This window comes from Polyodon spathula, chromosome 1 (assembly GCF_017654505.1).
Source record: "Polyodon spathula isolate WHYD16114869_AA chromosome 1, ASM1765450v1, whole genome shotgun sequence".
Taxonomy (NCBI): Eukaryota; Metazoa; Chordata; class Actinopteri; order Acipenseriformes; family Polyodontidae; genus Polyodon; species Polyodon spathula.
Window position 1 is genome coordinate 40173962 of NC_054534.1, and position 144179 is coordinate 40318140.

General features: G+C 37.2%; 3 protein-coding genes across 9 annotated transcripts in view; 1 reads left to right on the plus strand and 2 right to left on the minus strand.

The window, feature by feature from the left end:
- Positions 1–949: 949 nt before the first annotated feature.
- On the minus strand, positions 950–86418 carry LOC121318701 (BDNF/NT-3 growth factors receptor-like). Of its 5 annotated transcripts, none has more exons than XM_041255676.1 (17): positions 85791–86416; positions 83621–83695; positions 83359–83430; positions 79455–79523; positions 78282–78439; positions 68055–68191; positions 67596–67734; positions 65334–65633; positions 61926–61949; positions 57649–57707; positions 56671–56770; positions 30234–30422; positions 23824–23954; positions 18018–18190; positions 17274–17514; positions 6982–7140; positions 950–3658 (listed from the first exon to the last, which is right to left on the minus strand). In XM_041255676.1, the coding sequence occupies exons 1-17, from the start codon at positions 85997–85999 to the stop codon at positions 3473–3475; spliced, it is 2421 nt and encodes an 806-aa protein (XP_041111610.1). In that variant the 5' UTR covers positions 86000–86416; the 3' UTR covers positions 950–3472. The 5 variants fall into 5 exon arrangements, with proteins under 5 accessions (XP_041111610.1, XP_041111592.1, XP_041111601.1 ...); XM_041255658.1 differs by having other exon boundaries at positions 17268–17514; XM_041255667.1 differs by having other exon boundaries at positions 17268–17514; positions 67596–67731; positions 85791–86415.
- A 51796-nt stretch (positions 86419–138214) lies between these two features.
- Positions 138215–140958, minus strand: LOC121296233 (recQ-mediated genome instability protein 1-like). Its single transcript, XM_041221604.1, has 2 exons — positions 140823–140958; positions 138215–140314 (listed from the first exon to the last, which is right to left on the minus strand). The coding sequence occupies exon 2, from the start codon at positions 140261–140263 to the stop codon at positions 138317–138319; it is 1947 nt and encodes a 648-aa protein (XP_041077538.1). The 5' UTR covers positions 140264–140314; positions 140823–140958; the 3' UTR covers positions 138215–138316.
- A 344-nt stretch (positions 140959–141302) lies between these two features.
- The window catches only part of LOC121318721 (heterogeneous nuclear ribonucleoprotein K), a 19455-nt gene continuing 16578 nt past the window's right edge, over positions 141303–144179 (plus strand). For all 3 annotated transcript variants that reach the window (XM_041255718.1, XM_041255708.1, XM_041255727.1), the window contains exons 1-3: positions 141303–141407; positions 142815–142886; positions 142988–143106. In XM_041255718.1, coding sequence (XP_041111652.1) covers positions 143049–143106 — 58 coding nt within the window. In that variant the 5' untranslated portion in view covers positions 141303–141407; positions 142815–142886; positions 142988–143048. The remainder of the gene's footprint in view (positions 141408–142814; positions 142887–142987; positions 143107–144179) is intronic.

Consider the following 144179-nt stretch of genomic DNA (forward strand, 5'->3'; position numbering starts at 1 on the left):
GAATTAAGGAACACATACTACTGATACACTCAAAGAAGAGATTTTTATGCCAAGTCACAGTTTTTCATTCAAAGAAAAAAAAAATCAAGATTAATAATAGGACTGGGGCAAGGTCACTGCTCTTACAGCTTGTAAAACCCCCTCCGATATGTAGATAATTGGTGTTGGATTTATAGAAGGCAGCAAAAGCTGAGGAATTGCCTTATTTTCAAGACAAAGAACAGACACGAAACAACAAAGATCCAGTGTTCATTTACATCAAGAGAAAACATTGATCCTGCTGTCCAAGATAATAATAATAATAATAATAATAATAATAATAATAATAATAATAATAATAATAATAATAATAATAATAATACATTAAATAAAGAAATATATTTCTGCTATTTCAGCAAGTACAAAGTTTTGTTCTTATCCATACTGCCAACTTCTCAATTAATAATTTTACTGAAATGCTTTAAGCAAAGATAACAAGATTGCATTGTTACAAAGAGGCTGCACTCTGTCACTGCCAATACAGCATTGTAGCAGGTAACTCTTTCCTACACAGATAAGACATTCAATAGATAATTTCAGGTAAAAAGTTCCTTTGTCACAGATATTACTTTGGCCTAACAGGAATGATGTTGGTTAAAACTAACTTAAGATGCCAAGAAATTGCCTAATATACTGCCACCAAGCCATGAGAAATATTTCTACATTATCACCCACTTTGCATTGCCATAGAGATGTAAAACGTTTTTTTTAGAAAGATTATACTTTTAAGACTTGAAGCCCTGACCTTCAAACTTCCATATCTGCCCTGGTCAACCAAAGAGTGAATAATGACAAAAATACAACATTGTTATATTGTCATAACATCACCTTTTCTGGGAAAGTAATTTTACAACACAATAATAAATAATAATAATAATAATAATAATAATAATAATAATAATAAATAATAATAATAATAATAATAATAATAATAATGCAGAATGCTTAAAAAAATTAATGTAGCTGTCAATCAAATTGATATTCCCACTTGTAAGTGTGTGTGTGTGTGTGTGTGTGTGTGTGTGTGTGTGTGTGTGTGTGTGTGTGTGTGCATTTTCACAGGTTATCTTCTTGTTTTCTCCATAAAACAGAATGTCATTTTATCATTGAAATAAAAAGCAAAACAATAATTTAATATTTGCATTATTAAATGTTTACATTTGGAATACAAAATCTAATAAAAGATAGGAACTTAACATTATACAAATAAAATTACAGATGTAGTTACATCTTGGTTCAGCAGCATATAAGCCACCAAGGGACATATACTTATGTCTGGTTGACTTCTTTAATGCAGTTACAGCGTTCTATTCCTTTTGAAATACATATTTCACAAAGATTAATCTACATTCTAAATTCCAGTTGCGCAATACTGTTTCAACAAAAAAAGGAATCTTTTTTTTTTAAACAGGTGATCTGGCAATGCCCCCTTTTTGATTTAAAATGGGCATGTCAAAACATCATGTTTTAAGTTTAAATAAATTCTGCATTTGTTAAAACTAAAGCATTCAATAAACTTTGTATAATTAGGAAAAATACCGTACCTGTGTCACATTTCATTATCAGAAAATACACAAAGAATTCAGTTCTGATACAGTAAAATACAGTCAAATTGTCTCATCAGTAACTTCTCAGTAACTTTACATTTTCAGAAATACTTCAGCTGAATACTCACTTTCTAAAGAAATGATGTATAATGTATGTAAATGTGCTTTTATTTAGTAAAGGCAGCAGATGTTATGGTCTTATTTTATGATATGAATTGTTAGCTACTGCTTATTATCTTTGACATTTGTGATTAATCAGTAATTATGTGATAGATAATAATCATAGGTCCCATGTTTTTTTTTTATATAATCAAGAAATTAACCAGTTTAAGAGAAAAGTGCTTTAGTAAAAATAAATTATGTATCAAAAATAAAATTTGAAAAAACAAACAAACAAAATAAAAACCTTTAAAACAATACTAATAAATTACCATCTGCTCATTCAAGAATCACAAACAGAAATATATTACAAATGCAATACATACTGAACCAGTTTGACTGCAAACATATTTATGGTGTTCTCTCACAGAAGGAGTAAGCTTTCTGACAGAAAATAAGTATCCCAAATAGATCTTACTGTTTGAGCTGAAATACCAAAGTGTCAGTATGCAAGAGATTTATGTGGTAACCATGCATCTTGTGCAGCAGTGTATTCATGAAACAAATTACGGACAGGAGGATTGCAACTACAGTGTGGTGTTAAGATCTAGCTTCTGTAGGATAAGAGATGAAATGTTAATTATGAAACCAATCTCTACATCCCCAGGGAATTAATTTCTTTCTTTCCAAATCATATCTTAACAATGTAAAGCCATTTGTCTGCAACTAATGACCCCCATTAGCTTTCTTAATTACATATATGTTACACCATTATGGATAGCTAGATTTGTTTTACTGTAAAGAATTATGAGATTCAAGCAATAATTTCCACAAAAGGTATTTAACTATACCATTAAGACCATGCAAAATTTAATTTTTCTCCATAAAATAAGGGGCATTAACACAAAAAAGACACATCACAACAAGCACATATTTAGATAATTTGTCAGGGCATTTACAAGTGCTGTATTATGAAAGTCCATCGCCTGCAGTGGCTGACCCTGAAATGAATACTGTGCATTAGTCCAAGCTGAAGTTTCTAATGATTGTCTGAAGATTGTGGTCATAACTGCAGTCAAATGGTGTTTCAGCTTTCAGTGAATCTAACTGTATATCAATTCTACTTTTCATATATGTGTTAATTATTTTGGGTAAACAGTTTCCAGATGGTTTTGCCAAGAATTCAAACTCCTTTTTAAAGCAAAGCCATTATGTAATGAATTTCACAAAAAAAAAAAAGACCAAAAGTTGTTGTCGCAGATTTCTTGGGTGTATTACTCTTTCAGAGACTGCCAGTAGGACAATCTTTCCTTTTAACTTTGTACAGTATACCACAAAAAGTCATGTCATGAATCAAAACCAAAAGCCAAGGTTAAGATGAATCCATGGAAATGGGGAATATTTACAATACATTCTGATAGTCAGTTTTCCCTTTTTTCATCCCAGTCGAAGGCAAGAATGCGAGAAGGCAATTTTCATTACTGAGGACGATTAGGAGGGACTTCGGAGAGAAGAAAAACAAGCACACAATCAGATATAAGGCTTTTTGTCTATGCAGAGTTATGATGAAGCAGAAGCAAGGGTCGATAAGAGAAATAGAAAGATAACACTGGTCAATAATGCGTCTGCACATGGAGAATTTATGAAGGTTGCCCTTTGAAAAAGACTCTCCTGGTCTTCTTCATTAATGCCATCGGAGATAAGAGCTGAGTTTCAGCCACACTTTCTCACACACATACATCCACACATACTCCACACAGGTCAGGGAGGGGGGCTGTCTTGAGAGTTTAGCCTAGTATGTCCAGGTATACAGGTGAAGCCTTAGCCAGATTCTGAAGGAGGCTGTGTATTTCCTTAATATTCAGCCGCATGTGGGGTTCACGCTGCCAGCAGCCCAACATTAGGTCATACACTTCTTTTGGGCTGTTGCGAGGTCGCTGTAGGACTCGTCCCTGAGTGATGCATTCAATCACCTGTTGGGGGAAATAAAAAAAAGTGTTATTTTGAATGCCAAATGACAAACGAGAATAACTGATTATTTATTTTGTATGACACGGTTTGTGATATGAAATCTTTTACAACTGCCAAGATAAGCAGTCTTCAATGGGGAGTTTCCATGTGTGGTATTTACAGGTGAAGTGGCGATGAGCGTGTACGTGTGGGTGAAAAGCTCGAGAGGATCAGGTTTGTGGCCGAAAGTAAAGGCCACAAAGAGAGAAAATCTAATTTACTCATGAGCATGACGTAAAACATGAAATCCATGCCCATTTTCACATGGAAACCCACATTTCACATGAAAACGTCCACTGCTCCCAATCCAGTCAGCCCTGGGAGCATACGTGAAAGGTAGTTTCCATAATCCTATGTCTCTGCCGGTTTTCAGTTATGGTGATCTGCAATAGCTGGGTTGGAATGTTTCACTATATACCTCTGAGTTCATTTTTTTCTTTTTTGTTTAATTAACAAGTTATGTGATAAATTAGTTGAAATATTATTCACTATCATCAATGATCATTCGAAAAACAATTTGGGCAAGTGCAGTAAAACATATTAAAACACATTTCACTTCTATGCTGACTACACCCAGCTCTACTTAAAACTCGACCCTGGTAGCCTCTCTGCCATGGTTCGGCTCTCGGCTTGCATTCAAGACATCGAGGTCTGGATGTCTGCCAATTTTCTTCAGCTGAACGCTAGCAAATCTGAACTCCTTCTTGTAGGATCTAAAACTTAACTTAAGAATCTAAATATAGCTGCCCTAAACCTTGGAAACTGTCTGTTGCTGCCCTCCCCCACAGTACGAAGCCTTGGTGTACTTCTAGACAGCAACCTCTCCTTTGATGCCCACATCTCCTATGTGGTTAAATCTTCCTTCTACCATCTTCAAAACATCTCTGTCCTTCCTTACCTTTCTCTCCCAGATGAACAGATACTTTGTCATGCACTTGTCTCCTCTCGACTACATCAACTCTCAATATGGTGGTCTCCCGATACGCACCATAAACCGAGCTAGTCCAGAATGCTGCTGCCAAGATCCTTACCAGATGTAAAAAACGTGATCACATCACCCCCCCCCGCTCAACTACAATGCTCTTCATCACACTGGTCCTCAACCTGCTGACCCGCTATGTCCCTTCATGCAAGTTGAGGTCCTCCGACTATAGCCTGCTTGTTATCCCCAACCCAAAGTGCACCACACTTGGAGAATGCTCGTTTAGCTTTATGGCTCTGACTCTTTGGAACTCTCTCCCAGCTTTGGTGCGTGATGCTCCCACCGTCACTTGCTTTAAATCAACCCTCAAGATCCAACTGTTCTCTCTTGCTTTCCATGCTCTTTAAGCCTGATATCTGCTATAAGCTGTGTGTTGCTGCTACTATTTCATGCATTATGTGAATATCATTTATTATGCACTTTCCACTGTATTTAATGTATTATGCTTTTTTTAAATTTTTATTGTATATCATGTATTATGCATTTATCGGTATTTAAATTAGTATAGATTTTCTTCTTGTTACTGCATCTTGTAAAGTGCTTTGTGCTTTTTTTGGAAGATGATTTCCTTGTCAATCAACAGCCTCTACTTTCTGAGGGCCATCAGTCTACACTGCCTAACACGATGGGGGGCATGTGGCTGAGGTGTTCAAAAGTTCTATGTTGGTAATTATTTTTCGAAGTGTACTTCTGTTATTCTGCTGTACCAGAAATGTCTTTCTGTCTTCTGCGGATAAAACTTTAAATCAGCAGGCCGTTGTTGTTTGGTTTGGTTTTGACTGTTCTTTTGTGTTCATATACAGTGGTAGTTTATTTTTTAAAACTGAGGTTACTCAACAACCTTATTTTCATGGACAATCTTATTATTATCACTCACAATGTATAATAATAATACCACTATGACTACTACTACTAATAATAATATTTATCCTCCTATTGTAAGTGACTGTGCATATAATGCACAGTTCACAGCCTACCTCTGTAAAGTGCTTTGTGATGGTGGTCCACTATGAAAGGTGCTATATAAAGTAAAGATTGATTGACTGATTTATTGATATGATTAAACAACCAGGCATGAGTCATTTACAAATCACAGCTTTATTACATTAGCTTAACACTGTGCTTTAAACAGTTTCACTCAAACAAGATGTCACCTGACAACCATAGATTACCAGGTAAGATTCTCTCCTGTACCTGTTCTCTCAGAATGGAAACCACTTTTCCCGAGCTGTCTGCGAAAACAGCACGAGAACACTAGGCATGGCTAATTTGCATATCAACCTCCTCCTTTCCCCTTCATTTGCATGACATCAGAGGAAAAGAGGGTCTTCTTGAGTAAAATAAACTGAGCCAACGGAAACCCGAAATGTTTAGGGTCAGTTCACATTTGGCTCGAGTACAATGTCTTGAGAAAAATTAGAACACACATGGAAACTCCCCCATTATATACTCTGTCAAGCTATTACAATTGGTAAACCACTTACATACTATTTCTGTGCAACACAGTATTGTTCACTTGTGTATTATTAATGAATAATTGACTATACTACGTTCACTTGAGGTAAAAGATCACATTTTCTACCCGGTCATTTTAAATGTGGAAGTGAAGTGAAACTAAACAGAGCCCACTAAAACTTTAATTGAAAAGCTATACAGCATCAAACTATGTGAGGTTAACTAAAAACCAGTTGGCAACTAACAATCTCTGCAGAGACTAGGTCTCGTTAGTTTGTCCGACTTATCCAAAAGTGCCTCGAGAAACATGCTTTTTTATTTGTTGAAAGCGGTGTTATATATATACAAATCTGCATTTTTTTCCAGCTACAAGAAACTGTACCAAAATACACATTTCACACACGGCAGTATTTACTTGCGGAGTCCAGCAACTTGATTACATATCTCACAATTTGCATGCGTACTGTATAGACAAGTTCCATATGATATCATTTTCTGATGAGAATTCCACTCAGTAATGGTTCAAATCCAATGCTGTGCCCTTGTCTTTATGGTATACTAAACTACACACTGATGAGGTACATTTCACTACCGATGGGTGGCATTTACTGATAGTTACAAAACACATAGGAGGTGCGCCATCCGTTTTGCACCATTTTGTAGAATTGTATTTTATCTGGTAGGGTGATCTGCAAATCAACAAACTATAAACAGATAGTCATTATTTGGGCAACATATCACAACTGCAGTAGAAATTTAGATTTGAATCTACCCCTAAGTGAATTAGACTACTTGTTTCTTATAGTTTCACATTAAAGTTGAAGAAAACTTTACTTGTCTACCACTAACCTCATTGTTTGAAAGCTGGTACCATGGTTGCTTGCCATAGGTGAAGATTTCCCATAATACTACACCCAGGCTCCAGACATCACTCTCTGTAGTGAACTTCCTGTACATAATGCTCTCTGGAGGCATCCAGCGAATCGGCAACATGGTGTGACCCCCAACCTTAACAAAGGAAAAAGAAGACATTGTCAAATGAGGAAGATTTACAACAGACCGAACAGATGGATCCTTAAATGACAAGAACTACTGGGCAGGCCATGTTCCGTAGCATCAAAGAAGCATTTTGGATTGTGTAATTCAAAGATTTCCAGAAATCTCCCTATTGTGATAGGATGCTACCTAATCCTAAAAAAAATACAGTTGTATGCTACAGAAAAAAAAAAAAAAAAATCTCAGTATCTAGGACAATGAGTAGTTCCCATTAGTAATAAGAGGTATGTGGAGAAACTTACAGTGACTCTAAATACAGAAATTTTTGCCAAATGTAGGTTATTGCAACAGCTGTTCTAAATGTTGGCATGCCATTATTCTAAAATCTAACATCCTATATAAACAGCATTTTAAATACATGTTAGATGAAGAGAAACATCGCCTGAAAGCTGTCAAAAATCAGGAAAAATCTTGTTCTTTTTCTTCCTCTTGTTCATCTTCTACAGTACTTCTCCTTTTTGAAGAAGCAAAACATATAAGAAATTAGGGTTGATTCTCATGAAACAGCATAAATGTGGAGATTGATGTGAACTAGGAAAAAGCATTTTCCTAATATTCCTACTAGAGTTTAAACTGATCTGATCAAATTATTTACTAAACATAATTTTGCAATGTTTCAGAATTATCAATAACATGACACTACTTTGATAAATTAGGATAATGATAGAAAATCAAAGACATAATGAAAAGGGGAGATAATAGAAGAACTGATTTTAAAAACAAAAACCAGGGTCTCTCATAACAAACGCAGAACAAAGATAATTCACTCATACCCTGAGATGGGACTATAATCCTGTCACAATTGTACCTAGTAAATCCTACTGAATTCAAACATGGGAGGTTGCAAAACTGAAATCACAAGCTCAAAAATTATTTTAAAACAAATATACAAACACTGACCTTTTATGTATTGAAATAGCTTACTGCATATTAATTAATTTCTGACTAAGTCCCTAAACAGCTGCCACTAACTGAAGACTTGCGGCTTAAAGCCATGAAACAAGTTAACCCTTTTTTCTACGCAATTAGCTTTAAATATTGATGTTTCCATTTGACACAAAGGCTTTACTCAGTTTAAAAAAATATAAGAGTAAAGGGCAAGTGCCATTAGAAGATGATTAATTGTTATCAGCCTTTGGTCTCATAAAATATTAAGAAATAGAGCTCTTACGCTTGTTATTGTAATATGTATGAATGTATGATAGCCAGATCTTTTGTTTATTAAAAATAGTAAAAGAAGACATATTGGATCTCATGGGGATGTCTCTTAAAGTGCATATAAATAAAATACTGTCTACCCACAAACCTGCCCACATTAAAACTGTGAACTGTGTGGTGTGACCTCTTGATGGTGGTACATAACTACTTTAGCCTTCCTAGTATACATTGGGTTTTCAGTTATTAGGAAAGTTGCAGGGAAAATGTAGAAGATATTTTAATGCAGACTGTTATCCGTAGACTTGGGCTACTATGTTGTGACACACTGCATCCTAGTTAGAAAAAAGCAACCCAGTTCCATATTGCATTCTACTGCTCTCTGTTTCTATAGAAACACTGTTTCTGTGTGGGATTACTGAATCTACATTTAAATGGGCAATTTAAAAATGCCTGTATATTAGCTTTAGATGCCAAATGCATCTGCACACTGCTACAATTGTAATCACAATATTTGATAAAAAGTTTGACTTCCTTTTGGTTTGCCATTTTTATACCCAAGCCACACAAAGGTAATACAGGTTTTATCTACCAAAGCACAACAGTACTGTACTTTTAATCCTTGCTTGTAAAAAAAGTTGGATCTGAAGAAAAACACATAGCATTGCTATACATTCTGGGCTGAACAAACTAAATTGTTGTCGAACATTTTAAATATTAACTGATTAAGAAATTCTGATTTGGATGCCTGAGAGGACAGTGAAATCACAAGTCTATTCCAGAGGGAAAATCATGATTCATGTTAGACAAAGCATTGTTAATGTAAATCATGTTACTTACATTATTTAAACCTAGGAATAAAAGCCCTCAAGACAAATGTGGTCATAGTGTATTTGGCAGACAAAGTACACCCTATGAGTCATGGTATATGCCCGGACTATGTCTAGCAACTAAGATAACGCTAAGGTAATGACTCCTTTACTCAACCACATTTAAAATAATGCACCCACATAAAGTTAATGAGAAATGAATGGCATATTCATTCTGTATATACTGTATATATACAGTCATACCGTTACTTTATTAATAATAATAATGACTTTTTCATTTCTCCATTTGATTCTCACTTTTGAGAAACAGCTTTCTGGATTACGCAATGTAGCACACACTTGGGCAGTTATAAAAAACCTGCGTAGTGGATTTTTTTTTTCTCTGTTAAATGTTGTTAAAAAATCGGTAGCCAATGCATTACATTACATGCTTTCTGGCTTCTTGTTGACATTAGTGCAATGAGACTGTCTTAAGACCAGTAACAGCAGTGGAGTCAAGCCCATCTGGTCTGTAGGACACTTTACAACAAACATCACAAGATGAGAATGGAGATTAAGGGCACCAGGATCCCATCTTATCAAAGCATACTTCTACAACTACCAGGCTAATACAACCCTTAGTACACCATCAAGGAGGCCCATTTGCAATTTGAAACATTCCACTGCAGCTTTGCTGTGAATAACAAAAGTGGATGTCGATGGTGTAGGCATCATTATAACATTTTAAAATAACTTGGGGTCTACATAATGCATACTGGAATGTAACACAAATGGATAAGGATAAAGTTTAATGGTACTTTTACTTTTTTTTAAAAGGGAATCAAATCATTTGCATACATTTACATTTAATTACATTACATTTACGTAACCATTTTACTAGAAATAATATGTTTTTCACCCTCAGTATCCTTTTACAAATACCATTGTGCCGTCAAACTAACATGTTCAACAACACTAATAAAGTGACAAAGTATTTGGGTTTTGCTTTTGAATCCCCAGGTTAGCAATATGGTGGCAGGATATTGAAATAAAAAAAGAATGCATGATGATTTGGTAAAAACTGTAATGATCAGCAATCCAGACATCTACTTAAACATCCAGAAACTATTGTTGTGGTCGCTAACACTGCCATCCCAATTGTTTGAACTGCTGGAGGAGGTGGAGATAGACCACAACTTGGATGATTACCCCTAATTTTGCTGAGTACCAAACCATTTCTGCTGGTACTCACGAGAGAACCTAACGATAAAAGGTATGCAAACCCCTGCTTATAGGGATCCGCAAAAATTATTTTTTAAGATTTTTAAATACCATACATAAACTAAAACATGTTCCTATAAAAGAAAGCAATAGTAACATCAAGTAAACACACTATGAATTTCACAAGTACCGCAGTTCCAAGAAAATGTTAATATGTATTTGTACTACTGTATTTGTTTTGCTATCTGCGCTGGAAGGCATACTCAGTCTAAATCTAAATGTTAAATATGTTTGAAAAAAAATAAGAAAAAATAAAATGTTCCCAAATGATGAATTATTTTAATTTAAACTGTACTCTGTCTTGCACAGTTCTGTCTGTGTTCATTTTGCATTGCCCATGCGCAAAAGGCATTTGTCATGCTGTGGTTGCTAGGAGATTAGGGGAATGTATACCAGAAGGTTATGGATGCTATCCCTGCTTGCTTTGGTAAACAAATCAACATTCACTTATAATTTAAAAAAAAAAAATCATGTTCTCTGATTGCGCAATGGGTATTTTTCATTTTGTAAAACAAATTGTGGTTAACATGTGTACTGACAATCTATATAATGCAGTCATTTTAAACTCATGTAGACCTGTGGACCACTTATTTGAATCCCTGTTTATAAGTAATCCAAAACATCACCCCATCACCATCTGAATGCTAATTTCGACATCTGTTTTTATGTACCATTACAAACTAATCAATAATGATGTATATCTCTTAAGACCCAAACCTATATACTGTATGACCTGTATGTCGTTTCCTTTATTAGATTTCTGAAAGGCTGTTTTGAGATTTTTGTACAATGCATTACATATAACGGCTGGGAGAAATTATTGTTTTGAAAGGGAACAAAATAAAATAATGAATTAATGAGTGAACAAATGTATTTGCCAATTCACTATAAACATTTTCTGCTTTTTTATCCATGTGTCTTTTAGAAAATACCTTAAGAAACATTACATTTTAAAGTAAAACATCTTAATAAGACTAGTGGATCCACAATAGATTTCTGTAGGTTGTGGGAAGCCATGGCACCTTATGCTGCTTTCCTTCCCACAATTGCCAAAGACCACAAAACACAAACTACCCTTGCAGAGCACACCGCTATGCAGCTATGGCACTGCATACTAATCAGAGGACTTTAATGACTTTTTTCTCTGAATCGTCTGACATATCCCTGCTCCTAGCAGACGAGGTTCGCTGCCATGGAAACGGGGCCTCCAAATGCGCAAAACACTTACAATGTATTCCACTGGTGAATATCAGAGAGAAGGGAGGGTCACAAGCTGGCAAACTGCTGTTTAGAGATATATATCTCCAATAGGACTGCAATATAAAATGTCTTTAATTAAAATGAATAGAGTTAGAAATTACTGCCTTGTGTAATTGTGTGATGAATGATTATCATTATTATTTATTCAGTTTTGTTACAAGAAAACACACCAAATCTAAAAAAAAAAAAAAAAATCCATTTGTATTTTTTATTTCTTTTATTTCTAAAAACAACCCTGTCGACAGAGCTGAAGTAAACCTTTATAAATAACAACTAACATGGGAAATTGTACCTAGTTACAAAGGGCTCAGGTCACCAGAAAGAGCAGCTTTGCAAGTTCATGCCAGCAGGGATGCTACTGGCCTGCAAATGTATTTCTAATTTACAGGTATCCTATTCTAATTTGTTTTACAATGTAGTTAATTATTTCACTCAAATCAGCATTTTAGTTTGGACAATTGTATTTCAAATTCACTAGTCATTACTCAAATTTGTGCTATACAAAATAAATAAATAAATAACAACAACAACAACAACAACAACATCTGTTTATAATTTAATTTGGGGATTATGCAAATGGAAGCATTGGGCAATGAACCATACTCATATTAATACTAGAATGCAATAATATAAGGCATAATGTACACCCAACTGTGCAAAATATGTCTGTCACCAGAAACCCGAGATAGGATTACAGCCTTATATGTACAGTTTGAGGTATATTATACTGTATGTTACAATGCATGGTGACATAGAACTAGCAGTGCTTATTTAAGTGTGCATAATATTAGAAAAACTGTCAAATAAGTTTATCTTTTAACAATTCATTTTAAACTGCAGTAGGTTTTTATTTTATTAAAATTTTTTGGGGGAAGGGGGGTTAGGGTGGGAAAACTACATGTATATTAATAAGAATCGGAGTAGAAGATTTGCTTGGCTTTTTTGGAAGATGATTTCCTCATCACTCAAGAGCCTCTACTTTCTGAGTGCCATCATGATATGGGGCATGTGGCTGAGGTGTTCAAAAGTTCTATGTTGGTAATTATTTTTCGAAGTGTACTTCTGTTAGTCTGCTCTTCCAGAAATGTCTTTCTGTCCTCTGCGGATAAAACTTTAAATCAGCAGGCCGTTGCTGTTTGGTTTGGTTTTGACTGTTCTTTTGTGTTCATATATGGGTGGTAGTTTCTTTTTTAAAACTGAGGTTACTCAACAACCTTATTTTCATGGGCAATCTTATTATTATCATTCACAATGTATAATAATAATACCACTATGACTACTACTACTAATAATAATATTTATCCTCCTATTGTAAGTGACTGTGCATATAATACACAGTTCACAACCTACCTCTGTAAAGCGCTTGTTGATGGTGGTTCACTATGAAAAAAACGCTATATCAAAATATACATATTACATATTATTATTATTATTATTATTATTATTATTATTATTATTATTATTATTATTATTATTAATAATAACAATTTCAGAGATAAAACAAAAGTGATGCGTATACATATATTTCCTTTCCAAATTTGACAAAAATGTAGCAATTACTCAGAAGTTACCCTGTATTAGCGTGTGAAACAGGAGATTGAGATTGTGGATTTCAGTTTTAAATCTGGTGAAACATTAGTACCAGAAGACTGACAGTAGGAGATGAGGGGAGCTCAATGAAAAATATATCAGAAAATACCAGATTAGACTTACAAAAGAAACAACCTACTGATAACCTGTGCTATTCTTTGTAGATGCCTGTTTTTATCAATCTTTTTACTGTATGTCTTTTCATCTGTCTGCCTTTCTGTCTTGTGACTCAGAGAGATAGCCACATTTGTGTTTTGTGTCTATATTGTATAAATGTCAATCTTTATCAAACATGTATGAATGCAATTTCCTTTAGTTAGCTAAGTTATCATTTTGCATTCTTTCCAAACCAACCATGTAAGGATTTGAAGCAAAGCTCTCTAATTCGCATGTTAAGTAGCTCAATTTTAATTGCATTTTAATTATACAAAACATACTATGTAACATTGTCAGTAGGGTGTTTGCCTAATACAGCAAATCACACCGATGTGCACAATGTGGGAATGTTTTGTAATTAAAACCTGAAACTGCATGTATTCCATTCTCCTACCATTACAGAAGCTTATACAAATTTTAAAATAAATGTCACACAAGCTTCTATAGCAACATACATCCATACAACAAAATATATTTAAGAAGTGTGTGCACTGCAAGCTTGCACATTTAACAGTGGGAGTTTTCTTGCAATCAACTCTTATACTTTGCATTTGAAATAAAAAAATGTTGGTATATGACACCAATAGCAGAACAGAAAATACAGTGCATTCCACCCTGCATCATGCCATGCCCCATACTCTGAAACAAAATTGACAATTTCCCTTTTGGAAGCAGGAGTCCGAAAAACAAACAGTAACAGTAAGCACTGACCGGAAACAAACTCCTTTTGAAAAGTTCAACTGCACAAGAATATGGGGAGAAGTGCTGAGAGGATCAAAAACTACAATGGAAATAAATCTTAGAAAGCATGCCTTTGTTGTGCAAATGTATTTAAATTCTGAAAAAAGGGATGAAAAACAGATTATGTAAAAAAAAAAAAAAAGATTTTTTTTTGCTTGATGATTTGTTTTAAAATAAATGTTCAAGTCAAAAAGGTATATTAGCGTGGAACAAACTACAAAGCCATGTTTCAGATATCAAAGTACTTTTAAAAATAATATTGTAAGCCATCAAGTTAAGGATATACAGCATGTACGATATTCATAATCTAAAGGAAAAAAGAGCTGATAGAGATGCAACACACCTTTAAACAATGGAACATCTGCTATGTAATCTGCATCAAATGAATTACTGCAATTACTTTAGTCGTAGATAGATGAAATGGTAGCAGTATTAGTCCAGAGATGATAGACAAAGAGATTACTTTAAAACACCCACTATGATCAATTGACAAGTGGCCATTAAACCACCTGATGCAGAAGAAAATGTTGGTACAGAGATTTCTCTATAATTCCTCTATTCAACTTCATTAAGACCATTTTGCAAAAGCTGTATCTGGGAGAAAAAAATGCTGCTAATAATACATAAACATCTTCCTAACTAAATATTAGATCTTTGACTAATTTTACTGAAAAGGGAGATATAAGTGGCACATTTAGTAGACCTGCCTTGATAGTAAGTGTAGAATCCATGTCTCTTTATTAATAACTCCTGCTAGGACGACTAGTAATCCACAGTGACAGCACTCAAATCAATCTGTACTTATCCTAACAACAGTGAGTACAATCTGTCTGACTGTCAAAGTGAGAGAAAGCGGGTGGAAGGTGGGTAGGTGCCGTTTCAGGTTTAGGTATGGAGTGATTCTATATATAAACGTATTATGACATAATACGCTTTTCATAAAGAATGAGCAATTGATTGCAGAGGGATAACACATTATCCAGACGCACATTAGGGGTCATATATTTTACTAACCCTGAAGCTAGTATCTGAAGTAACTGAAGCATATTTATCAATGACTGGTAGCTAACGAAGACATAAGAGTTCAAGAGAGAAGAAAGGGTAACACTTTCATTAGTCATTTTCCTAAACACCGAATCCAGTCCAAGGTTCAAAGTGAAATACAATACATTTGACTCCACTGCGCCAGAGCGAAGCTGCTTCTCCTTCAAAATGCAGCTTGGATAATTGAGGTTAATGATCTTCTGACTGGAACCCAACATCCCTTATTATGGTAATGTAATATTCTATAAATAACTTATTTGTCAACAGGATTCAGCAGTCATAATGATCATTTAACACAATCTGAAACATCTTAGGTGCATTAGAAGATTAACAGCTAAACCTCAGTATACTTTTTTTTTTCTCTCATTGTCTCCCATTGCAGGCTGTTGAACTGAGTCTTCTTGGTAATGTAACCCATTACCTTGTGCATTTTATACATCTGTAATTTGATATTTCATAGTTTATCTTATATCCAAAGGAGATCGAGATTCACATAAAACATCAAAACACATTCCATCATTATAGGAAAGCAAAACTTGGACCAGGTTTGTTTCAGATTAAAGCTTCAAACCGGGTGCACAAATAGGTGGTAAAGTCAATAAAAAATACAGGACAGTGAACAAAATAGATTACTCCAAAGGAAACGATTCAAAATAGATTTGTATGTACATATATTTAATTTGTACAGGGCAGTATAAAACAGATGATAACGCGTCAGGAAGACTACCAATCCTGTCCAGATTAATTTTATTTATTTGAACTAAATAGTGAGTTTCTGAGAATACTTACTGGTACATCACATACATTTGTACATGCACAGTACATACAATAAATATCTTTTTCTTTTTCTTAACCTGGAAAGATACAAATGTTTGAAAGCAAGCATTTCTACTGATTGTACCTTTGCAGAATGTCAGCAGAGCGTTTGGAACAAGAAACAACTAATTACCTGTCAGTCATCCGTTGATGGCCGGAGGTAGGCGGCAATGTTGTGAAAAGCCATTATAATTCCATAGTGTCTTTGGGCTGATACACTTGTACTTGGAAAGATATTACCGTGTCATTGCATTTTAGTATTCAGGCTGTATTATCTGTCGAATAACAGAGCTTGTTTGTTTGTTTGTTTTTTAGTGGGTGATTTTGTTTCATGGTTTGTGTCATCGGCACTGGAATTTGCTGTTGTATCAAAAGATAAAGAGTCAATGTATAGATAGTCCATTTTTAAACAGTTGTTGGTCATCAGTCAAACTTCATTATTTTAGACCAAATGTTCACAAACCTGTTTTGTCTGCGAGTCTGATCACCACACATATAAAGCCTGCTATTGGAGGGGATACAATATACAAATTTATACACTCTACAGAAAAGTGTTTGCAAATAGCCCACAACAATTTATTACAGCTTCAGCCTTCTTCTAAAGGTCAGAGAACCTTATTGTCATGCTTCTATTTAAAAACTAGATCTCATTTTTAACAATTATGATTATACTGGATTCACTCTTGTCAAAGCTATCATTCTTGTCATAGACCCCCAAAATTTCAGACATATATTTCAATGGTATTACCCTTCGTTTTGTTATGGCCAAATTTGACAAAAATCTATTTATAGCCCAACTGACATTTCTGACTGCAATATGTATACAGCGTTTAGCATGAGACTATTTAATTTTTATTTTCTTCTGAGTACTGAGTGTTTCTAAAAGCTACGTTTTGATTGACTCTTGTGATTGTCAAAAGTTTCTTTCCACAAGGCCTCATTAGAAATATATAAGATTTTGTCACCCAAATAGTAAAACAGAAACAAAATGGAAGACATTAGAAACATAACAAAAACTTAAACAGTCAAGGCTGGGGTGGGATGTTATAACACAATGTAGTTTCAAATAATCTAAATGTATTTAAACTTTACTGTTTAATTTATTTCTCTCAATGGTGCTTATTTAGAAGACTTCGTCAAACAAGCTGAACATTGCCCACAACCCAGTACACTTCGCAATAACCGGTATTAAAATGGATGTATAATAAAAAAGGACGCGACACCTACACTTACCCGGTAGTAGTCAGTGCTGTACACATCCCTTGACATCCCAAAGTCCCCAATCTTCACCAGCAGGTTTTCACCAACGAGGCAGTTCCTGGTTGCGAGGTCACGGTGCACAAAGTGTTGAGATGCCAGGTACATCATGCCCGCTGCAATCTGCTGGGCGATGTGCAGCATCTGAGATGGGGTCAGCTCAGCAGGGTGATTATTCTGACCGTCTGCCATTAACACGGCATCGGGACCATGAGCCCTGTAGCACAAGCAAGATAACAAATTAAATATTTTTTTTGTGTTCTGCTTAGTTCATATATTGTAAGTCTAAGGATTGAAAAGATCAATGACTTTTAAAATATATATATATATATATATATATATATATATATATATATATATATATATATATATATATATATATATATACACACACACACACACACACACACACACACACACATATATATATATATATATATATATATAGCTTGCTTAACAAACCTTCAAGAACAATATTGTATAGAACTATAATGTTTTAACTATATATTTTTATTTATAAACTGGATAAGGTTCCATGTATGAAATGTCTATTTTTACTTTAAAATAGTAATAAAATATGGATATTTGGTCTTGTTCTGAGTGTATTTCATGGATGGAACATGCATTCTTGCTAATGTTAGAACATTACCTTACTTCTTTTAACAATCCAAACTGCTAAAATAAATAAATAGCAACGCTAAGCTGATAGCATTTGCATACCTGAGGAACTTATTAAGATCTCCATGCATCATGTACTCAAAGACCATGATTAGAGGATCCCCCTCTACACAAACACCATAGAACTTCACAATGTGCTCATGCTGCAGGTTGGTCAGTAACTCAGCTTCCCGGTGAAAGTCCTTACGGGCATTTTCACTGGCCTCCTTCAGGGCCTAAGGAAAAACAAAATATTTGTATAGACATTACAAACAAGGTACAGGTTGGGACTTGAACATGCATTTTAATAACTGTGGGTAATGTGTAATTTGTGATATGGGTAATACCACACAACCTGTTACAAATGAATTAACATAAAGTAGCTCTTGTTTCTGTTCTAAAGAACTCTAAACATGTCTGTCCTTTTAACAGCAAACTAGGTTACAACTGTTTTTAGGGGAATACTTCAGTAGAAATATCATGGGCTGTAAAAATAAACCACAATCTGTGTAAGCATCATAATGAGATAATGAATCTGAGTTCCTTCCTTTAAGTGCACCCGAGAACTCTGAAGTTCCTTTGGCCGAGCAATTTGGAGAAAAACAAATTCCCAAGTGTATTGCAGTTTTATGGATAAAATCCCTAAGATTATGCTCTGACAAAACAGGACTATTACATGCAAGACTTGTGAGATACCATGCATGATAAATGATGACTTTTCTCTTGAAGCATTTGAACCTACATGACAGCAACATACTAATGCACAAAAGCTACATGTAAACATCAGGTTAATGTTCCAGTCAACATCAACTAGATTTCTATGTGATAAGAGTAATTGCAGAGTATCTGTAATCATTCATGAGGGTTTTTTTTTTTTTTTTTTAAAAACAATGTTATTAATAATAATAATATATATATATATATATATATATATCTGATATATATATATAGATATATATATAATATATATATATATATTAGGATTATAATTTATATTTTTTCTTTATTTTATAAAATACTATTCCCACTATGCTGGAAAATAGCATTATTCCCATTTAATGACAATACCAATACTAAATATGGAGGAGAGGTGTATTATAAATACGTAAATGAAAACTGAAAAATCAATCTACTAATTTTCTAAATATAACCATCTGAAAGAAACATTAGCTCTTTGTAGCGTTGTCCCGAATCATTAGGGATTAGCCATAACTCAAGTGATCTAAACAGTATGATGGTGATGGCAGGCCAATAGGAATGATTTCAATTAAAATCATTTCACCTTAACTTAATGATTGGTCTTTTGTAGTAGAGTTTAGAGGCAACTCCATCCCAAAATCAAAAACTAAAAAAAAACGATTCTCAGAAACTGAATAGATTGAAATGGATAAAACGATCAAGCAAACCCATGTGTACATGTAGAACTTGTCATGTTTCTTTCCATTTTAATTAAGAATCAAAGTCTGCATGCAGCCAACTTAAATGTAAATATAAAATCCAATTATATGACATTATATGCCATGGTCAAAAAGTATGCACCAAAAGGATGGAAAGAATTTTAAGGAAATACAGTTTTGGTGTTTAGCTTGCGGGTAAGGGTATTAATCACACGCTAGATGCAATGTTCTCCCTTGAGTCCTATAGTTGCAGCCATATGAATTCAATCCAGTGACCTCTGGTGTCACAATCCTAAACCCAACCACAGCTTGGCAAGACTGTCCCATGAGAGACAGAAATGTACGCTCGAAATCTATCGCTGCAAAAATCTTAAATGAGTGATAACCAAGGCTTTCAAATCTATTTCCTTTCTTCTTATTAGAGTAAACAACTTCCTCACTGGCCTCCCTTTCACTGTGATGAAAAAAAAAAAATCCTTGTAGTCAATCAATGCCTGTGCTGAAATATCTGCATATCCCAAAACAAAACTACCAAAACAACAACAAAAAACTGTCAAGGGTACCAGGGATAAGAGGATGTTAGGCTAAATTCTCAAAACTGTTTACTAAATCGTCATTATCACAAAGTTTCACTGAGGAGAAATACACTCAATAAAGTTATTTAACCAGATATAAACAACTATGGGCCTCATTCACTAAATGGCGTAAATGAGCAGAATTACCGTGTGGCATGGGGAAGCCACATCGCAGGCGGTAGATCTATTCACGTGCAAATAAAGCGCAGTAAAAGGTTCATTTGCAAGTTGTCATAACGCACCTCATCTCGCACTCTGCGTACATTTATTGGACATTTACATTTTCTTTTGTATATTTTAAAGCTATTCTAAGCATAGCCTACTTAAATATCACAAGTACAGGGTGACTACATAAATATACTAACATACACCTGCCTCGTAATCGTCCTATATCCCAGACTGTCTGAGGATGTACGAGTACATTGTAATCTTGGAACTCGAGTCGCTACGGAAACAATCTTTAAAAATAAAACAAACTAAAAACGAGAGTTGTTTAAAATGGTCTGTATTGGCTTGTGGCAGAGCAAAGCTCTGCCCTTTAAATTGGCAGGGATGGGGTTAACTTCCCCTACCTGCCTGGGTTTATTATGTTCAGGTGGCTGGGGTTGATTAGTTGATTAGGTTGATTAACGATCAATCAGCGCCCAGCCACCTGATATAAAAGGAGGCCTCTGCTTCTCATTTGGAGAGAGGGAGCTGAGGAGGCAGAGGCCTCCTTTTATATCAGGTGGCTGGGCGCTGATTGATCGTTAATCAACCTAATCAACTAATCAGCCCCAGCCACCTGAACATAATAAACCCAGGCAGGTAGGGGAAGTTAACCCCATCCCTGCCAATTTAAAGGGCAGAGCTTTGCTCTGCCACATGGCTGCAAAAAAAAAAAAAAGTAACAAGCATAGCAGCATGCACGGGGGAAGACAGCAGCAGGGCTGGTAGGTGACGTAATCACACACGAAGACATAAGCCCGATATAAGCTCCTTGCAAAGGAGACGGCTCTTTTGTACAGCGGTATCGGCGCTATGCTTTAGTGCCAGAGGTCCCGGGTTTGCGCCCGCCGTCCGCCCTGTGTCATGCGCCTACCTGCGGGAATCGAGATTGCTACACAGACAAAATAGATTTTTTAAAAACAACCTTGAATGACATATTCAGCAACATTTTTGAGTTTTGCAAACCTTAACAACGTATGTTAGCACATTAATTACAATGACCGTGCAGTTCCCATAGACTATTTTGCTGCCGTTAATCCCAAAATATTAAACATGGGATCAACATTAACTGCAAACCTGAAATGACAAAACCAAAGCTTTTGTGTTTTTATTATAAAAGACACTTTAGGGAGATGTTCTTGTCTGAGTGTGTCACTGTTAGGGACAGCTCCACAATTAGGGTTTTTTAATTTTATTTAAAAAAGCTTCACAATGGCTTCCACTAATTCAGAGGTGTTGACATGACGTGTTTTTCCGCTTTCTGTGCTCTTTTCAAGCAATGCTGTGATTGTGACCTGCTTGTTCAGAAATTGTTCAGCTTGAACTTCAAGTTTGATTTTCTTGCATGCCATGTCTCCTTTTCGTAGCTCTGAACGAGATCATCTGTTGAAATGAATTTAGCTTTTAATAAATCAACACTATTTAAACAAGCATTTTAAACTTCCCGTCACTGAGTCGCATGTTACGTCGTTGTACAGTATGAGGAATTCACCAATTTGTTTGACCCTGTTGCCATAGTAACCAAATGCACGCATTGACGCCGGACCGTGCACAGCTACTGTAGCACTGCTTCTACTTGATAAAAGTATGAAATGAACAGGAGAGGTGAAGAGTAGTAGAAAATACTGGAAGGAAAATAAAATGCATATTTTTCATGGTAGGTAGGCATATATATTTTTTAATTCGTGATATCATGAATTTTCCGGGTCCCTACATATAAGGCTAATATGATCTGTGCTCAACCTGTATCTTGTTATCATCTCCTCCTCACACAGCCCTTGTAACGTTTGCCTTATCTCAAATATTCTCTTTCTGACTCTTCTCACTCTCCTGTGCAGCTCTTCTGCTGGTTCTGTGACACCGCCTGGTTTCAATAAGCGGTACTTTTAACACACGCTGAGGCACCTAGAAAAGTTAGCACCTTTAAGTGAATATCAAATACCTCCCCTGTGGTATTCTGTGATGTGATTCCACACATTAGCATTATGCATTACATTTAAATGACCTGAATGTGGTTCTTTTTCTGCACTCTTTTTTCCTATGCATTAGGTTGCCTGCCACTGGTTAGTGACTACAGCATATGTGGAAAGCAGCAGTAAACGGGCTTAATTACTGCGTGCAAAACACATTACCACTGTTTAGTGAATGAGGCCCTAAGACTTTTCACTTAGGAACTTGAACAGTATTATTCTTTTTCCCTTTTAGATAAAAATTGTGCTAATGATGATTTTGAGTAAATAGCTTTGAGAAGGTGTTTTTTTATGTGTTTAAGTAGTACAAACTTTAAAAAAAAAAAGTTAGGTCTGTGTACTACTGTCTATTAAATAAGTCATTTAGTTCTACGTGTAATTGGGCACAAACCAGCGCCCATGCACACCACAAGGGAGATCCAAACAACACGCTTGTCTGTAGGTGTGGTTTTATCTTAATCCTACAAACAGGAACAGACTTCAGATTCCAGCAATTGCCAACGCACAAGACTAAGATCTCTAGAGGTGTTGAATTTCTCAGTTAGAAAAAGTATGAAACATTAAGGCAATGGTGACTAATAAAGAATGTTCGTCCACTTTACTCATGGTAATGTATTAATCCAATGTGAGTAGATCCAATGCAAGGATATCATGCTGAATAACTTTTATAACATAAGAATAAAGAACCAAAGCAATTAACAGCAAAGTAATATGATATGCTTAACCCACACTTATTAATATAAATCTAGAGAAGTTCAACATTCTCAATTTTCTTTGTAAATGAAAGAATAATTTCCACATACTTACTAGAGATACAGGAGTAATGATCTATCTGAGTTACATACAAGTGAAGATCTTGTAATGGTTTATATGACTACTGCCTGCCAAAAATTATATTTTTTATCTAAATTCACTGTCTTATACCATTTTCAAACTATACATTTTATTTGATTATGTATTTTAACTTAAGATTGTATTCTGTTTTGTAAATAGTAAATATGATTTGCTTTTAATAATTTCAAACATATTAACTAACTAACAGCATAACACAGTTTAACAATACACCCTTAGATACGAATTGACTTGGCTGTGCATTGAAGTTTGTATACCTACTGTATACTGTACTTTAATTAAAAAATGCGGCAAATAATGTATACTGTACTTTAATTAAAAAATGCAGCAAATAATGATAATTGTAAGTCATGTGGTATAGACTCAGACTCTAGGCACCTGTAGCCATATGTAGATGATAAAAAAGCAACAACACAACCAATTCAATTTGATAAACTTGCTCACATAAAATGAGCGATCAATTACCATTTACACTGGTAGTGGTAAAGTGCATGTAAGCAATACAGTCATGCTATGCAGATCTTGGTCCGCATTACGGCACTGATGGATCAATCAAATACCCCAGGACTACAGGAACAGAGTTACCAATCTGCTGTGGTATGTATTTTTTATGAAAATTACATCTTTGATGTTATCATATTTCTAGATAGTCATGGAATATTGTGTCCCTTTAAGCTTTTGTAATATCTGTAAGAAAGCTGTCTATACTTCCAACAGCCCACAGTGAGATCAGATAGCATGTTCTCATGACATTCCATTAGCCTTCAACCAACCATGTGTAATATATATACCAGGCTTAAATATGATTTATCAAAAAGAACCCTAGCCATAGCACTGAATTAATAATGGGAATTCTAGAGCTGAATACCTTGACAGCCACCAGGATTTTGTCTTGATCCGGACAGAGGTTGTAGCACTCTGCCAGGAACACCTTCCCAAAGGCCCCTTCTCCTAGCTCCCTCTTCAGGACAATGTTGTGGCGCTTGATGTGCTGGACAACTGTGGACAAGGCAGAAACATATAGATCAACCACTACTGTTGGACATCAGAAAAAAACACACAAACAATGAAAATAGCCATTCCCCCGGAATTCTGCAACAAAGGTTGAATAATGACACAGTTGTTGAAAATCATCACAGCAGATCACTCTTTTTCTGAAATGTGCAATTGTGGTCCGTCTGATTAAGTTTTCAATGCAGAAGAGCTCTACTTAAGTACATCAACATTTGTCAGTAAGAAAGAAAGGATTGGAAAAATCTATAAAATCTGAACAATCGCTGGATGTAAAATCTTCAATTCACTACGTTGCCTACTACCACTGTCTACAAAATATATGGCACATGGCCACATGTACCAACAGCAGTCCACTGTCAGGGTCAATAACAATATCTACATGTCCACCTTGAGAAAAGCTATCTCTCCCACATGCCCTTGTACTAACCAAGTACATATGCATAAAGATTTCTAGATTACCAACTTAGACTTCTTATTTCTGTCCCTTTATTGGAAAAAGCATTGAATGTACCAGTAGGCTTGACATTTGAAGAAAGAAATACAAACAGTTTCATGAATCTCTAACTGGTATTTACTTGGCTGATTGGCTAAAAATCACTGGTAACTGACCAGAGATTGGATCACCAGTAAATAAAAATAAGATACATATACAAAGAGCATGTTCAGCGTTTTCACTGATTTATAAATTAAACAATAGCCTTGCTCAAGCTCAATACTGCCAAAAAAGGGCCCATATGCTCTGTTAACAGGTATTATTGGTTAATTAGTTATCAAGCAAGAAACATCTGATCATTTGCATCCAAAATAGTATGAAACATGTCTGTACTCTTCTATACTGTCAGTACCTCTACACATTCATCTAGAAAGGTAACCCTGATCATGTTAAGTAGCTTTAGTTATTTTTTTCTTTATGACTATCAATTAAATAATACAATACAGCGAGGATGTTTAACGACTGCCTTGGGAAAATGTGTTGGTATCTCTGAGAAGATGTAGGTTGTCCCATAGGACCCTGGATTCTTGGAATATCATAGTATTCTCATTTGATCGGGACAGATTCAGCGGATAAATCTGTGTATTTGAATGCTGCTCAAGCTTACATCTGCTGCATTTCATGTTTTTTTTTTTATTATTATTATTTTACTTTTTAGGGTCCTCTTTAAAAATGTAAGCCTTTATTCACTGATCCTGTCTATCAGTTCAACTGTCTGTCTGCTGAACACACTATCTGCCTTAACTTTTACCATAGACTACCCTCATGAAGACCTTTCTGATTGCATGTTGATATAATTGGATCAACTGCTGATTTTATACACGTTTAACCTAAAACAAATGTAGAAAATGATCCCAGTAGGTGTGTGCAATGGTTAGCTATTCATTATGTTCATGTGTGTTGTGATTGTTTATTCATGGCAGCCCATGTTATCCATACTACTGTCCTTTGAAAGAATTGAGAACTTTTATTCAAAAGAGGTTGGGCTTCCTCTTCTCGTGACCATACTATCACAAATACACATCAATCATTTATTTTCATTTGAATCTGTGTCTTTTTTTTCAGAAAAGTACAGATTCAAGTGCTGGCAGGTTAATCAGTCAACAGATATCTCTCACGCTCCTGAAAATATTTGATTGAAGGACATATTTCACTGCTGACAAAATCTGAAAAGGGTGTATATACCTTGTACATTGAGTTGTTAATTATAATGAAAGATGTCAAGCAGCTGTCAAAAAAAATGCCTCCCCAAATAATTTTATTTATAATTATGTTACAATAGAAGCTTTAACCCATTTAATATTTGTTTTGTTTTTATAACATATGGATTTTACACTGTCTAAAAGGGTCACATAGGAAGTGGCTGAGTTGGGATTTGAATTCAGGCTCTCTGGACAACCAGATCACATAAGGTAGCTACTTGTTAGCCCACTAGATTGTCACACAATCTCATTCACACTTTCAGTTACATTCACCTGCAAGAATAAAATTTATACCAGTGCTACCTCATTCCTTCTTTGTTATAGTACAGTAATCCATCGCATATTCAACTCTGGTGGGACCAGAGTAAGGGTGGATATGCAAAAAGTCAGATGAATGAATCCTGTTTTAAATACCATTATACATAGCTGTAACAATTATTATATTCACACAATTATTGTTTTGAGATTTAAAATTGTGAATTTTAACAAAACAGACAAAGTGTTTCACAAGTTATGTAACATTTACATTTGTTACAAAAAGAAAAAAAAAAAAAAAAAAAATATATATATATATATATATATATATATATATATATATATATATATATATATATATATATATTTTATTATTAAAAAACTATTTTGATGATATTATGACGAAACTACTACAGTACGCGTATATATTAATAAGAATTTAGTATATATATATAAAAATGTTATTTTAAACAAAAAACTACTTTGACTGCTTGTATGCCCACGGAATTTTGTTTCTTAAAAGTCAAACTACTTTACAGTTTTTTTGTACAATAGATATGCAAATCTACCCCTTTAAACTTTTATAGGTCTGCCAAGACTGCTAAATGAATAAAAATAATGTTAACTGTTAAAAGCAAATTAGCCACCAAACACAGCTGATATACTGCATTTGTAACCAGAGTAAATGCAACTATAATACTAATATATCCTTGAAGAAGAGCCATTATCTCAAACTTTCTCATTGATTTGTATCCCCTCCCCAAAGACCAGTGCAGTTTCATAATTATGACATTAACTGGGAGCCACTGGGCCTAGGCCTTCTGTTGTTATTATTTACAGGGGAAATAAACACCATTTTAAAGGCACTAAAGCCATATCAACAAGCAGTTGAGATGGGTGCTACACTGCTCACTAGATGTGGCCTTAATTACAGATTCTGGCTCAGCAATAAATGTAGCAGAGATTCTTCAAAGCCACCCTGACACATTAAATTAAGTATGTCACAGTTAAACATATTAGATAAGTAGAGTAACAGACATCAGCTTTTCTCTATTAGCCATAAAGTATCGTGTGATTAGACATATCTATAGCCATTTCTCAAGATAAAGCACCCACTTTGAAAATTAGGTAACATATAATCCTTTGACATTTTCCTTGGTGCTTTGGCTGTCAGGTCAGGATTAGCCCAACCAGGATGCAAAATGAAAACAATGCACATCTTTGTACCCACTCTTTGGTATCAGGGGCTAATGTAAAATAAACAGACACACAGGGTGTGAGACATATGAGTAATACCACAGGAAGGTAAAAAAAAATAAAAAAAAAGGTGTTGTTTTCTTTTTCTTCACATACATCTCACAAGATTGCTGATACTAACTCATTTTAAAAGATACACACCTGATCATCGTTATTTACAGCCAGTATGATTTATAAAAGGAATACTCTACTTACGCCTGAAGTATCTGTTTTCTATTGGCTAAGTGAGTTTGGACTACTTAAAAATATAGCCTTCTTCCCTAATGGAAACAATTGATTTTGTTTTAAAATATTACAGTGTTGCTAGGGCTTTTAATGGTGCCATCACACTGCTACTGAAGACTTCATTGACGTGCTGTATTTGTCTTCTCGTCATCGATATTTGCAAACACTGTAAAGCCGTCTCTTCTTGCTTTATAGTCAACCAAACAGAGTTCATAGTTATTGGCAGATTATATAAGACTTTAAAAAAAAGAAACACTATACCTTCTAATCTATTGCATGGGATGAAAATGTCTAGCTCACCCAAGGATGGTTGAAATAGTTCATAATGGTAGACCTTTTAGAATAAAGGAACATCACATATGTCACTTAATAAGGACAGTCTTTGTTCTTACATGCATCCCAGTCCTGTCTGTATACTGTTGAGGTGACCAATTAAACCCCTGTGCAATCCAACTACATCCAATTGAACAAAATATTTAACAATAAAACAAAACAGCATATTTTATCTGTTCTGCTGAAAATACATCTGAATAACATGTATAAGTAATAATATGTAACAAACTAAACATTGTATTTAGATCCCTGAAAGCCACACCTCTGTAAAGCCACAAGCCGTTTTTCACAACTAGATCTACACTAACTGATTAATGGGACTGAGTTCTCCACAGCAAGCAGGTACTGACACCAAGGTGAAGGTCAATGGTGTTGATTGGGTTACTTTATGTTTCCAATTCAAAGAAATAACTGCTTGAATTTGTGTTGATTGCTGCTCTCCACAGAGGCTACAAAAATCAGTGTATCTACCAAGGGAGAATGAACAGTGTGAAATTTAGCCTTTGCTTTTTATTTTGGTTTTATAGCTCACAAAGAATAGCTCACAAAACATTTTTGAGTGGAAATAGGTGTGCCTTGACCAGTGTTGAAAGTCAGTTTAGAACTGTAGAATACTGGACTGAAAACATTCATCTGCTTAGAACCAGAGTTCGGATTTCTGGTGGTTATTCTCCATTCCAGGAACATCCAGGACAGTGTAGATGGATTTTCTGGTCAATGAAGCCACATATTCGAACCTCGAGAAGTCTTCACCGTTCTTTAATGGGACCTTTTTATAAATGTTGATGTAAAGAATGGATTTATCAGTTTTTATAAATAAAATTGAAGCTAGCAATAATCTGGAATATAATACAACTAAAATTGTATACTCTTTTGAATCAATGTATCACCTTTTGTAATACTTCCCAAGGCTAATAGCAAACTTGCAAAAGGTGTCATAATTTAATATCTTGACAACCTGTTCAGGAAGGAAGCAAGACCTTGTTCCTGAAACTGTTTATGAAACTCAATTACCAAAAAAGAAATATAATTAAGAGTCAGCACTTCAGGTTGATGATCGAAGATAGTTCTTAAGTCTTCTGAGGCTGGAGAATGAGCAATGAATGCAATGCAGGATGAAACAGGTGCAGTCACAAGGATTCTTAGAAATTTGCATTACTCAGGTAGCATATTCCACAAGTATTCATTCCCTTTAGTTTTTGAAATGCGAAGACATCATGAACACTCAATATTGGGATATTTTTTATAGTTATATTCACAAACACGTCTTGATTAATCTCTGCACATCAAAGACTTTTGCATAAAACTCCATTACTTCTTTCACTTTTAAAACAGCTACACTAGTTCTGATTGTGAAGCAGCCACACTACAGTTTGGTGGGACTGTACCAGTATGGACTGAGAAATGTATTTGCACTATGCAGGACCTTTACATTTCAACCATTATGTAAAGTTTGAATTCAGGCAAGGTTTTTAACATGACAGATCATTAATCACCTTTATCACAAAAAACATAAATTGTTGTGGGGACTGCTTATTTTTCCCCATTGGTGCTTGAGACCTGGAGCACCCATGGAGTCAGTGCCTATCATTACATCTAAATTTGAACAGAGCAATTTAAACAGCACAGATCACTTACAGTACAGGATATGATTTCCATAGCTAAATACAATTTTCATATTACTCAAATTCAGCAATTTCCATGAATAGATTTGCTTGATCTGTTATGAAAGAATCACATTTGGAAAAGAAACCTTTGTTTTCTCAGCTGATTGCCATTATGCAAATATATCTATTCTCTCACAGTACTGTATTGACCCCAGCAATCTTGTTTTTTTAACCCTGTCTGCAAACTGGCAGTTCTGTGATTTATCCGTTCTGTGATTTATCTAACCGTGTAGACAGTTAGAGCACTGAGAGGACAATATATTTTTTATTAATTATGATGGGCTTGCAATCTCTGCCTGCAATTTGTTTTTGTATGTTAGGATTTTACCCATGTTGCATACCTATCAAACTTTACACATAATAAGGCACTTTAATACCTTAATAGCATGGAGGATGCAAAACATACTTTATTTTATTTTATTTTTATGCAAACTGACGTATGCTGGATGATTCTAGGGTTTGAACATGTGTGTGGAAGGTGGCTTTTAGCACCTTTGAAGAACTACCCCTGGGCACTTGAGCCAACACAGGAATCAAACAACAGCAAAGAATCTAAAATTACAAATTATGCTGATTTGTTGATAACAGCATAAAATCAAGGTTATGCCAAGGGCAAAATGCTAACCTTTAAACATATATATATATATATATATATATATATATATATATATATATATATATATATATATATATATATATATATATATACACACACACACACACACACACACACAAACACACACACACACCCCAAGATAAATATGTAAATTAATTGTATGCGTTGGTAGGAAAAGAGCCAGGAAAGGAATTTGTTACACAAATGTTTACTCACAAGTGTCAGACTTCAGCATGCTGTTAGTGCTCCTGAAATACTGGGGGTTTTCAATGACTGGAATCTTCGTCATTCCAATGATGACGGCATCAGAACCCATTTCCGATGAAGAGGGGGTGTTACTGCCATTGGACACGTGATGCAGAGGGCTGGCTGAGTCATCATCGTTGCTGATCACTGAAGAAGTTCCTGAAATAATTATTAAAGAAACCTATCTATTAGATAAGGCTTTAATTGCAGTTTTTTGCCATAACCACACATTTGAAGTTAATAGTAGATGTTTTGTCCCTTTACCATTAGGAAGACATAAACTAACAGTAAACTGTACCTAAACACCATGTAAATATATATATATATATATATATATATATATATATATATATATATATATATATATATATATATAATATTGCATTTCTGCTATTTATACTACATTCCTCTTGCTTAGAACTACAATACTTAATAAATATTGTTTTTATTATAGTGTCATTTAAAACTTTAGAGTTTTAAACAAGCCAAGTGAAATACAATGAAAAGGAAATCTCCAGCCCATGCCCAGAAAAAGCACAAACAAATATTATGAGTTACAACCACTGTTAATTTTGGACTTGGATGAATTATAAATGGGAATACTTTTTCTAATGAGAATGAGTGCTGTTATTAAAGCCTTCTTCATTGCTTTGACAATCAAGCCTGGTCATGCAATATAATGTGCCCCCTGGCAGTGATGGCATACCAATATACTGTGTGTATATACACAGTGCCTTGCAAAAGTATTCAGACCCCTGACCAATTCTCTCATATTACTGAATTACAAATGGTACATTAAAGTTTTGTTCTGTTTGATTTTTTTTTTAAAAAATCAATTATTGTAAGGTGACATTGGTTTTATGTTGGGAAATATTTTTAAGAAAAATAAAAAACTGAAATATCTTGCTTGCATAAGTATTCAACCCCCACACATTAATATTTGGTAGAGCCACCTTTCGCTGCAATAACAGCTTTAAGTCTTTTGGGGTAAGTATGTACCAGCTTTGCACACAGTGTCGGAGTGATTTTGGCCCATTCTTCTTGGCAGATTTGCTCCAGTTTGTTCAGGTTGGTTGGACAACGCTTGTGGACCGCAATTTTCAAATAGTGCCACAGATTCTCAATGGGATTGAGATTAGGTCTTTGATGGGGCCACTGTAGGATATTCACCTTTTTGTTCTTGAGCCACTCCAATGTTGCTTTGGCCTTGTTCTTGGGATCATTGTCCTGCTGAAAGGTAAATTTCCTCCCAAGCTTCAGTTTTTTAGCGGACTGAAGCAGATTCTCTTGCAGTATTTTCCTGTATTTTGCTCCATCCATTCTTTCTTCAATTGTAACAAGATGCCCAGTCACTGCTGATGAGAAGCATCCCCACAGCATGATGCTGCCACCACCATACTTCACTGCAGGGATGATGTGTCTTGAGGCATGGGCAGTGTTAGGTTTGCGCCACACATAGCGCTTTGAGTTTTGGCCAAGAAGTTCTACCATGGTCTCATCTGACCACAAAACCTTTTCCCACATCGCAGCTGGGTCACTCTCATGCTTTCTGGCAAACTCCAGACGTGCTTTCAGATGGTATTTTTTGAGTAATGGCTTCTTTCTTGCCACCCTCCCATACAGGCCAGTGTTATGCAGAGCTCTTGATATGGTTGACTGGTGCACCATTACTCCACTCCTAGCCACTGAACTCTGTAGCTCCTTCAAAGTGATTGTTGGCCTCTCTGTGGCTTCTCTCACAAGTCTCCTTCTTGTTTGAGCGCTGAGTTTTGAGGGACAGCCTTTTCTTGGCAGTGCCTGGGTGGTGTGATGCAGCTTCCACTTCCTGATTATTGATCCAACTGTGCTCACTGGGATATCCAAACACTTGGATATTATTTTGTACCCTTTCCCTAATCTATGCATTTGTATTACTTTATCTCTAACTTCTGTAGAATGCTCTTTGGTCTTCATTTTCCTTCAGATTCACAGCCTTACCAATGATCCTTCAACAGTGGGGTTTTTATCCAGAAAATGTGACAGCAACTTTAATGGTTCACAGGTGGATGCCAATGGTAAGGTAATTGTGTCCTCGTTAGGGCAATTTCTTTCATCGGTGCAAACTGGGAGCTTCCACAGCACAGGGGTTGAATACTTATGCAAGCAAGATATTTCAGTTTTTTATTTTTCTTAAAAATATTTCCCAACATAAAACCAATGTCACCTTACAATAATTGATTCTGAGTTTCAGTGTTTTAAAAAAAAATACCGAACAGAACAACATTTCAATGTACCATTTGTAATTCAGTAATATGAGAGAATTGGTCAGGGGTTTGAATACTTTTGCAAGGCACTGTATATATATATATATATATATATATATATATATATATATATATATATATATATATATATATATATGTAATAAAGGTGATTTGATATTCCTGCTGTAAACTATGTAGAGCGTGCAATCAAGCTTCAGGGTTTTATCACTGGACAGATATAGAGGAGAAATGGAATAGTGCATGTCAGCTGTAACTCCTGTTCAACACCCTCTGCTGTAACTGAATTACATTACTCCTCTCTGTGCTCTTTGTCATTTATAAGACTTAGAGCTGTGTCTGCTGAATTAGATGCCATTTTGTGGCTAATGTGATAGTGCTTCTGCACCACAAAGTACTTTGAAAGTTTAATTATCAGAAAGAATTAATTCAAGATTAACATTCTTTTTTTTCTATTACATGCATGAAAGGTAAATATCATTACTGGAAAGAATGGTATTTAAGGTTGTAATGATTGAAATGGTCAAAACAGTTCAGATATGTGACTGGATTCAGAAGAAGAGAATGTTCAAGAGAATATAGGAAATACATTGTGTGTGTTCAACATAGAGATACCTCTTTTACTTTCTAGCACTGTTGGGTTTAGTTAAATACCATTACACATCACAGATCATTATCCATGCTAGCCCATTTCAACAACAGCATAAACTATAATAAAACAAGGTCCGTTGATCCCTAAATTGCCAAAGTCATTCATCACACCAGGCAATGCATTAAAAATGTATTTGATATGACATCAAAATAAAAAAAAAAATCAATAAAAAATGATGAATTAACTATTAAATAAATAAATAAACAAACAAACAAACAAACATATATAAAAAATTAGTTTTTACAGTATATCCTCAAATTATCTTAGCTCCAGGAAGCACACCTGCACAGCATGATTTAGGAGTTAATGATCTCAGCAACAGTTTACAGGCAGATAATGATTGTTAACACTATGATAAATTGTATTAGCATTTGGTATAATAATAATAATAATAATAATAATAATAATAATAATAATAATAATAATAATAATAATAATTACATGAGAATCTACACTGTGTAATCTTATTTGGGTTAAAATAGAAATTTTAATCTTTTTCGCTTTTATTTAGCAGTTATAAACTTTTAACCTAACATTGTTTACCTCCTGCATGCATTATTAGAAGTGGCGTGTTAAAAGGATAAATGCAGGAGGGAGACAAAAAGCATCATTTAAACTGATGGCTTTCAAATTAGAAACCTTGAACCACCACCTCACCCATTCTTGGTTTGACTGAGGCCAAGGATAATCAACATTACTGAGGAGTCTGCTTTGCAACCACAAGCAGCTGCACACATTAAAGCTGAAATATATATTCTGTAAAAAAACAAACAAACACAAAACTTCTGGTGTGCTTAGACTGTTACCTGAAGAAGATAAGTAATCAAACTACAGGGTTTGGACAATCAATGCCTTGTTGACATTTAAAACAAGAGCAGTACGTGTTTATATTTTCAGTCAAAAGGTCAGCATGACTTTCCTTTTTCTTTTGCCTTGTTTATTTTACATTACAAAACAAACCAAATTCTTGTTAAACCAACCAGAAATATATTTTAAAAATAAATGTATCTTTTTAAAATAAGACTTGCTATCATCAAATCAGGTAACCCAACAATGTCCCTCATTTGATCATTCACCAAAACTATTCCATCAAAGGCATAACTTCGATCCATCCACTGAAGTTATACTAGGCCTTACTCGTTTGTGTTCCACCTGTACCCGTACATACACCCATTGAACTTCCTTCCAGATCTTAAACAGTTCATTACTTAATGATACCTATAAAACCGAGAGGACCCCTGTATTAAAATGATAAAGGACAGGGGGTGGCTCTGAATACCCAGGGGGTGGCTCTGAAAATCTCAGGGGGAATGTGTCTCAAAATTGGAAACTGCAATCACCTTTATTCAAGCTGCACTGTAGGGCACTGCTTCAGCTACGTAGGTGGTTGCAGTGGTGGGGGGGGTTGACCACCCCCCCAACTATTGTACAGTGTCATAGAGATAAAAAAAAAATAAACTAGCTACATTCAGTGATAAACATTTATACTAGGAGTCCTTAGAAACGTCAATGTGTGTTTACATAGTTACGCAGGGGTTGCATTAATTAGAGATTTGGGGTCTGCATTTATTTCATAAAAGTCATGTTTTCTGATCTATATTAAAGGACCCAATATTCTCAGGTTTGCCCAAACAGCGATGGCCTAGAATTACACATGCTGTCTAAACCTTTCTGCAGTTTGTTTATTGTAATTTGTAGTTGTAACCATAGAAAGGGTCTGATCCAGTAACTTTCTTCTCATGTTCATTTCAACAATAGAAAGTCATACAGAAACAGTTCAGTCATAGGTAAACAAGATAGATATAATGTAAAAGCATACCTATCATTGTGGGGTTTAATTAGGTTAGTCGGGTCTAGTGGTTAATTTTGTTTTAATTTAAAATCAAGAAAGCAGATGACTCTCCCCTAGAACATATTATTATATCCTTTGTTTACATTCCAATTCAAACACGTGTTTTTTCCAGTTTGTTGCCTGACGTTGCACAATTTACTCTTACTTATAAACTCTAATGCTTGATAACTGCTTTTTTTTTGGTTTGAATTTCAACACACTAATGATACTAGGAACAACTGCATTAACAATAACCATAATTATTAACCTGCTTGCTTTTTAAGCTGCTGTTGCTTAACAGAATACTTCTATAAAATGTATTTAAATAATATATTCCTTAATGGCATTACATAAAAGTATTAGATGTCCATTTATAAAAAAATATAAAATACACACATTTGAAGTGACTTTGAGGAATGCTGAATGGCTTACAAATGCAATGTGAAAGGATACTTGGGAGTCACATGATGTCATCGGCGTGAGTGTGTCTCTGATTTGCCTTTTAAGAGGTTACCATGTGGTTTGAAATAGCTATTGTAGCTATTATTCACTTAATGGCAGTAGATGACTAGAATTACCTTGTGGCAGAGGGAAGCCACACCGCTCGCAAAAATTAACTAGTGGTAGCTCTATTCACTAAGCTAATTATATACACAAACAAAGTGAGCTAAATGATTCATTTGCAAGTTTCCACAACGCGCGGAATTCAGCACACAGAATTATGCATGAGGTTTACACATAGTACTATAGTGTATGTGTATATATATACACACACAGATATATATATATATATATATATATATATATATATATATATATATATATATATATATATATATATATATATATATAGTTTTCCTCACAACCTGTTTGCCGTACTTTGCAGGAAATGTATTGCTATGCAGTTCTGATTTAGGAAAAAATTGGCCTTACCAATCCATATTACTTAATTCATAGTCATTTAGGGGAGGGGATATTTAAATGTCCTTGTCTGCTTACTAAGTTGGAATAGAACGACTCTGAATATCATGAGGAGAGCTTTACGTGTAGCCACGAAGATCAAAACATTTTAAGAAAAATTAATTCACGTATTGTCGCTCAAATTCTGAATTATGCCGCACATTACCTACTTGTTTGTCTGGTTATCTGTGTGTGTGTATACAGTATAATCGTAAATCTCGAAAAACTACTCACTTCTAAATCTTTTGTAGTCATTTTTGTATTACTTTAGTATAAATACATGTTAATTTGGATTCATATGTTGTTTTTTTCTGACTTTATGTGAACGAAAAGACACACATTTGCCCGTTTTCCCATTGGAAATAGTGATATTTTGAAATATCACTGTCCTGGTCACAAAAGCAAAGTTTGTGGGGAATAATAGCCATTTTCTATACTTTTGAGGCATAAGCAATTAGGAAACAACACTTACTACCCAGGAACAAAAAAAATTGTTACAGGGTAATAATAATAATAATAATAATAATAATAATAATAATAATAATAATAATAATAAACCAGCTAGTGTTTCTCCCTCTGTTACATTGTCTATTATTAAAAAGGCAGACACACAATTGAAATCAATGCATTCTCCAGAAGCATCTAAATGATGCAATGTATCTACTAAGTAAGCAACTGTGTTTTGTACATTATTTTCATCCCACAGAGCTTTACAACTGCTAATTATGAATGACAAGCTTTGTACAAACCACAAATGTAATAACTACCTGTTCACATATATAATGTCTCCCACAAAAATGTTGCATCCATGATACTGCCTGTGAATTACTTAGTACATATTTATTTATGTATATCAATAACAGTTTAACTTATAATTAATAATATTCATTGGAGCTGGTTTTGGATAAAAATATTTTTTTAAAAGCCATTCGTATACCCCCAATAATGACTGCCCAATGATTAAAGTATTTACTTTTCCAGTTAATTATGACAAATGTTTTTTGGGTTTTTTTTTGTAATAAATAATAACTGAAAGTTGTTAGGGTATATAGGGTATAGTTGTTAGGGTATATAATTTTGGGAGAGATTATTACATGTGTGGATAGTTATTATATTTGTGGGCAGGTGGTTATTACATTTGTGGGAGATTATATAAGTGAACAGGTAGTTATTACGTTTGTGGTTTGTACAAAGCTCCTCAGAATTTGCAGTTGTAAAGCTCTGTGGGATGAAAATAATATAAAAAACACAGTTGCCTTGATCATCAGTGACCTTGTCACATACAATACAAACAGACTCAGAATAGTTCATTTTGCCATTTAAATATTCTTTGCGAGCTGCATACACTTTAAGGAGATGCTCTCGTCTGAGAATTTATGCAGCGCTTCCAGGATTTTCCTAAGTAATTGGAAATGCATTTAATAAAATTGTTAGCAATAATGGGAAGTGCCTAATTATTGCATGGTAGAACCAGCAGAAGAGGTGCACAGGAGAGTGAGAAGAAGAGTCAGGAAGACAGTATTTTTGGACCAGGCAGGCATTAGGGCTGTGTGAGGAGGCGGTAATAACTAGACTCAGATTGAGGACAGAGCACATGCTAGCCTTATATGTAGGGCCCCAGAAAATTCACGATATCATAAAATTCACAGAAATCGTGTTCTTGACTGCCTACGCATTTTATTTTCCTTACAGTATTTTCCATTACTCTTCACCTCTCCTGTTCATTTCATACTTTTATCAAGTAGAAGCAGCACTACAGTAGCTGTACACGGTCCCGGGTCAATGCAGTGCATTTGGTTACTACGGCAACAGGGTCAAACAAATACCGGCTTCACGATTGGTGAATTCCTTATACTGTACAATGACATAACATGCGAGTCAGAGGTGGGAAGTTTAAACTGGTTATTTAAGTAGTGTAGACATTATTTAAGTAGTGTTGATATTAAGTCTATGATTAACATAAAAACGCAGACAGCTGACAAATCAAAAAAATCTCAAGCATTTCAACAGAAGATCACATTCAGACCTACGAAAAGGGGACTTTGCATGCAGGAGGTGGGAATCTGTTTTGCTCTACTTGTAATGTGTCTTTGGATCATCTAAGAAAAGATACTATGACATCTTGACAGAGCAGTACACAAAGACAAGGAAATCAAACTTGCAGGCTAAACGATTACTGAACAAGCAGGTCACAATCACAGCATTGTTTAAAAAAAGCACAGAAAGTGGAGAAACACGTCTGAAATAGTGGAAGCCTTAGTGCAACGAACATACCGATACAACGGCTGGTCAATTAAATATTACAAATCTTTTAAATGAAAAAAAAAAAATCCCCCATTGTTGAGCAGTACCTAACATTAACTTCTGATTATTACTAGTGTGGAGAAAGTATTTTAAAGCCCTTTAAGATGAAAATATGGAATAAGCAACAGCATTACATCCTCAAATCAGGTATATCTTAAATATTCTCCTGATGTGATAATGTACATTAAAAATACGCTTTTAGTTAATAAATGATTTGTTTTCCTTATCACTTGCCTTACTTTAAATTGTTATATATAAAAACATAACAGACTTTTGAAAAATAGTGGACTCCTGTTTCTCTTGTAAGAACATTTTTTGTTCTGGTAAGTACTAACAGTCTGACATGTGCCCTGTCAGTTGTTTCTGCTCCTAGAAGAATTTACTTTTGAACTCTTAGACACAGTTACAATGGCATCCATGTATCTGGGATTCCCCTGTGGATTACAGTCTAACATGCACCTCACAACACAGTGTCCAACATCACCTAGCTTTTCATTTGGTGAATAATGGTTGTACTGTAGCATTGGGGAGGTCTTAAATGGAAGTGTTTTTAGATCCCAGTGTAATGTCTATGTACTAGCAACATTGCTTTCATTCTACCAAGCAATAATTAGGCACATCCCATTATCACTAGCAATTTCATTAAATACATTTCCAATTACTTAGGAAAATCCTGGAAGCGCTGCATAAATTCTCGCTGTAAAACTGCCCACATGAGCAGCGTTTGATAGATACATTTATACCAGCAGCAGTCTACGTGTCATGACCTACATGGCTTGATGATGAATTTATTGGCATCATTACTGGCAGTCAAATGAAACACAGATTTGAGACAATGCAAAACAGCATAGCGGCTATATTCATAGGCCCAGATGCACGTCTGGAACAAAAAGCCGGAATACAGAGCAGAACATATTCTGTACAGGGGTTGAACAAAAAAATGTGGTACACTTGTGTGACAGTGGGGGTTGCAGTGGTGACATCAGACCAGGAAGTGAAACAATAAACACAGGATGTACGGGGCTAAACTGAGGCGTAAGGGCCTCAGCTTTTCATTAATAAACAAAACAAACAGTTTATACAAAACATAAAATAAAGCACTCTCTGGCCAAAGAAAAAATAAACACTAACAAATCATTATTTTTATAAAACGAGTTTCTTGTTCACTGGCTTGTAGCATTTGTTCTTTCTGTCCTCTCAGCTCTAAGCCCAGAGTGGGTCTTTTATACTGTGGCTGGAGCCTTAATTACCTATTAGACAATTACCTTATTAAGAATCCAGCCACATTCCTACGAGCTACTTAGGATGAGGGATTCAACACACGGACACAATAATAATAATAATAATAATAATAATAATAATAATAATAATAATAATAATAATAATAATAATAATAATAATACTACAACACAAATACACAAATAAATAAATAAATAAATACATAAATACGGGGAGGGCACCCCATCACAACTTGTCATAACATATCTTCCTAATTCCTTCAGAAAAGTTTTAGGTAGAAATCTGCAGTGAAGTCTGTTCTCACTTTTGAGATAGTTCCTTCTGAAATGTCAATACTTACAGCAATGTTCTATACAGCACATGACAACTAAAAGCCTACAAAAAGTTACTGGGATTTTCAATTCCTATTTTTTTCAAAAGCTATACATTTAACATAAAGAATAACTACATTACCACCTCTCTATACGCTTACTTTGTGAGACAACCATTTTGTGTATCGGTGATTATTAGAATTAAATGGTGTATATAGGTAAAATGCTGGAGCCACTTAACTGTAGCCTGACAGTTATATTATGCACAAAATAACATTTTAACATCACTGTGTTTAGATGAAGACAGTGCTCTGAAAAAATAACAGCACACAAAGCAAGAAAACTGGTTAAAAAACAGAATGGTATAAATATAATTCACATTTTTCAGCATTCTTTTGTTATAATTTATTACTGCCAGCGCTAGCTTCAAGATGTTATATTTGAAAATGAAAGCAAGTCTATATAAATGTATATTTGATGCTTCAGCTCTTGAGTGTGAGACCCCTGCAGAGGGATCTTCACTTATTTATGTTGTATTTATTTATTTATTTAGTTTGTTTTTCTCCTTGAAATAGTCAGAGAGGAAGCAATTATATGTTCCCTAAATAGGACACTGGCTGCCAACACTGTTGTATTTTGTCTTTCTCATCCAGAGAAAAACCTATCACCACATTGCCAGGAAGTGAACGTTTATCAATGTTCTACTTGGTGTGACTGAGATCTGGAAGCCTCTGTCATCACCAAGAGATAAGATCCTGGCCCAAGATAAGGCTTACCGTGTAACAGCTTTTGCTGCTGTAGGACTGTAACTGTAATCCTGTAATTTCAGATTTTATAAGTTTGTTAACTTATCAATAAGGTATAAATGTATGTTCTCTATAATTCTCTGTTGTTGTTTCTGCTTAGACTGGAGGAAATTAATATTATGAAATTTGGAGATGAAAAGTAACCCTTTTACAAAGGCAAACACATTCAAAAAATATGTTGTCTCAGTTCAAAGCTTGTATCACTGTTCTTAATGGAATCAAACAAAGGGCCTCATGCAATAAACAGTGGTAAATTACCTGAAATACTGTGTGGTAACAGAAACCCATACTGCACACAAAAAGGTAGGCATGTCAACTCTATTCACTAATATAATAGTATGCACGAATAAGGCGAGCTAAATTATTCTTTTGCCAGTCATCATAGCATGTAAAATGCTGCACGCGTTACACACCCTTTATTTTAGTATGTGGGCACTCCAAAGGACAGACAGTCCAGCTCTCACTTTGTCAGAATGACAGCAACCAAGGAGGCAGCAGCCGGCACCAGCTATATCTTCAGTGGGTCTCAGTAGGATGAGAGGAGGCGGCCCAGGAATGTCTTGCTTTGAGACGGTCACAGCAGAAAAACAGAAAATAATTAACTGAAATCAAATATTTACTTGTTCACCTTTATCCTCCTGTGGTTTATTTTGAAGGTACTCCAGTACCGAAATGTTGGCTAAATATCAATGTGTTTATTTTAAAAGGATTGCAAGTGTGCGGTTTATTTATTTATTTATTTAAGAAACTTTAACCTTCCAGCTGGTTATCCGGCGATTTCGACGTACTGCACAGGCTAGTTACAATTTGTGCAGTACTGTGACCGAAAGATAATGAGTTCTGGTGGTAAATTTCCCTCCCAACCTGTGAGGGCGCTAAAGAATGGGAGGAGAAGTATCTGGAAGGGCTGGCCTGACAGTTCGTTTCCGGGGCCAAGAAGTCGGTCAGCCTGGAAAGAAGCGAGACTCTGTTGTAAGACCGTATTGACCTGAAAGGTAAACGGGGCAGCTGCAAGCAATAAGGCAGCTGCAACCGTTTACCAAGATGTCATGCAGGATTACATATAGGGGCCAGGGTAACGCTGATCTTTTCCTTCATTTGGGTAAAGCTCGGTGGAGAGAAGGACTGCGAGAGGAGCTCTCATAAAAAGGAGACGTGATACGTGTTTTGTGTTGTGTTTGTCTGTGTAGTAATTGTCTATGTTTTTGCACCACCAGACAGTTAAAGCACACATCACCGAGGGTCAGCACGATCCGGATCACCACTGCACTACCGTCACGAAAACACCTGTGTCTGCACTCACCAACAGCACGACTGCACTCACCCAGGACTGGTGACCGTGTGTTCGTTTTTGTTCGGGACTGTGCCCCGTTTTGTTATCCTCGTGCCTTACACATTGTTGTGTATTTATTATTTATTATTTTACAGTCACCAGACCTGGAATACAATAAAAGCACTTTTCACCGGATTACAATTGTCTGCCTGTCACTCCTGCACCGCATCACCGCTACATCTGTTCCCCTTCACCAGACACTTTGCCACAAGTACTCGGTTGTCTTTTCCATGACAAAAATGCCAATGTTTTCAGGGCCAAAATAATTCAATGTAATTCATGTGTTAAAAGAGCACAACTGTCTCCAACTGTCTCCAACTGTCTCCAACTGTCTCTTGGCCGTTTCGGCAGTACAACGTCATAATAGAAAGAATACAGTACATTATGGGATTTTATACAGCACTGTCTATTCCTACAAAGCATCTTGCATTGAGTGAGCAACAGGTTTGGAATTGGAATAAAGGAAATGATTATGTAATACAGTTCATGTGCAGTCACCTTTTGGTAAGTTGCATTTTCAGAATCATATCATTATGTACAGTATTACAACACCGTAAGTTAAAATATTGCCCTTAATCCACAAAACCAACGAAATACATTCTATGTAGCCTGTATTTGACAATTTATTTGTAGTGTTCTGTGGAACACAGGCAATTGTTTATCCTGGAAAAAAATAAATACAGTACCTGAAAGCAGATGTACGTGTTTATCATGTTTCCCACACAGCACTACTTGTGGTCTGCTCTATTTATATTGTGATTTAAACAGACACTGCCTGGTTTCAATAAGCGGTAAACTTAACATGCGCTGAGACATAGGAAAGTTAGCACTTTTAAGTAAATATGTTTTTTATATGAAGTCCCTCCCTCACGGTATTAGGGGGGAGAATTTGAATACATTTCCATGGATTACCATTATTAATTGTGTGTAAATGACTCTCAAGCGGTATCTTTTTTTCATTTTGCGTGCAAAGTCATTTGCTGCTGGTTAGTGAATATAGCAGATGTACGAAACACAGGGTAACAGGCTTACTGCGTGGTGAACTGGTTACCGCTGTTTAGTGCATGAGGCCCTAATAATGCTGCAAAACCAGAAATATACAACAAGGGCCAGGGCTTGAAAAAAAAAAAAAAAAAAGACACAAAAAACTCAGAATTTAGCACTTTGCAATAGGCATTAAAGTGGTTAAGCTAGCACTGCTTTGTTTCTGACAGACCTAAAATATCTTGTTAAGCATACTGTAATGAATTGTAATTGCCTTGGTTTCTGCAGATGCACTGATAGTTCTCATCACATCTAGGAGTCAGCGCCCCAGGGGAAAGGAAAGTGGCAAACAAATCTACTATTCCCAGACACCAACAAGTTAATAGAGCAAATGGCTAACCCCATAGGGACAGGAAACAAACAGATACACAGGAGCCACATTTGATGGGTTTATCTCTCATGCACCTGACTTGTCAGGCGCAACAGAGTCTCTGAATAGTTCCGAAATGCACACAACTAACAGATGTCTGAAACTACTCCAGCAGGTAATAAAGCTTTTAAATATCATATATTTTATGTATCATACCAATGGAATAATTTATTTGCAGCACATCAGCTATTGACGGTTTTTTGGGAGAGGCGGTCAGTCTGTGCTTCTAAAATATTGAATAACAGATTTTAAATTGAAAGATTAGAAATCAATTTACCTAAAATACATATATAAATCAAATGCCTGAAAATGGTCACCAATCTTAACCACTGCCCCAGTTCTCTTGTTTCTAATTGATTGCATGCCCAATCCCTAAGAGACAAAACATGTGACACAACAAATTAAAATGAGAGCTAGGAAAACATTCATTAGGGAGCTGAACGCCTGGGACTCAAAATTAGAAACTTTAAGGTTGTAAACTGATAACTGAAAGCTATAAAAAAAAGAGCACAAGATATATGACATGAAAAAAAACTGACAAATGACACAACACAATGATAATATGTAGGTATTTTATTGTTATTAGCTTATTATTATTATTATTATTATTATTATTTTTTTTTTTTTTATTTTTTTTACAATCCTGTCATTTGAAACTACATTTGTGTACACAAATTTTAAAACTATACAATATCATTAAATATTATGCCTCAATATAAAAAAGGTAGAAAATTTTTTTGTTTTCAGCCACTATGAGTAACATATTATTACAGTCAGTTTAAAAAAACACTCCAGTGTTTTTTCCATATATTAACACATTAGTAATTCTGTAGTAGATTAGCAAATACTGTGTGTACAGTGTTTTTTTCTTAATATAAAATCAGACTAATTATGTAACCATAATTCAGACTATAATGCATACCCTTTACTCATTTAAGAGAATTTATGCATTCTGTATATAATTAATGAATACTCAAAGTTTCCTTTATACTACCCTTTCTGATAGGGAATAATACAAGATATGCAACCGCAGCTCAGTCGTACACCTCCTAAACAGCTATGATCAGACGTTTTGCATCACCCTGTATATATAATTAACAAATTTTGCTTCATAAAGTCGAAAGAAACCTGCTGAATAATGCTACGTTAACATATTGCATTACATATCACTTTGTAGGTTTCCATATACTTCATGAAAAACTGACAAAAATCTAACAAGCCATACTCTTCTACCATTATGACTTCAGGTAGACTTTTGCAATATCATTTTGCAGTTTACTTTATTACATGATGGTAAATAAAAGATCTAAATTATGTTCATATAGTTTAGTTTTTTCTCAATCCTAAAGTTCTAGGTGATGTAAAACGTACGGCCATAGCTGTAGACGGTGCATGTTATATCTTAACAGTTACGGTAAATGGATATTCTGCATGTTGAAATGTTAATACGATGTGTACATGTTGGCTCAGGCTTATTACGTGTTACTGATTATTAATTTGTCCCCTTATATTAACCCATAAAATATTCACAGTAGTTTATCTAACTATAAACGCCACTGACTTTATGGAATGCCAACAGTCTGGGTTACTATATATATATAATATATATATATATATATATATATATATATATATATATATATATATATATATATATATATATATTTTCACATGAAAAGTGTCTTGTATCTGGGTTTTGGATAGAAGTCTATATGAATTGTTATGGGATGCCGTTTAAGTAAAAGTATTCAAGTCATTCCACAGGAATTAAAGAGTTCTTTATATCATGTACATTTTTTAAACATTTAATTTCTTACCTGTTAATATTAGGTGTGTTAATTAGTAAGCATGATTATTAGAAAGCATGATAATGATACAAGCAGAAACAACAATATCATGCTGAACACACATACTAGGATATTAAACTATACTACGATATAAATATATATATATATAATATATATATATATATATATATATATATATATATATATATATATATATATATATATATATATAATGAAAACATACATGATTTCCCTTTAAGATGAGCTAGTGATGCCAACTTAACCCACCTGCGGTATTTGCTTCCCATTGTGCTTTAGTATTGATCACACCATCCTGCCATGAATACTTCTGATATTACAGCTTAATGTCCTAATTTACTTCTAAATCACCTGCAGACCTGTCTATGCATCCCTTTAAACTGTGTTAGTATACCAAACACACTACAAGCCTTGGATTACTTGTTACGAGATGAATGGCCTTTAATACTGAAATGATGTGTGATGAAATGAGTTGTGGTACACAATTATATCAATTCTCTGTGAATTTAAAACTCTATCTTTACCTCCTTAGTAAGTGTCAAGAAGCAGCAGTCTCTGTGACAAACCAGTCTTTATATCATCACTAGATATTAAAAAACAGACTTACACATTCAGGCTCATATGCAGCATGGCTTGTTAGCTATACCTTAATGCCTTGTATTATTTTACAAAAAAATGTAAATTACACAATGCTAGTTCACAAATTACATTCAACACAAACATATGATCTGTATTTAAGTATGTTTTCATCTCCCTAGCGTGCAGCTTACAGCTCCAACCACTCAGTGCATTAGAGGCCCTCTCATTGCTTATTTCATCAAACCATCCACCGGAGTGTTATGAAATAAAACAAAACCTAAAAGAAACACAGACAAAAATAAATAAATAAATAAATGATTTACATTTAAAAATAAGATGTTGAAATAAAAGAAACATATCACAAATGAAAAGGTGTTTATAATGTCAAAACATAACTGAAAATAACAACACCAGTGTTTATCTTTCATTTTTTCTAACGCACAGTAGTCTCATAAGAGCTTTCAGACTCTTTTATCACAAACTAAGAGCAGTGACACATACACACATATATGGTGTGAGATCTGCAATGCCTTTACCGTGTTCCATCAGAATGAACCATATTCATTGTGTTACAGCTGGGAGTGTACCCACTTTCTTGTTCAACATAAATATAAACCAGAGTAGACACATACAGTACAGAGGGTCTTCATAATCCTGTAATAATCGCATAGTAAGTGAAAGGTTACAGTATAATACAATTTTGTTGAAGATTGGTGCAAAATCAAGGCAGTTACCGTGTTAACCAGGTACAGTGTGACAGAGACAGACAGACAGATCTTGTCTGTTCAGTTTGATGGTACTGTATGTTAAACATCAAACTAAATAAAACAACTACAAGTCAAGCAACACCTTAACTAAAGAAAATACAATGGGCCATATTTTCAGAGTTTACTATGAAAAAAACCTATATTAACATCATTTAGATCTTTTATTTAACATCATGTCATCAAAGAAACTACAAAAAAATGATATTGCAAAAGTCTACTGGAAGCCATAATGGCAGTACAGTAGTATTTCACGACAAAGCTGTGATTTCATTCGACTTTATGAAGGAAAATGAGTTAATTCTATACGAAACTTTTGGCCATAGCTGTGGTATCAAACATCTAAATAATGTAAAGGAAGGTATCTTAAGTACTCTCAAATTGTTTGTTTCTCAGTTGTGTACATTACTGCTGAATTTCTGGCTTTGAAAAAATATCAACTGAATAAATTCTGAAGTAAAAACTTTGAAAATATGGCCCATTGTGCCTATTATTGTGGTTTCACAAAACAAATTAAAACATAGAGTAGCAGGACACTGTAATGTACACCTACATCCTAATCCATCACTGCATATAATCTGTACTGTATTTATTCATTTAATTTTTGTATTGCCAATTCTATCCCATTAATTATTATTTCAAATCCTGCTTCACCTGTGCTCTATTACGTGTAATGTCAAATACCAAATAAAGCAGTAATAATTCATGTTACCTCAGTCTTTTATCAAGCTGCATCTGGAAGCTATAGCCAAACCCTGAAGTCTGATCTTACCAGATCTCCAAAGCTGAGCCAGGCAGGGCATGGTCAGTACTTGGATGGAAGACTCTGTGCTGTAGGAAGTGCAACTCTTAAACCACAGTCCTATTTACTTCGTAGACATTAAAAAAATCTAATCATAGAACTCTGGTCTACAAAATGTATCTATGTTATTATCAAAAATCAAATCTGTTTTGAGTTAGCTGCTCAATGCATGGTAAAGCTGAAAGGAATTTGTATGTCTGTATTGCTTGTTTGGTTCCTGCTCAAGTCATTTCAAGGGTGTATGTAGAATTATACTGGTGCCTATTGGGACAGCTGTACTACCCTAATAAAAAAAAAAAGTTTACCAAAGTAAATAATTAGCAAAGTGTAATATAGCAAAAAAAAGCATGGTAAAGCATAGTTAAGCATTGTAAGCCCAGAGAGGTATAGTAAAGCACATTAAAGCAAACCAGGGTAAGCTATGTTTAATGCATAGTATAGCCGTGGGAAAAGCATGGTAAAGCTGCCAAAATACAGTGGTAAACTTTTATAAGGGTAGCAACAAAAGAAGTGTTCAATGACACAGGTCACTAGGTGTACAGAGACTTTGAGTCCCAGAGCAATTAATATACACAGTAGCAACTTCACTGAACCATATACAGGGTATGTAATCAAACATTTTGGTTGCAGTTATAAACTAGAGTTTTTCACCCCCCAACAATCAAAACTAATTCACAAATTGGAGTGTGTCTACATCTGGCAGTAATGAGTGTTTGACTGTGGTCAGACGTGATTAATGTAAACCAGTATACAACTACAGTAGTAAGGAAACAGACGGAGAAATGGACATTAGGGGTATAATGATATACTATAGTCACAATGCAATACATATCACAATGTCCAGGTCACTCGATACAAAACATAATGTATGTGATGCTCCTGATGGACTACTTACTGTAATAAACTAGAAATTATAATTAATGATGGACTGTTTTGTCACAAATCATATATTCATACCAACTTTAATTTAACATTAAAATTAAAATCCTATTTGGTAGACTACAAGTAGATTCATAGTGATTGTTGTTATGTATCAAAGTAAGTAATCAAAGGAAATATCACTATTCAAGAATTAAAAATGAGTTGCTTCACCCCTAGATAGATTATCTATATAAAGGGAATGACAACTCCCAAGGAGCAGATCAAGTGTTATTAGACATGCCTTCTTATGTGGAGTGTATACAATGTCATGGCCAGCACCATACATGACCAACTAAACTTAGCCAATTTCTTATTATACAACCCATGGATCTTCATGAAGACTAGACCTTCTGGGATATCAGGACTTCTGTATCTCACCACAGTTCTCTTAACCCTTTGCGGTCCATTTATTCAGTGCCTGTCAGGTCTAATTTATTTTCACACAAGCTGCTTATTTTACACGCGCTGTTTAAAAGTAATTTTATTTACAGTAAAATAGGTTTAAAGGGCACTGCATATCAACACACACTCAGTACTGCATCTCCAGCCCCGCCCCCGCCCCACCCCTTGTTCACTGTATTTATCACATATCTCTTCATAGTCGTGCATATTGATAAATCATCTCCTGATCACTCTGTTGAACCCCAAACTCCTCAATAATGCTATCCAAGTCATTATTTTAGTACTATAACATCTCAAAATGCTTGGCAAATGTCTGCGATTTTCTTTGAGCGCTGGATGAGGAAGCAGCTTTCTTGTTTGTTTATGTCTGTGGTGAAGGGACTATGCGTATTGCTCAGATCCGCCTCCTTTTTTCTGGCTTCTTCTGGCTTCTCTCAGCCACTGAAAGCTTTTCTCGGCTTTTTCCAGGGAAAAATCAACTAGAGATCTATGATTGATGCCTTTTTGATCGGACCGACATAGGACCACAAAGAGTTAAAGCCTTTAGACCCAAAAGTATAGCTATAATTACTACTACAATATAGTAGCTGACACTGGAGGCTGTGCTTCCTGAGTGGCAGCTATTTAATCTGAAACAAAAATGAATAAAGATACAAGAAATCCAATAATATTCAGCCAAAAATTGCAGACTAAATCAAGCCACCCCCCCCTTCACCTGGGAAACTTTTAAGTGGACTAAATATAAAATCTGACATTCGAGTAGCTGCAGTGCACATTGCAGGGGCTTGACCAGTTGAAATATGGCCAGTTATTTCAAAGATTTCAAATTAAATTTAGGTTGAATTCAACCAGTAATCATTTTAGCAACAGTTGCCATATGCCAAGTTCTGTTGTGTAATTTTGACAGTCAGTGTATTAATCAGAGTTAGAAGAGTTAAGAGAAGTTCTCAACCTTTAGATTTTCAAATATTTAGCATTACAGAAAACAAACTTTTTTTTGAATGCCATACCTTTTACTATTTATATTTGAAGTCCAAAATACTCCCTTCTTAAATAAATAATAATAATATGGCTTTGACAAAAACAGAAAACACACAGGTAATTAAAGTAAAACGGCATGACATTCCTGTCTAAGTATTTTCACAAGTTTTGAATTGTCAATTTTCTTCCTACATGGTTCACATGTGTTTTTTGAAAGTTAAAACATGATAGAAATCTGCACAGGCATCCAAAAAGAATAATAAATGTCAACACAAACAATCTTATATGCTACCATATCAAGCAATCTTCTCTACTACCATTTTGTAACACCCAGGTTATGCTTCACATTTCTATGCATCCTCTCAATGAAGTTGGAAACCATAGCAACAGCATGGACAACTCTTTAATCAGTGAAAAATCCCCTTTTCCACACCGCTTATAAAAGAAAAGACTGAAGCTGCAGCAAGCTTTTCCGAAGCCTTGTGTTGTTTTCATACACATATGACTAACAAATTATGCTTTGTCTGGTTTGTGCATTTCAAAGACCCTGTGAAACTTGCTTGAAGCAGAATTCCAACCTAGTGACAAACTAGTGATCAGGTTTACTTTTTACTGCTACATCAATGACAGGTCACTTTTAAGATCATAACTGGATAAAGCTACTGTACATATGTACCTAGTAGAGATCTATTATTCCTGTGTTTTCCACAAGAATGTTCAATAGCCATTTCCTTCAAGCAGGTCTGCTGTGCATGTTGCTTTTTATATTGATTAGTATTGCACAAGGGCAAACTGAAGTACAAATCTTGCTTCAAATATCTGGTGTTTTCCTACTAAATTTATCCACAACACACAGACTCTGCAAGGTATTCTAAAAAAAGGAGCTGCATGCTTTTCATGGGTTATCTGACCCTCTTCAAAATAACTGACAATGGTTCACGGCTGCTGCAAAGCCATTCAACATAGAGACGTGCGCTGGGACATGCTTTGCCTGGCTGCTTCTTCCCTGTTCAGCCGGAACGTTAAACGACGACACAAGTGAGTGAGAGAGAGAATCAACCCACAGGGAAGCAAAATAAAGGCACAGTTCAGTGAAGGCATTGCCCAACCTGAACCAGGATAAAGCCCAGCACAGTAAACCTGTATATTTGTGGTGAAGTGTCCATGTGTATACCAGGACTGCGGAACAGTTTTACTGTTTTTGTGTTTATTAAACCCTGCACTGGGGCTACCATTGCTGCTACCCCAGGGGTGGCAACATGCAAAAATATCTGCAACACCTGTGTTATTATTAAATCTGAGCGTGTGTACACACCCACTGCTCTGTGTTACTTAGTGATGACCCACACTTTAACACCACCCTCAGTTATCTACAGTTAGGGCCAAAAGTTTAGCATCACCTAGAATTTTAGGACTGAGACACCATTAAAAAAAACACACACAACTATATATGCTCCCAGATTCTAACACTCTCAATACCTTGTGATAAAGTACACCCAGACCTAGTTTCATCATGACTGAATAAGCACTTCTCTAGGAAAACTGTTTGTATACACCTCAGATTATGATACACTCAACAATGTTCATGCAGAACTCTTTAAGTGTGAGAAATGTATGACCACCTCTAATATACATCCCTCAGTGGATTAGACACTCACTTAAAAAAGGCAATAACATCATTGCACATAGTGTGTATATATATATATATATATATATATATATATATATATATATATATATATATATATATATATATATATATATATATATACACTAAGTGTACAAAATATTAGGAACACCTGCTTTTTCCATAAAATAGACTGATGAGGTAAATCCAGGTGAAAGCTATGATCCCTTATTGATGCAACCTGTTAAATCCACTTCAATCAGTGTAGAGGAAGGGGAGACAGATTGGATTTTTAAGCCATGACCCAATTGAGACATGGGTTGTGTATGTGTGCCATTCAGAGGGTAAATGGGCAAGACAAAAGATTTAAGTGCCTTTGAACGGGGTATGGTAGTAGGTGCCGGGCGCACCGGTTTGAGTGTGTCAAGAACTGCAACGCTGCTGGGTTTTTCACGCTAAACAGTTTCCTGTGTGTATAAATGATGGTCCACCACCCTAAGGACATCCAGCCAACAGCAGGCCAGTGGTCGAAAATGGCTCATTGATGAAAGAGGCCAAAGGAGGCTGACATGAATTGTGCAGAGCAACAGACGGGCTACAGTTAGTCAACTGACAGTCCAGTACAACATTGGTGTCGTAAGACCCATAAAAGAATGCACAACTGGTCATACCTTGACACGAATGGGGTAAGGCAGCCGTCGACCTAACAGAGTTCCACTTCTTTCAGCAAAACACAAGAAACTGCGGTTGCAGTGGGCTAAGGAACGAAAACCCTGGACACTGGAGGATTGGAAAAACATTGCCTGGTCTGATGAATCCTGGTTCCTGCTGTTTCATGCTGATGGGAGGACTAGGGTATGGAGAAAAACACATGAGTACATGCATCCATCATGCCGCGTCTCAACAGTGCAGGCTGGTGGTGGTGGTGTGATGGTGTGGGGTGTGTTTTCATGGCACACATTGGGCCCCGTGATAAAAAAGTGGAGCAACCTTTGAATGCCACAGGATATCTAAACATCATTGTCAATCAGGTGCATCTCTTCATGGCAGCAGTGTATCCATCTGCTAATGGATTTTTTTAGCAGGATAATTCCTCATGCCACAAGGCTAGGATTGTCCAGGAATGGTTTCATGAACACGACAGTGAATTCAGCTTACTGCAGTGGCCTGCCAGGTACCAGATCTCAATCCAATTGAGCATATGTGGGATGCTTTCTACACCTTGTAGAGTCCATGCCCTGACGAATTGAGGCTGTTCTGAGGGCAAAAGGGGGTGCAACTCAATATTAGGAAGGTGTTCCTAATGTTTTGTATACTCAGTGTGTATATACACACACACACACACACACACACACACAAGCTAACTCCGTTCCACACAAGAACAAACGCTGGTTCTGAGGTACTACAGATACAACAGAACAAATAGACCACACCACTGACAAATGATGACTGTGGGAAACGTAGATCAAATTGTGTCCTGTATAGATTCTCTCCCATGTCAGAAATATCATACTGTTGAGAAGAGGCTACTGTGTCTGACTGTAAAACACTCTTGCCAGCTGTGAGTCCCACAAAAAGAGGCCACCTTTTTTTTCCCATTGCTGTTCACTGCCCCGTGACTTTTAGGAAATATTCTAAAAGCATTCCTGAAGTTTCCTTAGGATCTGAAGATATATCAACTTGATAAAAGCTGTCTCATCAACGAGTGAAAAAATTCAGTTTTTGTTCGACATCAAACAATACCTGTAAGACTGTAAATCACAGCTGCATCAATAAAACCGGCCACTATAGATTTCGCAATCATATACTAGATAAGAAAATATATTCCTATTAAACTGCAGTGATTGTGCTGCCCTAGAAGCATTACCCATGTTAAGTACCAAAGTGCTCTAGAAGATACTGCAGGCTACGGGATGGTAGAGTCATTTGTGACCTTGAGAGTGATTTATTGATTAGCCAGCACTCCTTGGAATGGAGAGAAAACTGAAACCGGTCATCCTGAATCATTAATGAATTGGTATGCTTCTATTTCACTCCAGTATGCTTCCAGTACCCTTTCTAAGGGCTTACTCCCACACACCTTGCCTGGCAGACAAAACACAGGCTGCATTCAGAAGTGAGGAAATGTACTGCTAATGCATCAAAGAGCGCCAGCCCCCTATCTCTGACCAATTGTTGTGCATTCAAAAGACAACAACTAAATGTCTCAATAAGGTCAAGTTTCAACAAGTAAATTGTTAGTTTCAGTTGGAGTTGCTTAGTTATAGCATGCAGCTGGTATCTGCAATCATATTTTAAATTAGGTTGCAATACACAGATCCTACAGTCACAATGAGTGAAAAAGGCTTTCTAAATCATGTATTCTATCGTGATTTTATCTTGGTTGAATGGCTTGAAAGTGTGATAAACATCTATCACTGATGGGCAAAGTATCATTTCTCATCGTTAGGAGAACATATTTAGACAAACCTGTATGAAGTTTACTAGAGAGAAATCTAATTTTCATAGCTGACTTTAACTGATACAGCTCTTAAGGCTTACTGTACAATATGTATGTTATTAATTGAAAAAGTAAAAGAAAAATGTATTGGTGTATACTGGAAGCCAGTTAAAAAAGAAACTGTTTTTCTTGAATTAAGAAGAATTATTCTATATATATATATATATATATATATATATATATATTAATATATCTATATATATCTATATAATATATATGAAGTATATATATAATATATATATATATATGATATATCTCTTTCTGAACAACTTGAACGTCTTTTAGTTCTACACTTCAATAATGTATACTGTCTCCCGGTAAACACATTTAGAGGGAGTTAATCCACTAGTTCAAGGAGAAAGTTTCTTAGCACTGGTGAAATCTAATCCAGATTGCTTTTACACAACCACAACAAAAGGAGTGCTTTGCTCTAATAAGATTGTGGGCTTCTGCTGACAGAATTGATAAGTGGCCTGTTTAGACATCCATTTAAAAATAGAATCTGGCCCATTGAAATCTCATTTTCTGTGTCTATAATTAGCAAATCAATGTGTAAATCTAACACCAGCAATAAATAAATAAATAAATAAATCAAAAATCAAATAAGTAAAAACATAAATCAGCAGAAAATAAAACAATATTAATCACAATTGACAATTTGGCCTGATTTAAAAAAAAAAAAAAAAAAAAAAAAAAAAAAAAAAAGTCAGGCTTACATTTCATGTAATCTTGTAACCTTCCTGCTATGTGTGTACCTTAAAAATACATGAACCAAATGAAATGTGTTGGTTCTTAAATTTTAATACAACAAAAGGGACACAGCAGACAATGTAAAACAATAATGATTGAGAATTAAGACCTTCCACTCTACTTCATAAGCTTGGATGAGTCAACATGTAATAGTTTTCCAAAGCAATAGGTCAGAATTATCCACACTGACCTTGATGGGTTAGGCTGCAAAGGGAAATGAGTATATTACTAATTTACCCATGTAAAGAGATGAACTAACATGCACTAAAACGTGCACTTGTTTCTTAGTAAGAGTATCAGATGAATACTTTGGTATCATGACATTCTGCATATAAAAAGTAGGAGCAACTCAGAAATAAAGTGCAAGTATTTAAATATAGCAGTAAAAAAACATGTTAACAAATCAACTTTGCACCTATTTTTCCAACCTCCCTTTTCCTTACAGGTATTTTAGAAGTGATGTAACTGCAGCATTCCAGGTGCTGCCCACCTGCATGCTTTTTTATATTAAAAAAAACAAATACTTCTGACTAGGAGCAGAACATAAGATGTATCACTTTAAACACAGAGTATATCTCTCTCTGCAAGCAATTGCTCAGTCAAAGCTCTTTATTTTTTTGGTTTTTAGGTGTTTTTCTGGACTGTTTACTTATCTGTTGTGTATTCTACCAAGCATAATATTTATATAATATCTAACTTTGTGGAAGCACAAAGAAGAAAACAGTTACATGTGAAAGCTTGTACTGTACATACCAATGGCCTTTGGAAAACCCAAGGGCACACATGAATTGCTTCGGTTCACACGAGTCAAGGGTCATGACAAATCAATGGAGGTGACGAGCAATTACAAATAATTACTGAGATTCCATATGTTATTAAGATCTACCCAAACATACCTTTATAACGCCAATGTTTAAGATTAATAATGTGGTCTAGTACAAAAACATATAAGGATGACAGAGCGCCACCAATCTTCAAATGCAGATAATGAAATCCAACCATACTAAAATAACCATCCAAGGCATTTTGCCTTCAGATGTACTTTTTAAGATAACAAAAAACCCACCTCATTATGACCACATATATCAGGCGAATTTACAATTATCTAGGATTATAGAGTTCCTGAATAGCTTCCAGTTTGTCCTGATCAGTTTAAATTAAGTGGCGCTCGATTTTGTGTATTCAGATTGCCCAATGGTGAATCTATATACACACACACACACACACACAGTAGTCAGTCCAAAGTGAATTTCCTTACTACACAAGGTCACTATGCACTTCACAAACTGAACTTGTTAAGAACATTGTTTTTCATTTTAAATGCTTATCACTGGTAAAATAAGTAAATAAATAAATAAAAAATAAAAAATAAAAAATAAAAAAAAAATTTAGAATTAGCATTACATAAATAGGCCTGACTGTTAACTGAAAGCTTATCTGAAGTGATATATTCACACATTCATTTTCATCAAGGTTTTTAAACAACTAATTTTAATGTGCCGTAATATTGTTAGAACTGGGTGGGTAATGGTACTTCTGGACTTATAAAAAGACTTTCAGTAGTTCGAGACAAACACCAATCACAAAATGTTTTAGTACAACTATTTATTGTGACTAGGCAATTTTACAGAGAATTATGTTGTATATACGCTTTCATTTGGCATCAAACCTAACTTGGTTTGAGGGCTTGCTGCCTGGCCGAATGGACGAAGCGGAGACCCCCATTGAGAAAATACAGAAATTGTTTTTAAGAAGGGTGGAGATGGGTAGGTGGTGGGTTACGATGAAATCGAAACGTAACTGAGAGGAAAGTGAAGAGGGTATTTATAGCGCTAACAATCTTAATTATCTAATGTGTAAACTGAATGATTCAATTTGTGACGCAGAGATTGGTGTCTGACCCTCCTCCCGAACTTTAATTAAAAATATCAATTAGTTGACTTTGGTGTATGAATTTAGAAGCATGCAAATGGTTCACAATTATGTAACACATCCTTGTTTTTTTTTTTTTTACACTTTGCTCCTGTCTGTAAAACCTGTATTTAACACCACCCATACAAAAGACCGCCTGACTATAGTGAGCACACTTTTATATATACACAATACAATTAAATAATAATCAGTATTAAAATGGCATATCCTACCTTTAATTCCAAATTTGGAGTTTCTTCCGAATTTCAGTACGATCAACATCAGCACAAATCCTGTGAATGCCATAGCAGCAATGCCCACCACTACATACACCTGAAAACAGCATGAGTGAGTTCATGACTGAACGCTAATCATTTTTAATTTTTTTTTATGTTTTAAAAACATTTTGGTTTTATGTGCAAATACAATTTACAGTATTGTGGCACAAGCTAGCAGCAGGATCAATCCAGATAGTGCTGACAAAAAACTATATGGAGTTTGTTATATTGAGTTGGTTAAGCCTGATACTTATTTCAGGACTTTGATTTTTCACTTGCTTTAAAAATGGGTCCCTATCTGTTGAATCTGTTGTCAAAAGCTAAAATAGTTACCTCACCTGTGTTCCTTTAACCAAAAAGAGAATAGTTGGAAACTTAGTTGTATTTCTGATAGGAGAAACCACGACTTAATCATGTATGTAATCATCAAGCTATATATATACATATATATATGGCATTAGTTTTAATCTAATTCGTATATTAATGTATTATAGTTTTGCCAGCACAGGGGTGGTTAATGAGTTCCAATAGGCAAGGCCATGGGCTAAATTCAAATAACAGAATTATTTATGGGCAAGTTTGTCTGTCATTTCAATAAATCATTAATTTCATTCCATTGGTGGTTGTCTCCTTTTTGAATTTACAGTAGCAAAGGCATGCTATAAAGATTACATTTTGTTATAGTAAATTATGGTAAAGAAAATATGTACAGAATTGTGTATTGTTCCAATTAATAAGAATAAAAACCTACTTAATTATTGTCTGTTATTTTTATTGTGTGAGCGATTGAAGAAAGGTGTGTGTTAATAAAAACAGCCAACTAGACAGGTGCTTTCAGGTGCTATCTCTCCATATAACTTGGTGTTCTTCAGGCTAAACAGTGCTTTTATGCGCAGTGATCCAAACCAAATACAATAGCTTACAAATACTTACAGCAACGCTGTCTGGTTCCACATCTGGAACATTGGTGGGTGCGGGATCCGAGGTATAGTCTGCATAAAGAGAAAGAAATCTGGGTTTATAAATGGGTCATTCCACTCCAACTCAACTAGAAAAGGGGCATTTTGTTGCCTGACTGTCAGATTTTGCTAGAAAAATTCAACTGGGAGTTTTCAGGCCCGCCGAGTTCAGAAATGCTAATCATTTTATTTAATTTTTTATTTCCTCTTCGAGCTGTGACCTGCCAAAGGTCATCCTAAAGTAAAAATGTGACCCTGACCAGAAAAAACAACCAGCTCCAAACTTAGACTCTACCATCAAGTGTAGCACCTCGTTCGACTCGTAATGAATAGGGCTTTTGAGAAAAAAATATCAGGAGCACTCAATCACTTTTGGCAAGTTGCCAGATATTTTATTCAAACTTCAGCCCAACCTTTTACCCTGGAGGGGATGCTTGTGCACTCTTCTAAATTTTGTGAAACACTTTTGGTTTCAAGTCCCCCCACTGGTCATTAACCCCCTCTAAAATTATAATTATTGGTATTTCTACCAAGTTTAGGTTGAAATAAATGTTGGGGGGCTCCAGATCAGCCAAATACATTTGTGGATAGATGTTGATGAGACCTACAAGAATCAAGCAAAACTATTTTGGTATCCACACATTTTTTGGGATTTTTGGCATATGTTTGAAGTTGCATTTGTCATGCATTCGAGCATTACTTATGGTCACTTTGGTGAGGCTAACCCTAACCCTAACCCTAAAATGATTTGCTTGATTCTTGTAGATCTCATCAACATTATCCAAAAATATATTTGGGTGATTTTATTTTTTTGGAGCACTCCCCCCCCCCCCCCCCCCCCCCCCATGAGTTATTTTAACCTACACTTGGTAAAGATACCAAAAATTCAAATTTCAGAGGAGTTCATTAACAGTGGGGGGATTTGAAACCAAAAGTTGCACAAAATTTGTAAGAGTGGTCCCTAAGGTTCTTACAGCAATACTAACATTTTAGGACCCGCCAAAGGTGAGCGAGGTGCTCCAGGTATTTTGTATACGAAAGCCCTATTCATTACGAGTCGAATGAGGTGTTACACATGATGGTAGCATCTAAGTTGAGCCCAGGGTGATTTTTCTGGTCAGGGTCACTTTTTCACGTCAGGTTGACTTTTGCCAAGTCACAGCTCAAAGGGGAAATTAAAAAAGAATATTAAAAAAAGATTAGCATTTCTGAACTCAGTGGGCCTGAAAACCCCAGGTGAAGTATTCTACCAAAACATGAGACGGTCGGGCAACGGCTCTCTTTGAGTTGGTATGGAATGGCCCAAATATATTTATCACTATTGCTATCAATGTTCCTGAAGAAATTAAAATGTATTTATGTATATAAAATAACGGTGTACAATATGGACATTGAGGGACAAACACATTCTTTTCAATATTGATGTTTGCCAGGTAACAAACCATTATAATTTCTTTTGACAACCTCTGAGACAACCTTTTTTATTTACTTGTTTCTGTTCTACAGAGACTGGCTGAGCGAAGAGGCCTCTGAGAGCTCTTTGCAGCTATGCAACTGCATACAGCCTTTACTTCTGAGGGGTGCACTCCAAGCTAAATTAGATGGATCTTGACTGAAGAAGGCACTTAGGAGTATCACATTTCTGCTATCCTCCTTTTATTGTGCACCATATTGACAGCTTATATATATATATATATATATATATATATATATATATATATATATATATATATATATATATATATATATATATGGCATTAGTTTTAATCTAATTCGTATATTAATGTATTATAGTCTTTTTTTTTGCTGTATTAGCTGAAATGATTTAACACTTTTTTAAAATAGACTTAAGACTCACAGCTTCCCTCACTAAGACAAATATTATATAAATCACAAAGTCCCCTTCAGCCAATCACAATGCCAGATTCCTGAACATTTCAGTACATCTTATTGTGTCCTGAATGTTGCCTCAACTGCTCTAGGTTTGCTATACTTGAAGATAATCTTTTTATTGCTGATTTCTTTATCTTTGTGTGTGTACACACACATGTACATATATGTGTACACACACACACACACACACACACACACACACACACACACACACACACACACACACATATATATATAGCTATTTATTTATATATTATATATTTCAAATAGTTTTGTAATGAAAATTAATTTGTATGCATACACTTGCCAAATGGGCTGGGATATAAGATGGGATATCCAGACCATTTCTGGAGAACTGTGGCAGAGCAAGAGCTATGCCTTTAAATAGTGTTGGTATTTGTGTATTTTGGTGGTTGTTGGCAGGGAGGGGATTAATTCATGTCCCTGCCAAATACATGTGAGAATGTGGCTGCTCCCAAATGGAATAATTGGTGATAAAAAAGTCCATACTGTCAAAGTGAAAAACAAAAACTACAAATTGTTCTAAATTAATTAAAAATACAAAACAGAAAATAATTGATTGCATAAGTATTTACCCACTTGAGACAATATTTGATAGAGACACCTTTGGCAGCAATTATATCTATTTGGATAATATATATTAGTTTAAAAACCTGAAACATTTAGTTAGTTAGGTTTTTATATTGTGTTTATTTTGCTTTTTGTACGCTGGGTGTATGTGTGTATGTCCCCAGTGCACTAGCATTGTTGGTAGTATCAAGTGAGGTGTTCTCACTGCGCACCTGTGGGGCGTGTCAACTTCAACCTCCATCTCGATCTCCAGCCTGTCACTCAGCAGCGAAGGCACACACTCAGAGGTAGACATGCAGCCAGCGTACAAAATGCAAAATAAACATGGTACAAAAACCTAAGTTCTTCCAGGAGTGCCAGCTAAACGTTTCAGATTTTTAAACTAATAAACTGGACAGCTAAGCCATTTACCAGTATCAAACATATATATATATATATATATATATATATATATATATATATATATATATATATATATATATATATATATATATATATATATATATATACAGTGCTTATAGCTTGGGAATATAATTAAATGCGTAATTTTTCAAACAAAAAAAATTAATTAATTGTACACATGGACCTATACTTCCCAAGGTTCACTTTTTTTAAGGATCTTAGAATATTATTTAAATAAATTTTAATTAAAAATAAAAACTATGAAATAGCTTCATTGGGTAATTGTCCACCCCCCTTGTAATAGCAATCCTAAATTAGCTCAAGTGTTACCAATCGCCTTCAAAATCACACACCATGTTAAGTGGCCTCCACATGTGTTAAATTTTAGTGATTCATGATTTCAGGATAAATTCAGCAGTTTCTGTAGGTTCCCTCTGCACCCTGGACTGGGGTACTTGTCAGGATAGAAGGGAAAATGAATGGAGCAAAGTACAGAGAAGTCCTTGAGGAAAACTGGCTGCCCTCTGCAAGAAAGCTGAAACTGGGACGGAAGTTCAACTATACTGCAGTGGCTAAGGAACAAAAAGGTAAATGTCCTTGAGTGGCCCAGTCAGAGCCCTGACCTAAATCCAATCAAAAATTTGTGGCATGACTTGAAGATTGCTGTCCATCAACGCTCCCCAAGGACCTTGATAGAGCTTGAACAGTTTTATAAAGAAGAATGGTCAAATATTGCCAAACATAGGTGTGCAAAGTTGGTAGAGACCTATCCCAACAGACTCACAGCTGTAATTGCTGCCAAAGGTGCTTCCACCAAGTATAAACTCAGGGGAGTGGAGACTTATCCAATTATGATCTTTCCATTTTATATTTTTAATATATAATTTCGGTCTCAATAAATACTTTTTTCCTCTTAACAGTGTGGAGTATGGTGTGTAGATAAGTGGAAAAAAAATCCTCATTTAAATGCTTGACACTCTGAAGCACTGACACAACAAAATGTGAAAAAGGTTCAAGGGGGTGTAGACTATTCTATATATATATATATATATATATATATATATATATATATATATATATATATATATATATATATATATATATTTTTTTTATGTGTGTGTCATGGAAAAAAACAACTCCGAGGGACCATCAGAGCCCTGGGCTCGGACCCGAGAGGAAAAATGATACTACACCGACGAGGGTTAATAAGGTAAAGACAGAAATTAACCCCATTCCTGCCAACCATCACCAAAACACTCACAAACGCCCACACTATTTACAGACAGCCTCAGGAACATTGTGAAATAACATTTTACATTGTTTAATATTGGTTTGTTTGGTTTTTTAATGCCCAACCAAACTTACCATAATAAGGAGGTTCTGTGCAATCTATAAAACAGAAATAAAAAAAAGAAAATGAACCTAGATCCAACTGTGATAACTTAATACATATTTTTGAAGACATCAACAAAAAAGTCTACATGCAAAAATGTTTTACGATAACCTATTTTTGTAATTTATGACACACCCACCCCTTGCTATATCACCTCTCGCTATACTGCGGATTTGAACATGTCGCGCTCCTGGAGTTGCTCCCCATTTTTACAGTCTAACTGCGCCTGCCTTAGCTGCAACATACATAGACAATTTCACCTAGAGTTACTATTCGTTTTATTTCATACTGCACACCACAAACAAAAACATACAAAACAATTAAAAACAAAGCATTAATATTGTACTGTTATTATATACACACAAATTGTACAATAACACAAAATAAATTAATTAACTACTGAATCGTTTTTTTTTTTATTTTATTTTAGCCAACAAGGTGTTCACTTGTGGCAGCAATGCATTAGCAAAAGTCACAGGGCAGTGATGTCAGCTCCCTAGCAACAAGCCTTCTATATTGGGAATGGATTCATTCAATGCAGATGGTTTGTGCATTTGAGAAAGGAGAGGAAGACTTTTGAAATGAATTGGAGACTTAAGTTGATGAGAAGCAATTACCCCCCGCTGTATGAATTAAAACATTGTGCTGCTTTTTTATATGAAAAATGAGAAAAAGCGGGTTGCGTAGAGGGGTTATATTAGACCCTGATGCCCACGACAAAACAAGGGAGTGGTTGTACAGTATTTGTTAGCCTATATTTGTTTTTCTATGCATCTCTCTCTATACCGCTGTGCTCAATATATAGCAGATTTATATTGGACCCCTAGACCCGTGATATATTGAGTGGGTGCTGTATATCATACAATAATCCATTGCGCGGTCAAAAACAATGAATAGTTTTGGGTCAATATGTTTAGAACATGGAAACCAAACACATTGAAAAATATTCATTTTGCTTTAAATCTACACCGGTAATAACCTATACCCTTTCAAACAAGTGGTTTTTGTGTTTTTTCTTCAAACCACAAAAATGGTGTTCAGCAGTGGTGAACTTTATGTTGTGTGATACTCCACAAAATATGTGAAGACCAATCTGGCAGTTCAGGCAGATATTGTATACTTTGTCACAGTTGGCACTATGACGATGTGTCTGATTTCGACCAGGCCAGTGTTCCTATCAGTTTTGGCCAGGACAGTGCTGCAAGTATGGACTCGCAGCACCTGACTTCCTCTTCTGGGACAAAAAGCGCTAGCATTTAGAATAGAGAATAGTGGCCAGGTAAATTCTAGCAGGGGTATAGTTTCAGCTTCCCGACACAACAGCCAGGCTATTTACAACAGCATCATTCAGGCAGAAAAGGACAATTGGCCTGTACCATTTTTTAATGCAGACCTTTACACAGTATATTCCACAATTCTGATCAAAGAGGTTAACTGAACCCAATCCCTTACAGTACTCTTCAGTAATGCATATCCTACTTTTGTTTCAGTGCTGCACTATAACGCAGGTTTCAGGTTGTTTTGGTCATTACCAAACTATCGACAAGATTGGTTGCAATGGTGTTATCATGCCATCTAACTGAGGGTATTCCAGCAGCTTTGTCTTGCAGATCATCAAAAGTTCATATTTAATCAGGTCATTTAGTAGAGCTTTCTTCAAAAGATCAGCTTGCATGGTTTCAGTGATTCTGATGTTCTGAGATTGAAAGTGTCAACAATACCCTGGCTATTTGGTGATACAAAACCAACAACAATGAGATTACATTGGATGACACTACCCTCAATAGGTATCATAAAACTATTGTAGAGATAATACTAATATTGAATGGTAACAAGTAGGCGTAAAGAAGCAAGCTACGGGGCATGTCATTAGAAGGGGCAGGGCAATAAATGTATTGTGCTGTTAAATGTGTTTATTGTGGGTTTATTTATTTAGAACATGTCTTGTTGTGGTATGATTCGAATTTATTTTGTGTTATTTAAAAAGAGTGCTTTTCTTTATTATTGTTGGTTTAAATGTGATCTGGCAGAGGTGGTGTTAGCAGCTCATCTCTGCCAGACAGCTTGTGAGACTGCATGGTCGGCAGCAAATTAATTAACAGAGTTGCTACTGACCACGCAGCATTATTAAAAACAGTGCAGAATGTGACCATTGATTGATTGATTGATTAATTTATTGCTAATCTGGAGATGGTCACCAAATTCATTCATTCTTAAAATAGTGTGGAAGGGCATCAAACTTGGGTTATTTTGTGTATGATATATGTTAGTTATTCATGGGTTAATATATATTAAAAAATAAAGAAAATACAAACATGGCTTTAAGGCAATTATTCATATCTGAATTGTATTCAGGCTGTTACAGTATTTACTGTTTTTGATACTTTTCCTATTAAAAAATAAATAACTATAATAGTAAAAATAACAGAAATGATTAATAAAACATGTATAATAATATTTCTATAAGTAAAAGGACTATGATTTAGGTGACTTTCATTTAGGTTCAGCTTTAAAAAATATAACTCCTTTATCCATTGTCATGAGAATATGATGTACACTAGCACACATTCCTAAAGCTATAGGAAGTGTGCTGCCAAAATATGGTGCAGCTAAAAAGGGTGGGTAAATCGCCTTCTCACATTAAAAAAAAAACCTACAAACACAATATATCCTCCCATATTGTAATATTAATTTGGTCATTTGAACTTGGACGTAGAATATCTCCCGCTATGAGAAAAACAAATGAACTGCCAAAATAGCATAAAAAACATAATACTTTATTTTAGTCTTCCATGTAAACCAAGCCATTGAGGCATGCAGTGCAGATCTGAAAGTAAACATAATTCAAGAGTGGAAGCAAAGCCAAAGAATCCACAAAGAATCCACATTGGCATTAACAGCCAGTGCACTATGTCACATTGAACTGCATTTTTAGTTACATTAAGTTTATACATTTGGTTTTTGGAGTTCTTTCAGGTGATGTAGTGTTGTCACAGAGCATTGCCTTTGCACACTGTACTGTTTACTGATAACAATGTAAGGACTTAAAAGCTGTAAAGACTGCAGCAACCAAATGCATAAAGTTTAATTTGTTTCATTTAAAAAAAAAAAGGTAAATGTAGTCACTTATGAATACAAATAATCAGAATTTTTAACTTTAACTACCAATCCGATTTATAGATTAATACAGTGCCTTGACAGAGAAATATAAGTCCTGTTGTGAATGAAATGCAATGCTCTGACTGAGTCAGATGATGGATGATGATTAAACCAAACACCCAGGAAAAAAAAAATGAAATGGCTTAATATATAAATCTATTTGTAAATCTTGAAATCCTGAACTAGTAAAATTAAAAGAAATGTATTTTTGTTTTACTTACCTATACATGGGTCTTGCATAAAATGAGCAGAAACAGTACGTTCATCTGTCCCATAGTCATTCTTTGCCAGCAGAGTGTATTGGCCATTGTTGAGATGAGTGGGGCTATCTAGTTGCAGGCAGCCGTGGTGTTCGCTGTCATAGGCAATGTGAATACTAGTCCAGATGAAGTCGGTCTCATTTAAAACAGACCCTTCATAGAACCAAATTAGCTTTGGCTTTGGGTTCCCTCTTACACTGAATGGAATGCACCAGTGGTGGTCCAGTACTGCCTGGTCTAAAAATGTTATTTTTGGTGGAACTAAACGGGAGGGAAAAAATTGATATTAATATGAAACCTTAAAAATTACAAAGATGAATCAAACACACTCAGGTAGTACCATTCACATAAATATTCTGTATTCTTTCATCTGAAAGCTAGTACTTTGTTTCGTTATGTATCAAATAACTTGACTTTTAAAATAAGTTATTTTTACTATATTTCAAGTATTTTTTTCAACATTTAAACAGTTTGCTGTATTCTGATCATGTAGAAAACCCATAATGAATCTTTAGCCTATAAAATACCAAGTGTATGACTCCTGAGTTACAGCAAGCTGCAGAATGCATAGTAATAACAGGCATGCCAGTAACATACACCACCCACCATGCTGTAAATTCAAAATCAGAGCTACCAGTAGAATTAACCATAACATATATCAACAGTATTACGGAATAGTATAGAATAAGAATTAGCAACGAAATCACAATTCTGCAGATTAATCCAAAAATGTGTCACACAGGCGGATGGATGAACAGACATACAGACACCTCCCTATATCCCTGGCATCCGATATTCTCAATAATTTAAGTTACTAGCAAGTTTCAAATTGGATAAGCGGTTCTGCAGATATATGCAAATATCTGTAAAGTGTGACATAAGTACGTACGGTCACAAAAAAATATTGGCACCCTAAACTAAATATAAGATCGTTCAAGAAAACATGTTAAATACAAGCATTTAGTGAACACTAGCCACTAATTAATATGACAAAGACCAAAATACACAATTTCTTGTAGTTTAACAAACAATCTTTATAAAAAAAATATAAACACTTAAGCAATTTCAAATATTTCTTCATGACAAAAGTACTGGAACCTTTACATTAAAAGTCTATAAAAACATATATTACAACAAATTTTAAAAATATATTAATTGATTGAAAACCATTACACAGTAACTAGGCTGCATTATAAAATCAATAGCCAGAAAAAAAGGGAATTATTTCCAACATCTGGTGAAGAAGAAAGCTTTGGCAAAACAGCAAATGATGGTCAAGACAAAGGAGTTGGGCTCAAGTTTCAGAAAAGCGCTCATAGTAAACCACAACAAAGGAAATGGCTACAGAACAGTATCAAAGACATGGAAAACCAAAATCCCCACAGAGCAATAATCAAGACTAAAATATAACTTTTCCCCAAAAATTAATCACAGTATGTCTGGTATAAAAAAGGGGAAAGCCTTCTATTAAGAAAACCTTGTACCAACAGTTAAACATGGCGGTGGTCTGACCATGATATGGGTGTGTTTTAGCAGTTCAGGGACTGGAGACATTCATGTGATTGAAGATTGAATTAATGCAGCCATGTAACAAAACATTCCACAAAGTACACCATTACCATCTGCTCATAGGCTGATTGACAGACAGTTCATCTTCCAACATGACAATGACCCAAAGCATATGGCTAAGTCAACTCTGGAGTTCTTGAAGAAAACCAAGATAAAAGTTCTGAAACGGCATTCACAATCACCAGATCTCAATCCAATAGAAATGTTTTGGACTGATCTGAAAAAAACTGTAGCCAAGCATTGTGTATCCAATCTGTCTGAGCTGAAGAAAATATCCAAAACATACTGGTTAGACTATTATAAATGTCTCAAAGCTTTAATAAAAGCAAAAGGAGGACACATGGAATACTAAAGTAGGGGTGCCAATACATTTGTCATAAACAAATACTTTACATGAAATAAGTGTGTTTGTTAAAATACTATAAATTGCGTATTTTGCTTTTTGATTTATGAAAAAGTGATTAAAGTTAGCTAAATTATTGTCCTTAATCTATTAACTTGAATTATGATATAATAAGCATAGGGTGCCAATACTTTTGTCTGCAACGGTAGGAACATACAACAAACTCCACTATATTCCCCTCAAAGGGGATTGCATAACAAGGTCAACATAACCTTACAGTCCAATACATTTGATCTTTTTTTCCTACTTACAATGCACAACCAGAATAACTGAAGACTCATTTTCCCCCACAATATTTTCTGCAATACACAACACTGTTTTTCCAGTATCATTGGAAGAAACATTTATCATCTTGAGCGTTGTATAGTGTTGCTTTAGGTTGTACTGCTGCTAAGGAAAAAAACAAAAAAAAAACAGAATGTATAACATTTTAAATGTGATCTACTGTATATTTGTGAAAGAATCTGAGAAATCATATTTAGCATACAATAAGACATTCAACTTATTCTGTAGAAAAAAAGTCTACCCCCATTAAAAAATATATATGCTTGCATGCACACTATAATTTAGGATAAATTAACACCATTCTAGAATGTTGCAATGTATCAAATAATTAATGGAATTGATTGTCCTGTTTCTGCACCTCAGGAGTGCTTACAGTATAACACAACAGTGTTGTATATCTGTTAATTAGCTTTTAAATGACTTACCTGATAACTTGTGACCAAGTTGCCTAGATACCAGCTTACGTCTGGAGAAGGAATTCCAGAGGTTCTGCATTCAAGTGTGATGTCGCTTCCTTCCATTAAGGTAACACTAGAAGGGCTTATACTAGATGTAGGCATCACTGTTAATTAATAAATAAAATTAAAACATGATATCAATAAAGACTCCATAGTTATCTCATTTGGGTTTGCACTATTAAAGATGTAATTTCTCAGTTAGTGTCAAATACCCTTTATTCATACTGGAAAACAAATGTATGCCATAGGAATGTAGAAAACCAATGTCTAGTATATTTATATATTTATTTTAAAATATATTTATTCTTTTACCTTTATTATATTATTCTTGCCTGCTACATATAATAGAGTACACCCAGGATTGTTTTTGTTATATAAAAACCACCACTCTTAAATTCATAAACCTGCTCTAACCCAAACCTCTTTCCACTGTATTTTCATTGTACTTTGTGAAGTTAGTAACAAAGTGAATTGAAGCAACCCACTATAAAGGAAACTCATCTTGTCCCCAAACCCCTCGCTAGCTCCAAACCACTACAGCCGGATTGTAATTCTGAAATCATTGTTGAGCAATTGCTGCAACTTCCTAGGTTAAATCATCTTATAGTTTAAAAGAACCTTACTGCATAGACCTTGGCTACTGTAATTATGATGCTGGTTCACAGAAACATCTGTATTGGGTAGGGCTTTAAAGACTAGGCTTTTTTAGGAGGGAAAAATCCATATTTCATACATGGTCGACTGATGAAAATGCCCTGCCAGTGTTTTTTTTCTTGGGAAAAATGACTTTGTCCTTAAAGTAAAATGCATTTGTTATCTACTGATTCCCTGGATGACTAGTATGTGCTCTAGTCCTGGCGGCTCACAAAGTACAAAAAGAGATTCTAGTATGATTATTATGTTTTTACACATGTCAGAATTAGAAGTCTCATATAGATCGGTTCAGCCAGTCGGATTCCAAGCAGAGCCGTCATTATCCTACAGTAGATTTAACATTTAAAGGCTTGAGAATGTTGAAACTCACTTTAAGTGTGGCAATTCCATGAAAAATTGTACAAAATAGCTGGGAAAAATGTCAGTTTCTGCAGAAACAGTAATGAATTGTATAATCTTTTACAAGACAATTTACATTTGTATGCTTCTTGTTGACCTGGCAGCCATTTTGGAAAATTGTAAAGCTGTTGACATAATTTAATGAAAAAACACCCTTATGCAATCCAGAAACACCTGTAAACAAGTTAACATTTCACGAGAAGCAAGTGGTTGATTTATATAGAGGACTAAGTGAAGTAAGCTTCCATACTATTATGAATTTTGTATTATTCAATTTTTGGTAAATATAGTGCCGTGAAAAAGTATTTGACCCCTGTCTGATTTTCTGCATTTTTGTACATTTTTCACATTGAATTTGGTCAGATCTTTTCATGGGTTGTAGAAGTATATAGAAAGAGTCTGAAAGAAAAAATGACACTAAAGTTTGGTGCTTCTTTCATTTGTTTGGTGTGGAAGGTAATCGAACATGCAATCTTCAGGTTTGAAAAAGTTATTGCCCTCCTAGTTAACTCAACCAAATTAAAGGGATAATTTGGGTCAGCTGTTTGAATACTTTGGTTAACAATCAGGCCTGATTTGGGCTTGCCCTGCCCAATATAAATCTGACTAACTTTGGCCCTTACCATCAGAGTGAAGTTGTCAGCACACAGGTTCTAGAGGCACATCGTGCCACGGCCAAAAGAAATTCCTGAAGACCTCTGGAAAAAAAAAGTTGTTGATGCCTATCAGTCTGGAAAGGGTTACAAAGCCATTTCCAAGGCTCTGGGGCTCCACCAAACCACAGTCAGAGCCATATTGTCCAAATGGAGAAAGTTTGGGACAGTTGTGAATCTTCCCAGGAGTGGCTGTCCTGCCAAAATCTCCCCAAGAACAAGGCGTCAAATCATCCAGGAAGTCACACAGAACCCTAGAACAACATCCAGGGATCTACAGGCCTCTCTCGCCTTGGCTAATGTCAGTGTTCATAACTCCACCATCAGAAAGACACTGGGCAAAAATGGAATTCATGGCAGAGTAGCAAGGTGGAAACCACTGCTCACTAAGAAGAACATGAATGTTCGTCTCAAGTTTGCCAAAAAGCACCTGGATGATCCTCAAGAGTTTTGGAATTGTTCTATGGACAGATGAGTCAACAGTGGAATTCTTGGCCAACATGGGCCCCGTTATGTCTGATATGAAGATCTGATAACATTCAGTGTCAAAAATATGCAAAAATGCAAAAAATCAGACAGAGGGCAAATACTTTTTCACTGTACTGTACTTTACAATAAAAAAGTGCACATGGCAATGTTATGTCAGTTACAAATTAATATATAACAGTACTTGTACTAAATACAAGACACCAGAATTTTTGTGATAACTTTAAGTTCTCATACATGTGAACCCTTATCTGTTTCCAGTATTTGCTTGTTGGACATTTTATGCATATCACTCAAAAACCTGCAGCTGACACAACTATACTAGAAAGTAACCGATGTGACATTCTAAGCACTGTGCTTAAATTATTTTTAAAAGAACACTTAAAGGTTTACCAAATTGATTTTGCAAGTGTTTAAGATGCCAACCAAAGAGCAATGTTTTAAAAGGAAATCGACAGCCCTCCTTTTTTGCTTTTAGATTAAAGTTGTAAAATGTCTCCAATATCTGCAGCCAATAGAACGCATGCTTATCGCGCAAGGAAGTCAGAAGAGAAAGAAGGATAAAGCAGAGGAATAGAGCAACAGAAATGCAGGGACAAGTGAAGTAATGTAAGAAAGAAAAAGGAAGCAGAAAAGGCCAAAGAAAGAATGAGAAAGTACAGGAGAAACCTTTTAAAAATACTTGAACCAGAAGTTAACAAGAATCATTTGACAAACTCACACCAAAAGTTCTCTTTTCTGCTCAGTCACTAGGGAAGGCAGTAAGCTAAGTAAACCGGGCACTTCCAAAGAGCCCCAGAAAGAAAAGTGTAGTGGTAAAGAAACTGGCAACTAAATTTGGTTTGGCTCTGGTGGATAAGCAAGCTTCCAAAAAAAGACCTGAAGTTGATGAAACAGACAGGTTTGTGCTTTTTATGAGAGTGATTCTGTGTCCCGTCAACTGCCTGGATGAAAAGACTGTTACAATCAGAAATGAAGGTGGCACAATGAGAATGCAGAAAAAAGTGCTAATGATGTCTATTCTTGAAGCTCACCACCTCTTCAAGAATGAATATCCCGATGTAAAAACGTCTGCAGCATTACGTCCTGTACACGTTCAACCTGTCTGTGAGAATGACTACAATGTCTGTTGCTGTCGTAATCATGAGAACACAGAGGTGCTACTAGATGTTTTGAAAAATGTTTGCCAAAATATCCCCAATGGTAATCTCCTAGTCAGTGGGTCAGTTTGCAATTGGTAGATGAAATGCTACCTTGGCCAGTGTGAAACATGCCTCGGCTTTGATAGTTATATTCATCAGGTAATACAAGGAATTGCTATTGAACAAACAATTGCACACTACTACCAATGGATGACTAACAAAAAAAAGGAACTGCCTAAATCAACATTGCACGATGCCAAAGAAACTGAAGTTGCCACAGTTTTATTGCCAAGTTGCAACTTCACCAAATTAAGACAATGAAGATGAATTTAAATTAATGTGAAGCTGTACTGCAGAAAGACTTCTCAGAAAACATCAATATAAAGCAGCAAGAAGAAATAATGTCAGCTCACTGGATACGAGTTTACAGCAGTTCTCACAACTCAAACTGGTACTACTTCTTATGTTGTGATCAGTGATGAACTGCAGCATGACATATTTGCAGTAATTTGCTACAATCAAGCTATTCTCGATGAAGCATCAACTTTAGCCAACATCTCTAACTTGCACATCTGGTGCTGCTAGACAGTTTAAAAACAGTTTAAAAAGTTATCTTGTCCACCCTTACCATGCCAAGCTGTGTACACTGTAGTCTGCAACAAGTTGATTGGAGCTTTTTTGCCACAGCACATAGTAAAGGGCCAGTTGATGGTGTTGGAGGTAGGGTAAAGTGTGCAGTTTGAAGGCGCATTCTGCAAAATCGTGCTTTTGTTAACACAGCAGAAGAATTTGCTAAGATGGCAAAACAAGTATGCCCAAATGTCTGCATCATTTATATTGCAAAGGATGTGGTAAAGAAGGCGCAAGATGAATGGGCAAAAAGATGGGAAGAGAACTGTCCAAGAAAATCCCAAACAACCACAGCATTCACTATACTAGATTGTTTAGCAACACTGAGCTTGAGGTCAGCACAGAAGGTCAATTTCTGGAAGAAATTAAAACTGACTTGAAAGTGGTCAGTGTGTTTGGTATTGTGGAGTAAGCTTCAGCAACAAAGCAGCTGTGACAGATAATCCATTGAAAATAATTGAATTGGCAGTAAATGAGTAGCCTACTGCATTGTTATGTATGAAGGCAAGTTTGCTAGAGCAGGACAGTGTGTATGAATCGTGAATGTAGCAGTTTTGAAATTGATGCAATATTATCCCAGTAATCATCAACTGCAAAACAAATATATTTGTCTTCACTACACGTCTGTCTTAAACTATTTAAGTATGTTTGAGTAGTTTTACGTTTATAGAGCTCTAAAGTCACTTCATTTCGCAAAAGACCAGTGGCTTGAAAAACTGGTGGAACACAGCCCCCTGACCAAAAAATGAACTACTGAAATGAAACTGTGCTCAAACACGATGCCCATTAAGCTAGCTTTCTAACATTACCACATCTTTCATCACAAACAGTTCTACGCCTGATTGTCACAATCAAGAGCGCTGCAAGCAACACTATGCAGGTAAGGGTCTCTTATCAACAGCTGCACATGCACTAACCTGAGAGTTTGAAATGGAAGAATCGTCACACTCTCGTGCTGTTAATAACATTCTGAACTACACAAGAGTAAGGTAAGGTTTCTGTTGATGTCTCTGGCGTTGGTGGTTTAGCTTTTTTGTTGTAAAAAAACTCAAAGCTAGCTGTCTCTTTGCCATTTTAAAAGGGTTACATCAAATTCACTTTGATTTTCGCTGACTGAAAAAGCGAAAGTCTCACACGAGAACAAACATAACGGTGAAGAGTCTTAGACACTATTTGGTTAAGTTATTAATGTTTGAAAGTTTGAAATAAACTGCACACTTACATATTCTCTACCCACTTATGAAAAATATAAAAAATATATATTTTTATTTGTAAATAATAAACCCTGGCAGCAGTGGCGTAGCCAGGATTTTTTTGGGGGGAAGGGATGGAAATGGTAACATTAAGGTGAGTAATCACAGTGGTGCAATTGGCAACCTGATTTCTTATTTGTGCATTGACGTTTTATTTTTCGAAAAATAAATAACTTTTCTTTTTTTTTAACAGAAGATCCAATAACCAAATACATAGTTGTACAATGTTTTAATAAAGTTATTTTTACTGATTATTTCTAATTTCTTATTTACTTGAATATACACATGCTAGGTTTATCTATCTGTAAAACTAGTTTGGCCAATGTCACTTTAGGTAGTACTGTTTGAGACCAAGAAACACTACATTTCTGCTCTAAAAGTTATGTCAGTTACAATAGAACTGCCCTTAAGCAACATTTCAAGCAGCCTACCTAGTACAAAATATACCCCCAAAACACATTTTAAAAATAGTTATTACACACTATAATGCTTGCTTGGTTTATAATATCATTAACTTTGCCATTCAACTGTTTCTGAGGTCAATCAAGCATCTAATGATTATTGCATTGTTGTGTTGGGCATGCTTAAAAAACAGCTTAGATAAGACATGTTATATGAGATATAATGAAAAGAAAATATTTAAATGATTGTGTTAAAAAGAGAAAGAATTGATGCTGTAAATCTCACTCCCGACCAGAAAGGGCGCTGTGTAAGGTTGGTAGTAAACACCCGATACCATTGTTGGTAGAGGGGGGGCCCTTTTTGTTATTATTTAATAAAAACACTGACATTTTTGGAAGAATTACTGTCTGGACATTGTCTTTATTTACCACTCGCATCTGTGACAATGACATCCAACACTAAAAGATATCACTTATTCCCTATAATACCTTCTTCAAAAGCAAAACCTATTGATTTTACAGTCAAAGGTACATTTAAACCTGTTGAAAATATCATTCTCAACCGCCACCTCCTTTCTTCCAATTTCAACTTCACATAACAGATTTCAGCTCTCATTTTTCTATCCATCCACAACAGGAGCTGCTACCAACAGCACCTGTCGACAGTAGGACGTCTATCAAAAATACCAAACTCCAAAACCAACGCTATAAAATTAAATAGAAATACGCCTTTACATTCTGAAGATCAAAGTCTCAGTAATTTCTTGTATAGACAAATATCTGTTTTTAAATCTATTAAATCCAATATGTAACCTTACAATTCAAAGAATCCTTTCTATATAACTTACTGTATATGTCATATCAAAAGCTACCAACATGCACCAGGCTCAAGCTTAAATATGATTAACATATTTCTCAGTAAAATGTAAAGCATACCACTATATTTTGGAATATGCCTATCAACCTGCATTTTTTAACTTTAAAAGTGTATATTACAGAGATGCCAATTTATGAAAGTAGAAAATAGCAGCGGAAATATATTAGCATATAGTAGCGGGCATTTTTTTTTTTTTAAGGCCAGGGGCTGCTAGCCATTAGAAATTAAAATGTTCTCAGGCTCTGGCAAGCCAATGCCCTAACTGTTGCTGTTCAATCTATAATTTAGGTAATTGTAAACACACGGCATTTAGAAATTAACAACCCCAATATAAATTTCAATATTAGAAATGAAGAGTAAGTGCTATCAAACCTGGACTGAAATATTCAACCTCAAAACTTTATAAAAATAACAACACCACAAGAAAGATTTAACAGTTTTTTTTTTTGGTTTGTTTTGTTACTTACATTTTTACTACTCTGCAACTATCAAAACACATAATGCTGTGTAGTAATAATTCATTAATTACTTCAGGTGAGTTAAACCTCAAAACCCATTTGTACAGTAATGGGGAGTGTCAGATTTTGCTTAATGTTGGTGTTTCTTCATACCTATGTGAGTTATACAGTCATGACGCCCACCAGGTTTCACAGAGAAGTCTGCCTGGCAGTATTCACAGTAACAGATTCAGACACTTGACTTCTTTTAACCATTCTGTAATAAATTCCTCTTGATATTTTTGACAAGCCAACCTTGATATTTTAGATGGAGAGTGAATTTTTTTTGTTTGATTTGTGATTCCTATTTTAAAAACTGATAAGTAAGGCTGGGATTTTGTCACGGAAATGTATACTAAAAATGATAGAGCAGTCATGGTAAATTTGTTCAAAATCACAGAGGAAGGGGGAAATGGTGGGTGAAGTCACAGAGATGAAAATTCAACTATGTTATTATTATTTTTATTTTTTTTAAATACAATATAGAGTACCTACATCAACATAAAATTGGTCTGTCGAAAAATAATCTAAATATTTATTTGTTATGGTTTTCACAATATCAGGGTCAATCCTGTAAGGTAAGCTTCACAGCATACATACCTATAAACACCAAATGTTCGTTTTAACACTTGGTGGGGTTTCTACAGGACAGAAACTGTAGGTTTTACATACCTTTAAAAAATAACATTTGAAGTTCAAAAAGACTGTCTGTGTACATCTGTTGTTTCTGCTGTAGTTGCAGTTATTAAAACATTTTGGTTTGTTTGTTTACATATCATTCTGATACAACACATTGTAGATTTGACACCTTTCTGGAGCGCCGGTCATCCCAAAGTTCATTTTTGGATGCAGAAAATGATTACAGCAAGAGTTGGGAATCTCGTTTCCATGTTTTTCCAGAACTGGTAAATGTTGCATTTCATTTCACTGACAATTTCGTAGTAAGCACAGTATTCACTCTGTGCTACACAGTTGTCTTCAAACACTTCTTTCTCAGCTACTATGCTGAGATACTTCCCTTGATTTGGGTCAAAGACCCGACAGGCATTGAAAAATGCAGCTGCAGGTTGACAAAATCAGCCAGTAGAGTTAAACCTACATGTATGTTTAAATCAATTGACAGCGCTGAAAAAATCGAGTGTGAATGGCTACATTGCAAAGTAAAGTAACCAAGTTACTTCAACATCATTAGCTAAACCACTTGTTTTGTTTAAGGTGTAATTTCAAATTGTGTTGGTAAAGTTCAATATTCTCTACTAAAATCATGGAATCTGTGACACCTGTGACCACAGTGCTGAATCCCAGCCTTACTAGTAAAAAGAAACCAAGTAAACATGCGATTGATAATGATAGCAAAGCGACATTTGAGCAGCTGTTTCTGAAGGACCCCCTAAACTGGTTACTAAGTAACCCGTCTCAGAGCTTTTAATATGTCAGTTAAAATGCCATAATAAACTGTCAGTGAAATACAGTATTATTTAAAAACCATTAATCCATAAAAAAAAAAAAAAATGAAAACAGGAAAGCAGACACATTGTATTGAAATAATTTTTCATAAAGGTGCAGGTAGTATCCATCATTAATTTCTTTAATACAAATCGTAGTAATGTAACTGTTCGCCATAGCACCGTAGCAGAACCTCCAAAATAGTAGCTGCTATGGCCAAATCGTAGCAGTTTGCATGTCTGATATTAGCATCTTTTGTCTATTTATGTTAACCTAGTACTCATAACTTGACTTATGGGTCGCCTATATTAACACATAGAATTGTACACGTTATTTAATAAGTTTATTACATGCCTTCTCTTCACTTTTTGGTCACTGTACTCAACAACCTCCCAAACTTGCACTGTACATCCCCTTTACATTTTGAATGCAAATAAAAAAACCAAATGTAAATCATTCGGTATACTGAGGTGTGAACTCCACCAGCTTAGTTCATAGATCACCTATTTCTCTGTCTACATCTAGGCCAGAAGAGGTTACTCAACTTTGGTGGGTTGATGATGCTGAAGTTGTTATCAGGATACTAAAAGCATCATAGAATAAAGATATAAACGTCTTTGGCCCAAAAGCCTTACATTCCAAGTACAGGCTTGTCACACTTGACCTTGATTAAGCAAACATAATTTATAGTCTTTTATGTTGGGCAAGGTTTTCAGACAGTCTACTGAGTGTTCTGCAGGGAGCAATTTCCACCTTATGCATATTAATTAGGTCCTTATTATTTTCAGTCTAAAGGACATTTGAGGCACACTGAATGAAACAATCATTACAGAACCCCAATGTGAGGAACTTTTCTGAGCTAAATCCACTATGTGCCACCTTGAATGTTAATGTAATAACCTTTTGGTACACATGTTAATATAATACAGGCACCCTTTTTGCATGCAGGTTCCTCCAGAAAGCGCTGTAGCAGACAAGCCTGCTCGTCAACTATACTAAAGATGCAGTCTCTCACAATCATGTTTCAAAAAATATCAAAAAATAGTATTTTTTTTTTTTATCACACACACACACACACACACACACACACACACACACACACACACACACACACACACACACACACACACACACACACACACACACACACATTAATGGTCCCTGTTTTAAGAAACAATGGGCCACATTTTGAACTCACAAAATTGTTCTAGCTTGTTATGAGCCAAAATGCTTCTTTATATATGTCTAATGGTTCTACTGAATGAATCTTGATCATGTAACTATGCATGATGGCACATTTTAGACAGGTGCAAAAATTGGTAACTATATTAACATGTATGCATTTAAAGATGCCTGTAATATTGTAACAGCGGCATCACACAATGCAGTAATAATGCTTTCCTTAATATTCAATCTGTATAGAATGATCACCTGTTTATTGAAAAATTTCCATAAATACATGTCTTGTATGCTGGGTTTACAGCTATTGTTTGAGTTTGAAGCATATGTTATAAAAAACTGGGAATATCTGTTAGGTGACTGCATGTATAATAGAGAGAGTTTCAACAGGAATCACTTAACCCCAGACAACAGGAATCACTTAATCCCAATGCACAGGAAGTTGTTTTCTTTTTCCAAAGGTCACTGTAAATATCTGTGGCTACAGTTAAAGGACTGAAACAAAAAGCATGTCACACTAAAAGCACATACTGTTGAACTATACCAATGCCTTTGCTTAAAAAATAAGAATATTTACCACAATCCGGAATGTGCATTTCATGTAGTAAGAACTTCCTATTGCTGTCATCTTTGCACATCAGATTCTGAGTTTCCAGACTGGCCATTTCATTCTCTTGCCACAGTTTGATCCACTGAATATCACAAGAGCACTGGAATGGATTTCCTGCAAGTACCCTGAAGAAAAAAAAAAAAATATATATATATATATATATATATATATATATATATATATATGGTACATGTATGCCGCCGGTGCATCACAGTGTCTTTTAAAATGAGGGTTTACTTCCAAGTTGTACAACCGTGCAATTACCAAAAAACAAAAATTTATTGATTACCTATTTGATTCACTTTGTGCTTGGGACACCAAGTTATTTTTTTAAATAACACCATTTTCTGACTAAATGAAACCCATAAAGCTCAATAGAAAGCAGTCAGAATATGAATGCCTTCAAACTTTGAAACCCAGTATATACTGTATCATCCACTTCAAGTTTTGCTTCATAGATTATACCATTAATGCACCTGTATCAGAATACAGAATAATTTTGCCACGTGGCCTAGCTAGTTTTACTTGTCAGCTGGGGATGAACATTAATCATTGCATGCTAAATGTGTTGGTGACTTTGACATTGACCTCTGACCCAATATGGATGTCATATTAAGGTTACGTGACTTTAAGTTATGATACAGTAAACTTTGTTAATATTTTGTTTCACTGCCACGTTGTATTAACCTCTAGCCATATCAATCATATAAATATGTTAGACATTTGCATTTTACTTCATGTTTACAATTTGTGTAAAAAGACTGCCAAGGGTTAACTGAAACTCAAACGGTTTGTACATTTAAAACACAGGTACTTTAGTTACAAGTAGATGCATAGTACTTACTACATTCTGAGGTTATGGAGTTAATGTAATTAATGTAATTAATAATACTATTCTCTTGTTCATAGAACAGATGCATGTAATAATCATAATAAAATATAACTAATGTTTAGTTACAGGCAGCAAAAACAGTCAATTAATTTGTGTAAGGAGAATACAAAAAAAATTGCAGAAGCCTAATCCTTTGATCCATTTGAACCAAAAAATAAATCTAACTCAGTATGCGAAACATGTAAAAAAGAAAATGTGCACATTTGTTGAAGCTGTTTAAAAATGTAAAATGCTTTAGTACTACTTACAGATATGCCAAGTTTAAATTCCTGAAGGTCTTCCAAGATAACGTTGATAATTTATTGTTTTTTAGGTTGCTGCAATAAAAATAAAATATGTTAAACTGTTGTGTAATATTCCAGGTGCTGCAAAGTACTAGCACTGTTTCAGACCTACTGAACCTACTGTGCGAATATGTACATGCTGTATATTGAAAATCAAAGTTGAAATGTATGTGATGATTTAGTCAAACCATACAAAAGCAGTCATCATTTACAAGATGTTATCATGATGCATGTATTATTTACTTATTTAGTAGAATCTAAAATATGCAAATCCAGAGATTAATTTCTGATCAGCTTTTCTTACAATGTGCATAGTAGCAGCCAATGTGTAAAATAAATATATACTATGTAAAATTATATGTAAACATGGAACTGATATATAATATAGTATGTGTGTGTGTGTGTGTCTATATATATATATATATATATATATATATATATATATATATATATATATATATATATATATATATATATATTATCTGAAATGCTTTACGTTCACTGTGTCCGTCTTTTCAATACCGTACGTCACAAGACGCTATTATTTTTCATTTACTACCGATTTTAAGAGAGACATACAGAAAGATTAGAAAAGAACATACAAAAAGGGTCTTAGACCATTATACCCGTAAAGTCGTAATGTTGCTCGGTTAGTTAACGTTCGATGAAAGCACAAAGAGGGCAGAGCTCATTTGTATACAAACTCAGATTTAGCTGGCCAGCTAATGTTAAATCTTGATTAGAGATTTAAGATTTTGTTAAATATTTAGCTAAATCTTAAATCTTGTAACTTGATTTATAAATTATATCTGAATACACATTTAAAAAAATATGTATTTATTTTCACAGCATTTATAAATCTGGGGAAAAAATACTTTATTTTAAGTTAAATCTGGGAAAAAAAATATTAACTTTTTTTTTTTACACATGGCACCCCATAGTTCAGCACTACAGTTCTTTTTTTTTTTTTAAACGTAGTGTTTCAGGGCTGTACAGACATTCTATGTCATTATCCGTTTCTCCAGTTTCTCTGAGATACAAATGTACCAGCTTTACATATTTCTTTTTTTTTTTTTTTTTTTACATGTTCTCATTTTGTTGATCACTAATTAACATTTCTGTACTGTGGGTGTTGTCGAGTAATTGAAAACGAGACATTTTGTGTTTGAATTGAAAGTGATGGTCTCAAGGAGTCGAATGGTCAACGTTCAAGTGTGTTTTCCTCTAAAGGAATTATCACTTTTTGACATCACTACTGTAGTATTATGCCTTTTTTAAGAATGGCACAGGATGCAAATATAGCCTTTATATATAAGTAGGTATATATATATATATAGATATATATATATTATATATGTCGAAGTTTGATATACACATTAACTGGAAACAGGCACATTGTTAGTAAACTCAGTGGAGTCCTGATGTTTACTTTTGCAACACATTTTACTATTTTTGTATTCAAAATGTACTAAAAATTTAACTTTTTTTATTTTGACAAATAAATAAAAATTAACACTGAGGTCCTTTCTGTACGTCATTAAGAAACATTGGTAATAGCAAGTTAGTTTGATACCATATAAATAAAAAAATAAAAAAAACACATCAGTCTTCAATATATATTTTATGGCAACCATTTTTTCCCTTTTTTATTCCTTGTTTTTAATTTGCAAGATGGCTAGTGAAGAGCAAAGGAGGTAATGCAGTGTTTCATTCAAAATGAGGACCTTTAGCAAGTGCTTGCAGACCTTAGCCTCCATCTACTACTAACACCAGACTTTCTGAAACAGTTTTAAAAAATGGCAAATGAAAAAGAACTCTGTCTGATATGTGAGATTAATATATATATATATATATATATATATATATATATATATATATATATATATATATATAGGTAGACACTTATAGTATACACTTATAACATGGCTACTTGTCATTTGTGGGTACAAAAATAATTAAAATAATTAAAACACATTTAAATTAAGACAAAACCAGAATCTTTTATTGTGTATACATCTACAGTGTTATATAGTTCCAAATTTAATTTAATTTAAATTCATTGTTTGCTTATTTATTAATTTCTGTGTTTATTGTGAATTTCTGCATCAGTAGTACCATCTCACTAGAAACTAGAGGACTGAGCACAAGCTATGGTGAATGGTGGAGTTTCAAATGACACTAAGGAACTAAGGTGAGCAGCTGCGATGGAGACTGAGGCCGGATCTTGAAGTGAGTTTGTTATATGCAAGGCACATATTCTAGTACGTTTTCATCGTTTTGGATTTCAAAAGATATTTTTGTTAGTTGCTGGACACCCTCACGTTCAAGTCATTCTAGATTAAGTTGACGATCAAACCAGACTTTACGCACCAATCCAACCACGGTGTCAGGGGACAGTACCTTAGTTTCCCGCAGACACTTCAAATTCAGGCCGGTAATTCAGGGGGTGGTGTCTGGCCTCGTCTTTACCTGCTTTTCTAAGAGTTTTCCTGACTGACAGGAATACATTATTGCTGGTTTTAAACTCGCTGTAAAACTTCTACTGTTAAAGTATGTATTTAGTCCAGATCAGCGTTATAAACCTGGAGAATACTGGTCGTCAGTTGAACTTCTTGCACTGGCATAAAATTCCCTTAATGTTGTTGAGATTTTTTGGACTTATTTCCATAAAATGAATGTCCATATATATATATATATATATATATATATATATATATATATATATATATATATATATATATATATATATATATGCTAGAAAGATTTGCAACCTGAGCCATCTGAAAAAAAGGCATAATACCACAGTAGTTACATCAAAAAGTGGTAGTTCCTCTAGTCTAGAGGAAAATATATTTGAACTTTGACCCATTCAACCCCTCGAGACCATCACTTTCAAATCAAACACAAAACGTCTTGTTTTCAATCACTCGACAACACCCACAGTACAGAAATGTCCATTAATGATCAACAAAATGAGAATACGTTAAAAAAAGAAATGATGTAAAGATGGTACATCCGTATCTCATAGAAACTGGAGAAGAACGGGAAATGAAAACTTAAGGTAAAGGCATTCATCCAAATAATGCTGAAGCACTAACGGATAACGTCTGTACAGCACGGAAACACTACGTTAAAAAGAAAAGAAAAAAAAACACAACTGTACTGCTGAACCTCGTCTTATTAGCATCACAAGGGTATCCACATAGTATAAAAAAAACTAGAGATGGGCCGCTCAGTGAGTTACAGGAAAACATACAATCTCGGGATTCTGTGACTGTTTATAAATGATGCGACCTTATGACGTCACAGAAACCCTAGATGGAATTATTTTCATATAACTCACTGAAGAACTATCTATTATTCTCTCTCTCTCTCTCTCTCTCTCTCTCTCTCTCTCTCTTATATCTATATATATATATATATATATATATATATATATATATATATATATATATATATATATATACACACACACATACACAGACTATACCTTTATATCTTTATTATCTTTAAACTATAGTTTCTTTTTGTTTTTAAATTGTGATATTAAAGTGGCCAAAAAGCAATACCCACAGATGAATATGGTAAAACGTCATAACATATATGAAATGTAACTTCATATAGGCTATATCATAAGCCTGTATAACATATTTCTACAATTAAAAGTTAGGGAACCAACACCTCCCCCTTTAATAATGTACTTCTCAGAGGAAATAATAGAATAGACATGTACCTATACGTCAGCAAATTCTAAATTAAAGATAACGGTGTGACAAACATCCCATATATTTGAACGCATGCTGTATACCCAAGCAGTATAAAAATAAAGGCTAGCTATCACAGAACACTATAAAAATAATTCACTTACACATATTGAAGATTGGGAGTCTTCTGAAATGACCGACGGGACACGTAAGACAGTCCAGAATTTGTCACAGTTCTTTATAAGAAAACAAATTATTATTATTATTAGTAGTAGTAGTCGTAGTAGTTTATCTCCCTCTGCCTCCACAGCCTCACTGCCACCAGCTCAGTAACCACTCACACACTCCAACAAGCCACCCAGCCCTTGCAGTGGTAGTAGTCGTAGAAGTAGTAGTAATAATAATAATAATAAACAGGCTACTTACAAATTTCTCAGGCCCAAGTACGTCTCCACGTCAATGTCATTGATGGCGCGTAACTGGCTTTGATTTGCAATGTATCTGTTAATCAATGATAAATGAACGAAAAAAATATTCAAGAAAATACACCTACAAACAACACTTTTTAAATGAAACTGGAAAATGCATAGGCCTATTCATAAGCGCTATATTGCATTTTCTCCCCAGTAAATGGTGATTCATGGGTGATCCTTACGTAGTCGTGCATACTTAAAACGGCTGTGTGTGCGTTCTTCATGAAAACTGTTTTATTGATACAGTTAAATCATGATGTGGACATGGACATTCTAACCAATGGCCATGGGTGGATTAAAAAAATAAATAAATTAAGTACCCTTAAAGAACCAATGCAAATAAGTAATGGACAACGTTATATATTATCGTCAAACCCTGTGGTGTGGTGGGTTAATTTTTTTTTATAAAAATCACTGTTACTGTACTTTGTGCCATGGTAAATTGTGCAAGATTAGCGGTTCAGAATTAAATGCAGTAACCTTTAGCTAGAGAGAATTTGAAAGTTTTTTTTTTTTTTTAAATAAACAAAGCAGGTGAATAGCAATATTAAGGCTTCACACAGGATGTGTTAAACCTAACATTCGTAACTGTTCCATAGTAACCTCATTTACTGCATACATTTTAATAACACTTTTTTCACATTTGGTAACACGCGGTGCAGGCTACAATTTAACAAAGTTCGTAAAAATTCGTAGATATCGATTGTCCAAGGGAAGGATACAACTACTGAATGTTTTCACTAGTAGCCTGCCTATGTTCCCTTCAGGGTGCTCAGCTCATCAATGGATACTGCAAATAAGGCAAATAAACCCTAAAATCGTGTCATATTGCAAACATTTTGGCAAGGGGTGTTAGAACTAAATAAATAAATAAATAAAAATAAAAAAAAATAAAAAAAAACATAAAAAATACGTATATTTTAAAACAATTATATAGTAGTAAACCCAACTTCCTCATTAACTGATCAAATAATATCTTAATTTGCCATTACTTTTTGCCATTTCTCGGGCTCAGTCTTGTAATGATCCAAGCAATAAATCCCACATAAATCGGTACTGAATCACAGCAGGAAGCATACACATTAAATAACTTTCTAAACATACAGTACCACGAAGTGTTGTTTAACTTACAAACCACTGACCTTAAATATACTGTACCGATTAATTAACTAGTTCAAAGATGGCGTGAAATTGAAAAACGATAATAGAGGCTGATTTAATAACACGCACTATGGTTTTGTCGTTGGTTATTCTTTTATTAATCTCAGTAATTCGATTGTTACAATCTACTCATCACCAAGGTTATTATTATTATTATTATTATTATTATTATTATTATTATTATTATTATTATTATTATTATTATTATTATTATTTCTTGGGGAGTTTAGTGTTGATATGCAATTCAGCATTTCAGCATTTATTCACCACAACAATCAGTATAGGTCTTCTGAAATGGTGCAAGACACAGCAATAAGCACGTTACGACTGCTATTGCAAACCGAATTAGTCAATTACGTGGTTAAAGGCTGCCTGTTTTCGTGATCTAACTTATATTATTGCAATAATGGTTCGTAACCTTAAAAGCTGTTTTAACCTAATCAACCAACATGCAATTACAATACATTTTTAATGGTTAAGATTCTGTATATCTAAAAGGCATGCTTGCATTAAATCACATAAAGCTTTCAGACACAAATCCATCAAACTTAAACCCCACTTTGAGCCAGCGCATTTCAACGCGCAGAAGTTCTCATATATCAACTTGTTTTAAAGCATCTTGCCAAGCATCTGCCAAGATAATCCACCACTTCTCTTTATAATCAACTGCTGTGTTATCTTCAACTTAACTCTGTACCTTATCCACGGTTTATATAGGCCCATTTTCCTATTTTCTGATCTTCATAAGCACATCATTCAAGTATCTTTTAAATTGTGTTTATTTTCTTTTATTAAACTTAATCATGGCACTTGTCATTTATAACCTACATTTGTGATTACTCCATATTCCTTGATCTGTATTGCACAATATCTATTTTAGTTTGCTGCTTTTAATTACCTCTCTATACAGAACATCTTTGCGTTTGATTCTTACTATAAGTACCGAATCTGATGGTACTCACATTTCAGTAATATTTTCCATTTCTATAGCAGAACTTAATACTGGGAAAGCCACGATCCCTTGATCCTGCTCGATACATGAGATCCTGCTGCTGCTGCACGTACAAGAAGAAGGACAAGCGTCGGTGAGCCTCCAAAGCCCCAGCAAAAGCCAACAAAATACCCAAAGAGTCATCACAGCGGCTCCACGCCACCTCCAAAATGCGATCATATTGGATCCCTCAGTGCCAAATCCAGATTCTGGGAAAAAAAGATCCTTCTCCCTTATACCCTCCCGGCGGTATGGTCAGAAATACAGACAGACAACCATGAGATAATCCTTTTGGGCAGAGGTGAGGCTATAAGAGAATGTTTGTGTGTGTGCGCGTGTGCGTGTGCGTGTGCGTGTGTGTGTGTTCGCAACAAGACAGTCACATACGGATATTTTGAAAGGCTCGTAAGTGTGAGTCAAAGATTCCTCCTCTCACTCTATCTCGCTTTCAGTCCCAAAACTGGTTTGGTTTATTTGAGTGGTGCATACGCTACAGAAAAATACTGCTCCTGCAGCTCTTGCTTCTTGGCTGGTGCAGGGCTGGAGGAAAAAAAACAGACAGATGATAGATGCAAGCTCGTGTGCGTCTGTGTGATGCTGTAGTGAAAGAGTGAGCGAGTGCGTGTGTGTGAGATGTGGAGGAACGGCTAAGTGCCAACAGTAGCCTATAGACAATTATCGCACAACAAAAAGCTCTAATAAATATTAATTCTAATAGCACAATAACACTGACGTGGTCAGTAGTGATCGATTAAAGATACTATACAAACTAAAGGCTGTTTTCTGTAGGTTTTGTTTTTGGAAACATTGATAGAAATCTAGATTTCATATATGGCAAATACTGAACTGTTTTCTAAAAAAAAAAAAAAAAAAAAAAACTAAACGATTACATTTCCGTATGTGGAATATATAACATTTGATTGCACAATAAATAATAATTGTTACAATTAAATACTCTGTAAATCACTGATTAAACACACACCTTAACTACTGGTGCTCAGGAGATGTCCTTAACAACTCGCCCCATTGAATAACGGCAAGCATTTAATAAAATGTATAGGTTCTATTTAAATGAAAAACGATACATCTAAATGTAGCTGTGAAAGTGACGTGTGATTTGATGCACCGTAGGGATTGAAACTAAGAAAATACGTATTTAAATAAAATGCTACAATAGCAACAATAAACGTGGTATAGGTTACGTTATCGAAAGGCTGCATTTCAAGAACCCTGTATTCTAAGACAAACGTGCAATGCATGCAGTTGAGAACATCACTAACAATAAAATAACAGCAGGCTCAAACACAGACACTGTCCTGCTGTGATTTAGACAAAATAAAACAACAACACGACAATAGCAAGACATTTCAGTGCTATTGATATAAATCTGTTTTAAATCACGAATTAATTCTGAAAGCAAATAAGTATTTTATAACGGTGTAAAAAATACTCAACATTTTTATGTGTAATTTTACGTGTTCAACATTGTTGTACATTAAAACAATTTTCTTCGTTTTCAAAAACAGAAAAAAAAAACTGTTCAAGGTGAATTGAGTCGTTTGCGTAGCTGATTTGATTTCACGGTTGGTATCCCAGTTTAGAATACCCTCAGTGTAAGATAATGCAAGTAACGTCCACCATCGGTGAAGGGAAAACCTGTAAACCAAGCACTGCAAAGACTACAAAATAAACCGTACTTGTTGTTAATTTCTCTAGTGGTTGCCAAATGACAACGAAAATGTGTTTTCTGGGAATCCATCGTTTCATTTGCGGCTCCAGCGCCCAGAGTTTTTTAGTAGAGGGAGAGAGCGGTCCAGTAGTGGGATTTAAAGAGTTGTCCTGACACCTAGCGGCAATCGAAATATTTGCAAGTTAAGTCGCTTCTTTCATTATATTATTACCTTGGCTATCTTCAAGTTACCTGTCTTCTAAATCCCACTAATTTAATGGTTTGGCAGCTTTTGGTGTATGTATCTGATGGTGTCCCATATGACAAACCCCTATCATACTAGCTATACTATTGGAGTGTTTTATTGTCTTATATTCTAGAGTGCTTTGGTTACTGGCTGAGGAGGTCACCGCTTCAGGGTCTGTCTCCTATCTAAGAGAATGTGCTGACATAAAGCATTGTATCTGACATATTTATGAACTGTGCTAAATAGTTACTAACTCATTCATGAAGACACTGCATGGCATTTACTTACTGTGTTTTTACTCTGCAATAACCTTTAGAATAAAGGAGACTATTGTAGATATGATACAGCAAATTCTGTTTAAGTAGAACATTGAAATAGTTTTGTCAGGCTCAAAAGAAAGTCAAGTCAACAAAGTACCCCTGCTTGTCAAATAAACAAATAAACAGCAGGATATTACAGGGAATGGGATGTTTCAGAAAGTCACTATATTCTATCGTTTATGGATTTTTCAAAGGACTAAGTATCCCCTGCCTAATGTTCAAACCACTTTTTTTAAACTGTCTGTCAAAGTAGGTGAACTGTAGTATCCAATTTTTAAATCACATTGCAAACAGTACTTAGAAAATTATGATGATCAACAATTTTAATGAACAAGCAACTCACATGCAGAATGATACTGCAAATATTTTCTACTTGCTCACTAAATATCTTGGTATCTTTGAACAGATAACCGTCTCCTCTTTAAAAATATGCAATGAGCAATCCATCTCACAAGTTCAGTTGTACCCTAAATATGATTTACTATCAATGCTGAATGACTGGGTAGAACATTTGTTCTCTATTTTACACCAAAAAAAACATTTTCCTGATTGCTCGCCGGTGCCTGTTTGCTCGCTTTTGAGCAGCTAGCCACAGCAGCTCAATGAGGAATGGTCAATTTGGGCCCAACCTGATCGGGGAACCCCATACGGCCTATCGGGCAATGAAACGCAAGACCGCCATGGATTACACCCTTCTCAAGGAAGCCATCCTTCAGCGTCTTGATATAACTGAAGAGACGTATCATTGTCGGTTCTGGGAATACCAGCAACCCCCGGGAGTCATGCCCCGCGTGTTGGCTCAACATCTGGCAGACCAGGCAACCTGGTGACTCTGCTCCAACACCCATACTGTCAATCAAGTGGTTGAACTGTGTACAGTTGAACAGTTTAGCCATGTGTTTGGGTCGGAAACACAAGACTGGGTCAGCTGCCATCAACCCACCATATTGTAGGAATCTGTGAAGCTGGCAGAGGCATTCATGCCGAGGTGCCAGGCACCCCCACCTGCCATTCGACCCCCGCTGTTCCTACCATTGACCAAACCATCCCACTCTAAGCTGAGGGCCTTTTGACCCCTGCTGCAGACCCTCAGAGCTCCCCTGAACTCTGGATATGGACCCTACCAAGCAGCTATCACCACAGGACCCCAACGAGACCCAATGGGCAGCCTTCTTCCACACCAATGGAGGTCAAGGCTGACCCCCAGCTTCGGCAGAACAGGTGTCCCCTCCCTGCAGCCAAGCAGGCCATTGGACATGCAGGCTCTGTGGACGTCCCTCTCTCCGGTCTGCTAGCTATGTCAGGGGGTCTCTCATTATTGTACGCTGGAAGCAGGTAAGTTCAGAGGTAAAGTTTGGGGGGAACCTTGTATTATTGATGTGTGGACTAGTAATGTGAGCACTCACATGTTACAGGACTCGATGCGGTTTGACTTTGATTGAGAATGCTCTGCTGGGGAGTATGTCTTGGGAGGCATGAGGGAAATAAGCCATGTCCTGAATCCATGGGGACACCAAAGCATATCCTACCACGAAAATATATTTGAACGTGGGGAGTTACCGGGACCCCCAGTGCACAAGCTACTGCCACCCGACACAGAGCAAAATAAAAGTTTAAACAAAAACAGGTCATAAACACAAAACACAGCATGTTGGTCAGGCTGGGCAGTAGGCTTCACTGATCCTGCCATGCAGTTTTACTTTCTGTTTTGTTTTTGCTTTTCTCTGCTCACTCTTGTTCTCTTCTCTGAACACCCACCCTGAACATGAAAGTTTTTATACATGTGACCATCTCCGGATTAACAATAAATGAAACAGTCCGGAGATGGTCACATTCTGCACAAGTTTTTAACCCCACACAATAACAAACAAAACACTTCTTCTTTATAAACACAAAACCGTACATTTTTAAATCATACTAATACATCGTGTTTTTAACTAAACACAAAATAAATCATAATACATTCACCCATTCTACAATAAACAAACAAAACATTTCCTTTTAAATAATAAACTGTGGCAAAGTGACTTGCAGTGCGCAGGTGTAATTGGTGCAGTGCTCAAGAATAACACACACAAGACTGGAAGTTCAATAAAACAGCTCCTTTATTTGGCTGGGTTGCGTGTCAACAATACTTAAATAATAAGCACGGGTGCTACACAGCAATGTGTATCGCTCCGTGCAAAACAAGGGTTTCAGTCCCAAAATAATAAAACACTATTAATTAACACACAGCATAGACACGGTCACTTCTCCAGATAGTGAGTGCTCTTGTGCAGGTGTGGTGAAAGACAAACAGTTCGTGAAACAGTGCTGTAGTTTAGTCTGGGTTTAGTGCTGGCTTGTAACGACAGCTCCCAGCTAGTGTTTAGTCATCTAACAAAGACAAATGACAAACAGTTAGCACATCAAACAAACAAAATACAAAACACTCATGATTATTACTTACATCTGTTTCCAAAACGGGCCCTTTCAGTAACCACTTCAAAGGAACAGATCACGGCGTCAAATCCCCTAAAATACCTTTTGTCACACCCCCTACAATAGCTAGTCCAATCACGTCTCCTCCAATCCATGACTGACACATCGCTTACTATACTAGGGTGATGACTTCTGATACTGTGACTCTGCTCCCTTCCTGGATGGCCGGCTTCCGAGTGACCCTGGAATGAACTGTCCAACCATCCAGTCTGGGGCACACTGTTCCTGTTACACAGTGCCCTCACAGGTTGGGAGGGAGATTGTTGACTAATTCGCTCTCTGTCACATAAACATAATAAATTTAAATCAGCAGGGTTTTGCCACAGTCTGAAATAATAAATCAAGGAGACTTTCCTTTCTTGATTGGTTTTGCTGTTTTTTAAAGGAAAGTATTTTGAGAGACTAGATAAGTCATTGATGCATGGATGAATGAGAGAGTTGAACTGACAAGAGGAAGTTTTTCAGGTAGGTTAAAAAAGATGCACTGACTGAAACAGCAAATGAAGGAAAAGGAATGTTAAAAGTTGTATGGAACTTTTTAAGGCTATTCCAGGCTGACCAGTATGTTTGTAGCGTGTGAGGTGAGATGCAGAGTAAGGCTGTTTCCTGCGCTTGTAAGATAAGGAGATAGATAGTATGACTTAGAGAACTGTTAGGTCTAAAAAGGGAGGAATCAGGAATGGATATGGATCCACTTCTTGGGCCAAGAATCTGAATTTCTAAGACTGAAGACGAGAAAGTGTGTCAGCAAACTGGTTCATGTAGCCTGTAATGTGATTTTAATATATATCGATGGCAAACTGTAACCAAGTGATTCTTATGAAAATATTTATGATAAACTGAGTGGACTAACTTTGTTTATAATTTGTCTGAGTGGATGAGGATAGATTTTTTAGCCCAGGAAGACCCCAAAGAAATACAACACAGCAGACTGATCGGAATTAGGAATATATTTAAACGCTTCAGGTCAAGAAGCAGCAAGCCATTGACCATTAAAGTACCCTCCGAAACCAGCATCAGTAAAAAGCTGTAAATCCTCGGGTCATAGAAAGCATGCGTCATAGAAAAAAGTTATTTTTCTTAAATCTTTTCTCCTCTGTTCACACTCACGTACCTCCTTCCAAACACCCACCCCAAACAAAAGGATTTCTCTCCCCTTATATCCCATGTGGCTGGAACCTAATTAATCATCAATTATTCAATAAAGGTTCCACCAACGTTCATGTTTTGACAGGAATAGGAATTAACCTCATCCCTGCCAACCACCACCAACACACAAATCAAACATGCATTTAAATACAACAAATCATCTTAAACACCCCAAAATAATTATTTAACAGCAGGGCTTTTCTGCCCTGCCACAGCGTAAGATTTATGGTGTTTTTTGTTAGCTGCAATTACTCTACAACATTCACATGGTAAATATTTCTCCTTAAACCTCTTTAAAAGGCCATTTGTACTTAGCATTATTGATAACCTACAGTACAGCTATTAGGAAGTGTCACTATTAAAGTTGTCATGCCTTGTAACATGGCTCTGCAGTATGACATACAAGTTTCATAGCTTCACAAACTTTAGTGCTGCTCTGAAAAGTATAGGTTTCTAACAGACAAAACAGATTTTTAAACAATATAAAACCCATACTTTATATTTGTGAGAAGTAGGAAAAGTACAAGCCTGGCTTCCTGGATACAAATCTTGGTCAATTCCTCGTATTCTGAATACATTGTTCAAAAGGAAAGTATCCTACAATGTAGACGTTTTCCATAAGGATCGGATTGCTTTGCTGCTTCGTTCCAACGCTTCCACGTCTAAAGATATTTATTTAGCTGCTTCATCACCATTGTGATCATGGTCCTTCAGTTCAATCCCCTCAATCAAGTTCAGATTCACCTGCATCTGTCCCAAATTGTCCAGGTCATACCGACTCCCTCACCAACATTTCCAAGGCAGTCATTTTTCAAGCTCTCCGATAACTTCAATCTACTATTTCTGGTTTAGATAAGCACATTTCTATTATTAAGACCCACAGATCTTTTCAGCCCACTCGCAGGCTTGGCTTTGGTGGCGCTTTCCAGTCTACAGCAATTCCGTATTCAAGTACCCCGCCAGATCCCAGCAATGCTACTAGTGCCCCTCCCTCCTTCAACCTTTCCATGGCATTTTGCAGCAGCGACTCTCAATCATCAGTTTCTCTGTTGCCCCATCCGTCCCTGGTTTCCAGTAAAATTTTTGTGCAAATCCAGGAAGGTAAGGGTGTTAATCTTGTCTTTCTGTTGCTCTCTCCCCTAGAAGTTTACGATAATAGAATTATGGATCGCAAAGTTTCTGTCGTACTGAAATCTAAAGATCTACAGCTGTTTTAAAAATTAACCCTCTCAAAATGTGTTACTACCTTCAGTCTCTACAGGGACATTCTCTGTGACGCATATTCAAAGCGCCATAAGGAACTAGACACCTATCTGATTTAATAGTGAGATTTGGGGGTACAACTTTTTATGACTACCATAATTTATTTTCTGCTAAAGCAGTCTAACCACAAATCCACTCTATACACTTTAGCAGTGCAGTCGTATCAAAATCAACATTTTTATCCTCACCTCACACCTTCTGCAGATATTGCTACTTCCCATTCTCAGCCACGATCATTCTATTCTCGGCCATCCCAAATACCATCTAAACCTACACTCATGGTTCACTCTCCTCATTCAAATGACAAACGGGCAGGACAGGTCTTTTTTTGCAGCTGGAAAATCCATATGCAATCATTTTAATGAGACTGTTTGCACTATCACCTTCACATTTGTAGTTTTGGCGGTGATAGTCACAGTAAAAGCATTTGCCCTGGCATCTACATCTATCAATCCGGTAGTACTGGCTGCATCATTATTTGACCATCCGGACAGGGTTTTCGTAAGCTATCTAATTGCAGGTCTCAATGATGGATTTACCATGGGCACCGTAAACCCTCCCTCTGTTTCCCATATTTGCCATAGAGACTGTCGACCTTCTGGTCAAAAAAGAAATATCTAAAGGCTTTATGATCGGCCTGTTTATTGAACTTCCTTTCTGCTCTACCGCATCAGTCTACTAGGTGTTGCCACGTACAGCAAGTATTCTGGTAAGAAAAGTCTTATTGATTTGTCTTCCCTTCATTCTGGCTCCGTTTCTGGTATAAATGATTGAATTCCCCTTGATCAGTTTTCCCTTCATTATGGTATAATAGATGAGACAGTTTGTTTCATTAAACTTGCAGGTCAAGGGGCATGGATTTCCAAAGCCGACATTACAGATGCTTATAAAGCCATGTCTATTCATCCCTCTCAGTGGCACCTTTTTGGGGTTCAATGGAAAAAAAGTTTTTATTTTGCAGTATGTCTTATGTTTGGATGTAGGAGCAACCCTCACATTTTCAGTTCTCTCTCTGAAGCTTTATGCTAGATTATCCTTAATAAATGCAGTGCTCCATCTTTTAGATGATTTTCCGTTAACTGACTTTACTAACCAGCCCTCAGCTCGTTCTATAACCATTTTAAAAAAAGTTTTTCATGAACTTGGGGCCCGCTTATTGGAAGAATCGAACTGGTTTCAGTTATAATGGAAGCACACCTCCATCAAGAGAAACTATCGTATCAGAGAAATTCTCAATTCCTGCTATTTCAAAAAATCGTGTACTAAACGCCAACTCTTTCATTACTCAGTCATCTCAATTTTGCTCTCAGGATTATACCTCAAGGTCGATCATTTATTTTTTTACCTGTTAAATTTAGTATCCTCTGTTCCTGATCTGCACCACCACATCAACCCCAACGCAAGGTGCCGCGCTGACATCAAACTATGGATCCGAGTTCTCTCCAACTGGAACGGCATTTCTTTTTTCTATGATGACGTGTAAATGTATATCCATCCACATTTTATTAGACATGATAAAGCAAAGAGTGCAAACTATTCTAGCAAAATAGGAAAACAATGTTGATTGTTTGTATCTACATAGTTTTTTTTTTAAATCTATGATGCATAAGAAATTAAGTCTCTTAAGGTGGGTCAGTGTGGCAAATCCAGTAAAAGCACTCCACATGGAGTGTAGGATGTGCCCTATAGCCTGGGCATCACCAGTTCGAGTCCAGGCTATTCCACAGCCAACAGTAGACAGGAGCTCCCTGGGGGAGGCACACAATTGTCCGAGTGTTCCCCAGAGGGGAGGGTTTAGGTCGGTCAGGGTGTCCTCAGCTCACTGTGCATCAGCAAACTTTGTAGTCTAGCTGGACACCTATAAGCTGTCTGGAGCTGCATTGTCCTCCAACACTGTAGCTCTTGGGTGGCTGCATGGTGAGTCTGCAGTGTGACAAAAAGCGGTCAGCTGACAACATATGCTTTGGAAGACAGCGTGTGTTCATCTTTGCCCTCCCAAGTCAGCGCAGTGGTGGTGGTGGCAGGCTGAGCCTAAAAATAATACAAAAATAATTGGCAATGACTAAATAAAATAAAATTAAAAAAATACAAATAATAATTAAACCTCTTTAATTGTCATCTATTAATGAAACTTTTATAATGCAATCTTCATTAACAGTAAAACAAAACATTTTTAAAAATTATGGACATGAAACAAATGTAAAAAAAATTTTATGTATAATTGAGAGCAAGAATTTAACATATTGCTTATTCTTCACTGAAGTTAGAACTTTTTAAAAGTGATTCTATTAAATGTAATTCTATTAAATAACAGTGTGATTTAACTGCTGTTCAATGTGCCAGTTTATTGTTAAACTGCAAGATGAATTGGACGGCACTGCAGTGAGAGTTAGACTGCAGCTCCAATGGGATGTTACTACATTGTAGTATTAAACTGCAGTTATAAAGATTATTACAATCTGGTGTAAAACTAAAATTGCAGTGTTATTTTATTACCGTCTAGTCTTAAACTGCAATTACAATGTCATTTTATTACAGACTAGTGTTAGTCCGTAGTTACAATGTGATTCTATTACAGGCTGCTGTTAAACTGCAGTTGCAATGTGTTTGTACTGTTTTTTGGTGTTAAACTGCACTGACAACGTGGTTCGGCATCTTCCTTGAAGATGTCACAGCAAATTGTGTCTAGTAAGAGAGGGCAACTTGTGCACTATTTTTTTTCAAATAAAATACTCTCTGCTATCCCTTAACACTTTTCTTAATATGAGACAACTTCCAAATGTGATAGCTCAGGCAGTGTTTTTATTAAATCTAGCGCCTCTGCATGCAACAGAAATTTCTTAAAGGGAGTACTGCAGTATTGTCGCAATCATTTGAAAAACTAAGAAAATGAAATAACCATATCAAAAGTCTTACAGTATTGTGTGTAAGATATGTTTCACTAAAAAGGTATGTTTGTATGCAGTATAATTTGTATTGCTTATGTGATTGCTCATACTGCATACACCTATGTGCTTTTACATGTCAAAATACTGAAATACACCTAAACGCTTGAGGCTCCCTAAGCGTGGCCGGGGATAGCCAAAAAGAACAAACCGGTTCGATGGACGGGGCAGCTGTGAGACTTTCCAGAGTGTGTTTGAAGCGATTACACTAGTGAACCAGTATTTGGAGGCCAAGAAGGGAGGCCAGTTGATCGCTATGCTAGATGGAGAGGTGCACAGCTGCATCTTAACTCTACCGATGGGGGAGAGGACCAACTACACCGTACTGGCAGCTGTGGTGGAACAACAATTTGGGCAGGCTGCATCCGGTTCCACACGAGACATGGCTGAAGGAGTGACGGAGACGACATTGGGGGCACTGGCGAACTTGTGCACATGTGGGCCCTCCAGGAGCTCCAGGCTGGCCTGGGGGGGGGGCATCAAGCATCAGCGCACAGTTTGGCTCATAGACATCGGGGAGGTGCATTTTGGGGGCTGATGTCCTAATGGGTCCATTGTAGGTGTAATGGAGAGACCCACTGCCGGTCGTATGACCCCTGCACAGCTCAGAAAGGATCACTGGGACAGTCGCAAGCACCCGTACAGAGCTTTGGATATCCTTGGACCCTTTCCAAGGTCCGAACACAGAAACTGGTTTGCACTAGGGGCAATGGACTATTTTACTAAATGGCCCGAGGCATATGCTCTACCAGCCCACTGCGCACCCACTGTTGCCGATGCCCTCCTGGGGGGTGGGCATGTTCAGCCACTTCAGGATACCTGAGGAGCTTCACTGCAATCAGGGCCACAATTTTGAGTCCAGAGACTTCACTGCAGTGTGCTAGTGGATGGGGATACGGAAGATGTGCACCACCCTCCTCCACCCCCATGGCGACAGGCTAGTTGAGCGGTTTAACCGCATCCTGGCCATGCAACTGGCCATCTGGACCAGCCAAGACCAACGGGATTGGGACTGCCACTTACCCCTGGCTCTCTTCGCCTACCAGACAGCTGTCCAGGAGTACACAGGGTGCACGTTGGCAGCTTTGATGTTCGAGAGGGAGTGCGCACTGGCAGGCCCTGACTATGTGCATAACCTGCAAGACCGGCTGGACCAGGCCGATCAATTTGCTCAGAAGCAGCTAGCGGCTGCTGGACTGAGGCAGAAGCGAGCCGTGTGCAGAGCAGGGGACGGGACTTCCAGCCAAGTGAGCGGGTCTGGGTGCACTGCCCCCGGCGTATGAAGGGACTGAGCCCTAAATTGACTACCCAGTGGAAGGGGCCCTGTGAGGTTCTTCTCCAGCTTTCTGAGGTGGTGTACCAGGTCTGGCTGTGGACTCGGGGGTGGAAGGTGGTCTGCTCACCCCCTATCAGCCAGGGGTTGACCAAGGGGGGACCACCCCCACACCACTGGATGGGTGCTACACAGGCATCACCGGAAGGGGGACCCATTGCTGAGGCAGCCCACCAGGACTCTGTACTAGTGCTAACCCCCCCACATGGCCTCCCTCGTCAGACAGGGAGAACCCGGCGGGCCCCATGGAGACTACTGGACAGTTTCATGGGATAGGGCAGTGAGCGGAACATCTCACTGCTAGGAGGGGGCAATGTAGCGATTCTTGGGGGAGCAGGATAGTGTAGTTGGTGTGCTTGCAAGGAGTGCATGGTGGTTTGTGTGTACAGGGGTTGCTTTGTGTGTGGATGCCTGTGTACGGGAATTGGGTTGCAGGTATGGTGAGAAAGACATGGGGGCGGGGGTCTGAGTAAGGGGCAGGGGAAGCGAGGGGATATAAGTGGGGTCTTGGAAAAGACCAGGAGATTGGGGGAGACAAGAGTGTGAGAGAAGGGTGTGTTTAGGGGAGATATAGAAAAAGAGATAGGGTAAGGAAAGACAAATATGATTAATCATTTTATTTTCATTTTCAACTCCCAGTTCCTTTTTGTGTATATAATAATAAATAATAATAATAATAATAATAATAATAATAATAATAATAATAATAATAATAATAATAATAACAACAACATTGCATAAATAAAATACACACAAGGGGTGGGCACCCTGTCACAGTTCTCTTTGGTTTTATGTTGACCAGATGTCGTGTAGAGATGTATTCTGGGATTTAGGCCTGCAGTTTATATTTGGGTTCATTATTCTGAGAACTAAAGCTGGATTTGATGCTTTTGAATGGCTTGGATTGCAAACTGAGGTTTGTTAATAAAGATTGGCCTCATAAACAAGAGGAGCATTCATTAAATAATTAATTATGATAAAATAGCTTAAAATAATAATGTTCCATGAATGGTAAACAAAGGTTTGAAACCATGGAAACATCTTACCTAGTACAAAAACATGGTCCAAATTAATTGTTACTTACATTATTAATAGCTTCACCATTGTTTTAGTTTTAATCTGAGGGTCATGCACTTTGTAAAATTGTTCTTGTGCTTAGCAACCTCAGCTTTCATTTACAGTTGCACCTGCATAATGAACAATGAAAGCCAAGTTAAGGAGAACAGTACTGTTTGTCATGGTAAACTGTGTTTCAAAAATGTAATAGGTTTTGTTGTATTTTTATAATTTTAACAAGACATTATTATGCACCCTAATATGATAAATTAAGCTTTCGATTTGTATACCTTCCACTCTGGTGATCTGCCATAAGCCACCCATATCATACTTACCTGACTGAGCCAGGAGAAAAACCTTTGCAGTACAAGGATGACAGACTACCTAAAAGGAAAGAGTGCAAAAACGAATGTGCATTGCCAGTGGTTTTCAATCAAAATACATTGTGAATCACCTGCACACCAGGTGAAAAAATCTCCCACAGCAAATTAAATAAAATGGACTCATTCAACATTTCAATTTGGTAAAAGTTTTCAGACCATGTCTTTGCATTTAAGGTGGGCTGAATAAATGCAAATATTGACTAGCAGTTGACATTACTGTTTCAACTTCTTGTACAGGTCCTGCTACAAGTGATTTTTTTCAGCAGCATCATTTCAAGGCTCTACTATATTGGATTCATGCAATGGCTAATACTGAAGGTACAGTGCTACTCACTGTAACACTGCTTATAATTGACAGAGCAGAAGTCTTGTGATACTTTTAATGATTGCACACAAACAGCTAGATGGCTAAAATAAAAACAAAATAAAAATAAAACAACATATATACATTTCGTATACTGCTTTCTGAGAACAACAACAACTTAACTGAATGTAACAGGAGGGACCTTAGGAAAGGGGAACGTTAATTGATCAGGCTTCTCTCTCTTTCTCCTGTAGATGGCTCTTCAAGTCCATATTTCTATATTTAAACAGCAGAATTTGAGCTGTGTTTTGATCTGTGTTCTCTTTTGTGGAATATTGTAGCTATCATTTGTGGTACAATCATTATGTATAATAAATAATCCTGCTCGGAAGAGGGTAAAACATATTTTCAATCTCCTTGCTTTCATTTACTTGAAAGGGGCATTGCGTGGGGAACATAAAATTGGTTTATTCATTAAATTCACTTAGAGGATCTATTCCTCTTTAAACTTCGGATGGTGTAGTCAAGATTATACATACTTTAGGTATTTTAGGTGACAGCCACTACATAACAATTATAGTTTAAAGATATGAACATATAAAGTTTCAATATCAATACATATTTTCCTGGCCCTATTTTCCTCTCTGCTGTAATAAGGCAAGACATTTGCAAATGCAAACACAAAATGTGTTTTTTCTTTTGTTTATTTCTATTATATTCTTATTTTTTCTAAACAGTTGTGACACATCCTATTCCACAACTTCACGGTGAAAAACATTTTCTAGAAATTTGTAGAAAATTAATTGAAAATAAAAACTGAAATAACTTGGTTGGATAAGTGTCCACCCCCTTGTAATAACAATCCTAAATTAGCTCTGGTGTAACCAATCGCCTTCAAAATCACACATCAATTTTAGTGGCCTCCACCTGTGTTAAATTGTAGTGATTCACATGATTTCAGGATAAACTCAGCAGTTCCTGTAGGTTCACTCTGCTGGGTAGTGCATTTCAAAGCAAAGACTCAACCATGAGCACCAAGGTGCTTTCAAAAGAACTCTGGGACAAAGTTGTTGAAAGGCATAGATCAGGGGGTGTGTATAAAAAAATATCAAAGGTCTTGAATATCACTTGGAGCACAGTCAAGATGATTATTAAGAAGTGGAAGGTTTATGGCACCACCAAGACCCTGCCTAGATCAGGCCATCCTTCCAAACTGGATGACCGAGCAAGTTGTAGATTGATCAGAGAGGCTACCAAGAGGCCAATGGCAACTTTGCAAGAGCTACAGACTTTTATGGCCAAGACTGGTCAAAGTATGCATGTGACCACAATATCCCAAGCACTACAGAAATCTGGCCTGTATGGTAGGATGGCAAGAAGGAAACCATTATTCAAGAAAGCCCACCTTGGATCCCATTTGAAGTATGAAAAAAAACACTCAGGAGATTCTGTAGCCATGTGGCAAAAAGTTTTTTTGCCATGCAAAGCCAAGGGGGTGCTACAACACTTCCAGCACCCCTAGTTCCAGTGCCATTGATCCCTACTGTGAAGCATGGTGGTGGCAGCATCGTGTTATGGGGATGTTTCTCATCGGCAAGGACTAGGGCACTTGTCAGGATAGAAGGGAAAACGAATGGAGCAGAGTACAGAGAAGTCCTTGAGGAAAACCTGCTGCCCTCTGCAAGAAAGCTGAAACTGGGACGGAAGTTCACCTTTCAGCATAACAACGACCCAAAGCACACAGCCAAAGCTACACTAGAATGGCTAAGGAACAAAAAGGTAAATGTCCTTGAGTGGCCCAGTACAGTATCTACATATAGCATTTCTAATGAAGGACACTTGACAGGGCAGTGGGTGGGGCCGGGGGCTGTGTGTGTGTGTGTGTGTGTGTGTGTGTGTGGCTCTTACTCTGATTATGATTGGATGATTGGATTAATCATGTTGTGTCAATCATGGCAGACCTTTCATGTTTAAATAAATAAATAAATAAATAAACTTGCAATGTTTTTCTAAAATTGCCCAAAAATAGACAACCCATCTACCATCATTTTCTCCTGCAAAATGTAATTAAAAACAGCCCAATTTTGCAGAAAAACTGCCCAGTTGGCAACACTGCAGCTGACATCCGACAGGTCAGACTGAACATTAGTTTAGGGCATAGTAATTAATTAACTTTGTTTCTGTGTATTGTAAATATTACACATGACTAATTGCAAACCACGTAATAGTTTATTTTAAAATGAGGCATTTTAATAATCTCTGTTGTAATATTTGAACAGACATTTAACACTGGCGGCGTATACATGCACAAGTCATGACAGTTTCCTCACGACCTGTTTGTACTTTTCAGGAAATGCGCTGCTGTGCCCTTCTGATTTAGGAAAGAAATCGTCCATACCAGTGAAGATTACTCAATTCATAGTGATTTAGAGGAGGAAACATTTACTGTAAATGTCCGTCTCTGCTCAGTTGGAAATGAACGACTCTTGATATCATGAGGAGAGCTTCATATGTTGCCATGAAGATCAAAACATTTAACAAGAGAAATTAATTAAACCTGGATTTTGTGCTGAGTGACACACACACAAGAGAAGTATGTTACATTCATTTTAGATTAAAAACTATTTTTGTTTTTACAGTTTTGTATGTACATAAACCTGTTTACACACTTGTTTCTTTTGAAATGTTTATTATAGTTTTACATTTTTTGAAGTGGTGCTTTATATGTGGTAAGTTAGAAAATAAACCCTTTTATGTTTAATTGTTCATTTAAATATGGCGTTTTGGCTGTGCAGATGTTTAATATGCTGTGTGTAGTAATGTGAAGGTGTATGTATATAATGCAGTTCAAGTTATGCCACTAGAGGTCAGTAGCACCCTACATACTTACCCTCTACCTAGGATACCGTGGGGTCGAGGAAGTCCTTAGAAAACACTACTTTGTAGGTTTCAACAGAGATTGTTCTAATAAAGACACTGTAATTAAAGTTATACTCTTGCATCTTGGATCTCAGGTTATTACATATGGCGACGAGGAAATCGGACAACTTGTCTTAGGTCGTTGAAAACGGAGACATCGAAGGAGAAAAGACAAGTGTAGCTGCAAAGCTTCGGCCGAACCTACAAACGTTAGCGAGAGTGCTCACAGACAACGGAACATGGCTGCCACGGTAGGAACAACCGCGCCGTTTGATAGTCAACTACAGACATGGGAGGAATATTGCGAAGTGCTGTCGCATTTTTTTGAAGCAAATGAGATTGACAACGGCAATAAAAAGAGGGCGATTCTCTTAAGTTCGGTAGGAAGCCAAGCATATAGTCTGATGAGAAATTTGTTAAGCCCAGATAAGCCAGGGGACAAATCGTTTGACGATTTAGTTGAACTGTTGAAAACGCACTACAACCCAAAGCCCAGCGAAATAGTTCAACGCTTTAAATTTAACTCGAGAAACAAACAGGCAAATGAGAGTGTGACTGAATATGTGGCAGTGCAACAACTACAACATTGTAACTATGGAGACAGGCTAAAGGAAATGTTACGGGACAGGCTAGTCTGTGGTATAGACGATGATCGTATTCAGCGCAGGCTGTTAGCAGAAACCAAGTTAACATTTGAAAAAGCACTGAAACTTGCTCAGGCATTGGAGACAGCGAACAAAGACGTTCAGGATTTACAATGGCAAAGCAAAGGAAGCAACGGTGCTAACTGGAAACATGCTAGCCAGGCTATAGTGCAAAAGCTAAAAACGTGGAGGGATCCACGAACTGGCGGAACTATGAGGGCATGTTATAGATGCGGTGGTGAGCACATGGCGAATGACTGTCGTTTTCTTAAGGAAATGTGCCACAGATGCGGAAAAAAGGGGCACATCAGGAAGGCGTGCAGGGCGAACTCACCTGTGGAGAAAACCAAACCTAGAGGGGGAGGAAAACAAAAGCAGGGAAAAGTGAAAAAAAAAAACATGGGGCTCATCACATTAGCGAAAATCCTGAAACAGATGCAAGTGATGGTGAAGACGTGTTCATTATGAATAACGTAACAGAGACAAGCATTCCCAAGGTAGCGCCTATCACATTACAGTTAAAAGTGAAAAAGTCGGATGTGCAATTTGAGGTTGACGTGGGGTCCAGTGTTAAAATTATGAATGAAACAGAGTACTCCAAACTAAGGAATGGGACAAAAGTACATGAGCTAAAGACATGTTCCCTGCATCTCAGAACCTATACAGGCGAAAGAGTGAAAACATTGGGTACTGCAAACTTAACTGTACAGTACAGAGAGAAAGTTAAACAGCTGCCAGTAGTAGTAGTGTCTGGCAAAGGACCAAACCTACTGGGCCGCGGTTGGATTAAGGAGTTGGAATTAAACTGGGGCACTGTAAACCAGATAGCTAGAGACAAAACAACACTCCAGAATGTGTTCAAGAAACATAAGAATGTATTCAAAGAGGAATTGGGGACATTGTGAGGCCCACCGGCTAAAATATATGTTGACAAAGAGGCAACACCAAGGTTCTTTAAGCCAAGACCTGTGCCTTATGCTATGAAACCGAAGGTGGAGGCTGAGCTGGACCGGCTCTTGAGAGACAAAATAATTGAACCAGTGAAATTCTCTGAGTGGGCAGCTCCCATAGTCCCAGTGCTAAAGCCTGATAACTCTGTGAGGATTTGCGGAGATTACAAACTTACTGTAAATCGGGTGTCCAAACTGGAACAGTATCCCATTCCCAGAATTGAAGATCTTTTTGCAAAGCTCTCAGGAGGGGCAAAATTCAGCAAATTGAACATGAGTCATGCCTATCAACAGGTAATATTGGATAAGGAATCAAAAAAGTACGTCACTATAAACACACACAAAGGGTTATTTACTGTAAACCGTCTTCCATTCAGGGTTTCATCCAGTCCAGCTATCTTTCAGAGAATTATGGAGGGTTTGCTGCAGGGAATTCCCCATGTAGCCATTTACCTGGACGACATCATGGTGACGGGCAAGAATGATCAGGAGCACCTGCAGATGCTAAGCGAGGTACTTCAGAGAGTGGAGGAGGCAGGCCTACGGCTAAAGAGAAGTAAGTGTACCTTTCTGGGAAGTGAGGCTGAGTTTCTGGGTCACAAAGTGGATGCCACAGGACTACACCCACTTAAGAACAAGGTACAAGAGGTACAAGCTATCCAAAATGCACCTGCACCTACCAACATAACAGAGCTTAAGGCTTATTTAGGACTATTGAACTATTATAACAGGTTTTTACCTAACCTGTCAACACTGTTGGCTCCACTGCACAAATTGTTGAGAAAAGACACAAAATGGCAATGGAAAAAAGAGCAGGAGGCTGCTTTTGAGAAATCTAAAAAGCTCATGCAATCCACAGATATACTTGTGCATTACGACAGTGAGAAAGAGCTGATTCTGTCCTGTGACGCCTCCCCCTACGGGATAGGCGCAGTACTTTCACACCTCATGCCGGATGGGTGGGAGAGACCCATAGGTTTTATGTCAAGAACACTCACATCAGCTGAACGAAACTACTCTCAGCTTGATAAAGAGGGACTGGCTGTGATTTTCGGTGTGCAACGGTTTCACAAGTATCTCTATGGTAGAAAGTTCACCATATGCACAGATCATAAACCGCTTCTTTCACTCTTCAACGAAATGAAGGCTGTGTCACAGATGGTGTCACCGAGGATCCAGAGGTGGGCTGTGACACTGCGGGCGTATGAGTACGTGATAGTCTACAAGGCGGGTAAGGACCACGGCAATGCAGACGCCTTGAGTCGTGTGCCACTGCCGGACACTTCCCAATCCACAGGTCTGGAAGACAGGGTGCTGATGATGGAAGACATAGCGATGGTGACCGCAGAGGAGGTGAGAATGTGGACAGGTAAAGATTCCATACTGTCTAGGGTGAGAGAGTACGTTTTAAGGGGGTGGCCACAGCAGGGGGAAGGAACAGATTTTACACCTTATTCTGCTAGGAAGACAGAATTGAGTGTGCAAGATGGTTGTGTCTTGTGGGGGGCACATGTCATCATCCCACAGCGAGGACGACAGGCTGTGTTGGAACAGCTGCATTAGTGCCATCCAGGGGTTTCGCGCATGAAGGCTCTGGCCAGAAGTTATTTCTGGTGGCCCAAACTAGATGAGGAAATAGAGACATGGTGTGGCAAAGTGGTTTGTAGTGCTCCGGTGTATAGGTGAGTTGAGGTGCTCCAACAAAGGACAAACACAAAGTCTACTGGTCAGGTTTCTTTTAATGCCCTTTTTAAACCGGGTTTCAAATAATAAAGCTGGCTCTACCCAGCAATGGGTATTGCCAGTGAAAACTGGACCCAAAATAATAAAGCTGGTTCTATCCAGCAATGGGTATTACCAGCTACAAAACAAAGGGGTTGCAGTCCCGAAATAATAAACACAAAAACACGTCTCCAAACTGGGTGCTCTGGTGCAGGTGGGGTGCTCTGAGTGCTGGTGCTCTGAGTGCTGGTGCTCGTGTACGTTCAGGTCCGGGCTTCTTGCTGCAGCTCCAGCTTCGTATCAGCCGTCTGGCAAAACAAACACAATACTCCTCAATGAACCCACACTTCATTCAAGATTCCGTCCTTGTCTCCTCCCATTAACCACAACAAAGGAGCCGATTACGGCGTCACGTCCCCCTAAAGTACCCTAAGCCCCGCCCCGTCCGATAGCTAGTTCAATCACGTCTCCTCCAATTCATGACTGAAACTTCGTTCACCGTACTAGGGCGATGATTCCAGGTACCGTAACGCCGCCCTCTTCCTGAATGGCCGGCTCCCGACTGTCCCCAGGATGAATTGCCCAACCATTCAGTAGGAAGCCCGCAGCTCCTGTTGTACAGTGCCCTCACTGGTCGAGAGGGAGATTTGTGATTCGGATTCATTCGCTCTCCGTCACACACGGGTAAAGGCATGTAGCAAGTGTCAGGAACACCGGAAAGCACCAGCCACAGCCCCGCTACATCCCTGGGAGTGGCCAGACAGACCCTGGAAGCGATTACTCATAGATTATGCAGGACCATTTATGGGGCAGATGTTTTTGATACTCAGAGATGCTCATTCCAAATGGATGGATGTTTACCCGGTAACTTCAGCAACATCAGCTGTTACAATTGACTGTTTGCGAAAAAGTTTTAGCAATCAGGGATTACCAGAAATGGTAGTTTCTGATAACGCCACCTGTTTTGTCAGCTCAGAGTTCAAGGAATTCATGAACAAAAATGGTATTGTCCATGTTACATCAGCCCCGTTTCATGCGTCTTCTAACGGTCTCGCAGAACGAGCCGTTCAAATATTCAAGACGATGATGAAGAAAGCGGGAGAAGGAAGTATGTCAACTAAAGTGTCAAGGGTGCTATTCAGCTATAGGTTAACACCTCAAACTACCACAGGACTCTCCCCAGCAGAGATGTTACTAGGGAAGAAACTTCGGTCTACGTTTGATTTAGTGCATCCCGATTTAAAGAGAAAAGTGGAATTTAAGCAGAATAAACAAAAGGAACACCACGACAAGCACACAAAGGGGAGGAGTTTTGGAGACGGAGACTCTGTGATGACAAGAAACTTCAGTTACAGTCCCAAGTGGATACCAAGAGTCATTGTAACAGTGACTGGTCCTGTATCTTTCAAGGTAATGCTGGGAGATGGCAGAATAGTATGCAGACACATAGATCAGATCCTGTCTAGACAACAGGACAACACCACTGGGTCAGAGGATATTGTGCAGGACACACCTGCAGAGGTTCTACAACCACCAGCTAGAGTAACCATGTCAGATGAACTTGTTCCAAACAATGCGGACACTGTCTCAGAGCAGCTTGCTTTGAAACCAGAGGAACAAACTGGGAGTTCCCCAGAGGTGGGCAGGGACAATCAAAGCATGGCACAAGCTGTGCATCGTTCCCAAAGAACTGTCAAAAAGCCTGGTTACCTGAAGGACTTTGACTTGTAAATAAATAAATTTAAAAAAGTTTGAACTTAAATGTTTATGTACAGTTAAGGATGGACTATTGTGTGCAGTTGTTATTACAGCAATAGTTCAGATACATCTAGTGTATTAGTGTTACATTTTGTTTATAACTGTGTTTAAACTGTTTCCAAATTTTAGAGAAGCTAGGGGGGGAGAATGTAGAATGTAGTAAGTGAAAGGTATTATGTATTATGAAGGCAGTTCAAGTACATAGTCGGTCAGCCAGCACCCATACGATATTACCTCTCTGACCTGGTTTTACCGTGGTGGCGAGGAAGTCCTTAGCAAAACAATACTGTGTAGGTTGTCTCTAACAAAGATGTCTATATTTCTGGTGACATTTAGACTCTCAAAAGCGGGATCCGGGTTATTCACTGTGCTTGAATCTAACTTTTGAGTTGTATTACGATAGTGTGTCTGTTGAATCACGAATGCCGTTGGTTCAGTATGAGTATAACGCGGCGGGGTTTCGTGGTTAAGCAGGGCCATTGTACATTGTGTGGTCTCTCCCCTCACCCGTTACTCCTCCTACTTTACTTTTGGACCAACCCCGAACACAGTAGTACGTCCCCTTTAGTATGTAATGTCCCGCCTCTGTAGTCAGTGAGAACACCAATCCCCAACCGACACGTGTCCTTATCCTGCCAAAATGACGTCCAGTGGCTGGAATTTAAATACTCGTACTTCCGCCCCTCACCAAGGTGCCGCCCTCAAAACCGTAGACTTTTGCCATGGTCACGAGATCTTGTAAGGGAAGTCACAGCCAATTTTTTACAGAAAATTGATCAATGATTCTTCCAGAGCTAGCATCCAATGATTTTGCCATATAACTATAATACTTTTTTTGTTTTTTTTCCACAGCATCGCCATGCTCTGGACAGAATCGTCTGCAAAGTCATATAGCCAGTCTATTACACTGAGCTCACTATCGCGAGATGACTGGTAGATGCTTCTTGACAGCCTGTAATGTACAAGGTAAGGCAGCATTTAGTACGCCATTGAAAACAATCTTTCTTGTTGAAAACCTTTGTTTAATGCATTTTGTTATGCACTGTAGGAACCAGTGAAATTTACTGAATACTAACTATAATGTACTGCTGTTTGTTTGAATTCAGCGAAAAACATCTGTCATTTATATTCAAACCAAAACTAGACAAAAGCAAACTAAACAAGTACTGAATAGTTAAATATCTATTTTGCCTCAATCTACGGCTAAGAAAAACCAGTTAAAACATTCGTGTTTTTTTTGTTTTTGTGATGAAGACCTGCCAATTAACCAGTTATACCTCAAAACCATGGTGTCCGTTACATTACATTGGTTGACAACCAGAAACTACTAAGACAATCCACGAGTTTGTGTAGCAACACACAAAATGTTTGTCACAGTTCGTATATCTGTGCCCTTACAAATATTTTTTTAGATGCTGTGACATAGAGAAACGTAGAACCTAGAGCCAAATAATGGTCTAGAGGTCAGTAGCGCCCTACATACTTACCCTCTACCTAGGATACCGTGGGGTCGAGGAAGTCCTTAGAAAACACTACTGTGTAGGTTTCAACAGAGATTGTTCTAATAAAGACACTGTGATTAAAGGTATACTCTTGCATCTTGGATCTCGGGTTATTACACTGTGCTTGAATCTAACTTTTGAGTTGTATCCGATAGTTGGTCTTTCATTTTAATAATGATGATGTTTAAAATGTACCGTGATAAGGATTGCCGTCAGTGGTTCAGTATGAGTATAACCGCGGCGGTTCTAGTGTTAAAGCAGTCCATAAATGTACATTTTGTGTGTGTTTTGTACGGCCTTTCTGATGGAGATTACGTGAGATTAAGCCAGAAAAACTAGATCTTTTTATAGCTATTTTTATCATGAGAAAGCGATTGACCCTGCTCTTAAAATCGCGCTGCCCAAAGGACGTCCTTTTGGATAGGACCACTTTAAGCCATACACTCCACAGAGTTGGGCTTTACGGAAGAGTGGCCAGAAAAAAGTCATTGCTTAAAGAAAATAATAAGCAAACACGTTTTGTGTTCGCCAAAAGGCATGTGGGAGACTCCCCAAACATATGGAAGAAGGTACTCTGGTCAGATGAGACTAAAATTGAGCTTTTTGGCCATCAAGGAAATCCTTCATCTGGTCAGAATTGAAGGAATGATGGATGGCGCTAAATACAGGGAAATTCTTGATGGAAACCTGTTTCAGTCTTCCAGAGATTTGAGACTGGGATGGAAGTTCACCTTCCAGCAGGACAATGACCCTAAGCATACTGCTAAAGCAACACTCGAGTGGTTTAAGGGGAAACATTTAAATGTCTTGGAATGGCCTAGTCAAAGCCCAGACCTCAATCCAATTGAGAATCTGTGGTATGACTTAAAGATTGCTGTACACCAGCGGAACCCATCCAACTTGAAGGAGCTGGAGCAGTTTTGCCTTGAAGAATGGGCAAAAATCCCAGTGGCTAGATGTGCCAAGCTTATAGATACATATCCCAAGAGACTTGTAGCTGTAATTGCTGCAAAAGGTGGCTCTACAAAGTATTGACTTTGGGGGGTGAATACTTATGCACGCTCAAGTTTTCTGTTTTTTTGTCTTATTTCTTGTTTGTTTCACAATAAAAAATATTTTGCATCTTCAAAGTGGTAGGCATGTTGTGTAAATCAAATGATACAAACCCCCAAAAAATACTTTTTAATTCCAGGTTGTAAGGCAACAAAATAGGAAAAATGCCAAGGGGGGTCAATACTTTCACAAGCCACTGCATGTGTGACTGCCGGCTAGTTTAACAACGCACTAGCAGACAGACACACAACCACAAGGTTTTAAAAACAAAGACACGGCGTTCGCCAACATTTATACAAATACATAATAAACGCAAATACAGTGGGTCTCAAAAGTATTCATCCCCATTGTTCTTTTCCACATTTTATTGTGTTACAACATGGAATCAGAATAGATTTAATTAGGAGGTTTTGCCACTGATCAACACAAAAAAGTCCATAATATCAAAGTGAAAAATACAATCTACAAATTGTTCTAAATTACAAAGGTACCTAGCATCTGAGACTTTTGTAAAGGGGCGCTCGTTAGACCCCCAATTGGCCGAGACTTCACATTGCCTGGGACCTGAGATAAGAACAAGGCATAGAGGTTAGTATGGGACTCAAGCATGAGTAGCCACGTCCCGAACTGAGACAGAGTATAGAACGCCTTGAGTGAGGCAAGATAAGCGCAGGAGATGAGAAAGAACAGAGTGTGGCCGGGGGTCCGCTCTGACTCACACGGTGAGAACCCCCTGTAGGTCAAGGGTTAGCTGAAGCCATGCCCTGAGGTCGGGGAAGTGAGATCACTTGCTCCCCAAAGGATGGACCCCCGGCACTCCTCCAAATCACCCTTACCTTGAGACAAACAAAAGAGCACATGCCAGCGCATAACATAAACAAAAGACTAGAAGGACAAATGGGACAAACAGGAGAATGGTTAGTAAATTTAGTAGGATATGACTGTGTATACCTGCTGCTCAGTGGAGAGGAAAAACCCCCTTGAAGCTAATTAGGGGAAAACCTCTAGTGGCTCCGGCAGACAGGTAGCCCCCACTTCAGGCATACTAGCAATTTTGGAATGGGCTGCAACTATGTCAGAGGGAGATGAATGAACAAAAGAATCCACTGCAGAACAGGACCGTGCCCCATGGTCTTGCTCAGGCTCTGATTGATGCTGGCCTTTGCAGCGGAGGTGGCTGCACCGATATGGAAGGAATGGGGTAAATAGCTGAGGAGGGAGGCCTGTTCTGGAGAGGAGGGTGGAGAGGTGGGTTGAGAACCAGAGACAAGTGACGATGGATTTGGAAGAATTGATGAATAGAGGAGGGGAGGGGGGGGGGGGGGGGGGGGGGGGGGGCAGGGGTTGCAAAGACGTACTTGCTATGGAATTGGACTCCTTGACACTTAGAACCCCGTAACGACTTTTCCCCTCTCTCTGGTCCAAAAGAAACCAGGAAGTATGCCTTCGTTTCTTCTATACGACTTACTTACCCCTACAACCATCTTCTGGTGACCGCACCGGAGTTGGTCTGTCTTTGAAGTGCGCAGCCGAATAAGAAAATAGGAGTTGGAAATAGAAGAGAGGTCACAAACGAATACCCACCTAGGGGAAGCAAGAAGCTGAGGGAACTGTGAATTTGGAGAAACTGAGAAAGCCAAAGAAGGCTGTGAGGCAGATTGTCTCCATGAGTAGATCCTCATAGGGGGAGAAGCAGCCTTTCCGAAGAGAAGAGATGATTCTACTATTTTTAGAAGGAGATGCAACTATATCAGGGAAGGATGAATGAATGTAGGAATCCACTGCAGAAGAGGACCAGTTCCCCCACATTCGTGATCAGGCTGGGAGGGAAAGGGGAGAGTCGATGGGGGGAGGCCTGCTCTGGAGGAGAGGGTGGAGAGGAGGGAGGCCTGCAAGGAGGCGAGGGTGGAGAGGAGGGAGGTCTGCTCGGAGGAGAGGGTGGAGAGGAGGAAGCCATGCAAGGAGGCGAGGAGGGAGGCCTGCTCTGGAGGAGAGGGTGGAGTTGAGGAGGGAGGCCTACTCATGAGGCGAGGGTGGACAGGAAGGAGGCCTGCTTGGGGGGCAAGGGCAGAGGATTGGAGGGAGGTCTGCTTGAGACGAGGCGAGTGCTGATAGGATTGAGAGGAATCAAAGAACAGATGGTCTGAGGAGGGGAGTGGGGGGGGGGGGTTCCTGCTGTGGAGATGCCTTGAAAAGGGGGATAGGGAACTTGATACTTGACATGTGAGTGGACCGACCACGCTGAATTGATCTGTCCTGAGGTACGCAGCCAAGTGATGGAGTAAGCATGGAAGGTGGCCGAGAGGCAGCTGATCTCCATGGGTAAATCATTGTAGGGGGAGAAGTGGCTTTTCAGAAGAGTGGAAATTAGCAAATGGAGAATATATTTTGATATAGACAGACGGGAAGGTGAGGCAGGGGGAAAGCTCTTAAGAATCCCACAGAGGGTCAGACAGAATGCTGAATATGGAGAGACTGGAGGGAGTTGGAGAGAATCCCTAGCACGGACCGTGAGAGCCAGATTTTGATTGAAGGGCGACGATTATTCGAATCTGGGCGCAGGGGATTGAAGATGCTGAGCAGGTTGTAGAATAGAAGCTTGAACAAGGTGGAGGGCTGCAGACATGTAATGCTGAGCAGATTGAAGGAGGTTATGGAGTAGGTTTCAGTTAAATAGCATCTGGAGAAGCTGAGGATTCTGGATGGGGGTTGTGGAAAATGGGACCAAGTGACTGAACTTGGATACTGAAAGTAAAGGCAGAAGAAGAGCTGGAACTGAGGGCTGAGGTGGCAGCTGGACTGAACGAACATGAATCGGCTACTGGGGAAGCAAGGCTTCTTTGCGCCCCATGTTCTAGAAATGAGGGCAAAGATGAGATGCCGCCTTTCTATGTGTTAGTTAATACAGGATCGATCAGCGGTTTGCTACTATCATGTCTGCTTGAAATGGAAAAGGAAAACTCACATTCAGAGATTTGGGTTTCGCAACGCCAGTTATTCTCTTAATAGTGGAAATCCTTAACTCATAATGAGGACAGATTTCCAGTCTCGAACCAAGTATTAATTCTGTAACATTTGGGAGAAATAGGATTGCTGAAGAAGTGCCCCGTATTGTGATTAGTTGGAGATTAGCGTTAGCCTTGATTGTGGGAATACTGCCACGATCTGCGTATTGGAGGAAGGCTGGAGCATTGTTGGCATTGGAGAAGTGCAGCTGCAAACTTCAACAGTAAACTAGAGCGACTTTGCAGCTGCGGTAGTGAACAGATCTGAAGAGGGAGTGGAGATCTGCTGTAGTGAGGAGAAATTAACAGTAGAGGCTGGGATCTGCTGAACAGAGCAGAGGTCTGAGGAAGAAAACAATGGAGTGCTGTCAGTAGTGTGCAGAGGCCCAGCTGTGAGAACAGAGATTTGGGCAGAGATGAAGATTGCAGAGATCTGAGACAGCTGCAGAACCAGAGAGGATGAAGAGTATGTTGCTCCGAGGCATCTGCAAAACCTATTGATTGGTCGGAAGCAGTTTATTGTCTATTGGGGGTAGGAGGACATTGACTGGAACATTGATAAATCATAGGACATGGTTCCATGACTGACTAGCAGCTCGCATTGATGAAAAGATGACTTTTGATGAAGCTGGTCGGACTGGAGGAGCAGTGCCAGATGATGAAACACGAATCTGGGAACAGGAATAAATCACAGGAATGGATGCGTGATGCAGGAAAGCAAGATGTTACTTATGATGGTAGATACTGAGCATCTCAAACAGCTGAGTAAGGTTGCTTCATGACCCGGTCCTTGAAGAGGGGAACTGTTGAAATTGGAGAATGTCAGTTGCTACAAAAGGTTGAGGAGGAGGGGGTCTCCTGTAAATCCCTCGGAATGACAACAAACTGTGGGATGTGTAGAAAAGCTGGAGCATGTGAGCTTCACAGTGATAGCAAATCAGCTTAGAGACTGTATAAAATTTGTGGTGTTACACTGCCATCTAGCAGTTATGATTAGAAGTAACCATTGGCTTGAGTGATGCCGGGTAGAATATTTGGTTATTGTGATTAAAATCCTTGTCGGTGTAGAACAACAATTGCGTACTCTTTTAGATTTTAATATCTTCGTTACATGTTTTAGGACAGTCAGTCATGTATATAAATACGTTAACGCGGTATTTAGATGTCACAATTCGGCGAGTTGAACAAGCCCTTGCAGGTTGTAAAAGCCCAGCGGCAAGCAAGCCAGAAAATTGCAGTACTGAGGTACGGAGCTCGCAGTGCAGATTAAGCTGCCTGGTCACCATGGTTACTTGCCACTCCCCACAGTCACGCAATGAGGGCGTTGCTGTAGTAGCCATGAACTGAGAAGTGCTGGTGGAGAAGTTGCAAAACAGCAGTGTTGTTGAATCTTGTTGTGACGAGTCGAAAGCACAAGCACAAGCAAAGGTGCAAGTGGTCAGGGCTTAAATAGTAAATAGGAACTAATTGACAGGAAATTGGAAACCCCCTTGCTACACGCCTCCTGAACTTACGCAAGCTAACATATAAAACAGAAAATAACTGATAGCATAAGTATTCACCCCCTTTGCTATGACACACCTAAATAAGTTCTGGTGCAACCAATCGTCTTTAGAAGTCACATAATGAGTTGAATGGAGTCCACCTGTGTGCAATTAAGGTGTTTCACATGATTTCAGGTTAAATACACCTGTCTCTGGGAGGTGTATTTACATCATGAAGATGAAGGAACATTCAAAGCAAATCCAGAATAAAGTTTTCCAAAAGCACCAATCAGGTAAGATATAAGAACATTTCCAAGGCATTGAATATGCCATTGAAGAGCACAAAACTGAATGGACAGGTCCCTAAAATGTTGAACGTAGCCAATAGAAGTTCAGGGCAGGATCCTATGAAGAAATGGTAATTTTGCTGGCTCTGGGAGCGGAGGAGGGGCGCTTGATTGCAAGCGAAAAGTAAAGGAATGTTCAGCTGACAGATCTTTACGGTGGATTAAATAGAGGAGCAATAGCAAGGCAAACGCTGACGACGGGAATGTCGATGTCTGTTGAAGGAGCTTTAGAGATTTTAGTGGAGGGCCAGTTTGTCTAATAAAGACGCGGACGAGATGAGAAATGAAGCTGCGGTTTGAACGGTGCTGTTGCTGGGCTGGAGGCTGGAAAGAGCAGGAAAGACTAACGCTCGAGCTCCTGCAGTCGAATGGAGAAGCTGAATGATGAGAAACAGCACCGGAGCAGGTAGGAAAATATTTGATAATATCCTGGTAGCGGTGCGCAGAGAATTGACCTCCAGTGAAAGGCAATGAAGTGTAGATTAGCGGAGAAATACGAAAAGACGGCATCTGAGCGTGTGCTCCAAAAAAAACTAAACGCTAGACAGCAAAGGTGATCAGGGCTTAAATAGTAAATAGGAACTAATTGACAACTAATTGAACCCCCTTGCTACACACTTCCTGAACTTACGCAAGCTAACATATAAAACAGAAAATAATTGATTGCATAAGTATTCACCCCCTTTGCTATGACACACCTAAATAAGTTCTTGTGCAACCAATTGTCTTTAGAAGTCACATAATGAGTTGAATGGAGTCCACCTGTGTGCAATTAAGGTGTTTCACATGATTTCAGGTTAAATACACCTGTCTCTGGGAGGTGTATTTACATCATGAAGATGAAGGAACTTTCAAAGCAAATCCAGAAAAAAGTTTTCCAAAAGCACCAATCAGGTAAGATATAAGAACATTTCTGAGGTATTGAATATCCCCCAGAGCACAGTAAAGTCCATTATTAAGAAATATATAGAAAAAAATACTGAGTATCTGGGCGAGAAGGGCACTAGTCAGGGAGGCCATCTAGAGGTCTATGGCAACTCTAAAGGAGTTACAGTCTTCCACGGCTGAGCTGGGAGTCAAAACTGGACTTTATTGGAAAGTGGCAAAAAGAAAGCCATTGTTGAAAAAAACTCACATCAAATCTCAGCTAGAGTTTGCCAGAAGGCATGTGGGAGACTCTGAGACCAAGTGGAAGTAGATTCTATGTTCTGATGAGACCAAAATAGAGCTTTTTGGCCTCAACTCTAAGCGCTATGTTTAGCGCAAGCCTAACACTGCACATCATCCTGAGAACACCATCCCTACCGTGAAGCATGGTGGTGGCAGCATCATACTACGGGGATACTTCTCTTTATCAGGGCCTAGAAAGCTTGTGAAGATAGAGGGCAAAATGAATGCAGCAAAGTACAGAGAAATCTTGGAGGAAAACCTGCTGAAGTCTGCAAGAGACCTGGGACTTGAGAGAAGATTCATCTTCCAACAGGACAATGACCACAAACATACAGCCAAAGCCACATTGGAGTGGCTTAAAAACAAAAAGGTCAATGTCCTGGAGTGGTCCAGTCAATGCCCGGGCCTCAATCCAATTGAGAATATGTGCAAAGAGTTGAAAATTGCTGTTCACCAAAGGTCCCCATCCAACTTGACGGAGCTTGAGCAATTTTGCAAAGAAGAATGGGCAGAAATTGCTTGTCCAGATGTGCAAAGCTGGTAGAGACTTATCCGGATAGACTCATGGCTGTAATTGCTGCCAAAGGTGCCTCTACCAAATATTGACTCAAGGGGGTGAATACTTATGCAATCAATTGTTTTCTGTTTTGTATTTGTAATTAATTTAGAACAATTTGTAGATATTATTTTTCACTTTGACATTATGGACTTTTTTGTGTTGATCAGTGGCAAAAACTCCTAATTAAATCCATTTTGATTCCATGTTGTAACACAATAAAATGTGGAAAAGTCCAAGGGAGGTGAATACTTTTGAGAGCCACTGTAAATAATCATACAAAACACAAAATAAACTGCACAGGGGCAGAGGGGGAAACCCTGTTCTACAAATAAATATGGTACAGGGCTGCTCGCCCTTTACAATGCCATTAAAAGTCTTACCTTAACCTTTTTACATCATTTTTTTACATTTTACAGGAATATTGTACATACCTGAAGCCAATGTGCTTTTGTTACATTTTTCTTGAAAAATCACTGAGTTTGAATTCAAATTTGCACAAAAGCAGCACAGTTTCTTAATTGTTGCAGTAATCTTTTAACAGGTGTTTGAAATTACATATATGTTCAAAATACATTGTGTGGCAAAGCAGAAGCCCGGCTGCTTTGAATAGTGTGTGTGTCAGCCATCACAAGTGTGGCCATTCCCCAAGTAAACAATCGATGCTAACTGGGGCATGGCAACATGTTAACAGGAAGCAAAATCCTTTGTTGAAGGAGTTTGGGCGGTGGGTGGGTGAGTGAGTGTGGGTGCTGTTATTTTTGTATTGTTTTTCAACTTGATGGTGAAGGCTAATGCCCAGCTTACAAGTGTGATATTCTTTGGTTGGAATCATTTATTTTGGCCCTCAAGCCGTGTTTTGGTTGTGTTTTGTTTACTGCAGTCCTGCTTCTGACACCACATGTGACGGTATAATGTCACAGCCCAGGCTGGTTACCAGCAGGAATTAGACCCAGAGACAGAAAGCTGCAGATTTAAGGATGTATGCGTACATGTATGACCCAGACCCAGACCCAGACCCCCACTCAAACACCTTCAACAAACAAAGGATTTTGCTTCCATTTATAAATGTGGTCACTCCCCAGTTAGTATCAATTAACTAATTGGGGAATGGCCACATCTATGATTGCTGGCAGGGACAGATTTAACCCCATCCCTGCCAACCTTACATTCCCACACACACACTATTTACAGCAGCAGGGCTTCTGCCCACCACACTTGGTTAATGTCAATAAATACATATGTATCTTTGTTATCAGTAGATACAGTAAAAAAAAAGAGTAAAAACCAACTGCCCATTTTTTCTTTAAACAAAACCTTTTGAAACTTAAAATTGGGTAATGGAGATATTTCTAGTTTTGTACAGTAAAACATCTATTATCCAAAAACAATTGGTTTGTTGAAATAATCAAATATTTACTGTAAAATAAGAAACCATTTTACCTTTAAATATATACCGTATAGTACTATAAACACAAGAGAAAGAGAAGGCTGGCGCGTGTATTTGTCATGATCATGTGACATGACAGACTGTACAAGGGCTGTTTGGATAACAGCTGTTCATAAAAGTTTGGATAATCATTTTTTTTTTATTATTGTGTACCTATTATTGTGTGTCATGAAGAGCAAGATAATAAGTACAATCGACAATGCCAGGAACATTTCTGAACTTCCAAACACTGGGGGCTCTGTTACAGTTTTTGAAGTTGCCGGGGGTCCTCGGTGTACAGAACTTCTTTTCTTGTTCTTTTATATCTTTTAATTTTCTGTGTCACATATTGTGTGTGGTTAGAAAGTTTGATGCTCTTATAACCAGTTTTGGTAATCGCCAAATTAATTTTGCAGGTTCAGGGTGGGGTTACAACTTACATTACAAAATATTAAGGTGAACCAGTGAGGAAGGCAACTGGACCTACTAACTCAGGGCTATGAAATGGCTTAAAAGCAGAAAACACTCAAGAGGGTTGGCTAATGAGTGTCATTGAAGGGCTCTAATAACAAGCCTCGGACACTGCACTTAGCATGTGACCTGTACTCAGGGTACTGATTCTCCCAGTTAAAGAACTCCCTCTCTTACGGTGCTTTAATGGGTTAATGTGTACTGTGTATGGCTCCTGGGATGGTAAGCTTACCTGGCCCTTCATAAAACATTTTTCTTTATTGTATGCAGCTGCAGTAGTTGGTATGACCATCAGATTTAAGCAATAGTGTAAGTAGTACTTAAATAATGGTGGGGGAAAAGCACCACACGGGACATTATGTATAATATATACATGTATATACTGTATATACAAAGAAAAAACATTACAATCTTTTTTTTTTACCAAGTACTATGAAATAAAACTACGTAGATGAATGTGTTGGAGAGCAGTTATTCTATACCATTAGAGTACATTGTGCTATCATGAACTGGTTTATACTGCTAAGGACCACGAACTGTCACTAAAAATACACTTAATTGTTTCTGTAAAGGTTTTATTTGGTGTGAAGTGAGGTTGTGTAAACAAAGCTGAATTTGTACCTGTAAATCAAGTGATTGTCACACAGTGCCCACTGTGGCTAAATGTGTTTTCTATTTCATCTCTTTGATAAGGCCTCACCAACATTCTTACCACAACTTGATTAATAATAATAATAATAATAATAATAATAATAATAATAATAAAACTTTTCACAACACTGGTTTGACAAGTCTATCACCGCCACTTTGACAGCACGCAACATGCGAGAGACCATTTAAGATACAGACTTCATAATTGCAGGGTTATTATTTAAGCTCTGGACTAACTGTGCTTGTTATTTTTACATTGACTCCAATATTGCAGTGATGTAACTTTATAATTTTTGGTTGACAAAGACCCAAAGCATTAACACATATAATTGCATTCCATTTCAGATATATTTTATGATCCTGTCTGTCAAGATTGAGTATTTATTATCTGTTTCACTGCCTCATTTATTATTAATTAAAATTCTACACAACCGACTCCTCTCACTTCTGACGTTTCAAATGCTGTGCTTGTGTCTGTGTGTGTATGTGTGTGTGTGTGTGTGTGTGTGGAACTGGTGAATATGCAAAACAATTAGGTTTCACAGTCATACCCTTTCTAAAATATATGAAAAATAAGGAACAAACTGTCTCATAAGTACCGATGCTTAAAAATATTAATTTACAAGAACATGTGTTAATCCTTTTACCCCAAAAAGGTACCAGTCATGGCAATATTGCAGAAATCTTTATTTGTGGTACCTTTGCATGTTAGGCAAAATAGGCAATAAATACAAATGCTATTTATTCATCTGAACTAATACATGCACATTACAATGTGCCACAATGTTTTGTTTGTGTATCAATATAATGTACTTGCACATTTTACTTGATTCTTCTCCAATACATTCTCTTCTGTGCTATACTCCCAAGTTCTACAAAACAGCCATTTCCTAGCAATTGCAGAACACTTCAGTGTACAGAACAAAACATTGCTCTACATTTTCTTTGTGCATTAACAGCAGTGCTGCAAAATTGAACTGGGCTTTGTTGGGACTGAATTGTGTTAATGCAATTTACAACATTAATGAAGCCTCGAAATTTATTCTGCCCCTAAGGAAAGGGTTGTTTGCTGTAGTGGTGATTTGGAAAGCGGATTAATTTATTATATCTAAGTCTGGCAAACAAAGCTTGATGAGGTTTTCATGTACTATCATAACTAAATAATGTACTCTCTATTAAAATTGCAGAATTAAATTATGCATACCATGTAACTATAGGATTTATTTCTAGTAACATACAATAATTATTAATGTTTTTATTTTAAACCTGGTGTAGAAATGCTGGTATTACCATTGTTATTTGTCTATTTCTAGTCTTTCTATTTTTGTATCTACATTACAAATTATGTATGTGTATAAACTCATTTGACTTAAAATACCATGCTGTAATCATCTCTTGCTCTGTGAGATCATGGACAAAATAGAGGGAATTGTTGAGAATATTGGTAATTGTAAACCGTAATTAAAAGTGAAGGCTTTGGAGCACCCTGCTACCATTACAATTCTGAAATTAAACATTCATTCGATATATTACTTATGGAAGCTACACCCCTAGACCCCCACCGAGCTTGAAACAAAGTTTATTATAAAAATAAATTCTGTTGGCAAAATGGAATAGCAGGTGATTCATAGTTTTTGAATAGATGTAGTTACATTACAAATATATTTAGTTATTTCAGTGCACGATTGCCTTTCTTTGGTAAATGTTTCTTTGAGCAAAATAACAGGCTGATGGCAAGACAGATATGCAATTAATAGCAGATTTGATATTCTCCAAAGCATAAACAGTATGACTGCATACATATTTCAATTCCTGGAATGACCCCTAATGTGTGGGTTTTCAATTTAAGAACCAATATTCAGATATTTGCTTCTCAGAACCATTAATTCGGGAACATAAACAAATTGCATTTTCCAAAACATAATACTACAAACTGATGTAGCTTACTACAACAAGGTGGGCATATTCATTGAACCACTCAAGGATTTAAACTGCTTAGCATAACCTACATCCTGCTAGAGTTGCATGAAGAAAATTGGGTGATTACCATAATTCCATTCCACTCTCATCATTTGGCTAAAATTATGTTTTTTCAGCATGTAGTAGCCATATATAACAAAATGAAAGGAAATTGACAAACATTGTACACAAAAATTAGATGCTGTCAAATAGGTGTTGCCTTGGAAACGACATTTCTACATCTATTGAGTTGCATTCTGGTTCTGGGAATGAATAGAAAGATGTTTTTCTGTGACATGATACTGAAGAAACAGTACTTTCCATGAGAACTAGGGTTATAGTAAAAGGAATCCAATGTAAATACATAGTCATAAGGCGTATTTACACTGTCATTTCTGATCCAGATCAAATGTATCAGTACATTTGATCATGATCAGTGGTGTTGTGTTTACACAGCCAAGAACAGGATAAATTTTCATGCAACTATTGCAATTGTGTTGGTGGGATAATTAAAAAAAAAAAGGTCCAGGAAAAAATGAAAGACATCAAAGTACATGTTTTAAAAAGATGCAAACAAAAACATTACTCCTGTATAAACCTTTGCTGTCTTCAGTATGGCGCCCTCATTCAAAACAAAGGACGTCGCTTCACTACATCTCCCCGAGAGGTACATTTGATCCAATCACCGCACGTTTACACTGCCATTTCTGAGCAAGATCAAATGCTACTGATGCAGTGGCACTGGAACAATTTTTAAAGTGGGGGTGCTCACAGCCATTGAACAAAACTGTAACCCTTGTATAGGATGGAAGCCATGCTAAGCTGCCACACCCCCAGCACCCCTAGTTCCAGTGCCCCAGTACAAATGCATTTGATCAGGATCAGAAATGGCAGTGTGAACACCTATAGTAACAGAAGTCCCTAAAAAACTGAATACCACTTCTATTTTACTTTACCAGGCATATCACGTTCAATTTTTATTATTTTCTCAGTCATGCTATATATTCTGGCAGCCATTGTTAGTTCATTTGTACTAGTTCCTAATTGTGAACTTTTGATTACTGAATTCATACAGCTGATTGTAACCTTTGTATGTTATTCAGGGAACCGGTACAGGAGCTCCTCCCTAGTTAATCTATTAATTAACCTCACTATTTAAGTCCTGGGCTGAACCCTTACTCTGTCAGATCATTTTATATAGTAGCAGCTCTCCTAGTTTATTTGAATTTACATGCGTTTCTTTGGTGGGCTCTGCCATACCCCTCTTGGCTTCATGATGTCTGCGTATGCCCGTCTTGCTCTGTGTTTTGTGGTGCTCTTGTTTATACAATCATGAGCCTGCTGCCTCAGCCTCGCTGACCCATTCTGGCTCCAGAATTAGGAACAACACATTCATTGTTACTGAAATATTTCATTACCGTCAGGACTGCATTCGTTCTGTCTACGTTCATTATGGCAGCATGGATTCACGACACCTCCTCGTTCTGGCTTACAATACTTATGCAATTGTGGCGATAAATTATCTTACAAAATTTGAAATTGTAGAAAAGTCTGTTTCTTCTGCTGCCTGTCCAGTACTTTGTTCACCACCTCAGAGTGGGTTCCAATAATGGCGCCTGTAGTGATCATCACTTTGCCTCTTTCTCTGGCCAGCCACATTAATTCAGTTAAAATGAATGTGTTACCTAAATTCTTATATCTTTTCCAGTGTATCCATATCATTGTCTCTAAAATTTTTTTTAAAACTCTTGTTACACTACTCTCATCATTTACATGGAATAAAAAAAAAACCTTATATTCCAGGTCTTTTCTTCAAAGGCCCAAGCAATTTGGAGGTATGGCATTACCCAACTTTCAATTTTATTATTGGTCAGCTAATATTCATTGTATTACATACTGGTACCACCATCATCTACAGCAGACCAGCATTGACAATGTTCCTCACTGCATCTTTCCACCTCTCAGTCTAGTACTAATCTTCTAGTAAAACACTCCCTTAAGATTTGGGACCAGTTTAGAAAGAATTTTGGTTTTCAATCTGAAATTTGTGAAAGATTTGTATATTGATAATACGTTTGCATTTTTTGAGCTACTTTCTCAAAAGTTTAAGATTCTAAATACACATTTCTTTCAGTACTTGCCGATTTGACACTTGCTCAGTAAGGTGACTCACTTCCCCAGTTTGCCTGCTGAATCCCCCACTGATTCCCTACTTAAACTTAATCCACTCTGTTTGTGTGCATCACACCCTGATTCAATTCAAGGTCCGTCATCCTATCCACATGTCCAAAACTAAATTGGCTAAAATTTATCCCAATATTCATCCTACATGTGATAGATGTAAATAGACTCCAGCCTCATTGAGCCTTATGTTTTGGTCCTTCCCCACATTTAGGAACTCTGTCTTTGAGATCTCCCAAATGTTGTATTTGCCTATTAACCCCACACCGCTTATAGCAGTTTTTGGCTCTGTACCTGATGGGTTACCTTTATCCAAACCCCAATCAAACACCCTGGCTTTCATCTTTGTATGCCCAGCGGCCGAAGTGGGCGGCGTCAGAACCAGGAAAGGTAAGGCAATACACAAAACACAGGACGGATGAAATGAAGTGATGAAGACGCCTGTTGGCGCCGGTTTAATACAAAATAAAAGGTTTAAACTGGACTAAACTTAACAAAACGGTGCACAAGCTACCCCACCCTTTCTCCGCTGTACATCTATATATACTATTGTGCTGGGATTCAATTACCAATTAATTATTCACTTGAATCCCAGCACGTGAATTAAAAGTGCAATCCCCGTGCTCACATATTAGTCTGAGACCCAACTTTTTATTTATTTAATTTTGTTCTGCTGTTTTAGAACTGGTACAAATATTTTTTTGAACTGGTGACAAGCTACCCCACCCTTTCATGTACATCGAATTAGAGACATTATGCTGTTTCTCAAACTTGAAAAGATCAGATACACTCTTAATGGATCTAGTGACAAATTATATACTGCATGGCAGCATTTTCAGATTTTACAGTTTACAACTTACCCCCCCTCAGTTCCATTTATTATTGACTGCACTTTCTCATATTAGTCTGAGACCCAACTTTTTATTTATTTAATTTTGTTCTCTATATTGTCATGTATAAAGGCATATACTTTCGATTTGCTGTAAGCTGTGTATACTTGTAGGTAGTGCTTGTGAGATGTAATTGGTTTGTTTGTTTTTTTTTTATATCATTATTTGTTTCTGTATTGTATTTAATTTTTTCTCTTATATTTTTCAAGAAAAAAATAAATAAAAAAAATTGTGAAAAAAGTAACACAAATGCTTAAAACTAAAGGGCACAGCAACAATCTTAAAATGGCAATGATACAATTAAATGAAAAAGGAGAAACTACCATAGAAATAGCAGAAAGACTCAGTTTGCAGAAAGGCACTATGTGGGCTATTATTGACAAACACAGGAGAACAGAACCTACTGCAACTAGCTACAGGTGTGGAAGACCAAGAAATATTTTTGCAAAATCTGGAAGAAGAATCGTTTGAGCAGCCCAGACAAATCCTCGGATTACTGCAAAAGATTTGAAACAAGAATTGAGAGAAGATGGTCAAGAAATTCACAAGCGAAAAATTCAATGATACCTTAACAAGATAAATGTCCATGGGTGAAAAAACAAGATGCAAACCTTTGTTAGAACCAATACACGAAAGAAAGCAATTGGTGTTTTCCATTGAATATTTGAAGAAGCCTGATGATTTCTTCAACCAACTTTTATGGTCAGATGAGTCCACCAGAGGTCAAGGGGGGGGGGGGGGGGGGGGGGTTCCTGTCCTCTGAGCATGTGAGATTACTCCTTTATAGTATTGATTGAATAATTAACCTAGATTTTCTTATTAACCTTCCTCTTTTGGGGGCAAATGATATTCATTTCCCAACCTTGCCTCGACTTCCGAGAGAAAGGTTGTCTGTGAGCCAGAGGGAACCTACTCTCTGGGGGCAGCATACATGCTCCCCGGCCTCATAAGCGTTCCTTGTTAGTTGGGGTGAATTCCAGTCTTCTTAAATGTATCCTCTATTCTTATTTTCATTTTCTCCATTGGGGGAAGCAACACTTGCGCCCCAGCCTTGGAGGCTGATCGGTTTGGTCTCACCTCTGTGAGGGCGGCTCTCCGCGAGCCAAGGGGAAAGCATGTCATCTTCCTTAAGTCACAAACACATAACTCATATTTCAAGCCTCAGCGCTTACTCCTCACAGCCCTTGCTCCTGTTCCATGAATATATAGTGCCTATAGAAAGTCTACACCCCCTTGAACTTCATAATTTCCACACCAAAAGAAGTATGGTGAGTTTGACTTTCAGTGCATATTTTATCCTTTTTTGGAGGTGTGGAAATAATTATTAATTTCTTAGCAGACACCCTTATCCAGGGCGACTTACAATTGTTACAAAATATTATAGTACAACGTATCACATTATAAAATATCACATTTCAGAATTTCATAATAAAGATGAAAGCAGTTATGAAGGTACAATAAGATCAAATCCAAGTAAGACCAAAATAAACAATACAATAAATTAAAAGTAAGAGCAGTTAAAACTTATAGTAAATATTTCCTTATGAGTAAAGTCCAGTAAGAACACATAGTAGGTATGATAAATGGATGAAAATGATTTCAAGATAATTTTATAGTGCGTCAGTACTCATACAATTTTAGCTATAATAGTTTCTCGTCTTTTCATAGATGCCTTAGTGTCAACTGTCGTCAACATACTTCCATATTCTAGCTAAAGTCTACGTTCGTACTACGTTTCCGTAAAAATACCCATGTCTATCCCAGTCACCGTAACACTCTCCGAGTTCATACACATGCTAAGTTGTTACATACACAATGGTCCGGAGCTGTCATTTCTAGTTTATGTCTATGGCACAGGATCTTGTCAGCTAACACACAGTTCAAACCTCCTCTCCGTGTCATGACCACGTCCATCCTTCCACTCTCATCTTCCCTTCTTGTTCCGCTCCAAGACTCCTTAAAACCTACTAGACCGGGGACCTGCCTACGTCCAGTATTGGTACAATTAGGTGCCATATAGTCCAATATGGGAGTTGCAGGTTTACAGATGGCTGAACAGGAGGGAGGAGGCCTGGCAGGGAAAAGTACAAGGCGAGCAGTACCAGGGCCTGAACTAGGAGCTGCATGGAGTAGTTGGTGAGGAAGGGGTGAATTCTGTGTATGTTGCTGAGGAAGAAGCGACAGGAACTAGGAGCTGCCAGAGTTGAGATGTGGTGAATTCTGAGATGTAGGAGAAGGGAGGGGTAGGAGAGGGTGACACCAAGGTGACTGAGTGGATGAGGAGAGAGAGGGTGGTGGATTCAAGAGGAATAGAGATAGAGAGATCAGCAGTGGGGGAGGAAGAGGAGGGGGAAAAATAGGATGTCTGACTTGGAGAGGTTGAGTTTGAGATGATGCGAGTGTATCCAGGAGGAGATGGTCGAGAGGTAGGTCGAGATAGATCAGAGGGGTGAAAAGGAGAGGAAGATCTGGGCATCATCAGCATAGAGATGATATGAGAAGCCATGTGAGGAGATGAGAGGACCCACGGAACATGTGTAGAGAAAAAACAGGTGATGTCTGTCAAAAGAGAGCAAGAGAGTGAACCACGCCAGGACACCCGGTACGTACGATCAGTAAGGTAGGAGGAGAACCAGGCAAGAGAAGTGTCGGAGAGTCCCAGGTCAGTGAGGGATGACAGGAGAATAAAGTGGTTGACCGTGTCAAAGGCCACAGAGAGGTCAAGGAGAATTAGGACAGAGGAGAGGGAAGCAGCATGGACATAGAGAAGGGCAGTTTCAGTGGAGTGTGATGGGCAAAAACCAGATTGGATGGGGTCAAGCAGAGAATGTATTGACAGGAAAGTAGAGAGCTGGTGGTGTACCGCTTGCTCAAGGGTTCTAGAGAGCAATGGGAGAAGGGAGATAGGACATAGTTCTTGAGGGTTTTTTATTTGGTTTTTTTAACATGGGGGTTGATGCATGCCTGTTGAAAGGCAGAAGAAAAACAGTCACACAAGAAAGAGGTGTTGGGAAGGAGATGAAAGGGAGTAGAGCAGTGGCAGCAGCCTGGAAGTGGTGAGTGGGGAGGGGGTCCAGAGCAAATGTGGTGGGTTTATGGCTCTGGAGTAGAGAGCAAAGGTCGGAGTTGAGAGGAGCAAGGAGAAGGAGGGTAGAAAAGAAGGGGTTGTAGAGGGTGATGGGGAGTGAGTGAGCAGAGGACGGGGTGGGTGGGGAAGGAGGCTAGGTAGTGAAGAGTTTGCGGATGTCTGATTTTAGAGGAGGCAAAATTATCAGCCAAGATAGAGGAAAGTGGAAAATGGGGGGAGAAGGTAGAGAAAGGTTTACAGGGATTGTTAGTAGAAGACTGAATGATACAGTGGATGTAGGAGCATTTGGCAGAAGAGAACGAAGCGAAGAGTGAGCGATAGAGAGCCAAGGCAGCAGGGAGATTGGTTTTCTTCCATTTCTTTTCAGCAGAGTGCAGTTCAGTACTGGTCAAGCAGAGCACGGAGGACAGCCAGGGCTGGGAGAGGCAGGCAGGTCGAGGGGTGAGAGGGCAAAGGGAGTCGAGTCAGGAAATGAGAGACAAGTAAAGGGTGGAGGTAGCCGAGGCAACAGAGTTGGAAGGAGTTGATAGAGGGGAGGTGCGACAGAGCAGCAGAGAAGACAGAGAGGATGAGGGAACAGAGGTTGTGACAAGGGGAGGGGTCGGCGGAGCAGGAAGGGATGGGAGCTACAGAGAGAAGGAGATAAAGTAGTGATCAGAGATAATGAGAGAAATGACCAGGAGTGGCAGGCAAGCAGTCTCTAGTGAACACGAGGTCTAGTCTACCACCTGCTGTGTGAGTGGGTGGGGATGAAGGGAGGCAGGAGGTAAAAGAGTGAAGGGGAAGAAATTCAGCAGTGGTTAGGGTTGGAGAGATGGATGTTGAAGTCACCTAATAGAATAACAGGGGTGGAGGGAGAGGAGGGAGGAGAGGATGAAGTCAAGCTCGTCAAGAAAGTGATATGAGAGAGAGAGACAGAGAGAAAGTCTGCGGGGGGACAGAAAAGAACAGGGAGGGAGAGAGAGCAGTCCCGTTCCCCCATCCCGATCAAAGGGACGAGGAAAGTGGGACAGGACAGAGAGAGAGGAAAGGGCAGCCAGAGTGGTAGTGTTATCAGGGGAGATCCAGGTTTCAGTGAGAGCTAGGAAATCAAGAGAGGTAAGATGAAGTCAGCTTCAATTCCAAAGTGCGCCAGAGAGCGCTGGGGGAGGCGGGTGAGCAGAGGAAAGGGGGAGAGGCAGGGAAATTAGGTTAGAGGAGTTAGATTTGTGGTGGCAGGGAGGAGACAGTGGACAGGAACAAGAGGAGAGGATTATGGTGAGATTAGATAGTCATGGTAGGGAGCAGTAGAGGAAAGGAAGGAATGGCTATGGGAGAGAGTGGTGCCGAGAGGGAGGTGAAAACAGACAGGTTCAGGAGGAACGAGAGCATTAAAAAGAAAGAAATGTATGTAAATCTGGTCTGGAGTTGAAGCCTTCAGTTCGATGCTTGGGTAGAACATTTTTGTAGCTGGTCCACATTGGCCTGTCCTCATGTAGATGACCACAGTGTAGATGACCACAGTGTAGACTACCAGCTCTTTGGTGATAAGGCCCTTTGGTGAACTGGTGCACTAGATTAGTGTGAGTGCTTATATAATGCCCTACAGGTTGCGAGCTGGGTATTGTGTTGCTACTGCAGACCCCGGCAGTTGCTGGGATATAAATAGGTCCTAGCTTCAAACAAACACTTGTAAATCGCTGGGGCTGTAGACAATTGGTTGTAAATTATTCTAAATCGAGTCCGCTGTGCCCTGTGTGAGTTGGTAGATTGTTATGCCATCACAACTCACTCATGTTACAACCTCAAATGGCAATCATTCACTTTACAAATTAAATATTATTTATTTACAGAGCGATCGGTCCATCATAATTTGATTCATAATTTCACACAATGTCTCTCCACATTATTGTTTCCTGATAATATACTTTTCTTTTCAGATACTGCTTCATGAATGAACACACAAAGAAAGAACATAAACAGTTTCAAATGTCCTGCTGTGCATTCTATATGGATGTGATGCACGTGGATTCTGTAATATTAATTTTGGTAGCCAGTGAACAGATTTCATCAGAGGTATGATTCTCTTGGTGGACAAAGGCAAATTTTGAAAGTGAAATATTAGTTATTATTAACTAACTTGTTATTATTTGTAATTGAATACGTATATTTATTATTAAACTGAGAAAAGAAAATGTGCTAGCTACAAGTGTTTCTGTTAAGTTGAGCAGGTTTGAATATCCTGCTTTACCAAAACAGCTATTAATGGTATGTATACTCTTCAAATAAACAGTGGTTAACATGATTAAAAAGATACTTTTGTAGTGGGAACAAAATAAATCCATGAGGAAGAAAACAAAGATATTCTCCAAAAAAACATTAATCATTTTTTGTTTTTAAGTCCAGATCTAATTGAAATCTAATTATGCTTGAGTGTTAGATCCACCGAAGTTACAAATCTGAGTTTAGACATGGATAACAGTGAATCACATCTACTTCTAGTATATCAGATCTGTTACTTGAACTAAGGCAGGTTGGTGGGTGCTTCTGCCACTTGTTAGTAAATAACTCATAAAAGTTCATAGGTATTGTACAACAGCACAAAAATAGTATTTTACTTACAAGAGTTGCCTGCCGGGCTAATGCATGAATAAATATTTGGCAACAAACAAATGTCCTATACGCATTTTAGATTTTTTTTTTAATGGTTTTAAGAAGTTGTTAGGAAAATTATATTTAATAGAGTGAATTTCTTTCAAAAGAAATGAACAACCCAGAGTTTGCAAAATGTACTTAACCTTTAATCTATTTGAACTACCTTTATTTAATTTTGAATATATCAGATATATAACAAAAACTTGTATTTTGTTAGGTAGGAGCTAGCAGAGGGAAATTACACCCAGTTCACACTTGCATTTTAGGCCGGCCCAGGGCCACCTTATCTCATGTGTGAATGCTCAAAAAATGAAAAGGCAGCCCTGGGCCGGGTGAAAGTTAGACCAGCTTTTTGATGTGACCTAAAGTAGGCAATGCTGCCTCAGGGCCCGCCTATTTGTATGTGTGAACCCAAAGCAGGCCCTGGGCCGGCCTTAACACGTCAGTGCGGTGACGTATGTCAAACCACTCCCCTACTAGGTCGAGCGTAGTAGACAATGTCGGTTTTAAGGGGTAGCACCTGGGGCGATGCAGAAACTAACCCTAAGCGGTCCATTAATTAAGTGCTTGTCAGGCGCGTCAGGTCCAATTTATTTTCACACACGCTGTTTTAAATTTTATTTTTTCCCAGAGAAAAACAGGTTTAAAATTAATCGCAAAAGGACAGTCCTGCATCTCCAGCCAATCCCCACCCCTTGTTCGCTGTATTTTTCACATACCTCTTTATAGAAGTAGATACACTCCCGATCACTTGTTTTATCACCAAACTCCTCAATAATGCGATCAAAGTCATTATTTTATTACTATAACATCTCAAAAAGCTCTGCAAATGTCCGTGATATGTCTGTGGTCTTTGAGCGCTGGATGCAGAAGCAGCTATCTCCTTTATGTCCGTGTTATCTCGTGAAAACCTGCAAGTTTGTCCAAGAACTCTAGGAAATACTGAGCAGCAAGCCAGAAATAAACCCACCACGTACCTTGGATTTTATGGAACCTACGGCGATCTCCAGCCCAGAAAATAGCAATGGGGAATGCATTGAATACACTGACACTTTTGATGATGATGATGCTGGGTCAGTCATGAATGGTAAGTATTTCTTCATCGTACAGCTTTCATTAAAATCATTAAAATGATAAAACATTTCAGATTGTAGCTAAGATGGTAAATCTCGATGTTGCATATTCAGTCACCATTAATATAATAATCTGTATTGTGACTAATGTAATGTACATGTCCTTGTTTGCTGCATTTACACATGATACAACACGATCGCTTCTTTCCATAGTAACCAACTGCACTGTCAACACACGCCCTTTTCGTGGCTTATGCAATAAGTACAGTACCAACAGTGTTGCAAAAAATAAGATTGCCATATTTACATCTGCAAATTTCCCAGCTCAATCTCTTATGTTGACTTCTGGGAATGCTGTGTTTAATCACTGTTTACATTCCCTACACAAGCACTTTGTCGCAATTTAGGCTTCCTTTTCAGCCATATATGTGAACACACTTAGACCCCCTAAAACCTCAACTGTGAACGGAAATTTTGAGGCGGCCAGGAGATGGCCATAGGCCGACTCAATAAGTGTGAACGGGGTGTTAGAAATCTCACAAGGGTTGAGGTCAGAATACTGAATACTACTCTTGTTGGACAGTATCTAGGGAAATGGGGTTTAAAAAGGGTCATTCTATAAATGAAGTGTTTGTTTGCAATGATATTTAACCCAAAATGATTTTTTTTTTTGTAGAAATAGTACTGTGAGGCGTGTGAGTAAAAATGGATTTTCCAGACAGTGATTTACGTGTAAAAATTTAAATTTTATTTAACATTACACGGAAAAAAAAAGAAAAATAATAAAGAAGGATGTGAGGGAGGGAGTGCTGGAGTAATAAAAAATAAAGGAACGGAAGCCTCTTAGTCCTCTTCGCGCTCTGCTTAAATCCAAAAATAAAACAAAAAGGAATAAAAACAGAAAAGAGCCAAGTTAGTAAGGCCTCCGTTCGTGACACAGTCCAAACTCCCACCTACTTCCCTCCAGCCTTTTTTCCCCCGCCTCTATTCCTTAGGACCAACCCCGAACACAGCAGCACGTTTCCTTTAGTATGCAAACCCCGCCCCGGTAGTCAGTGGATCACCAATCCCAAACTGACAGGTATCCTTAATTTCACTTGACTCCAGTGGCTGGAATTTACATACTCGTACTTCCGCCCCTCACCAAGGTGCCGCCCCTCAAAAAGATGTCTTTTGTCATGGTCACAAGACCTTGGTAAGGGAAGTCCCGAGTTGGTTTGATGCCTTCTACTGTTGGGAGGCTGAATTGCAGACCGAAACCTCTTTGACTCATCACAAGTACTGATAAGCTTTATGTTGTGGCTGGAATCAACTACAATCCAGTAGTGTATTACTTGGAGCTCCCTTAGTGGGTATATAGAATAATGAAACAAATAAGCTATTGAAAATGGAATCCGATCCGTAGAACAAACGTATCACCCTCAGAAAACAGTATTACTCTGTATGAAAATGTTATTCTGATACTTTTCAGTAACAGTAAGGGTTATAGTCAATGGAAATATACCATTTTCCTTAATATTGTTAAAAAAAAAAAAAAAACCTGAACTGTTTAATCATGCAGTACAATTGATGTTCCCTCCTTTGCGTCCCACAGCTCCTCTCGGCTACAGTGGCTTGCGAAAGTATTGACCCCCCTTGGCATTATTCTTATTTTGTTGCCTTACAACCTGGAATTAAAATTGATTTTTTGGGGGTTTGTATCATTTGATTTACACAACATGCCTACCACTTTGAAGATGCAAAATATTTTTTATTGTGAAACAAACACGAAATAAGACAAAAAAAACAGAAAACTTGAGCGTGCATAAGTATTCACCCCCCAAAGTCAATATGTTGTAGAGCCACCTTTTGCAGCAATTACAGCTGCAAGTCTCTTGGGGTATGTATCTATAAGATTGCAATATCTAACCACTGGGATTTTTGCCCATTCTTCAAGGCAAAACTGCTCCAGCTCCTTCAAGTTGGATGGGTTCCGCTGGTGTACAGCAATCTTTAAGTCATACCACAGATTCTCAATTGGATTGAGGTCTGGGCTTTGACTAGGTCATTCCAAGACATTTAAATGTTTCCCCTTAAACCACTTTAGTGTTGTTTTAGCAGTATGCTTAGGGTTATTGTCCTGCTGGATGGTGAACCTCTGTCCCAGTCTCAAATCTCTGGAAGACTGAAACAGGTTTCCCTCAAGAATTTCCCTGTATTTAGCCCCATCCATCGTTCCTTCAATTCTGACCAGTTTCCCAGTCCCTGCCAATGAAAAACATCCCCACAGCATGATGCTGCCACCATCATGCTTCACTGTGGGTATGGTGTTCTCGGGGTGATGAGAGGTGTTGGGTTTGTGCCAGACATAGCGTTTTCCTTGATGGCCAAAAAGCTCAATTTTAGTCTCATCTGACTAGAGTACCTTCTTCCATATGTTTGGGGAGTCTCCCACATGCCTTTTTGCGAACACCAAACGTGTTTGCTTATTATTTTCTTTAAGCAATGGCTTTTTTCTGGCCACTCTTCCGTAAAGCCCAGCTCTGTGGAGTGTATGGCTTAAAGTGGTCCTATGGACAGATACTCCAATCTCCGCTGTGGAGCTTTGCAGCTCCTTCAGGGTTATCTTTGGTCTCTTTGTTGCCTCTCTGATTAATGCCCTCCTTGCCTGGTCTGTGAGTTTTGGTGGGCGGCCCTCTCTTGCCAGGTTTGTTGTGGTGCCATATTCTTTCCATTTTTTAATAATGGCTTTAATGGTGCTCCGTGGGATGTTCAAAGTTTCGGATATTTTTTTATAACCCAACCCTGATCTGTACTTCTCCACAACTTTGTCCCTGACCTGTTTGGAGAGCTCCTTGGTCTTCATGGTGCCGCTTGCTTGGTGGTGCCCCTTGCTTAGTGGTGTTGCAGACTCTGGGGCCTTTCAGAACAGGTGTATATATACTGAGATCATGTGACAGATCATGTGACACTTAGATTGCACACAGGTGGACTTTATTTAACTAATTATGTGACTTCTGAAGGTAATTGGTTGCACCAGATCTTATTTAGAGGCTTAATAGCAAAGGGGGTGAATACATATGCACGCACCACTTTTCTGTTATTTATTTTTTAGAATTTTTTGAAACAAGTTATTTTTTTCATTTCACTTCACCAATTTGGACTATTTTGTGTATGTCCATTACATGAAATCCAAATAAAAATCAATTTTAATTCCAGGTTGTAAGGCAACAAAATAGGAAAAATGCCAAGGGGGGTCAATACTTTCGCAAGCCACTGTATCTCAGCTTGGACACCTGTGTAAGTGTGGAGTTTGAGCTGGAGAGACTTTCCTTCTAGAGATGAAAGGAAGACGACCTCCATCTCAGGAGACTGGAGGTAGAGTCAAAGGAAACTGACAGTATAAAAAGGTAGAGGATATATTTGGATCCACAAATGAACAACTGGGGAGGGAGAGGGAAGAGAGTTGTGTAGAGGAGGGACTGTGTGTGAACGGCGAAGAAACAATCGTTTCTCAGATGTCTTCCACTACTGGGAAAAGCTCTGATGAATAAGGTGATGACTCTGCTTCAGAACATGAGAGGAACGACCCTTCAGCTCAAGTCAAAACTCTGGAAGTCATCTTTAGTATTGAGCCAACGAGTAGACATAAGACGGTTGGAGCGATGATGACCAATGGATAGACATTGTAATTAAGACCCTGGGACTCTGAGAACAGATGGCTTCACACACTGTGTGACCTAGAGGATGGAGGTCAGGGCTTCTGTCTCCTACACTCCCTCATCTCCTTCTCAGCTGATGCACAACCCTTGCACTATTGCACTAGTATTATGTCATTGTAGATACAAATTGTTTTAATCTTGTTACTTCGTATCTCATGTTCTAGTAGTATATGCACTTACTGTAAACTATACTGAATTTAAATATACACTGTATCCTTGTATTGCCCTGTAACACCTGTAAGTCACCTTGGACAAAGGCATCTGCCAAATAAACTATTAATAATAATGTTTCCATTGGTATTGTTTTCTTTATTTGTTCTCAATGCAATAAATTACTCCAGACATCATTCAGATGATATTTACTCACATATTGTTGATATATCATTGGTAATGTTTTGAGCAAATCAGAATAAAAATGGATATACATTTGCACCATGTATTGGATGATTTTTTTTCCTCCCAGCTACAGTAAACATTAATTGAATTGATCCCTTGGTCTTTGATCAGAACCACAAATTACATTCTAACCAGTGTAATATAACCAATTTTGTTTGTGGTTGCTTGTGAATGCTTTGTGCAGGTATCTGTGGAGTATGCACATTAGTGTGTTTGGAGGCTTCACTATAAAAGGTTTTCTATAAATTAAAAATGAAAGTGTTAGTGCATTACTTCCATCTAGGAATGCAGATGGGAGCTTCACTGTTTTTTACCTCCCCATCTGATCACCTTGATGAAACCCTGCCATATTGTATTAGAATTATTATTATTTTACAAAAATAAAAACTAGTACATATTGTTTTTTTCCATGCTATACTATCTAGTACATTCTTCCTCAACAAGTCTAAATTGATATAATTTCTTCATATGATAAACACATTATGCCTGCTGTAGAAATTAGTAATAAACAGTGGTGGTTTGTAATCCTTTATTAGGGACTTAGAAAGTTTTAGTTTTTTTTCTTGATTCAATTAACACCTAATTTTGACAGACATAACGATGATGATGATGATGATGATGAATGACTATATAGTACCAAAATGAATCACTGTGGAGTTACAGAAATTAACAGCAAATGTCTAGAGCCTTATATCTCTAGCACGGTCTACTCTTCTGCTTCAACTTTCCATCTGTCTGAAACGATAATAGGTACTTCTATAACACAACATACAGCAGCAAACTGCAACAAGCACAACCAAAATTAGTAGTGAACATTTACATTTGTATAAATGTAAAACAAGAAGATATTAGTTGTTGCACGATCAGAGTAAATTGCATGCCACCGGTAAAAAATAAACAAAAGTCTTCACTGACTTTGAGTCAGATAAACAGCTCAAATGACGTCCAGAATTTAATGAATAAAATTTAAAAAAAATGCAGTAACAACTTTTAAAAAACGAACAATGTACAAACGTGAGAAACTAGAGACACAATTTTAACAAATAAAGGAAAAAAGTAGGCTGTAATTACATCTCTGGATTTTGGTGACACTGATAAATCATGAGTGCTAGCTCAAGTCATTTATCAAAAGACCCGAAAGGACAACTTAATTCTGTACTCTTGGTTGGGCACTATTCCTTTTATTATAGTTAAACTGTTTTTCAGAAATTGCGGAGGCAAACTTTAATCATAGTTCACAAAAAAAAAATCTATTTTTTGAGAAAAACAGGAAGCAGCTAATAAAATTATCAATTTATCAAAACAATTTTGACCATACTCCTAAAAGCAAATTATACAGAAGACTATTTGTATTATGGTCTATGTCTGATATACTATTGATTTAATTAATAAGATATACCACATGCTAAATGTGAACTAAAAGCACAGTTATGTCTCCTAAGAACCCTTCAGCATTACTGAAATATGTTTCACTTCCACTCATAGACTCCCTCCTTTCCCTGTAGCTGCTCTTCTAAACAAATACCTTTCTTTATCATCTATATTCAAGAAAAACATCTCAGGACTGAAATGGACAAGGGTTGAAGTGGATTGATTAGCAGCATTTTATTTTCTGGTCTACACAGTAAAATAATGAACTGTATGTTTTGTAGAGGCAATTTGCAGAGCAGCCTTTTCTCTCTAATTACTGCCAAGCTAATGCAGAACACTCATGGATGGGAAAACAAACATTTACAGAAATACATGACATTTAAACAAAGACAAGAAATTGTGAATTTTCATTATTGCTTCAATTCTATCAAACTTAAATTAAATCTATGGTTCTTTTATTGTGCTTGCCTTGTTACATTAGGTTGCTTGTTGGGGCAATTATAAGATTGGCCAAGACAAGCTACTTTTGTGTGCGCGTGTGTGTGTACAAAAATACATGCACTGTCAAAAGTTGAACACAAACCCAAATACTAAAAAGTATTTCAGTATGAAACCAGTTGACACAGTCAAAATAGGAAGAACTGAATTCTGGAATCCAATTAATAAATACATTTTTGTATTTTCTCCATTGGCATTCAGAGGCAATGTTTTAAATGATTTCCTTTGCTGAAAAGAAATACATTACAAAGATGTATCTTCATTAAGTAATCATTTTCTTCCTTATGGAATTTTTCAATAACAGTATAAAGTTTTCATCTTGTGTTTTTCAAGTAAACAAGAATGTCCGATCTATGACTATGATACAATACGATATGGCAGGTGTGGTACTACTGCAAACAGATCATACCAAAAAAACTAAGGAAACAACATTTAGAATACATTGTACAGTTTCCTTGGATTAAACAGCGATCTAAACAACTGCTTATCAAATGTCTACCCGTTGAGCTAATTTATAATTGAGAAATTTTACAAGATTATGTATGGTCACTGTCATATTAGTTGACATTAAATACATGCGGAGTAATTAGCAAATAATATCATAATGAAATGCAAGCCAAGATACTAGTTTAGATGTTGAACCTGACTAATGAGTAATGTACTCAGACTAGGATGTCTTAAGTGTAGACACAACAGTCCATTTAAATAAAAACACAGAGCCTCTGCCAAGGCTTTAAGCACACAAAATAAGGATAATAAAGATAATAAATGGCAATTCAGCAAGACGTCAATAAAGGCTCTCAGTTGACAAGACAATATGAATATATTTTAAAACTAATGTTTGCAGAGCAAGGCCTGTGGTTTAAATAATAACTAAATAAATAAATTATATATATATATATATATATATATATATATATATATATATATATATATATATATATATATATATATATATATATTCAATAAGAAAGGTTGCTACTGTTAGTAATTATTACTTGGGGAAACTGCCCATGCAAAGTCCAGTTAAAATTAGACAAAAACTTGTGGTAAGAAAGTTTTAACACAAATGTTCTTAACAGAATGTCAGGAATTACATTTGTTTCCGGCTGTTAGGCCATGCATAAAATAAAGTTAAAATGCAATCCAATTCCTAATTAATAGTTTGAATTCAAAATGACCTTGCAATTGGTCTAACTGACATGGAATACCAATCTATATTATACTTCCCTATTCTGAATATAGTTACTGATTCTAAACTCACTCCAATGGTCTTGTCGCAATCAGACACTGTAACCAACTGCAAAGGTAACACGAAAATTGCCAAAATATTCTCAGCACAATAAAAGAGAAACAAATACCTATTAATAAAGTTATAAAGAATTGGTTACCACTCCTTTAAAGCCCACACTGCTAAGATACGGTAACACATATAAATATAGTTTTTCTTACACTTCGATTAGGTATCAATTTAAAATTCTAGTTTCCATTCAGAAAAAAGCTTGAGAACCTATATCGCTTCCTGTCATAATGGTTATTTTCTTGAATTGTCAACCAATTATTTATTTCTTCTTACATTCAAGAGACAGTGAATTCCCAAACTATATCATTCAGCTCAAGAAAACACATTTATTGACATCAAAAAGTTTTAATTTTGAACATTTAAAAACATCTTTAGGCTAGAAATATGTATTCTTCTAAAACTGTTTACTAGCTTATACTTCTACAGAAGTATAGCATAATATAGCAATGTTCATGTACTTGTTTAACAATTGTATTTATTTATTCTCTTACAAATGAAAAATATAAACATAAAAATACTAGCATCAGGGTTTATATGCAAAGAAAAATGCATTTCTACAAAAAGTTAATAGTAATCAAGGAGCTTCTCTGGTTTAAACTGCTCTTTTGTTTAGTACACGTTTCTCTAATTGATTGTGGTTCTCCAGCGTAATGTCTTGTAAAGCCAGCACAACTGCTTTGGAACTTGAAGGGTCATACTCAATTGACATAATGCAGCAGAGGTCTACAAGTTCTTGCTGGCACTTTTGCAACCCTGCCATCACATTTTTACGCTGAACTGGGTCTTTCTTTAGGACATTTGTTTCTGCTACAGAGTACCCAATTAGGCTAGAAAGAATTTGATTAGCAAGCTCCACGTCTAAATATTCAGAACCATCTGAAATTTTGGCTTGGATGCTCCAGCTTCCGTTGCTGTTTGACAGGTTTCCAAGAAGGGTAACGATAAAAGCTTTAACTTTCACCACAGTAACAGTCGCTGGCTTTTTAGCCAACAGCACAGACAGGTAGGTAAAAGGGAGGGAATTTGTATCAATGTTAATGTTACTCAGACTGCAACTTAAACCCCTTTCTTTTAAAGCCGAAGATGCACTACTGTCTTTTCTGTTTGAACCGTAAGCTGTTGCAATCTCCAAAGGCTGGTTACCAAAAGGCTCACATTTTAAAACAGGTCTTATTGTAACTTTTTCTGGGCAGTTTGCTACATTTGTCAATCCTATTACTGAGGAAGGTTTACTCTTACATTCCCCAGACAGAGTTTCTCGATTTGGAATTTCCAGAATGCCAGTTGTATTACTATGAAAATCTTCACTCTTCTCCTGCAGTTTCATCTCAATGGTCTTTGCATTGGTTTGCAGTTTTACTGGAACTGTGTGTTCAACAGAATCATTCAGTGTCCCTGATCTACTGTTTAGATTTACCAGAGAGGCCACATCATTGGGCCTAGTGCTATTTTGGGGTGGGCAATAATTAGCAACAGAAGGCTCTGGGCTGCTGTTGAGGTGCTGTTCCACTGACACAGAAACAGCATGCTTCTCTTGCTGAAAGATTACTTCATCCAGTTCTTCCACTGGAAAATCGTCAAAATCTGCATCGTCAAATTCTACCAATTCCTCACTGGATATTTGTGGTACAGTTTGGGGGGTCCTTGTACCAAAACTTTGGCCACTGATGTATGAGCGATTACTTTGAGGAGCAGAGTTCAGAGTAATAACACTTGAATGTTCACTCCTGCTACCATATCCACTCTCATAATCCACTTCGTTATTCATTACTAATTGATCGTCTGCTTCAAGGCTGGCAAGTAACTCCTCATCTGATGGCCCTGCATTGTTATATATAACATCATTCGCATCTTCCAGTTCTTGATCCATATTATTTGGTCTTACTGTAGCATTTTCTGGTTCACCAAGTAACCTACTGAGCACTCTTTCTTGTGTAAACTCTTCCACAAGGGCCTCCACTTCACCTCCTATCACTTTCACATTGCCAGGTTTAAGCAAAAGAACCCCAAGACGACATATAATTTCACCTTGTAACAAAATTTTGGTACCGGGATGGAGGCTGGCATGAAGAACGGGAATAGGCTGGTATTCCATTCCCTGAAGCTGCTGTACTCCATCTGTCAGCTGAAGCATCAGCAGGCGGTTGGGCTTTGCTTCCCAGGGCTTTTGCGATGCCTGTGTAACAGCGGTAACATTTTCATTTGTAGCATCTTTGCCTCTCAGTTTCTGAATTTGAGAGTATGCAGGTTGACTCACATCAACCAAGGAATCTATTTGTAGACAATAGAATCCATTAACATCCACCTTTGCAGCCTGTGAAATGCCACCAGGCAAGACTGGATGACCCAAGTCTCTAAGGTCAGTTAGAAGCCACTGCTCAAAAACCTGTTTGTTAATCTGAGCCTGAATAAGGTTTGCACCAGCATTCTCCTGCTGAATCCAGTTGACACATGCTTCAAGCCACTGGAAAGGGGCTTTTATATGCCACGTTGCCTGCAGCCAAGTCTCCACTCTTTGTACAACTCCAGATGGATTCATTTTCAAGTCAGAAAATAAATGCCATTCTAGTATTTCATAAATGACCAGCTCCTTGAAAAAAAGAAATGCAAAGTGAAAACACAAGAATTAATTTAGGGACCAGGAGGTTTAGAAAAGACTACAAGTAAACATACAGATACAGTAATTACACACCCAATATTGGATGTCACTAAACTAAAGAATAAAAATTTCTCAAAAACAAATGGGGCCAGAATTAAGAAATATTGCCTCAAATGACAGTCTTTTTTTTTCAAAATTGGTACAAAAATCCTACAAAAATTCAGTGGAATGGTCGTGTTTTACTTTAACGATCTTTTTGAAGCGGAATCAAAATCAGACACATTGCTTTTGATTTTATAAGGTGTGTGACAAACAAAAGCAATATTCAATTCAATAAACTGCACAACCACGAATACATGTTTAAGAGGGTTAAATTATAAAATGTAATCGTTCGTAACACAATTTAACCCCGTAAAATAAACAATACAGTACAAGTACATTTACTTCCATGGTGAGCATTTACAATTGTAATATAACTTGTTTAAAAACAACAACTTACTGCATTGTCATAATATGGTCATTGATGTTCTGTAAATGACTGTGTTGCCGTGAATAAACACCTAATCCATTTCACCAAAACAAATATTTTTGGTAAAACGAGATTCAAGACTCAAGTTTGATTTCAGCACAGACCGCCAAACTGACGAGCGAATAACCGAAACAACGCGAGATTACATGGTTCGGGAAGAGGGGCGTTACTTTTGAAAATGTTTATTTTTTTATTTTTTAAGTCTATAGCCAAATAAAAATAATTGTACTAATGCATCGAAAAGAGACATTTTGCATTTTTCACTTTTGCGTTTTTTTTAACTGAACGTTTAACATTTCAACACACACCTAGACAACCGTGTGGAAGAAACACAGTGATCTGTTGTATATCCAACCAAACTACCTTCACGATCGGCGTTAGCTTGGCCCCTTACTCATGGTTGGCATTCTAATTGACCAATTACGTTACAAAGGCAGAATACTGAATCATTGCCTTCCAATCAGAATGCTCCGTGCTGAGGTTAGGCCGAAGCTCCACTGTATCACATTCGGTTGTAAATCTGTCGAGGAGAGTAGGAAGGGGGTTTCAAAATAGGTAAGCAAAATAGATCGATTACACAAAATATTCAACGGTAGACGGTATTGTAACTAATGCTAATTAATATACAATATAACAGATTCAGCAGTTCAATTAGGGAGTAAAATAAAGGTACAGTTGGGTAAACTAATTGTGTTTTTAAGCCGTAGATGCAAAGGTTACTGCGTGGTGGTTTGGTGACAAAAAGATTTGTAGGATTTTTAATACTAAAATATAATGGTGGCGTTATTTTGCAGTACGTTACGCTTCGAGTGTACAGGATAGTATCTAATGTGTCCAGATATATAACATCTTATTGCTAATTAGGGAAGCAAACAGTTCGTTTTGTAATTATCTGACTGCGCCAAACTAGGCCTAAGTATTATACTACTTGGATAGTACGGGTAGAATTGTTATTGTGAGTAAGTTTGCATTTTTTTTTTTTTAATTTCCCAGTAAGATGTAGAGCCCTCTTTTCTGTATTTAGTCACACTAATTTGTTTTGCATGTATTTTTGCAGACTACCGCGGTACAGAAAAGGCCTGCTGTGGGGTTTTCACTTCAGTAACAGAGCACGGGCAAACGAGTTCTTTGTCCGGTGCAGTTCAACTAATAAATTCGAATGGACGATGTAATTTAGACATCACAACCACCCCTCCCCCCTAAAATATCTATAAAACAGCATAACAGTACACACAAAACGCGATGTTTTGGATGAGCAATATCTGGTGATGGAGCAGCCCTTTTGCGAGTTGATAGACGTACGCAATTCCTTATGGGGCATAAGCTAGGCAGGGAACTACTAATACAAATGCCATTCAAGTGGATGACCACCTCCAAAAATAATGGCATTCTCTTTTAAGATGAGATAGGAAGTGATACAATACATAATGTATATTTGCAAAGATAAATATAGATGTGAGTAGTACAGTAGTCAGTTGTAGTTACAAATGATTCAGAGATGGATTTATGCCGTGACTTTATTCAGCGTCCCAAGGGCATATTGCTTAAAGCACTCGTTTGTTTTATTTTAATTAATAATTTGATTGAACAACAAAGGCGTAATACGCGTGATCAAATTGTTCCTTGAGTCTTTAATTAGAATTACGCCGGTCGACGACGGTTTGGGAAAGCTCCTGTTGAAACAATAATAGTTAACTTTTGGAGAATAAATGTTTCGGTCGTTTATAACAGTTCGAAAAAAAAAAATCTAATCGCTTTGTGAAAAGATACGATACCAACCTACCAATGTAACGTGAAATGTCTCAGCAGCAAATATCTTGCTAGGGGAAAAAAAAAAAAAAAAAACTTCCAATAAAAGCGTTCTAAATCTGTTGTGTAAACAAACGCCGCTACTGCTAATTTGCCAGTACAGGTTCTTTATTTATAGTCAGAAAACATAATTAATATTGTCTCTCTCCTCAGTTTTTAAGCTGTTCAAAAGGAGGCGTAGTAGTTCCCGCCCACAACACGCCTATTCAGACTGAATAAATACCGGTAAGTGCACAAGCAAATTCAGTTCCACCAAACGTTGATTCTGGTTATGTTTGTTTTTTCATTCATTTTTTTAATGCTCTTCTAAATGTTTATGATGACAGGTTCTAGCAGTTGCCCACAGAGAAGAGTCCAATTTCTGTCTAATTTTGTGACCAAAATACAATGGAGACTGAAATTGAACAGCAGGAAGAAGAGACAACTTTCAGCAACACAGACAACGGTAAGGGTAAAATTATCACTACCATTTTTATATCAAAGTTGTGCGATTCACACTAGCACCTGATTCACTTTGGCAAGCACTAGGGATGACAGCGGATTGAGTACCTTGTTTGGAAACTAAAAGGTACTTTTAAAAGCCACTCTTGCCTGCATGAGAGATTTTGCTTCTCTTACTGGCACAGTTGCCAAGATTTATTAAGTTGCGCACATACACCCAAAGCTAGTTGATGAGCAGTTAGATTAGTCTGTTTTATGTACCTAAAGACACCTGTGCATCTTAGTAAGTGAAACTAGACAAATCATGACCGCATTAATGTAGGTTTTATTTATTTTTTTATTGCAGGCATTTGGGTCAGTGGCTTTAATATTTGAAGGTCCACTAAATTTACGACTGCTCCAAATTCTTACAAATGTTTCTTCATTGTTATTGCAAATTTGTTATATTGCTACATGCACCTAGATTAACTACTGATGTCTGACAGTTTGATTAAAAGGGAGGCATGCTTTTTTCAGTACATAGTTGATGCAGAATTGGATGGTTAAGTGGACATTCACTAAGGTTCTGTAAATGAATGATTGTCTGCCTTTGTACTGTTTCTGAAAGGGAACATGAATCAGGAAAATGGTAGCAGGGTAGAGAGTCTCTGGTTGCTATGGCAATAACCAAAACAAAGATTCACATTGCTATCAGACACAATTAAATACAGCTAATTAAATACAGCTCTTTGTTAGCAGTCATTTAATTTGTACAGGCAGTTATTGTTATTGAAATGGCTGTATACATTTGAACATGTCCAGTGTTTCTAATTTTGCAGATGAGATTGTAATCTAGGACAGATCTAATAAAAGGGGCACATTTGGCATACAGTAATGCAGTTACATTTTGCTGTGCATGAATAACCCTATTGTCATCTTTTCTAATGTAAATGCCACCCTTTCAGTTTCTGTGCAAGGTATTTCTACAGCCTTTCAACAATTACAATACAGAAGTTAAATATTAAAATATTGCATACAATTCATTTGTTGTGAGAGTCGTGCATTCTATACAGAATAGCTGCTTTTGTTTGAACAGGA

What these genes read in the sequence shown, in the direction of transcription:
- LOC121318701 (XM_041255658.1), bottom strand. Translation starts at nt 85,999, where the DNA reads ATGATCGCATTTTGGAGGTGGCGTGGAGCCGCTGTGATGACTCTTTGG. An exon ending in AATTTAAACTTGGCATATCT is followed by an intron (nt 78,440 to 79,454) that starts GTAAGTAGTACT and finishes TTTTTTCTTCAG; the next exon opens with GGTACTTGCAGGAAATCCAT. An exon ending in GATCTTAATAAGTTCCTCAG is followed by an intron (nt 17,515 to 18,017) that starts GTATGCAAATGC and finishes CTTGTGCTACAG; the next exon opens with GGCTCATGGTCCCGATGCCG.
- LOC121296233 (XM_041221604.1), bottom strand. Translation starts at nt 140,263, where the DNA reads ATGAATCCATCTGGAGTTGTACAAAGAGTGGAGACTTGGCTGCAGGCA.